This window comes from Passer domesticus, chromosome 4 (genome assembly GCF_036417665.1).
Source record: "Passer domesticus isolate bPasDom1 chromosome 4, bPasDom1.hap1, whole genome shotgun sequence".
Taxonomy (NCBI): domain Eukaryota; kingdom Metazoa; phylum Chordata; class Aves; order Passeriformes; family Passeridae; genus Passer; species Passer domesticus.
In genome coordinates this window covers 70,244,119-70,388,297 of record NC_087477.1, presented here as the reverse complement: position 1 = coordinate 70,388,297, position 144,179 = coordinate 70,244,119, and the positions used below count along the sequence as shown (strand labels likewise).

Below are 144,179 nucleotides of genomic sequence, written 5' to 3'. Positions count from 1 at the left end.
AGCAACTTGCTTTCTTGTGCAAATTTGGAAACTTGAATATTTAATGTTTGTGAAAGAATTGAAAGGTACTTTTTTTGGAATTTAGTGGCAGAAGAAGAAAGGATCAGGTGTATTGAAGATTCTCAGAGATTCTATCTCTCCTATTAATGTCATCTAACTGATATATACTCTAGATAGCATGATGTGGGCTGTTTTGTTTTGCTTTACAATTCCCCAAAGCAAGTGCATGCACTGGATCCTGCAGGAACCCAGTTAACATTGATTCCCCATTGTCCATTGGCCCTGACCTAAGCAGCAGGATTGTGAAGCAAAGCAGGGCTTGGCAACATTTGGTTGAAATTTATAGCTCAGATGTTTAAGCTTTGAACCTGCTGCAGCTTTTCAGCTTCATATCTTTACTGTGCATTCTTCTCTCAGTAAATGTAAATATTCCATTCCAGTGTAGGTGAAGTATCTTCATACTTGTATTTTTGTAGTAGATAAAAGAAGGGGAGAATGCCCAGATATATGGTGGCAAAGAACTGGGGGTGTAGCTAAGCACTTGCTAAAAAAAATGTGAAACAAACACCCTGAAGTACAAATACAGCCTGTATCTGGGCAGGAAAGGGAAACACATAGTCATGAAAGAAACAAAATTAAAGTTCTTTCAGTCTTGATCTTTACCTAGCTATATCTAATCATGCTTTGGTTTGTTTTACAGAGCAAAAAATTAATTCCATGTTATTTCAAGCACTGGCTTTTTGCCATTTATTATATTTATTTCATAAGAATCTGTGACTAGAAATGTAGTTATCCAGTTGGGGCTTATTTTTAACTACCTTTAGAGTGATAATGAATATGCTAACATATTCTAAGATTCCCTAGGTTTGAATTTCAGCCTTAGCATAAGTATAACCAGAAAAAAAAACCCACCAAAACCAATATATGGAGCTGCTTACACTTCATTGTAACTGATGAATGACATCTGGCATAATAAAAATTAAAACCTTGTTCAAGATGGTTGATGATTAACAGATCAGCAATAACTGATCTAAATGAGGGCTGCCATAGCCCAGCCTCATTTGAGGTGAGCTGGTTCTGGCAGCAGTGCTCCTGCAGGCACCCATTCAGGCAACTGAGGTAATAGATTTGGCTAAACACAGCCCTGCTGCAGCAGCACTGGCTTAGCACCTGTGGGATTGCCATGCCAAGTGCATCTTCAAAAGAATATCCTCTGAAAAGTTCAAAGAATGACCCAAGAAAAACTTGTGACAGAAGTTTTGAATTGCACAGGGAGAAACAGACCTTCTTAGCAAGGCCTCAGAGGAAATTTCTGTGTAGGTTTTCTGTATGTTTGCAGAAAGAATTTTAAACATGAGCTCAGAAAGGGTCCAGGGACCTTGACCATCAGGTGAACTTCACACATTCTCACCTCACAACACCCAGCCATCAGGATGTGGATATGAGCCAGAGGATGAGACTGGGGGAGTTTTCCAGAGGAAAAACATCCTGTGAGGATGGCACCGGAGCCTGAAGCACCAGTCCCTCTTCCAGGTCTGCTTCTGGGGACAGAAGAAAGGGACACTGGAAAATTATGACAATGGCCTGTTCCTCTGTGAAGGTCTTGTGAGCTTTCCTACAAAATCAGCCCAGCAAAAGCCGTCAGCCCTGGAGGACCGTGCCAGTCTGGTTATGCTCCGTCTTTTATAGAAAAGAACTGTGTTCATGCATGGCAAATAACTCTGAAACTATACAAATATCAACAAGCAATTTGTTTGTCTTTGGGGATTTTTAACAAATAAGTGGTTTTTATATTGTTATAATTTTTTATAACTTATCAAATATTTAAATTGGTTGATGAAATTTTTTTGTATGTTTGTTTTTTTTGGACAGCTAATAGACATCTAGAGAAGGAAGAAGGTAAAAAGAAATCTCTCTTTTCTTCCATGAATTTTCTGAAGATTATATCCCAGTTTATGAAAGACAAATGGTATCCAGTTCTCTCAGAAGAAGGCCAAATTATTTCTCAGCTAAACAGATGGATGGGGATACAATTCAGCATTAAAGTCACCCTAGGACTTGCAGGTTAAACTGTATAAATATATAATATGTATATTAATTACAGTAGTATAAAAATAATACATTATTGCATGTTACATATTACAGTTGTTATATAATAGACAAAAATAAAAATAACACCTGTTATCTGTTATATTATAAAATCCATCATCTAAATTTGAGCATAAATTTTATTATTAATAAAAAAATTATAGTATTAGTATGAAATAATATGCACATATTCTCTGCACAAAGCAGGCAAATAGAAATCTATTTACTGGTTAGGAAATCAGACTTTTTTCATAAAAAATATCTTTGAGTTAAGAAAAATTCAAACAAGGAGATTGGCCCACAGGGAACAGAGATGAAACACAGTCAAAACATGACTCCAGTGATAAACAGCAGTAGCTGATCGGAATTGCAATATTTTCATTTTCTAAGTAAACATTTTATCTGGAATTTTTTTTTTTACCAGCTCCTTACCATCACACACTTTTCTGAGATAAATGGAAACTGTTGCATGAAGCCACTTACAACATTTCAGACTTCCCTCTGAAAATCAGGTCAAATGACAAATTGCAAAGTGTTCCTAATGGATCGGAAGACATGGGGTGGTGCAGGCTTGCTGGAAGGGAATGAGTCTGTGGTTTTGGTCTTCCATTTTGTAATTAGTTGGTAAAAACACAGAGAAATAAGGAGGAAAACTTATGTTGGACTGGGTATCTGTAAAGCATCTTGACAAATATTGGCTGTATTATGAAAAGGCTCTTACTTGAACTGTTTCTGCATGTGGGGCTTTTGGATGAGTAGTTGTTGTCAAAAGCACCACGTCCACTCAAAGTAAGTGAGAAGGATTATTAGTGTTAAATATCTCTTCTTTAAACTACCAGTGATGAAACATCATCAACAACAAGAAAATAAGAGGCCTCTATCCCAACTAAACACAAGTGTAAATTCTATGTTCTTTAAATAAAAATAATGTGGAGATATATTGGGTTATTCCTCATCTGTTTGGATAATTAAATACACGCCTTTGTATGTCAGAATATCACAGAGTAAATAAAAATTCACTTCTATCATACAGGCCCTGTAAATGCATTGTCAGCTTTGAAAAATTAAGACAAAACAAACACAAATCATTTCTAAGTTGAAATTGCCATGTAGCATACTCAGTTTCATTTATAAGCAAACAAAACATTAAATTTGCAACAGTGACAAGTATATGCTTTAATTTAGAAAGTGTTTTTGTAAAATCTTTTAATAAATTTCCAGTCAATTAAATATTGAAATTATATAGAGATTTGTGATGTATTTATATACCTTTTTTTGGTGCAGCAGAATGAAAAACAAAAATGCTGAACACTAAACAACTCACAAAGTATTTATTTAAACATCTGTCTGCAGAATGGCAGGGTCTTTCATGTTTATATTAAAAGTTTGTTTATTTTTAAAATTTTCATGTGTGTACAAGGCTGGTTGTGGCTGAATGAACTGTAAGAAAGCTGTGACTAAAATGATAATGCAGTGCTTTCACTCAATCTCAATGGAAATTAAATGTTTTTTTTGACATACCTCTGAATGAAGAAGAAATTGTCTTGGAACTTTACTGCCCACCTAATAAATCCACTACTGAAAAATGTATACATTTATATTGGTGAGACAGGCTAAGGACAGTCCCTAGCAAGCAGTAACAGCTCTACATCAATAACCCTCAGGACAAGAGGTTATATGTCCATGGCACCAGCAATGACTATAAGGAAGCATTTGTGATCCCACGTGCATTGGTGATCCCACATTCACTGGTGATCCCAAGTCCATTAGTGACCCCATGTGCATTGGTGTACTTGTTTTGGTTTAGGGTAAATTTCAGAGAGACTTCTTAAAAGGGTTCTTCTAGAAAAGCAGATTCAATTCGTCCCTCCCCACAACTGGTTCAGGAGAAAATACTTCTTTGGAGAAAAGTGGAAAAAAATCTGTTTATTAAACAATAAAACCTAAACAACGTTAAACAATAAAACTTGCTGTTCCAAAAGAGATGACAAACTTAGAAAAAGTCTCTTTTTTGGGTTGTAGCTCAGCTCACTCAGTCTTTTATCAGTCCCTCCAGTGCTGGAAATGCCACGGCCCAGGCCTGGTCCAGTGGGCCACAGGTGTGAGATGTCAGTGCTTTTCTGGGTTTTTAGTTCAGAGCAGGTTTAAACAGGTTTAAGAAAAAGAAAAACTACAGTCTAGAGAATTTTTTAGCTAGCTAAAACTAACTAAAAGCAAAAGAGCTCTGTCTCACTGTCTGTCCATCCACAGACAACACAGTCCAGGAGGAGGAATGCGGAGGAGTGAGCGCAGGGTCTGAAAACGAACTGCACACTTCTTCCTTCCCCACTTTACTCTCTGGAACAAGTCTTAAAGGTGCAAAACTTATTATTCAGCATAAACAGAACAGACAACTGGGGATAAAAGCATCATATAGTCGACCCAGGACATCTGGTGATCCCACATGTTTCTGCCTATGATCGAGGTAGTGCCCTTTCCAGCTGGCTTTCCCTTTCCATGGTTGCTGTCTGCACACAAGCCTTTTTGAGTCCTTCAATGGACCTCTGGCTTTCCCAAGAAGATGATGTTCCTAGGAAGAGATGGGTTCTTTGTGCATGTGAAGAATGTGCTACTCATCCATTGTTAACTCCAAGCTGATTGTTGGTTGTTGACGCCGCAATGCTTGTTTAGACAAATGCCCCAAGTTCTTGGTGACACACCGGGGAGAATGAGGAGTTACTGGGTATAGCAGGGTACTGATGAAAGTTTAGATTCTACTGCAGAACATGCAAAAAAAACCCAGCAAAATGATGCTGGATGACTATTTGAACAGTGGGACCTAACAGAAAAAAGAGACGTATGTGGTAGCCTTAGACCTGAAAAGCTTTTTATACAGTTTCAGTGTCTCCTTGCAGCTCGGTTCTTAGAAAATGTTTTCCCATATTTTTTAATACCTTTTTCATATGGAATGTATTACTGGGCCCCATGTGTGATCTTTAAATCTGCCAGTTCATAATCTTGATAATTCAGAATAACAGCTTATCACAAGTTATGAAAGAATTAAACCTAAAAATTTTGCTGCTATTACACCAACTTGTCACTGTAAATGGAATGATGGATTTCAGTGCACTTCCTTGATAGAAACTTAAATACATAAAATTGGTATCAATTATCTCTGTTTGACACCATCGTATTAATCTTCCTACTGACTACTGAAATAGGCCATCCTAGACAAGTTATACCTTTGCACTCCTTTCAAGTACGTGTATTGTGCAAGAGCTTTCATTAACTTTATCATGCCCCTTGAGCCCACTTCTCAATAACTCAATACCACCCAATTACTGACATAAAAGTCTGTCACTTTATTTACAACTCAAGAGAGTCTGGAAAGGCAGTATTAGATGTGCATAACGAAAACAATTTCAGGTCCAAATTGGTAGGAATGTTGAACTGACCTTGTGGACATACAATTCTCTCAGACTATTCATATACTTGTATTTCACCATTAGAGAGTCTAATTACTGCTTCTTTTTTTTAGCTTTTTGAGACATAAAAATTTCCTGCTCACCGGGTATGAAAAGTAACACTTATCGTTCACAGGCCTAACAATATTCTTTGTAAAGGTTTCTCTGCCCTTCCATTAATTTGAGGAGATCTGCCCCATTTCCTTTGAAATGTCAAAGGAAAATTAAATGAAAAGCCTTACAAGCTCCCATTTACAAGACATCCACTTACTCCATAATTTGGCTACGACATGCACTTGCTATGACATGCACTTGCTTGGTATGTAAAGTAAATCTCTCAGAGAGCATAAGCAGCTGGATGAATTGCATTTTTATCTGTTTCAGATCAATAAGTAATATTTGGATTGAATAAACCAACTGTAAGTTATAACTATGGAGTTGCCTGGAAAGAAAAAAAAATTAAGGAAAGTTTTTTCTCTGGATGGAGCAAGAGGGAATAAGAGATAACAGAGATAAGTGGGAGAATATATTAAAAAAAAAGAACTTCTGAATGAATACAGAAATTTGATAAAGTACTCTTTTGAAGGTAAAATTATTTCAGCAATACTCACCATACTGACAGACTTGAATATGAGCTGCTAGAAACTCTGTAAAGAAAGACCATATTTCATGTTTTGACCTAAAAGTTCTTTATTTATCCTAGAGGACTGTTATCTCCATAATAACTTTTTCCATTTCTTTCTTATCTCCAGTGAAAACTATTAAAATTTCTTTGTCTTTTCCCATATCCTGTCACTTCTAATACTTACTGTAATTTGCAGAGCAAAAGTAACTGGTACTTTTCATGATATAATGAGTCAACAGGCTGTAGGTTTTAGGTTGTCACTGTGCCAGCTGTCTTTTTCCCACTCCAGCATCATGCCTCTTGTTATATTCAAAGATACAAAAATTATACAAACTCCACAATCCCAGTTAAGTTCTGGGCACAGTTCCTCTTTATTTTCCAGCAGATCTAACAGTGTCTTATTTCTATTTTGAGTCCAAATGTTTAATAATCCACTTTATCATCAGATTGCTTGAACATGTGGATGAACATGCTCTGGTATGCTCACACTCTGGCATCCAGTAACACTCATTACCCATTCCAAATAGGATTTCCTAGTTTTCCTCCTTTCTGTGATAATGTATGTGGACAACTTGACATATTGTCATTGGAAGTGGTCATTTTTACTCAAGTCACAACTAAGAAACATTTTTTTTCTCTCTGCTGTTTTGTTCACCCTAGGGAACTGTATTCTCTAGTCTGGCTATTCAACCAGATTCCTCCTGCTCATCACTTTCACATTCCTAGCTCACTAAATCTTTGGATTTGATCCAAACCTCAAAAAAGGTCAAAGTTTAAGTGAACTTAGGTTTATACAAATATCTCCAATTCTTCTTTCTTTTGAAGAAGTGAAAGAAAGAAAATTAGTCTTAACTAATGATAAATTAATTAATTTGCAACTCAGAATATAGAGGGGCTGTGACTTATATATTGTGTTTCCTTTTCAACTGTCTCTTTTTATTCCTTTTTTTTTTTGTCTCAACTGGTTTTGTGTACTTTATGCTTCTTCAGCTTTAGAGATAAATTGCTAATATGCACTTTCCCTTTAAAGAGTGTACTGGACCATTCAGGCATTTGCCAATAAAAAACCTCAATAAATCAAAAGGAATCTCTCAGGGGAAAAAAAGGCAGCTAGAATAAAATCACAGTGCAAGCAGGTTGTCTGATGGCTGAAATGAAGACTGCAGACTGCAAGCATCTCCAACAGTCTTTATAAGGAAAGGCAATTGTCTTGCCCAGTGATTACCTGTAAGGTACACATCTGTGTTCAGAAAGAGCTCTGGTATTTGCAGAATCACAGAACATGCGGATGGAAGGGACCCACAAGGATAACTAAGTCCAACTCCTGGGCTGGCAGGGCACTGCTGACTCACATTCAACTTTCTGCTGACCAGGACCCCCCAGGTCCCTTACCATGGCATTATTTTCCAACTTCTCATTCCCCAGTCTGGTCATATATCCAGGGTTGCCTCATCCCAGGTGCAGAATCCAGCACTTTTCCCTTGGTATGAACTTGGTATGGTTGATGGACCCCAGCACCTGCAAAAACATTTTTCCCAATGGTCCTTCTTTACTAATTCCCTGAGCAGCCTGAATTAAGCTCTCCTCATGTCCAGAGCTGAGGTTTTGCTGGCACCTTTCCTCCTGTCAACAGATTTTAAACTCGACCACTTTGTGGTCACTGTGACCAAGACAACCACCAATGTCCACTCATGAGAGAGTGAATTGACAAGGAGTACGAGTCCTACTATCTCCTGTGCTGGAACCCTTTTGCCCCTCTGAGCTAGGGACATCCTGTCAGCTGTCAATAAACCAGGTATTGTGTAGATCCTCCCATGGCTGACAAATCAAATTTTTCAGCTGGTACCAACCTCAGAGCCTCAACATATTCACTGTTATCAGAATAATCCAGGAAATCACTGCTTTTGCTCCTGGTCCCTCTACAAATTGTCCCAGGCCCTGTAATAATTTTGGATTACCCACGGACTTCTCTTTGTATTTTTATTGCACCATCCCCTTCACTCCTTTCTCAATGCACCAGGCAATAATACAGGCCTGTCAGACCCTGGAGCCCTCCCAAAGCTTCTCTTCACCACAGATCAACAGAATTTCACATATCCCTCTCCCCCAGGTCAGGGACTGAAAGTTTCATTCCTGTCACAGAACAGAGAAAGACAGAGGAAAAATCTGAGGACACGTGATGAGGCCAGGCCAATAATTTTTCTTTCTCATGGATAAGGTCCATGACTGAGGCTCTAAGGGGCTCTCTCCACCCTTTAGGACTAACCACTACATATCCCAAGCTCCTGTAAAGCTAGCTGGGCTCTTGTGCAGAGGGAGGGCTAGATAGCCTTCACATCCTGCCTCCTCAGTACAGGGGAGAGTCAAACCTCTGCCTTGCAGTGGCCCACAAACCACGTGGGAATGAAGATTACTTGATCACTTTCTGCATCTCTAACCTTATTCCACTGAACATGTAAGGGTATGCATTTCCTGGCATTTATATCAAGCCATGGTCTAGCCCAGAAGAACTGATGGGCTCAGTCTTATAATGTTGGTCGGATAAATGATCTAAAGGTCCTTCCAGCCTCAGCTTTTATGAGTCTATTATATCACACTCGTCACAATCATAGACCTAAAATATGTGAGTGCCCTAGCACTGATAGATGTACTGAATGTTTTTATAACCTTGCACAAAGCATTTTGACTGCAGACAATTTGTGATTTTATTCCCCGTTAGTTCTGTTTCCATCAAATCAACTCTAGTTTGACAAAATAGTTCTATTTATGTTGAAGGTCACCCCTTCATAAGCAGTGATTAGTTGAATCTTTTCTAGAGTTAATCCATCAAAGATTTTTATTTACTTTTTTTTTTACTTTGCATCTTCAAAACTATTTATTAGTTTGTTCATTTAAAAGCACAGAACCAAATCCTGCTGTCCTTAATGCAGAAAAGCTTTCTTAAAAGATTGAGCTCTTTTAGAACCCCAGATTTTGGTACTTAGATTGCTTCTTTCTCAGTAACCATTAAATCTGTAAATGTTTTCTTATCAAATGGTAAGCTGCCTAGAAAAGAAAGACCACCCTGCTCTAGCTATTTTTAGTGCACACCTAAAAAGATTAATTGTCAAAAATGTTATCAACTTGACTGTTGACTGCTCTTGCATAGCAAATATAGTTGAATTGGATTTTATCTTTCCAGTTCATTACAGCATGATCACCATATCTGTCAATGCACTAGGTTTTAATACTAGATAAATAAAGTAAAGAGAGGTTAATCTCAGTATTTATGTAATACCTAATAATACATTCAACAAAGAATCCTCAGAACGAGAAAGCTCTTTCTCATTTACTTAATCAAAGGATGCATGAAAATATGTCCTTATAGTTTTACTCAGGTATTGACATTGCAGATAATGCATGATAACAAGGATATGGTCTGTGTTTACATGTGATTTGAAAAGTAATTCCAATTTATTTTTAATGATTTTAAGGATTAAAATAACTCCTCTACCCATGCTGAATCTTGTGACAAACCGCAAAGAATTTGCTTCCCTGGTTAGGCCATCTACATAAAGAGTTATGTCCCTGGAGCCAAGGCAGCCAACCACTTACATGGGACAGATGGTGGGAAAGGATTCCTGTGGGCACAGATACCAGGCAGGAACAACTCAGGAACTGTTCATCAGGGTTAAAGCTGTCCCCATTCCCTGTGCCCCTGCAACAAGCACTGTCAGAAATGGAAGTACAACTCAATGAACCCCAGTTTAGTCCTGGCCTTGTCTGGGGCAGAATCCCTAAATGAGTCTCTTTATGCCAGGCCTGAGATAATGCCAAAACCCAGTCTATAGATGTGTGATATAACCAATTGCTTTTATTTAAAAATGTATACAACTCCACTTATTCACTTTCAGATCATTGAGATACTCAAATGATGAAGGTTTTAGTGCCAGAATTTCAACTAAAGGAGCACAAACTCTATGTTGTAATAAACTTTAATATTTAAAATAGCTTAATAAAATGAACTTTATCTCAGAAGTGTTTCTTGCACTTTAATGTGTAAATTTTAATTATTTCATTCTGAATTAGCATAACTTGTTAAAATTGTTAGATTGTTTTTTAGAACAGAGTAGGGTGTTTGGACACTCTCAAGCATATTCAGCTTAGTACTATAGTCCTGTTCACAATGAACTGAAGATGCTTTACAAATATTAGTCCCTTACAGGTGTTTGAATACAGAAGTGAATACTTTGCTATTCAGTACAGACAATTTTCCCCAGCCAACATAAGTGAAAAATCACAGCAGCAGATGAGAAAACCTCCAGCCCCAATGTATGTGCCTTATATAAAACAGTTCTACTCATGCAGTTCTGGCAAAAGAAAAATGTGGATTCCAGTCACTCCTCCTCCAGCAGAACTTCAGTTTTCCTCTCTGCAAATGTAAACATCCTGAACGTTGTGTAAGACAATTACTTTCAATGACTGTATGAAAAACAGGAATTGTTTGGGGGTTTTATTTGTTCTGTTGGTTGTATGTTTTTTCAGCAGGTACAAGGCCAGTGCTTAGATTTCTGGTGTTATTACTGTCCAGAACAGGTAAGGAGGTCTAGGGTGGTGAGTGATATGCAGGACAAACCTCCCTGCAGTACCACTGAAACACAGTCCAAGACTTCAGCCACTGGTTTGAACCCAACCCCAAGCAGGGACAGACAGACTTTGGTTGCTCAGAACCTTGTCCATTCAAGTCCTCGGTATCTTCAAGCATCTCCTCCTAAAAAGAGCTGACCTAAGACCAGTGACAGCACAGCAAGTCTGTTTCTTAGACTCTGTTTCTTAGACTCTACAGACATCCACTGTATTTCCCTAGCAAAAGTGACAGCTGGAGCCTGGGCATTGCTGGAGCAGGGCAAAAAGGGCAGGAGAGGTGGATGGTGTAAAAGCTAGTGAAGAGAGCCTGCCTCTGGTATGAGGCTGCATCAGCAGTGTCATCTGGCAAGGACAGAGGTGCTCAGGAACAGCCTCCACATCCTCTTCTCTGAGTTCACCACCTTATGTCTTTGAACTGTGCTGGTTTGTCCATTAGCACAGAGCTCATTTCCCTTCACACTGTTGCCCCAATGCCCTGGTATCCTACCCAGAAATGAGGGACCTTTATGCACCTATGTACATACTGTGTGCAGTACTGGGTGCCACAAAGAACACAAAATTCTGAGAGAGGACACAAAGAAGGACTACAAACATGGTGGAGCCATATAAGGAGCAGATGAGGTTTCCTGACTTATTCAGCCTGAAGAAGTGAAGACTGAGGGAAGAATTCATCACGATCTACAGCTTCCACATGATGTGGAGGAGCTGATGCCAATCTCTTCTCTCTGGTGACCAGTGGCAGGACTCAAGGGAATGGCATCAAAGTTTTTCAGGGGAGTTTTAGGCTGGGTATTAGACAAAGGTTCTTCACCCAGAGCGTGGCTGAGCACTGGGACAGGATTCCTAAGGCTCTGATCAAAGCACTGAGCCTGGGAGAGTTCAAGAAGTGTTTGGACAATGCTCTCAGGCACATGGTGGAACTCTTGGGGATGGTGCTGTGCAGGGCCAGGAGTTGGACTTTGATGATTCTTATGGTTTCCTTCCAACTCAGGATATAATCCAACTAAGATTCAGAGATTATCTGTTAAAATATATTTGCACAAATATGTATCCACATATATATCACTGCCTCCCTCTGGCTTTTGTCACAGCCATTCTCTGCAATTGAGGTGCAAGGCTGTGCACAATAGATTTCATTTGTGCATGTCATGTCTGCCTCTTTCTCTCATCAGATTCTTTCCACTCCATGCCTCCCAAATGTCTATTTCTGAGTCTGTCATTTTTTAAAATAACTTTGAAAGTACATAGAGTAATTTTGTAAGATACTACCTTTAAACTATGAAATTTATGCAAAAATTTATGAAAAATTTATAAACTATTGAAATTTATGCAAATGTATCAAAAAAGATCACTTTTTTGATTTTGAGTAGTAAAGATCAACATATGTTTGGTATTTCTGGGGGGTTTTGGCTTGTGTTTTTTTGTTGTTGTTGTGTTTTCTTTGTGTTTTTTTTTAATTTTTTTTGTTTGGTTAGTTTTTTGTTTTGTTTTTCTCTGAAGGGGGAATTGTTTGGGTGTTAGATTATTGCAATTTTGTCCAGATTATTAGCTGAATTTTCCATATTGCTTTCATTGACCAACTGTACCTGACAGCTTCAGGAGAGACAAAAGTAATCTGGATCCATTTTCCCCAAGTTTTTCCATGCCTTCCTACCTATAGCTTTCAATTTACCACCTTTTTAATGGTCTGGTCCTTGGAGACCCCAGAGAGAAATTCACATTGTTCACTGAAGACATGCAATAATCTGTTGTCAAATTTCTTATTGAAAATCCATGCAGGGCTCAGCAGAATATTTTGCTTCAGAGGATAGTTATGTCATGCTCCAGTGGTGGTGGGAGAGATGCAAGGAAGCAGGCAGTGATGCTATCAAAATGGCAATCCTTCTCTGTCTTCCAGCCTTCTTAGGAAAGACTGAGTGCAAGTGGGTTTATTCTAAATACAAATGGAGCCAGTCTGTGGTAATCTGTGCAGGCAGTAATAGAACACAACTGGGACCATAGGTGGGAGTTAATCCCCATGGGCTGCACCAGCAGAGGAGGTGATGCTGAGGGCTCTGAGCTTCTGGGTGCTGCACAGCAGCTGAACACACCATTTATTGGCAATCTGAAAAGAGCTCAGATGAATACAAAGCCTTTGTGTCTCTTTATCAGTTCTGTGCCTCAGACTTTGTGCTAATATAAAAATGTAAATCCCCAGCAATTAACAGCTGTTTCTACATTAGCAGAGCTCCCAAGGTTCTGCTATCTCCATTTGTCTTTAAACATTTTATTAGAAATTTGACACCAGTGATGTTCTAATTAAAGTCCATTTCCTAGAATTAAGTACTTCTATATACACCACTGTGGATTTATTCTTTCAAGACTGTCTCCAATTTCAAGCTTGCTTACAGCAAGTGTTACAAATAGTGTTATTTTCATAGAGACAATCATCACTGACATGGTGCTGAGGCTGCATTTCTGAAGATTGTTGATTGTTGATTTCTCTTAAGATCTGGTAATTCTCACTGGACCTCATTTAGATACCAATGCTGTGTGTCCAGATTTTTGACTTTGCACAGAGAAGTTATGGTCATATATGTGGAGAGACACTGAAACCCATGCTGGGGATGAAAAGATAATTTGCCATAAAATGAAACTAGAAAACAGCTTGTATCTTGGATATCAACAGGAAAAAAACCCTCTTTATTTAAGTGAGTTATGCATTGTTCTATGGAAGGAGCAACACAATGATTTGAATGAAGTAAAAAGGAACATCTTGCTTTTGAATATGTCTTGGGAGATAAAGAAAATAATTTTTTTTCTAACTTTCTGTAATCTGAATGAAATTACAAAAGAATGAAAGGCATTCTTGACTGGATTTATAATTAAAACAATTTAGGAGCGGAGTTGTTATTTATATAACTGTGGAATGCAAACTTTTTATCAGAAAGGCATTGTCTATACATTTCAGTGAATTTGAAGGTTTGTTCTGTGTGGGAAAGGACATTTTCCTGAGCTTGTTAAATGTAAATAATTTCAGATGGTAAAAAAATATTCAATTTTATAAACCATTTAAATAATAGCGACAGCCCTTGAGATCTATAGCTCATGGCTCCTAATCCAGAAGCAAAGATATTCAGTTATTCAGTAAACAAATTGGAAAGATATTATAATAAAGGTTTATATCTCTTATTAGATTCAGCTATAATTCATCTCAAAGCTCCTCTATAATGAGGCTTCTGTGTGTTTTTTGAGGTAAGATGTTTTACAGCAAAGAGTCTCAATAGTCCACCAGGCACTTATACATGCTGCAGTGAGCTCTAAACAGATGCCAGATACTGCAAAATACCACTGTGGTGTAATGCCTCATATTGGTTTTGGCTCAAAAACCATTTTGGTTTTTTGGTTGTATTTTCATCACTATAAATGTCTGAGATACTGACAAAAACATTATGTTTATTGTGTTGAGGATTTTGCACTGCTCCATATTTTGGTAACAATTATGTTTCCCCAGAACTTTAACAGCCAAACCGTGAAGCCAGGCTAAGAATTCAGCATACAGAAAAATAAACACTCTGCTGTATGTTTTACTTCCCCTCTGTTATGGCCAAATTAAGCCTCTTGTTTCAAGTCTGATAGATATAGAGCTGCATAGATTCAAGTTCATTCTAGGTGTTCCTGTGCAGTGAGTTGAGGTCTCTGCATGTGTGACATCTCTGATGTGTGGTGTAGTCTTCCCCATGCAAAAACACTACCAAGTGCCAGGTCCTTACAGTAGGAGTTCATTTACGAATAGTGCAAAACAATACAAGAGGGTCTTGGATAATTCTTCTGGCTCTGTGCTTTGGTATTGTAATCACTTAAATTATGGGAGTTTCCTTGAACCCAGCTTCACCCACAGTAGTGGGTTACCTACTTCTGGACTTTTTCCTGAGTGAAGAGTTGTTTTTCTTTTCAGTTTGCTGGGATTTTGATAACTGTGTTAATACTACAAGGCATTCAGTCTTCCTTTGCACACAAGCATAAGTTCAGAGCACTGCCTTGAGCAATGGAGTTCTTCTAAGTTTGTTGGTGTAAATATCCTAACTTGCGTTAATTACAATATTCTACCATATTCTGTTTCACTTTAGATACGAATATGAAGGAAGCATTTGTCACAGTTAAAAGTGTGAAGGGTTTGCCTCATTTTTTTTATTCCCTGTTAAAATCTGAATGCTGAATAACAAGATACTGTTGGACAAGGTCTTATTTAAATTAGCCTACTCCAGCAGATGGACTATGTGACTGCTTGAACCACTTTTTTTTTTTTTTTTTGGTGTACTATCTAATTTGAGGGATTCTTTTTGTTTATAACCTCATGGGATCCTTATAGTCTTCTTTTAACAGAAAAATGAAGTTTTGAGCTTCTAAAATGAAGATCCTCTGGGATGTAAAACACATCTTGTGTGAATTTTGCATAACTTATATGACTTGGAAAAAAGTGCTAAAATTTTCTGTAGATAAATCTTAAGCAGATAAAAAATTGCTGTATTATTTCTTGTTGAGCATTTATTCTTTACTCACATCCATTTTCTTCATGCGTAACTGAGCTTCTGCAAATATATTTTCTTTCAGGTTAGCCATTATTACTTAGCACATTGATTTTTTCGAAGATGAATGTTGGTTTCACTATACAGATTTCTGTGCTTGGCGTTTTGTCTAATATCTTCTGTAACACTGAATGATGAATGGCATTTCATTTTATAAGCATTCTATTTTCCATTTTTTTATTTGTTTATCCAAAGGAGTTCAAATATTGGATATCTGAAATGCTGCTATGAGTGAAGAACCTCTAAATATGCTGATTGTGTACTCTACCACCATGATATGAATGAGGTATTCTCCCTCAGAAATATCAAAAGTGTAATTTGATTTTTTTTTTTTCCAGAACTTTAAAACAAGGAATAAGATATTGGCTCAACTGCATTCATCATGAGCTTTGGTGTTATCTAAAATGAGTCAGTGATTTTAATCCAAAGGAGGAAAAGGGGGGGTGAGAGGATGGGATAGAACACAGATATTTGCTGTAAGTCCCTGCTGTCACCCAGGGCCATGGCCCCTCATGGCAGAACAGCAGACTGAGAGACAATATAATCCACAGTGCCTCGTGTTCCAGTGGCTGATTAAATATTTGATGTGCTAGGAGGGAAAATAAGCTCCCTTCTTTTCGCAGGGAGTGAGCATGCTGCAGAGCATCAGTTTGTTTATCATTACATTACAGTGCCTTGGAGCTGATGAGCTGCTTTGAGATGCAGCAGTGGAAGACACCAGACTTTCACTTGGATTACAATTATTTTCCCAATTTTTATCAAATTCTACATGAGTTTTGTCACCTTCAATCCTATTATGAAATGTGAAATCATGAAAATAATGAAGTAGTAATTTAAAATTCTCCACTTTAATTTTTTTTAGGAAGGCAGGGTTTGATTTCGTACAAAATTTAAGTGTTTGTGGTCAGAGTCCTGGATAATATGTTAAGAAGGCAAAGAACAATTATTTGGTGGGTGATAAATGGTTTCTGTTTGTAACTGTTGTCTATATTTTATGCTTTGCAAAGTCCAAAGATAGTCCTGAATATCTCCTGTTATTAGAAAATTTTGGCTGTCTTGTTAATCAGGAAGCCTAAATATGCTCAGAATTCATTCTTACACAAGTGATTTTATTTTAAATTGTTATCTGAATGCAGCAAATATAAGGCTGTCCCCACTGGCCTAGACTATTTTAATTTAGAAAGTTAATTCTCATTGTAATGACTGTGGATACAATCAGACAATGCAGAAAACTCCATTTCTTATCTGCATGTTAATTCCTAGACTGTTCTCCTCACAGTTATTTCTTAATTGTATTCAAAACTAAAACTAAAACTAAAACTGCATGAATGACTGTGTCAACTCACTTCCTTGTCAACCCACAACAGACTGGTGGTTTTCTGGGGGGGTTAGTTTTCTGGGGGTTTTTTTGTTTGGTTTGGGTTGGGTTTGTTTTGTTTTGTTTTAGTGGAAGGGGGTTTTTAAATTTATTTTACATTCATATAGTTCTCTAAGAAATGTAATTCACCAGCCTTGATGACTTTGAACTTTTGAGCCTTATTCATTTAGAAGTTTTGTCTGAATATAGTTTGCAGATGTTGTTGAAAAAGTTTAGGTGAACCACACTGCAACTAATACCTGGTAGTATCCAGTGTGCAACATATACAAAAGACTCAAGGTCTGTTATAAGGAACCAAAAAATAGCAGTTTTTCTTCAAAACTGCTGTTGTTACTGCTGAAAATCCACAAGTTGCAAAAAAAAACCAAAAAAACAAAACCAAAAAAAACCCCAAACAAACAAAAAAAACCCCACCAAAAAAGTATATATATAGATATATATATATATACAGACATAGGAGAACAATTCATCCAAAATTTCTGTGCTAAAGACTCACAGATTAAGAACAAGGAGGTCAGACCAGAAACAATGTTATCTTTAGATATTTTGACCAAAAATAAAATTTCTTGGATTTAACACAATGCCCTAGCACTAACCTTTCCACTCAAGCTGCTTGAAGGTTCCTTGTTACAGGATAAAACCCCTGGCATGATGGTGACCAGTTCTCCTGTGCCATGTGAAAGCCTTCCCACAGGAAGAGAAGTCTGTCACCAAGATATTGCCAGCTGGTCATGTTTGGCCCAGGTGAGAGAGGTAATCATGTGGCTCTTTGGTGGAGAAGGACAGAAAATGACTACATGAAATCCCATCTCAGCGTGTCAGACATCAAGATCTGATATTTCTAAATTTGTAGTGGGCAGAATAAAAGTCCTGAGTCCTAGACCTGGGATAGTCATTTGACTGGAAGATTTACATTAAAATTTACACTGAAATCAACATTATACCTTGAAAAAATTTAACTTTTTCATACTACTACATAGTGATTTTTTTATTTTCATTGTAAAATTTTGGACTATTTTAATAAACATTTTTCACTCCCATCCACACAACTTACTAGAAAATATATTTGGCTGGCCATTAAGCAGTGTTAGTAAAAATATGTTGGTAAAAAAATACTCATAATAGCCCATAAACACACCTATTAAAAATAACATGGACAGGTCATAAAGAGCTGTTTAGAAATAATATGTAATTAAAGGTTGGACATCTTCATATTTTCCCATCCTTTTCTCTTTCTATGCAAGTTTTTTTAGTAAATGATAAATGTAGAGGCACTAACAGCCCACACAGCCAGTAATGTGGTTGTGTGCCTGCCCAGCCCCTCTTGCAAACACGTTCTACTCATGTCAGCAGCCTGCACACCAGGCTGATGGCAGCGACTTACCTCCCTTCACCTACCACAGATAAGGGTATTTGGCTCTTGTTTACATGCAAGTTTATGGAGGTAATTTCTGCAAATTATTATATTTTTTATGCTTTCGACTCTTCAGCCTAAATGGATTCTGATTTCTATCTAGAAGAAAGTAAATTAGAAGAAATCAGAAAGAACATTCTCTTTTCCAGACATACTGAAAATATTACTGGAAAACGACATTATACATGCATTACAACTCAGATTCAATTTCATATTTATTAGAACTACTCCAAACTAACCCCAGGAGTCACAGAAAAGAGTTCTGCTGGAAAGAGAAGATTTTTTTACAAAGACATTGTGTAAATGGCAGTAACAATGGCAGCAGCAGCACTGCTTAAACATGGCAAATGAGGAGTAATCACTGCTGCACTAAGAGTGATTGTGCAGGTATGGTTGCACCAGGCCAGCCTTTACAGCCACAATCTCAGTATGGCTGTGATTGTACAGTCAAGTTCATAATTGGAACTGAAGTAGTAGTGGGAGAAAATGTATTTTTTTGGTCAGTTGTGATCCTCTCAACTACTCTTTCCAGGAATACTGAAGTGTTCAACATAGAGCAGTGTTCAACACACTTAGAACAGTAAAATTTTACAGCCCAATATGTAAAACATTTTTGAATAGTTAATTAGAAAGAACTGTTTCTAATTTACAGTTCTAATTCAACCTTTTTTACACAGGTTGCCCATTAAGGAAAGAGAAACACAAAGTTCTACTTACTGTAACTGGTGCGGTGTAACAATAAATTCCACAGTGCAAATCTTTAGCTGTCTTTCTTTGGTCTTCAGACTGAGGGTTATTCAAAAGTGGCTTGGAGTCTGCATCTCAGTCTGGGATGAACTACCCAAAAGCCAGAAAATCTCCTAATTGTGACTAGTTAATTTGTTCCATGCTACTGCTGCCATCAGTTCCCCATTTCTCTTCTGCTTCAGTTTTCTACGATGAACAGAAGTGGATAAAGTCAAAACCTACTTATCTGTATGTGGTGACTACAGTGGGAATTTCATTGACTTCATGCCTTGTATTTAATCTCTCCACTCATGAGTTATAGCTTGATGCTCACATACTCCTGGATGACACCCTTACACTCCTTTTTGTTCACATTATTACCACAGCGGAATAAAGGCCTGCAGTATTTAATATCTTGTTACTGTTGTTTATTTTTATTACAATGAGCAGAGAAGCCCTGATTGCATAAAGGCACTTGTAAGACCATATGTGAAAGATAGTCTCTGTATCAAAGGACTTGTGCCATAAAACCAGAAGAGAAACAGTAAGTAAAATGGAAGTAAAAGTGACATACCCAAGGTCAAAAATGTTCCTGTAGACCTCACTGTTTCACTTCTTGGGTCTTATCTAAGGCAACTATATAATACCTGTAATATTGTTTGCACCAGATTAAGTTGCTACAAGACAATTACTTTGAAAACAGGAGATGTTTCTACCACACAGTAATCTTCAGAGAGACTAATGAGATGTGTATGAAACGTCTTCTGCTTGCCTTCCATTAGATGAAACACTTCTGAAAATGGGAAATCCCTCTTAGTCAAAGGGATTATAATAAAAGGATCATCTGTGAACTAGAAGCCAAAAGCTAGTGTAGACAAGTCCAATGCCATTTTAAGCATCAGCCACTGAAAAGACACTGAAAAACCTGTTATATCAAACAAAAATCCCAGTGCTAAAGGAACCTGTCTGTAATGAAAGATGGACTTGATAAAAGTTGAGTTGCATTGCAAATGAATAAAGTTATACTCTTCTTATTGGAAACAACTTTACTGCACCTTCATGCAGAATTTCCCAAAAGCTCACTGAAAACAAACTGTGGACTATAGTGTCAGAGGAGTGTTCAATATTACCTGCTGAAGGACTCAGGAAAAAGAAAGCTTGACTGCTGATAAGAGTGCAGCCAAACATCTGTCCCTGTCCCCAGAGCCAGGAGCTAACATGGTTTGGGTGGTGCCGTGGCCAGTGATGTGCAAAGAAGGGATGAGACCAGAACTGTGGGCAGCCCTGATGAGCAGGCACCCTCTGCAGAGGCACTGAATACACTCTGCCTTTGGCATGGGCTTGGCTCAGCTGTCCAGAATCTGTCACAGCATCTGATAGCATCATTTCTTCCTAATAAAATACATTACTGTTCCATTGATGTTCTTCTAAATACTTCCTCCTTATTTTCTCCTGGGAGAAACGTAGGAATGTTGTTGCTGAAATAGCCTGTGAAACTAAACTATATTAATGAGACTCTTATTAGCTAACTAATTTTCACAGTATTCTGACATGCTTTGGAAAAAGTCTGGAACTCTAATTTAGCAATATTTGTTGGGGCTTTTTGTTTTGTTTTGTGGGTTTTTTTTCTTTTTTTTGTGGTAAATATCCAAACAACCCTATTTTATTTTATGAAATGCACTAATTTTGAATATTTCTTATAAACTTTCTCTAAAAATAATGTTATCACTAAAATTATGTCTTTCAGCAGCTATCTGAGTCATTCTCTAGTTGTTCAACAATTATTACTAAAATGGCTGTGATCTTAGGAACCCTTATTCGTGTCTGACATTCTTTCCCTGTGACTAATTATTTTTCAGACTGTTTTAATTGCAGGGTGTAGGAGGTATTTTTTTATAACTGCGAAGTATTAGAAAGGGACATGCTCTGCAGATCATTAAATGTGCTACCAGGAATAAGCATTTTTCTGCTACCAATGATATTTGTCAAAATTAGTCAATGTGTTTGTTGAGGGCAAGAGGCCATCTCCAGGAAATGTCTCCCAATAATTGCAGCCATGGTAAGAGCTGTTAATTATTTAAGGTGATACAAGATACCATAGATCTTCTCAGGAGAAATGGATTTCTTGTTTGTTTTATTTACAAACAGGATGCATTAAAAAACCCTGAGTTAATTGCATTTGTTTTTTAAACAAACCCAGACTGAAATTGTTTTGGTAGCCTGCAAGCATTGCTAAAGAGAAGGCAAGTAAGAGACGTCAAAATATTATGCATATTTCATGGCATTCTATCAGAACATAAAGTGATATAAAATAAAACTCTTAATAGATTTGAACATCTACACTCAAACTAGGCCAACATCACTGTGTACTTTCAAAGTCATTCACTAATGAGACTTCCTATAAAACCTAGGTCAGAGGTACTGCTTTGCAATGCTGTCAGGTAAAGCTTTTGCTTTCATTCTATCAGATTTTGGCAAAGCAAAGGCTCATGCTCCCATAAATGCCCTAAGCCCCAGGTGACAAGAGCACGTCAGGAGTGATCAGGGGTCTGAAAACCTATGAGCAAAGATTGAAGGAATTGGGACATGTAGCCTAAAGAAAAGAAGACGGAAGAAGTGACACAGTAGCAAGTTTGCTAGGTATAAAGATATCCCTGGAGAAAGCTACCTCTCTATGTCCAGGGTAGCTAGACAAGAAATAATGGAGCATGTTACATAAAACAAGGTTCTGTTCAGAAATAAGGAGAAGAGTTCTAAAAAAAAAACCCAAACCAAACAAAAAAACCCAACCAAACAGTCAAACAAAAAACAAACAAACAAAACCCTATTCAAAGCAATGTGTTAGAATGAAGGCTGTCCAGTGTAATTTGAACTATCACTTCTCAGAGGTAACTTAGACAAGGATTCTTGCCTTGAGGAATGTGGCTTCATCAAGCTCTATTCTAGACCTTTTTCTGCAAGACATTTATGGAGGAATCCACCTGGGAACCAAAATAGGCTCTCCCAATGAAATTTTAATCAAACCAAGGCTGTTTCTAGTAGAATGTTTCAATTTTGTCACTTTGAGGGTGTTTTCTTAGGTTTTTTTGTGGGGGAGTGTGGGGTGGAGGGGGTTGTGGTTGGTTTGTTTTTTGTTAATTTGGTGGGGTTTGTTTTGTTTGTTTTTTGTTTGCTTGTTTTTGGATTTGTTATTGGGTTGGGTTTTTTTTTGTTTGTTGGGGGTTTTTTCTTTTGTTTTTTTTTGGGGGGGGGGTTGTTTGTTTTTGTTAAGAATAATCCGTTTGCACCAACTGAAGAGTTTTGTCTTTGCAAGGGTCCAAACACTTGCTTTGATCACCCACTAAGGGGTTTGGCATCACAGGACCACTGCAGAAGGTCAGCAGTGCCTGGCACGCTGTGGTGCAGTTCACAAGCATCGAGTGCTTAGGAAATCCTGCCTTGGTTTACCCCAGAACTCCTGGCATTATAACATCCCTGGGGCATAGAGTTCGGCAACATTGTGGTTGGAATGGGCAATGGGTGAGCTAAGAGCAAAACTCTGGGTTTAGGGCAGCAGTCCAGTTCAGAGGAGCAGTCCGGGTTTAAAGCAGCAGTCTGGGTTTGGGGCAGCAGTCTGGGATTAGGGCAGCAGTCTGGGTTTAGAGCAGCAGCCTGGGCTGGGGGCAGCATTCTGGTTTGGGGCAGCAGACCAGTTTAGAGCAGCTGCCCGGGTTTGGGGCAGCAGTATGAGTTTAGGGCAGCAGTCCGAGTTTAGGGCAGCAGTCCGTGTTTAGAGCAGCACTCCGGGTATACAGGCAGCACTCCGGCTTTAGAGCAGCACTCCGGGTTTAGAGCAGCACTCCGGGTTTAGGGCAGCACTCCGGCTTTAGAGCAGCACTCCGGGTTTAGGGTAGCACTCCGGGTTTAGGCAGCACTCCGGTTTACAGCAGCAGCCCAGTTTAGAGCAGCAGCCCAGTGTCGAGCAGCGCTCCGGGCCTGCTCCCCGGGCCGGCCGCGCTGCAGCGCCGGGCGCGGGGGCTGGGCGGCGCTGGAGGCCGCACTGAGGGGATCCCGCGGGGATCCCGCGGCCGCAGGAGCGGAGAAGGGGAAAAAGGGAAAATGGGACACGGGCCTCGCCTCTCCTGTGCTCTGCACTGCCTCCGATGGAAGGAGCACCTCAGCTTCCTTGGGGGCTGAAAGAATGTTTTATTCAGATTTGCCCCACGTTACTAAGCTCGCATATTTTATGTGTTTTTACAGTGTTTTCTAGTTACAGCAAGGCTGACTAAATAGATTTTGATGAGAAGATAATTTACCCAAAAGCTGGCATTTTGGGAAGACTAACAGTATTCAGGGAAAAAAAATAGAGAGCTGTTAATATTCTTTATTTCAACATTTTCAGAGGATGGTCCCTTTCCTTTCCTTTCCTTTCCTTTCCTTTCCTTTCCTTTCCTTTCCTTTCCTTTCCTTTCCTTTCCTTCCTTTCCTTTCCTTTCCTTTCCTTTCCTTTCCTTTCCTTTCCTTTCCTTTCCTTTCCTTTCCTTTCCTTTCCTTTCCTTTCCTTTCCTTTCCTTTCCTTTCTTTCCTTTCCTTTCCTTTCCTTTCCTTTCCTTTCCTTTCCCTTTCCTTCCTTTCTTCCCTTCCTTCCTTTCCTTTCCTTTCCTTTCCTTTACCTTTCCTTTCCTTTCCTTTCCTTTCCTTTCCTTTCCTTTCCTTTCCTTTCCTTTCCTTTCCTTTCCTTTCTTTCCTTTCCTTTCCTTTCCTTTCCTTTCCTTTCCTTTCCTTTCCTTTCCTTTCCTTTCCTTTCCTTTCCTTTCCTTTCCTTTCCTTTCCTTTCCCTTTCCTTTCCTTTCCTTTCCTTTCCTTTCCTTTCCTTTCCTTTCCTTTCCTTTCCTTTCCTTTTCCCATTTACTTCTCTGAGGTTTACCTGATTGGAGAAGGCAGAAATAAATTGAATATTATCTAAACATGCAAAGTGTGTGCTGCACCAAAAATTGATTGGAATGTTTCAGATAAAATAAAAAAGGATTGTTTTATACCTTTCCTGGTTTCACAAAGCAAATAATATAATTAAGCTAACACATGTGGAATATATAATAAATTGAAACTCACTTTCCTTTGGTTTTATGCAAGGTACATGCTCCTTATTTTCACAGTTATGGTAACTACAATTTCCAATACATTTCTGTGTGGTTTAAGTTCATCCTTTGGTGTCTACTGAAGGTTTTTTAAGAGACGAATGCAAGCTTTAAGACATATTGAAGATAAAAATGTTTTGTCAAAGGAATACATTAAAAAGTTCCACAAAGCCTATGAAAAATAAAAGTTAAAATGTATTGCATTCCTATGGGAAAATGTGGTGTCAGATAATAGGCAGAAACACTCAAAGGATAAAATTTATTCTTAGATGAATAATTCAAATATTTACAATAAGAATATGAGAGTTATTCTCAAAGTGATTACCTATTTTTTGTATATTGTGTAATTTGAAAACTACTTAAAATTATAAAAAGCTGAAATCTAATTTATTTGATGGCAATAAATTCTGGAATAACAACATTTGTCTGGGTACTTTGAGGGAATTTAACATTAATTAGGGTTTTAGCTAGGAAAACAACAAGATCAACTATAATTCTGTGCAACAAACACCCTTGTAGATCAGATTCAATTAATTTACAGCCAAAAGAGCATGAAACCACAGTGTGATTTAACAAGCCAAAAGTATGACTGAGTTTCATTCATGAAAGAAATTGACCACACTGCTTCCATCATCAGCATTATTAGATAGCATAAGTTGTTTTCTGAACCATTTATCAATTAATTGCTTCATTTTTTCAGACATAGAACTAGATGGTCACTTTGCTCGTATCTGTATGTCTCATGCTCCACTGAAATTATCCTTCCTGTCCCTCTGTGACGTGGAGTATGTGTCAAAGATGGGACAATCTAAATAGCCACAAGAAGAAAATGGCTCAGAGAAATTAATATGATGAATGAATACTTGCTGATATGAGAATTTATCTTGGCCTAATGTTTTCTGTGACCATGAAATCCAAGAGAGGGAACAGTTAAACTCTGGTCAAACACCAGTTGTTGATGGTTGCCATGGTTCCAGGTCCAATCAGGGCTAACAAAGTAATTTTGGGTTTAGATTGGAATTTAATTTGCATGACAGCAGCAAGTCCTTGCCTGACATGCAGCAGATGTGTCTTTTAACAAAAAGGTTTTAATCCCTTTGTGACTAATGAATTCTGTATTCAGCTGTGGTCATATTTTTCTTATTGTGTCATGAAATGTGACAGTTCACACAAAAGTCATTGTATTACAGTAAGGTTAATGCAAGTTTTTCCGTATCTATTTTATCATGACTTTCATCAAGGGACAGTGCTCAGGTCAGTAGGAAAGACTTGAAAATTAATCTTGATTTCTTAAAAAAAAATTATAACTAAATAATTCTTTGCTTTTACCTGGGGAAAATCTATGGGCTTTTTTTTTTGCTCTGTTTCTTCTAAAAAGGCATGTTAGTTCTATATTATATGTTTGAGAAACCACAGCATGTTCACCTGAGCACTTCAATACCCCTCAGTCCCTGGTTTGGCATACTTTGCCCCTTTTGATGTGAGTTTTCACCCAAGTCACTTTGCCATCTCCACCTGATTGGACAACCTCTCCTGAAACAATCACTTAAGCCACTCTTGGCAAAGCCTTCTGTAGAAAAGAATCCAAGCATGGACTTCTGTCCCACTGCCTATTTACAGATTTTATGTAAGGAATGTATGTACTGTGACCAGCAAAGGCCCCATAGAACAAGGACTAGGACATGGTTCTAATTCATGTCTGGCCATCTTACTGCTGCTGGCCACATGTAGTTCTCATTTAAATACTGAATTTCTGTGTCAAACAGACACAGTGAAAGGAGTCAAGAGCTGTGCTCCCCCTCTTTCCTTTCCACCCAAGTTTTTGTAGGGTTTATGTGTATGTGTATGTGCCATTTCCACTGCTGTATGTGCACTGCAGATGTGTGAATAATAATCAAGACCTCTACAAGTTTAGCTTTCATTACACATGTTGCTGGGAGCACAGACATTGACACATCCCTCCTGAAAAATTTCACATAGAATTTAAATCTTCTTGTCTCAGTCCTGTTCCAAAATGTAATTTTGGAACTCTAAACTTGAAACCTTTAAAAGAATAGATTTGCTTGGTACAGTTTTAGGTGCTTTCTGTAGCAGGGAGTTATAGTGCTTCTGAGATGCAGTGAGCTGTCTGCAGAACACATACACAGTCCACTCGAAAAGCATAATATTAGAGCAGTAGCATGCCTCATTTCAGAGCTAAATCTAACAAGGTCTGCAGGAATAACGTTAGAAAGTCCTTCACTGGTAGGAAAAGCAATTGCCTCTGAAAGTGTGAACCCCCAGAAATGCTGAGCTAAGGAATTTCAAACCTTGATTGCAATCTCATTATGAACAAGACACGTGATCCTCCCAACCTGTAAAGTAAACCAAACGCCTTGCATTTGGTTGCAAGACTGCCACTTGTGTGCTGTCAGGGAGAGAGCTATCAGCAGAGGCACAGGAGAGTTCAGCTCTGAGCTGTACCACAGAAAGCTGTAAAGACTCACAGCTTATTTACATTAAAATATTTTTGGAGTAAGATATGCAAACAATGGTAAAATATGAAGAAAGTGAATGGTGAACAGAAGGTGAGCAGTATGTTTGGGAGCTGTGAAAGAACTGAAGGAATGCTAGGCTTGGATTATAAAAGAATTTCTTTGCTATCTTTCCTAGCTTAAGAATAGAAGAAAAGTACAAACCACACACATCTGTGAAAAAATAAACCTTGAATAAAATAAAAGCAATTAGTCTGAGCAGGAAACGCTAATATCTGGGAAACAGTAAGATGAACTATTCCATAGAGGAAGGAAAGCCTCCTGCAGATGACCTTAAAATTGCTTGTGGAGGCCAGAATGGGAGGGGTGATAGGGAGAGAGAGGATCAGAAAGGGGAAAGACCTGTTACTTTTCTCCTACAGTTTATTCAGTGTAAAATAAGAATGTTAAACACATGCAAAATGGGCCAGTTTAAAGAGCCAGTCTTTGGCAAAGTTAAATCTTGGAAGATGCTAAGCTTCTTGCAGCTTTTGTTGGCTGCACAGTAGTTGGCCATGATGCAGCCTTTTTTATCTTGCAGCTGGTCTCTGGGGATCAATGAAAAAAACAGAAAAATCACACCAAACAATAACATAACAAAGTGGGACAAATGTAAAACAGGGAAAAAATGAGTGGATACTGTATAACTCTTTCACTACTAGATCCTCTGTCTGCTCCCATCCTGTCCTGAACAAATCAAGCTCATCAATTAAACAGAAGGATGCTCAAAACTGGGAGTACTTGAGTTTGACTCACTGCCATAAAAACACAAGTCAAATTTTGTACCAGATTTTGTACTCTGTGTACCAGGGTTTGTGTTAGAACTCCAGTAGGAGAAAAGGAAGAAAACCCTTCACCACATTAATCATCTTAGGAACCTCCTGGTCTTTAAGCACTTTCTTGTAAAACATGTGGTTGAACTGAGACATTCATAATTCAGTGAGCAGTTTTAGAGAAATCAGAATGACTATTTTTAGAAATGCTTAGCAACTGGAACAAGGGAAAATCTTCCCAAAACCAAATGGATTGTCTTTTTCAGAAAAACACGGGTGACTTTTCTATACTTAAGAACCTCAAGGGTCCTTAAGCAAAGACACAGAGGGATGCAAAGACATTCTTACAAATATATGCTCTATTAATAAATGATTTTTTGTTGAGGTATTGAGGCCTGCATGAATGAATAGTTTAATTGTGTCACCATTCATGATGCCCACAGGATAGCAGGGAAGAGAGCCTGTTTCCTCAGAAATGTTAGACCTGGTGGAGATCCAAGTGGCCCTCTGCATGACAGACAGGCCTGTAAGGACATTTCTGCCACATTCAGCTCATGCCAGTAGAGCTGGTTTATGAGAGAGCTGGCTGGAGAGAGCTCTGCCACCAGCACTCTGGATAAGTGAATGTATAAGAAGTCAACTGCGCTGTTCATTTTTGATTTTCCCAAACACTTCCAAGTAGTCATGACATCCACAATGAAAAATTGCACAACAGATCTGGGCAGCAACATCAGGTATTTAAGATCTGTGTTCTTACTTTGTGTTGGACCAAAGAGTGATACTCTAAAAATGTTTTCACAAAAGCAGGAGTTGAGATGTATGGTGGGAGGGTTCCTTATTTCAGTATGTGCCAATGTACAAGGTGCAGAGCTGTGTGAGGGAGAACTAATTCATTCCCTGTACAGAGTGTTTTTGTTCAAGTTAACTGATCACAAATATAAAACCTAGGGTCCATAGACAACTTATATGGATTGACCCTGGCCAAGGACACACCAGCAAGAATGCATGCAGGCTTTGTCTGGCATTTGAAAAAAGTTTAGACTAAAAAAAAAATAAATAGAATCTCATGAAAGTTTTCAAAGCAAAATTCTTCAAAACAAGAATGTTGCAGTTGTGTTTCACTGGAAGCATTCCTACTCTGGTATAGTCACTGGTGGTCATCTATATGAAGGACTTAAACCTTTTGTTGTCCAGCAGCAGAGCTAATACAGAGGATGCTGTCCCTGGCTTATTCTTTTCTGCCTTAGTGCTTGGCTGACTGGAAGCTTTCCAGTTTCAGGCTTAGCAAAAACGTGTTAGTCAAATGAATTTCATCCAAAATAACCTAGTCAGCTTTAATAGCCATGAAATTTCTTTAATGCCTCCACAGTGCATTATTGTTTGTAAGAAATGTAACTAAACTTCAGCATATTTTAACTACACTTTTCAATATGTAATTATTTTGGTTTGAAGTATGTGAAATCAATGGCAGTGCTGAAAACAATTCTCATTGACTCAAAGGTAATATGTAGTACCTGATCATTAAAATGTGAGCAGCAACTAAAAGGGTGCCTACAAGATGAAATGGGGAATAAAACATAGATTTCATTTTTGAGTTAGCTCATAGTTTTCATTATGATTTTTGTAAAAGTCTTTTCAAATAAGAAATGCATTGCTTGAGTATGATCACTACATATTAGATTTACTTAAAAAAGAAGGAAAAACAGTTTACTTTTTAATGTATGTCACAAAATACATTATCAGGAAAGAGTCCTGGGTTTATTTGCCCTTCATATCCTGCTTTGCTAACTTCTACTTTTCCCTAGCAATGCCTTATAACCAATTGGTTGTTTTGTTGTTTTGTTTTTTTTTTTTTTTTACTCCTTTATAAACAGATAAGAAAACATACTTGCATTTTGAACTTTCTGGCAATAAGTTTTGTAAGAAAACTAAGTTTGATTGGCCCATTTCAGGAACACATTATAAATTCAATAATCTGTCTTGGTTTCATGTACAGGCTAGGGGTTATCTCTAAAATGAGTTATTTGTTGCATAAGACAATTTTAGGAAGCTGACTGAAAACACTATGGAGCTCAATTTATTCATGTTTTCCTTGCATATTTGACTTTGGAAATGAAGGACCCTAGCTAGGAAAGTCACTGAAATTCAGAGGGCTGAAAACAAAAATCTTTGAGTTCTCTGAAACAGTTGTCTGTTTTCTCAACCACAACAGTGTGATGCTATTAAGTTGTGTCTTTGATCTGCAATAAGCATATCTAATTTGAATTCACTTGAAATTACTGCTAGTATCAGCTAAGCCTTTGTGCATCTTCCAGATTGTAGGAATATTATAATATAAAGAATAGGTTCAGCCCAGTCTGGAATATGTGAATCATATAGTTTTTCTCTTAGGCAAATGTCATGTGCTACAAATGACAGCACTTCAGGACTATCACTAAACCAAAAATGAAATCTGTCATTCACTTACCTGTTCTAGGCAAAAAACACCCAAACCAGTTTTAAGGGCCCTATCTCCTGTGGCAGGAAATTTGCATAAAGCAAAATATTGTATCATAAAAGCTTCCTCTGGAGGAAATGACTCAAATGTATTTTTCCTTGAACATCTGCATATAAGTATTACTGCATAATGAATATTACCTTGCCCAATACATGCAGCCTATCAGGATTTCTTCAGGATAGTCATGCATCTTAGTAAATGACGTGGAAGAAAAAGAAGCAACTGATAGAAATTTCCATACCTTTCTACTATTTTATTGTACAGTTTTTAAAATTCTTCCAGAACTGTACCACATTTTTCTGTCAAAATAAATAACTCTTAAATATTAACAGGCAATGTTTATTTTTTTTCCTGTCTCTTTTCTCATTCCACTAAGGAGACTCTTACTGGTAACTTTGCTCCTTGATCTATTTGTGACCTGCTATAATCATCTCAGTCCTCTGTTTTCAGAGAAACTCACTGCCATCAGTCACTGCATTAATGGCCTGTTTCAAGCTTGCCCTTGAAAACAGCATTAAGTGGTGCTCATTGTTAGAGACACACACTGTAATGTGGGGTCTGATCCAAAGTCTGTGGCTGGCTAACCAAGGTCTTCTCAAGCTTTTAGAAAGATTTTGATTGGGTTCCAGACCTTTGACCTGTGTAAAAGCCAGTGCAGCACCAGTGCATAGCTCCTGTTGATGTCACCAGTAGAGCTGCTGCCACACAGTGCAAGAGAGGTGCCTGTGCTGCAGCAGCTCGTGGAGATCAAGAAGGAGAGGACTGTGTGTGGGTGCGCCCACCAAGTCAAATAACACTGCAGAGTGCTCCTAAAAGTGCTTCCAGTTATTTATAATGCAGCAGCTTTATGTCACAGAGGATCTCCCTGCTTTTTGCCTTCTTTGATGAGCAGAAGATCCCTGTAGTCAATCACACCATCTGAGAGGGAAGCAGGGGAAGTATCCCCAAGATCCACCAGTATTCCTGTTCTGAAATGTACGTTGGAAACAGGAAATCTTTTCTCACGTGGCAGAAGAATATTTCAGAGAGATATTACATGTTCAGTGTCTAGTGTGAATACTCTCCTGAAACATTCCTAGAATATAGTAAAAAATTATAACAAGACTTTTTTTTAGACACTACTATTGTTCTGGATGGAAGTAGGGGATTCTGATTGTGAAAAGCTTCTTCTACTCTGATGGAAACAAAAATCTTAATCTTCTCATTTTCTTAAATACAATTTCATAGGAAAGATAAAAGAGGAAAAAATGTTTATCCACATACAACAATTTTTCAGTTCATTAGCTGGCTAACAGCATCAAGGAGCAGCCTCCCATATCCTGTATTATTCAGAATGGGATATACCAGAATTGAGAACTCCCTTTAAAAACACAGACAAAAAAATGGAATCTGGCAAGAAACAATGTCAAAGGAATTGTCTACTGTGGCTTCAGGCTGGGCTGGAGGCTACATAGATGCATTGAAAAATCACTGCTAGCTGACTAACAGCCTGTGGGTTTTCAGAAGGACCCAGGAGGACTCCAGATTTTGGTACCCTAAAGAGAAGCTTAGTGATAGTAAATTTTTAGAGTATCCATGACAGAAAAAGAGAATAGGCTCTTCTCTTTAGAAAATTTGTAGTAATTTTGCTCTCTCTTCTGACCTTTTATCATTTTTAAGGCACCTTTAACACAAAGATGTCCAAGTTATTTCTGCAAGATATCTGGGCAGTAGATGGGAGGGGTAGACTAAGTTATGGTACCTAAGTTGTGGTTTGAGCTGATTTAAGATTTCATACTTATGAATAATAGAGTTTTCAATTTATTTAATGAGGGAATCCATGCTCAGACATTTTTTACCCTTATTTCCCCCAAAAGTTCCTTTTTAAATTTTTTTAAATTATTTTTCTTTCACTGTGATAATTCATGCAATCCTCTAGAAACAGTGATAACATTTTCCCTTTTCTAGACCTGATCAAAGCCCTTCCAACATCAGTTGCTGTGTTTGAACACAGAGAAGGTTTATAGCTACACTTCCAGAGTTATTCCTCTTCCAAGACTCCATGGACACAATTTTTTTCTATCCAGTAGGAGTATAGTGAAAGGAGAAAAAAATACTGGGTTGATTTATAATGCCCTTTCCTGTTGCTGTCAAGAGTCCCTAGGAAAAAAAAATTCCAAGCAGCATATTCCACAAATTTTATGGTATAGGCCACCAGTGACTGGAGCTAGGCAAATTTTCAGTGGATTTGTCCTACTGTGGTGGTGGCAGGATTTTGGGGACAGCTCATTGCTCCTCTTCAGAATGGTGAAAATGTGCCCTCAAAGCAAGATATCTCCTTCACCATACAGTCCCCAATAGACATTTCCTCAGACAAAATCCTCTAATTTACTCAGAGATTTGTTTCACCATAGAAATATGTGGTTATCAACAAGATGGAGACAGTAGAATATCATTCTCAGTAATGAAACATGTAAGGTAGTGGGAAGAAATTGAATGATGTGCTTTTTTCTAGATATCAGTCTTGGCAAAATGTATTTTTAATTTTTTTTTTTACACAATAGGAATAGTGAGAAATACAAAATAAAATCTGCTGTCTGATTGGTGTTTTAGAAAGGCAGCAACAGATGAATAAATTCAGTACCAGGGATGTGCAAATTGAGTTCAGACTGGAGACAAGCATTCACCAGTCACCTATTAACTATGGTGCTCCTCTCCCAGTGAGAGCACAGAATGGCACAAATCATAGAAGAATGAAAAAGTCTGTGAGTAAGTGTGCAGTAAAGTCAAGGCCTTTTCCTGATTAAGTGCAGAATCAGAGTGTAATTTGGTACAAACCCAATTTATGACACCTTAATTAGAGATCTGAATCTATTTCTCTCTACTTAGAAGCTGCTCAAAGCTTTTTACCAGACAGACAGGAGCTGCAGCACAGGAAAGCAGACTGAGGCACATCAGGGTATGGAGCTGGATGAAGAGTTGTCAGTGCACAGTGCCAGGTCTGTGGTACTGTAGTTATCATGGAATCCAACACCAGCCCTCTGCCATCTCCTTGCCCTCATATTGCATTCTAGAAGTCTTGGGGGGATCCTTGACTCTCTTTAGTCCCTCTTTCCTGTCACCTGCTTGCAGGCTCCAACTGCATCACAGCAGTGCTCTTGCTGTGGCACCCAATAGCTATAACTGCTCATCATCCTCATTATCAGTAAGAATATTTGGGAAGGAAAATACCTTTTTTTTTTTTTTTTTAGTTTGATTGAAACAAACAGAATAAATGCTTTTCCAGAACTACTCAAAAAAAAAAAAAAAAAAAAAGAAACAAAAAAGTAATCAAAGAGATCAAGGACTTAATAAAACCTGGGTAGAGTGAAGGTGAAGGTACATATATTTTTTGTCTTCATTGCTCCTACAAATAGTTAAATCTGCAACAGCCACCCTTCTGCAGCATTATGAATTTAAAAAGAGGAGGAGAATCCCCAGCTGATGTTGTCAGCAAGACAAATCTACCTGTGCAACTGGGGACCTCTGTCATTTTTGCTAAAAAAGAGCTGCAGTATGTGCTTGATATAGATGTGCTTTGTGATACATGGAGCTGTGCTAAAAAGTCCTCCATTGCACATAGGCTTCCAATATTTGTTTGAAATTGGCAGTGTTCCAATTTCAGATGAAATCTCAGGCACTGAGGGTAGACTAAAGCAGATGAAGATTTCCATCAAGCTTCAATAATACATAAGGAAACTACTCTCAAGCTACATAGCAGAGAACCAGCATAGATGCACTGTACTTTACAAGAGCATCTTTGCTTTGTAATACCCACTATAGAAAGATTTAAAACACAATCAATTCCTTCTTCTTGGACTGCAGAACCTCTGTGAGAAGTGCAGGGATCTCTTTTTCATATAGGTGGAGTTGAATTTAAGGAAACAAATAAATAGTGACATTTTCACCAAAGGGAGAGAAAAGCTGTGAAGTGCAGAGGCTTCCTATGTTCAGAACAGAAGGCAATACCTCCTGTTCCTTCAACTTTTAATTCCTAACATGGAAATATGTGGTATAGTTGTTTATACATAACATTACACATATACATTGTACGTAAATAATGACTCTATGACATCCCTGAGGAAGCAGGCACTGAAGGAAGAGATCTCTGAGGCAAGTAAGAAGCAATTCAATGAAGCTCCCATTTAATTATCCTCTCTGCTGGAGTTCCTCACAAAACTCAGCCAAAGAAGTTCCTCCACCTTGAATGACTTTCATCTACCAGAAATATCAAAAATTCCAATAGGCATTATTAATTATATGTGTGAGAGAGAAGCAAAATTTAGTGGAGAAAGCCCCTGAACACTGTCATGAGTCACATTGTTGACAAAAAAGATGTATAGAAATTTCCAAATAAGAAATAAATAGGTAATATCTAGAAGGATCTTGATTCTTCAAGAAAAAAAAATGTGACTTTTGGTTTCTAAATATTTTTATTCACTCTTTTTCCTATCCCATCTAGTTTTTATCTGAGCCTTGTTGAATGCAAGACAACTGCAGCTCATGAAAAATGTGAGTTGTTACAAGTTCTATTTATTGGAATCATTTTTGCTTTTAAGTCAGAGACAAAATTAATTTTTTCTCTCAAATGAGACTTATTTAATTAAATAATTACTTACATATAATCCAGCAATTTTGTTGGAAGAGAGAGGTTATTTGTAAGTAGGCTGCTTTGGTTAGAATGGAGATCTTTCACCTGTAGGTAAAAGCTTTTCTCTAGTATCTGCCTGAAAAATACATGTAGAGATGTCTTGCTCCTAAGACTTTTCCAGATACATTTTCAATTGCTAGCAGCAAGCACAAAGGCACTTTTGGGAAGGGCACTGTTATGAACACTGATGTTAAGTAACCTAGATATACATAGAGGGTACGCGAATGCCACAGAGGGTGTTTTGCATTGTGGCATTAACCTTTCTGTGTCCCATGGGGGTGTGAGGCTCAGCTGTAAACCCCCCCAAGGATCCCCAGTTCAGCCCCTGTGATGGGATGTGTGCCAGCGAATTGCCAGAAACAAGCTGCAGCGAGGCTGTTCTCTGCAGGGACAGCAGGAGCTCAGCCCCTGCCGTGTGATCAGGAGATGTGCTGAGCTCAGGAGCAGGAGCCCTGCAGCCATCATCCAGCTGCTGCTCCTCTCCTGGCACCAGCATTGAAGTCTGTGCTTCTTTATGCACAACCATGGGCACTAGCTCAACCTGGAGAGATAATTCCAGTCAAGGAATATATTGGTGCTTATTAATCCCAGCAGTGAAGAGAGAAATTAGAAAGGGATTTGAAACTGGGTATTACACATTCAGGTGAGTGCTTTGAGAAGGATAAAAATCATGAGCACAAATGTGACCTTTCCTTATGTGTGGCACAAATGAGTGTGGAGAATACTTACCAATGAATCCCTGGGGGACTTATCAAGAGTATCTGTCCAAATTCATAAGTATATGCAAGATATAACTTGTTGCCAATTCTTCCACTGCTTTACATGCACCCTGCAGCAAAAATGCAGATACAAAAAGCCATTGGGCATCTTCAAGTTTAAGCAGGAAATAAACAAGGTTTTTAAAGATGTCAAATGCACCTAAAATCAGATTTCAATATCCTTAGTAACTAGGCAAGAAAACCACTGTGCAGACACACATCTACATAGTTAAAGCAGAGGAACTGCTCCTTTTAATAAAGCATATGCTTGATGAAGTTGCCAAAATGAGACCTTTCAAAATTCCTTTAAAATGTTGCCAACAGGAGGGACCAAGAGTTTTCAGAGCACAACTAGCAATAGTGCAAGCCCTACCAGGCTGTCATTTGCTTTATTCTGGAGGGCCTGGTGGGAAAGTAAGGGCCTTGACAGCTGTGCCCAGGCTCTTCTGCTGAGGCAATGCCAAGTAGCTGACTCCTCACAAACAGGCACCCAACCTCACATTTAGCATATGGGGGAGTTGTGTGCTTTCCTTGGTGTTCTGGTTTGAAAGGAAAACCAGTGAGAGACTCCAAGTCAGAGATACAATGTATTAGGAAAACGGAAAAGAAACCCAAAACACATGCAATAAGGCAAAGGGAAAACCACTGACAAAGTCAGAATACAGCCTGACACCCTGTTGGTCCCGGTGCTGGTAGCACTCCAGTTGGATTGGTGGCTGCAGTCCTCCTGGAGTGCCAGATGTGGTTCTGCTGGAGCAGGGATCCTGTAGAAAGGGTGTAGTCTTCCTCTGAAGATCCAGTGGAAAAGACAGCTGTTCCTCTGGGAATCCAGTGGAAAGACTGACTGTTCTGTCCCAAATCCCAGATGATATCCAGGTGGGGATGCTTGGCTCCTCCCCCCTGGGCAGAGCATCTCACAGTGGGCTGTTATCATTCTGTGAGTCATGGGGTGGGTCCAATAAACAGAAATGGCTCCCAGAGTGAGTTATCTCTGAGTCACGCAGAAAGGCGTTGATGGGCCCATTAACAGGAGATAAGGATAAAACAATGCCCCTCCTGGTTTCAGCAGCTCTTGAGGATGGGAATAGAATACATCTTAACATTGTAACCTAGGACACTTGGGCTTTCCCCAGCTTAGGGCCAGCAGCATTACCTGGATCTCCATGAAGCACTGTCCCTGTGCAGTGCTGATGTAAGCCTAGGTGGAGAAAAGGTACAGAGCACAGAGTTTCATTATTTCCAACCATGTCTGTCATGTCTGTCATGTTTTCTGACCTCCGATGAGATCCAGCAGTTTGGACTAGACTTATTCCTTCTGCCTAACACTAGCACAATCATTTCCACGGTGCCACTGTGTATTTGAGCTGTGCAAGTGACCGAAAGCCAAGGCCCAGGGCGGGAGCCCTGGTGTGATTTCTTCCATGCCTCAGTAACACCCAGCAGTGTCCCCGGAGAGGGGACACAGGGCTGCCACACGTGTTCTGCTCTGCTCCATGGGCAATCCATCCACGTTGCTGTCAAACCACAGCTGCAGCCTGGCAGCACAGAAAGGCATGACATGGTAGCCACAGACCTGTGCTTTGTGTTTATGAATGTGAAGCAATGTAAGGAAACGTGAGTTTGTAAGATTAATGAAGTATTCAGGTTCCCATGAGCTCTGCATGTAAGATAAATCTTGCTGTTGAATCACAGTAAAGTTTTAATTTACTAAATGGAATAATAACTTTTATAGAAATGGCCAATAACTTTGGAGCAAAACACCACATGGAGCAGGCTGGGGAGAAAGATAAGACTTTGCTGCCTATTCATTATTTATCTTTTTGATTATTTCTCAACTAAATATAGTACTATAACAGAGCTTGATTATCATTGTACTTTCCATATTCTGTTTACATGAAAAATTTAGAAAGAGATAATATAAGAGAATTTCACATAGAGGGCACTGGAAGAAAAAATAAAAACCCTTTGGTGGAGAAATTATGTTCTTCCTGAAAAAGAAGTGACTTTGTATGCTATGAACAGCAGTCTTTCAGTAAGCCACCTAACAGACTTTGATAGAATTATAATTTATGATGTATTAATTGGACAAAGTAATATTATTATTTTATCCCCAGAAAAAGTTGTCCCAAGCTTAACAAAATAATATAATTCTAACTTTATTTGCATCCATTCCCATGAAAAGTCTTGTTTATACTGTCAGTTGGAAAATGGCTCCTAAGAAGTAAGTTTTTATAGTAGACTTAATTTCTTGGGATAATTTAAACTCCTCTACTTTAAAACATATTTGTTAACTGTGCCTTCTAAGAGAAAATATTAACTATTACATCATTATCTGAAACAGCCTTTCAAATTGTATAATGGAAAGATTCAGTTAATAACCACAAGGATTCTGCTTGTAACGTTCTAGCAGTTTTATGAGAGATCCATTTTGAAAGTGTATTTATAACTTTTAGTAAATTTCCACTTACAATAGTGGAGAAAAATAACCATAGCATTACTAAAATTTATTTAGCAATTCATATATCACATTAAATGTTACTTTTTATATTCCAAAATGTTTATCATGCATTATATGTGCCTCAGAGTGTTTTTTATCAAATATTGAAAAATACCTTTGTTTTCTCTCATTAAAAAAACTCAAAACCTCAGCCTATATTTCTTTTTTTGGTCTTTAAATCATTAAAGTCTATTACTTTCAGAATGCCAGTAATTAATAAAAACAAACCAAAAATAGCCCAAAACATGAACAAAATGGACTAGATTTGTTTATACATGCAAAGCTCTGATAAAACAGGTGAGGAAAACTTCAAAATGGGTTGTCATTTTTCTCAAGTCCTGATAATGAAATAAGTAGTGTTGAAGCCAATCTCTATACAATTTGCAAGAACCTGTTTATTTTCTAGAAACAGCCTGTGAAAAGCTTGTTTGCAATTAAGCCCACTGGCGGTGTTCATAGGACACAAACCTTTTTCAAAGGGAATATGTATCTGTCATAGACATATTTTCTTTTTCCTATGGCTGTGAATGGAACTTAAATATTTAGCCTTACCTACTGTGCATACTCAAAAATTTAGAGCCAGACCCTGTGAGTATCATAAAGAAGGACTAAAAATATATTTCAAAGACCCGTACACATTTTCAGATTTTACATTTGCCTTTTGGATTTTGACCTTTTAGAAGTCAGATTTTCATTGTACCTCTGAGGACAAAGAACTTACTACAGCCACAAAGAGGGAAGAGAGTTATAATCACATGACTTTAGAGGCTTTGGATTTTAGAAATACGACAAATATCTTTGCAATGTAATTGGATTGATAGCAATGCCATCAGGACAGCAGAGAACATAAATAGGGATATAAATACCAGGAGTGACCTGACTTCCTATGTTGCTCTTTTCTATTTTAAAGCTGAAATGTATCAGATCAGAGAGCTGCTAGGCTCAGGTGGATCTTCATCCCCTGCCATAGATATATTTATTTTCACCAACCCTCACTTCAGTTGTGTCCTTAAAATTTAAGGTTACATTGTACTGGCACAATAACAAAATCTTAGTTATACTGTTTGCAATTTGATTTGTTTCTCCTTCCACTAATACCTGCAACAAAGCAACTAATCCATCAAAACCAAAACCAAAAAATCACAGATGAGTAATAAAGCCAGCTGTCTTCAATTTGCCCATTGCAGTGTGAAATTGAACAAATGCAGCTTTTTGAGAGGGAGGTGTGTTCTGTGAAAAAAACCCATTGTGTTAAAATATTAAGAGCTCCAGAGTCACAGAGAAAAGAGTCTGTCTTTTTCTCCCGTGATGTTCAAGGTGTCCATCATGTTTACAAACACCAGTGCTGCAGAGCCACTTTCTGTAACTGAGGAATTGAAGAAAATACCTGTCAGCATTTAAGGTCCAGGGCATGATTTTCTTTAAAGTGTGCCATCAAGGTACTCAGTTTCTTTTGTGCTTTGTCACCCATAAAGTCTTAAAAGGAAATAAGTTGCTGTTCCTTTAATGTAGCTCCATACTGTGTAAGGGTTTTACCTCTGGAAATTTACCTGTTTTCTCATTGCAGATTTTTCTCTCACATCTGTAGGAATTAATTAGCCCCCACAGATTTTACATCAGTGTTTGTAGGGTGGATGAGAAGGAGCAGTCAAGTGCTAGATTTTATGTCCCTTGTGTATCATTTGTCTTCTAATCTAGTTCAGACAATTAACTGAGATCATTTAACTAGGATTTACTGATGCTGCATCAAGTAAAATCTCCCCCATTTCTGCTTTTTCTTCTCTCAATTCATCATACTTTACTATTTTTTTGGGTGTTTGTTATAAAATGGGTAGAAATGAAACTATTTCAGTTCTTCTGTTGTTAACATGTCCTTCCCTGCTCTGACTTGAGCTCAGGGTCAGGAAAGTTTCTCAAGGATATGAAAAAAATAAAAAGCCTACATGAGCTAAAGTAAGATCAGGAAATGCAAAATAGAGAGTGAAGACTCTGCCCAGCTAAACCCTTGGCCTCCGTTCCAGGAAGATCTGATGTCAACACTTTGTTTACAGCTCAGGGTAGGAGAAACCATGCATTTATGTCTTTGTATTCTTCAGTCAATGGGATGGAAGACAAGGGCAGAAGACTTCATTTAAGCATTTCCTTTAGCCTTTGGATTTGAACAGCTGAAAATTTAGGGAAATCACCAGTCCATGGATCAGACATCAGGGGAATGAAAAGCCATATTTACCTAATAAACTTCACTGAGGAGAAATGAGATGGGACTTCTCCAAATCCTCAATTTATATATTTCATGTAGAGGAAATATTATGGCCCTCAGGATGTATTTATCTAGAAATAGCTAAATATCTTTTTTACACCATTGCTTACCTCTATTTTGTACAATAATTGTATACAGTTCTTTGTAGTTTCAACTAATTTCCTCCACCACAGAATTTTATTATTTGCTGATTGTCTCTAGGTAGCTTAATTACTGGTAAGAGGATAATGAAGTAAACCTGGAGCCAGCATTTAAGTAGAGTGGAACTACTTCAGTGTAATGAGCATTTTAAATTTGCCTTTTAGTACTTTGTAAAGACCTGTAACAAAATGTCTCCTTCCCTCCTGCCTTGCCTATAAAAGGCTGTCAGGAGTTGGTACACTGCAATTAGCACCAAGGGGCAATGTGTCTGCCAGGAGGTGAGGGGTGGGCAGAGGGGAAGGGAGGCTTGCTGCTGGCTGGGCTCTTCTGGGGGTCCATTTGCAGCATGCTCTCATAGCATCTTCACTGAAATAGAAAAGCAGGAACATTGGGGTCTTAAAAGGTCTCCTGGTGTTTCTTTTTTACCTCAAGGAGACCATTATGAGCTACTGTTGATGTCCTCAAATATTCTGGCAAAGTTCATTATTTTCCATCTACTTAAAAAATTTCCATAATTTCAATTATATCAGCCAGACTTCACTTTTAAAAGTTTTGTTTTTCTTGCTTGTTTTGCAAGTGGGCTTCAAACCAGAGCTGAATTCATTTCTAGTGACAAGAAAACTCCCTGTACCCTCTCACACATGGTCTGAAGGATGTCAACACCAGCAAGCAGAATGGCTCAGGCACTGCTATGCTCCTGCTCATGGCTGGATCAAGGGGGCAGCACAAGTCAGCAGGGACTAGGTCTCCCAGTCTAAGCAGATACAGGTTAGAGAGCAGAGGATTTATATAGCTCTGTGTTTTCCTCTTACCAGCCAATTCAGAAAATGAGTCCACCTTCCTTGGCTGTGTAACTCAAAGGGCTAAGTTGAAACTTGAGTGATAGCTTCTCTTCTGCAATTTCTGTTCTTTTGTGGTTTGCATGGAGTAATTTAATCAGCTCGAGCCCTGTAGATGAGGGCAAATGGTTTTTCATTTCCATGTACAGTAGAACTGTCAGCTAAAGGTGATGAAGTATACTCATTCACAGAATGGACCAAGAAATATTTGGGGACCTTTATGAGTTTAAACCCTTCTGAGAGAAAAGGGCAATCCCTGTTACTGTTGCCATACAGGGATGGATGTGTGCATTGTTTAAAGCAGAGAAGAGTGCAGCCCTGCAGCCACTGCCATCATTGTGAGGTTGGGGCAACCACAGATTTTAAGGGCAAGTTTCTGACTGCTGATGGCTCATTGTGTCTCCCCAGCTCAGCCCACACTTTGGAGCTGAACTGCCTCAGTAGGATCAGAGTGTTTTCTTAGCCTTTACTACCAGCTGATTAGGTAGTTTGATACTTGATGCAGTTTTAGTTCTTCCCTTTCCTTAGAAGGAGTCACAAGACTGCTGCTAGAAGGAAAGGTGACTGAAATGAAATGCTGCAGTTCTAATCTCAGTGGATTTAACTTGCTGCTGCTGGACTTTTAGGAGACAGGTACATCTGGTGCTGAGCCTCATACCCACAGTAGAGAGACTATTAGCCCTGACTGTGCTGCTCAGCTGATTCCTGTGAAAACAAGGCCAAGCAAGATAATGTTGTCAGCACCAGATGAATCTTTGGTCTGTGAGCTGAATCCTCTTGAATTATGGTGTAATATACATCTAGAACATAATCAGTATGCACCATAAATACCACAGCCATAAAAGCATACTTGGCTGAATCCTGTCATGGCATACCAGGCACAGAAAGTGTGCAGAATTCAACAGATCTTTGTCCTATGCGTCCCAAGAGTTAATTTGGCCTGTTATCTTTCTTGTCCTGTTAACATTTATTTGCACCTAATAAGGCATGAAGTCATTACTTGTGGTGTATGTCCTAACATTTAATCCCATGGTGTCATATTTTAATTGTACAGAAAAAGTATCTAAATGGTTCTAATTCCCTAAGGATGTGGTTATCCAGTAATGATCACAACCCTTGAAGCTCCCTTATTACTTTTATTGAAATAAAATCCTTCATGACTGAAATACTACATAATTTTTAAACTGCATCAAAATGAATCTGATGGTTTAAAAGAACAAATTGCAAATTTAGTTCATACAAGACTGCCCATAAGTAATACCTTATAGATCACTTTCACATACCAAGTCCCCTAGCTATAAAAGGATAATGCTTCAAACACTCAAGAAATGTGGCTGAGGGCATCACATCTTTATAGACCCCCTGAGGGGGTGAGACTCAGACCAATAAGTATGGTTTGAGGCTTCAGCCTTTTTTATGCATATTACATAGCACATGACCAGATGGAAATGAAGCCTCATTTGCTGTCATCTACTGGGTCCAAGCTCATTAAGTTGCTCCATGCAAACCACAAAGAACAGAAATTGCAGAGAGAAGCTATCACTCAAGTTTCAGCTCAGTCCTTTGAGTGGTTTCTCACTGGTAGCACAGACTAGAATTCAGTCTCTACTTCCACAGAAAAATAAAAAATCAAAATATTACGATTTTGGGTTCGAAGGTATAAATAAATAAAGATCATCTGGTTCCAAGAATCCTGCTTTGGGCAGGAACACCCTCCACTAGATCAGATTGTTCAAAGCTCCATCCAACGTGGGCTTAAACACTTCCAGGGATGGGATATCCGTAGTTTTCTGGACAACCTGTGCCAGTGCCTCATCATCCTCACAGTTAAGAAATTCTTCCCAATATCTATAGTTAATGTTGCCCTTTCAGTCTGAAGCCATTCTTCCTTGTTCTAGCATTAAATACTCGTAAAAGTCTCTCTCCATCTTTCTTGTAGCCCACTTTAAGTATTAGAAAGCCACAATTAGGTCTACCTGAAGCCTTCTCTTTCCCAGGCTGAACAATCCCAATTCTCTTAGCCGTTCCTCACAGGACAGGTACTCTACCTCTAAAGAGGCTGTAGCCCCATGCTCTCTGCTCCTCTTTGTACAGGTTAATAAATCTTGCATCTTTCACAGATATCTCAGATACCCTACAACTCAGCAGAATTATATGTATGCTTAAAGACAACCATGCAATTTATCTGATTACTTCGTTTATAGACCAATTTATATAACTGTCCTTAGTCTGAAGTTCTCCACACCTTTGTATAAGAAACTGTTATCGAGATCCTCATACTCCTTTCCTCTAAAGTATATATTTTATTTATACATATACTGATTTCTAAAGCTTGGAATTTATATATCACATTTGCTCAAATTTTATAGTAGTACACTCTAGGTTATATGTGCATGACAAATCAGCTGAAGGCAAATTGTTAAGCAGTTTTGCTTTCCTTCAAACCTACCCAAACCTTTTGGCCTCTCCCAAAGAAGATGAAAATAGTGAACAATTCACATTACTTCTGAAAATTGGTGCAGCTAGAAAAAGGTAAGCAAAGGCTACTAATCAAATCTCTAAAAAGTAGCCCATGGTATACCTACTAGACAGCAGTGCCTGGTTATGCAAAAAACTCCTGAATTTAAAATATAAATCTCTGTAAATGAGAAAAGGTTGCTCTTAAAAAAAAAAATAACCTTCTTGGTTCTGCTATTGAATGAAATAATGTGCCTTATGATTTATATATCACTCTGGTCACATTTATAACTCTTAATTTTTATTAAGTAGTTACAGATTTCACTATACACCAACTCAAAGAACATAGTTATGCTGATCATGTTGGACAAAATCTTTCTGCAGATTTTCCTCAAGTGACTGTTGTGACATTTCATAGTTCACATGGATCACAATTGTGGGTTTAAAGCAAGTTTTGAAAGACTTGAAGTACTTTTCTCTGCTTCACAAATCAATGCTGTCAAGAGAAAATCTTGACCTTTATGCAATTTTAATTAATTTAATAAAAACTTTTGGCACAGTTAGTAATTAAGAGATGTATGGAAAAAACTTGGCTAAGTAGTTTCTGTCAGTTTTGACAAGGACCCATGATGGGAAGTGAATAAAGGTCCATAAGAGTCCATCAAACTTGTCTAAAGCACTCAGAAGCATCTAAAGTCTTGTTTATTCTGTTTTATACACCAAAGCCAAGCAAGATGAGCTGCAACCTAAAGAATAACACCACAATTTACTTTCATACTGCCTGAAGATGATTTAACATTTAGCTGACTGCATATGCAGTCTGATCAGGTTAATGAACGGATTTGCTGGAACTCTGCTGTGGCAATAACTTTGTATTATGAGTGTACTGGAGCAAGAATTTTTGGTGCTTGGGGGACTCATCTTCTCTTTCTGCACAGCCTGTCTTACTGACTCGAAATCTAAGAAGCAAAAAAAACGTGTAAAGCAACTCCCTTCTAGAAGTAGCTATCCATAGAAATGAACTTGCAGAATAAATATACCTAACCTCAAAGTATTCTGAATAATATGCTAACTTTTCCAGTTTGCTTCCATGCCCACAGGGTAGCATGGTCTTCAACTGATTCAGGAAGTGCACCAGTGAGACACCCTGGTCAGATCATCTCAGTAAGTGTTGTGTTTCACTTTCTCATCACTCACTGGCCAAAGTAGTACAGCCAGCTCTTGTGGTAAAACCTTACAGCATGCAGACTGTGTGCCCTGTGGTATTAATAGTGATAGGATCAGGGAAAGTGTGTTTAAGATGAGAAATGAAAGATTTAGGTTAGATATTGGGAAGAAATTCTTTATTGTGGATGTGGTGAGACATAGGAATAGGTTGCCCAGGTAAGCTATGGATTCCCTCCCAGGAAGTGTTCAAGGCTGAGTGGAGCTCTGATCAACCTGATCTAGTGCAGGTGGTTCCTGCCCATGGCTGGAGGTTTGGAACTCCATGATCTTTAGGGTCCCTTCTTAGCCAAACCACTCTGAGATTCTATGATCAGTGACACAGGTATGATAGGCCTGCTCTGTGTTTTGGACACAAAAGACACAAATATTGACTTCATGTATTACAACTAAAATTTCTGTTCTCTGAAGCTATATTTTATTTGCTTAAACAGAGTCTTTAATGTGGGTGAGACTAAGGAGAATTCAAAACAGAAATGTGTTCTGTGTTGCTGGTATGTATCATCTACACAATGCTCATGACGCAGAGGGCTGGAAGTACTGTCTGCAAAGAACACAGAGCTGAACCAAAGAGAGAACATCAGTACCTACATATAGAATAGTACACACTTAGGTTTGAGCTGGGAAACTTAACAGGGGTTTGATGTTCTTACCTGCTCACATTTAACACAGGGTTTTATAAGGAGTGAGATAGTAGCCAATATTTGACAATTATCCAAACTCCAGGCCAATGATCACAAACCTTGCAAGCACTTTGCCTAAGGAAGTAAAAGCCTGAAGAGAAAAAAGTTCATTCTTGTGACAAAAGCATGTCTGAGCACAGGATTATACAGTAATATTTATTCCATATTAAATTTCTGTTTCACCATGCTTAAATATCAAGTATTGACGTACTCTTATTTAAAGAATAACAAGTAAAGGCTGTTGTTATTTATAATGGGGTCATTCAGTGAACAAAAACAAGAAAGTCCAGAACAGCTGATTCTGAGTTTTACTCAGAAGCTTACGAGTTGCTGTTTTGCTAAGAAAAGTGATGTTAATCACAATACTGGTTTGGGAGACTTCTTTTTGTTATCACACTGTGAAATCACCAAATTCTCTTTGGCTGCATATAGCAATGTAGCTGTCTAGCAAAAGCAAGGTTAGATTTTAGGGTGAGATAGCCTATCTCCAGATCAAGAATTCCACAATACTTGCAGAAGTCTGATTTCATGGTTTCTGGTTCTAGGCTCATAGATACACACCCCAACAGCTGCAGTGGCCTTGGTCTTGGGAACAGGCTGTGGCTTCTGTCACTCACCTGGGAGCTCTGTGCTCCTCATATACAGAAACAGAAGCTATTCTTCAATTTTGCATGTATTTATCTTGCATCTTCAGGCACTGAAAGAGGACATCTGAGTTGGATTTTTTAAAGGTTCTTTAGAGAGAGAAAGGAGTTTCTATGTAGAAATCCAGTCAAAATAATTTTTAAAGCTATTTAGAAACTGTAGTTTATATTAAACCCTCAAATTTTAAAATAGCAAAGGCTCATGGTGATTAAGAACTTTGAAGCAAAAAAAATTGCTTTCCCATGTTCCCTGGCACATCTCTCACCTGCATGGGTGGATGTGTATGTACCTGTGCTCAATTCAGAAGCAAAATTCAGTGTGAAAACTTGCAGCCTCAGGAAAAGCTAGAACATCTCCTGAAAGAGGTTCTGGAACCTGATGCAGCTGTCCTGAAAGGAGGAAAGCCAGCATATCATTTTTGAAAAGGGATTTACTTTACAGTTTGAGCCTTTAACTAAATTTCAGAATAAAAATAGGAGAAAGGCACTGATTCTGTCCTAAATATATAACCCTACAAGGCAGTAATGATCCTCTTGCAGCCTGTGGAGTGACATCTGTAAGACTAATAAGACACATGAAAGAGTAATCCCTATCAGAATGTACTTTTAACTGAGGCTTCCTGACACTACCAAAATGCTAATATGAAGCAAGGACATAATTGACTCTTTAGAATGCATGTGAAAGACAGTGTCAGATGTATTGGATAATATCCTAGCTCTGCTCAAGTCAATGAGAACTTCTCAAACTTCAGTGGCTCCAGGATTTCATCAATTAGATTCAACCACAACAATATGCAGTGATTTCTTTCTGACTTATATTCTTTTGTACTAAAATTCATCAACTGTAGTAAGAATTTACAGCTAACTTAGAAATACTGTAACATGATTTTTCAATAATGAACTATTCTATTAAATATTATGAGTACTGCTACTTTAAAGTATGAAGGCATTTTAATTTGATGGTACAAACTGAGTACACAGCACAGCTTCCAAGAAAGGTGAGAAGAATGAATGCAGAATGATAATCTTTTATGTAATCATACACATGATAGTTTATATCTGAGTTTCTGGGTAGACAAAGGCTGTCATAGACAGGAGCTGAACACATTCTTCTTCCATCACTGCAATTTTCTTGATTTTTAGAAAAATACAGTACAAATCAAGAGAGTAAAAAATCCTCATGAATATAATATTTGAAGAAAAAAAAAAACAAACCTCAAACCCTAGGCCTGCCAGAATATTTTTTTAAACACTGATTCAAAATTCTTATTGCTGACAATCTAGCTGAAACATTGAAATTAAAGAGCATGCTGATCTAAGCACACCATATTTCTCTAAATGTCAAACTTTAAAATGTCATATGTTTCCTTAAAATAAGGAAGAAATTCAGAAAACTTCTCAAAATTTTCCTCTTTGAAAAATTACTCAATAAGAAAAATGGATTAAAAACTTCATGGATATGTCTAAGGGGCTCCTCAGCAAGACAAGTGAAAATGGAAATAAAAAGGAAGACTTTGGACATTTTCTCACATCATGACTTCATTGAAAAGCTGATGAAGTATGCACCAGGTAAATGAGGTACAAAATAGTTAAATGGATGGTGAGGTGGATTTAAAACTGACTGAAGAGCCAGCCCAGTGGTTTGTGATCAGCAATGTGACTTCCAGCTGGGGGCAAGTCCCCAGTGCTGGGCTCCAGGGGACAGAACTGCTGCTGATCCTGTTTAGCATCTTCATAAGTGGCATGGACTCTGGAGACAGTGCTGCACCAGCAGGTTTTGCTCCTGTTACAAAACAGGAGCAGGGGCTGATACACCACTGGGGTGCCATCCAGAGGCAACTTGATCAGCTGGAGGAATGGCAGAGAGGAACCTGGGGAGGAACAACCACAGGCCCCAGCCTTCACAGGGGCAGGAATGCTGGCAGAGAAGGACTTGGTGAGCAAAGAGCTGACTGTGAGCCAGCAGTGTGCCTTTGCAGCAAAGGTGGCCAGCTGCATCTTGAGCTGTGTCAGGAGCAGAGCTGCCAGCAGGTCAAAGGAGGTGACATCTGTTCTCTTTCCACACTGGTGAGGCCACAGCTGGCGTGTGGAGCTTTGAAAAAGGGACTTGCTGGAGTGATCCAGTAGAATGCCACAAAGATGGTTAAAGGAGTCAAACACCATTCACACAAGGAGAGCCTCAGAGAGCTGATACTGCTCAGCACAGAGACAAGAAGGCTCAGAGGGACCTTGTCCATGCATAAAAATAACTGACAGGCAGAATAAAGAAAAGGGAGAGAGGTGGTTCTGAGTGCTGTCCAGTGACAAGCAAAGAACACAAATTGAAACACAAGAAATTCTGTTTAAAAGCAAAGCACATTTTTTATTGTAAGAGTGGTTGAACAGGTTGTGCTGAGATGTCGTGTAGATATTCAAAACTTGACTGGAAACATCACTGAGCAACCAGCTCTTGCTGATCTTGCAGCCAAGGACTTGACCACAAGATTCCCACAACCGCCCTCCTTCCTCAACTGCTCTGTGGTAGTGCTCCATGGCTGGTTCTTAAGAGCTTAAGCCCTATTCTTAAAAAAACGTAACTGTCTCATTACTGAGTCCAAATTCATCAGCTCTCCTGGGTAAGTAAAGAGAAATCATTTGAGTTCACAGTGCCAGGACCATGTTGATGACAGGCAGCTGTGTAGAAAGAAGACTCATTTTCTGTGCATCTGAAATTAAGGTGGTTTTTCTTTCAACAACTTAATAGCAGAGTGTTGAGACAAGCAAATAAAACTGCAAGGAACACCTGCAAGCATCACTGCTAATCAATGTGCTCAGGGTGGTGTGCAACAGAAAAAACTACAAACCAGAGGCAGCATCAAGTTTACAAGCTTAAAAACAAAAGGTTTATTAAATGTTTTCTAAAGCAGTCAGATAATGAAGTACAGCCAAAGGATATTAGTGAAAACTAGAATGGCCACTTATTTCTGTAGCAGAAACACTTTTTTCCTCCCATGCTCTTGTGGGAGGCTTATGAATTTCAATGATAATGTTATGATTGGTCTTGTCACCGACACTTTTACCAGAAATCGAGATTTAAACTTGGTTCATTTGTCACAAGCATATTTGATATCTCTAAGTTTTCCCCTGGTATTGTGTGATGTTTTAAGGAGGTCTTATACAGACAGCCATGTCAAGGACCAAACTGTATAATTCCACATCTGTATTTTTGTCTCTTATATGACTTACTGATCTGTATCTATGTTAAATACATTACATGTTTAAAGCATGTTATCTGAGGCATGGAGCTGTGACTTTTTTCCAAATTTCTACTTGCAAAATTGGACTAGTTTCTGAAAAAACTTCCCAGCAAAATTGGTTTGCTCTCTCTAAGTGTTTTTCAAGTTTGATTTTTAGAAAGAATAATACAAATCTCTGTAGATCCATGCAGTTGTGTTTCCAAGAAACATAAAAGTAGCTTCTAGGGATTTGTCTGTACATATGCACTAGTTAAAATTCACTAAGTAGAATATTACATGAGTTACAGTTAAGCTCAAAAATCTCCTTGAAAACTTTATGACTACCAAAAGAAAAAAGTTCTGTACATATATGCAAATCTGAACATTTTGTTACATTTCTGCAGGCATTTTGTAAACAAAGAAGGAAAAACAAATGTGTATTCTTGAGCATCTGCAGAGAAAACTCAAAACATCTGATATCTCTGTTCCTTTAATGTTATTCACTAAGAAAAGCAAATACCTAGAAAGCTGAACAAACAGTAATTTTCTTTATAAAGAATGCTATTATGAATGCCACAATTCTATATAGTATTAAGATTCTTGATAGTGTTAAGACTGACCTAAAGGGTTTTTATTTGATGAGAAAAAATGAAAGATAACTTCAGTTGATGCCATCCTGCCTGCACAAAGATATTTTGACTGTCAAAAATTTCTAAGCTGCTTTTACCACTACTGAGCATAAAGACCTACCAGAACGATTATTTTATGTTTATATGCAATTTAGACTTGTGTAGTTCAGAATCTTGAACTATGAATGTTGGATTTACAGTAGAGAAATGGAAGTTGCAATCAAAAGAGCATGTTTTAATTTGAAGAAAAAAAAACAAAAACATAAAAAATAGTTGATACAGGCTTAGGGAAATAAAAACCAAAAGGAACTAGGCCTGTCCCAAAGTCAGAAGTAGTCAAAGAGGATGGAGAGTACTAGTAGACTGAACACTTGTAGGGATCTTGTTTCTGGCTTCCTGCAGCATTCCCTGTGCTGCTTAGACATCAGTGGCAATGTTAAGCTTGGGCTCCCTTGCATCTTAAAGAGAGCTGCAAATGTGTTCAGCCAGACACATTTAGAGTGATTTAGCTATGAACGTAGCTTCATTTAGTTAAGAAGTTAATCTAAGAATAACAGGATATCTTCTAGAGAATAACTCAGTATGATTAGACTCATGCCATCAAGAGGTAAAACAGATTTTAAGAAACTGGGACCATTACTACTGTAAATTTCAAAATAACTTACTACAATATGAGTTGTAAACTGTGACTTCATCCTCAACACCATTTAGCAGGGCACTGTTTCACTGACCAATGTACTAAACTAAGCTATGAATAGCCTTTAAAGTTTAACCTTGCTGCTGACCTAAGTAGGTCCAATCAACCTAATGGTAGCCTTTAAAAGTTAAGCTTTAGTTTATTTATTGTATTGCTCATGTATATTTTATCTAAATATTTTTTTTATTCCAAGGATTTCACAACCTATTGGAATCTGATTTTGTTTAAACAAAATTAGTTTTTAAAAAAGTCATTACTGGAATTTCTATGTAGAAACAAACAAAAAAACCCCTCCCATGAGTAAGGAAGATTCTTATATTTGTATTTGTGTCTTGTACAAAATTCTGTTTTCAGTTCTGTGGGAAAACAATCTCTGAGGAGTCACAAACTATTTATCCTATAGAACACAAAGATGCTCTGATGGCAAACTTCAAGCAAACAAAGGCAGGTTGCTTGTTGGTAACAAGTGAGGGCAGTTTCCTGCAGCTGTGCATCCTCTTCAGTTTCACCAGGCATTTACTTGAGGGGCACCTGTCCCCAGGGCTGCGTGGGGAAGAGGAAGGGGACCAGCATCATTCTGTGAGAGCAGAGTCATGGAGACCTGCCCCAGAGTGGGAAGCACAGTAGGGCAGAGAGCTCCTGCTGCTGAGCAGCCCTGCCCTCCTGGTGGCACCATGACCTGCATTTGAACCCCTCAGAAACAGCAGCATTTGTCTTCCTCTAAATCCTCCAAGGGATGAAACACAAGAAACATTTCACTTGTCAGGACTGTTTACTACTTGTTGAAGTAAATGTAAAACTGATGTTTCTCTAACAGGAGCTGACAGCTCTATTTTACAATGACATATCCATGGACTTCTTGACATTTCTTATTAATATTTTGACACTAGAAGCTCTTTCCTGTGATTTAGTGTCAAAGTAGTACGGCCATCTTGAGTTGTTTAAACACTTGCTAATAAGCAGCCTTAAAAATAAAAAGCAATAACATTATAAGAAAGAAATGTTCAGATCTATCTCACTACAGGTACACATTACTATTTCTCTCTAGCTACAGTATTTTTACAATAATATTTATTAAAGACATATATTACTAGTGATTCAGTGTGGGCCCTTTAGTGAAACTGGTGCATTTTATTAAGGAATAACTGCTGCCATTAATTAATTTACAATTTGAATAGGTCAAATCTGTAAAATCAAAGAACAGAAAGCAACAGAGAAAGCAGAGTAGCAATTATTGATTGTTCCTTGACCAGTCTTTATGATGTTTTAATTTCAACCAAGTGACTCCTCCTCTGACTTGAGTGGTTGTCCTTCTGGCTCTGACAACTCATTATGGAAAGTTGCTGACTAGCAAGAAAAGATCAGAAGGCTTCTACAGCCCATAGCAGTTCTTCCCCTGGAAGGACTGTCCTAGTTACCCTGCACCACAGTCCTGCATCTGCTTATTGAAGATTTACTTAATAATGTTTAATAATTCTATTTGTTATTTTGACTGACAGGGGGCAGATTCAGTTTAACTATACGGTCAATTAGCTATTAACATTTTAATTATAATAGCACTATGAGTTATCCTTAAGAAGTTATGGCCCTATGAAGAAAATTATGCTTTAGGAGATATTTCACCACCACATTTGTGAAGGAAAGAAAGAGGAAAACAAAATCTGTAGTGGGCACTGCTTTGCCTTAAAAAAAAAAAAAATTAATAAAGATACCATAGAATCAGGTTAACTTCCTAATTCTGCTAAACTCTCCCTTGCATGTGCTTTCTAAAGGTTGAAACTAACGAGGGCACGTGGACCTTTGGAACAACCAAGAGTAACTTCAGAGTAGCTCTGATCTGTGTTTGGCTGTGGAAAAGTTTGTTTTAGTTCAGTTACAGTGTTTAAGTGAATATATGTCAAAGCTGTGACACTGCTGTTAGAAGCACAAAAGTTGTCATAGACATTTGTGTCCTGATTGATTTGAGATGTGGGGCTAATTTATATGATTCAGAGGGCTGCAAGGACATCACTCTTGGAGCTTCTTTGTTGCTGAGAGTTTATATAATTTTATTCTTAGTGGACTTTTTACAGTCTGTGCAGTATCTTGTTTACATCTGGCTTGACTCAAATGACTGTCACATTAACTGGAAAAGCAATGTGAAAAATCAATAACTGCTGCAACTCTTTATCACCACCACAAACTTTTAATGTTTGCTCTCAAAACTTTCTTTCTCTGTGCAGTTTTATGCATCAGTTGATATGGATTTTACTTTAAATCTTGTAAGGTGTACCACAAGGCCTTCAGCTGAAGTGGACGTTTAAGGAATAATTACTGCATACAAATGAATTTTATGACATTGGGATGTTCCAGTCCTATATTTATGTGTGTGCATTCTTTCCTGTTGACATTCAACCTCTACATTCATCAGCTAAGCTGTTTATTTCTACAATGGCAGATTCTGTCACCTGCAGCTTCTAGTCCTATTCTGCATCCCAGCTGGCAAGTGCTTTAACTGCCTGTATGTCTTGGTGCACTTTTTTGTGTTAATATGTTCTGATAGAGCAAAGGGTTGTGGGTTTACAGACAAAAATTTCTGTTGCCTACTTCAGCTGTCGCATCAAGTCGAGATGGACTCTCCTTCCAGGTGAGCCATGCTGGAGGAATAGCTCTACACTGGTTGCATGACCAGCAACCCTACCCTGATAGTGCAGTTGTAGAAACATGCATTGTTCATTCTCTGTAAATATTTCAGATAATACTGTAAGGTATGTGTTCCACATTCTTTATCCTTTCTTAAAAAAAAAAACAAAAACAAAAACAAAAAAAAAAGCAATGGCCTCTGTACTATTTAGAGATTCAGTGACATGTGAGCATGTTGTTTAGATTTAGCAGATTAGAAATTCTCATATTTGCCAAATGAAGTGGAAAATGCTCAAGATTTCCAAGCTAATGAATGCTGCAATGCCCCAAATAATTGCATACACAGCAGAAGTCTGTGTACCAGTATGACTAAGATATTCTTTTTTCCTGTTTGGAAATGTCTTGTCCTTTTCCACTGTTGAAGGGATTTTTTTTCCAAAGTGCTTTCACTAACTGTAAGAGATTGCTATAATTTCTGGTGATTAAAGGTCTTAGGTGCAAAAGTTAATAAGTAAAAAACCAGCTTGCTACCAACTGCTAGTAGTAACTTGGTATATCATGAATGTCCTTCCTAAAATTTCAAGATCTCTGCTCAGACTGTGGTGTGTCCTGGAAGTGTCTCTGAAGGCATCTTCCATATGAACAGTAAACACAATATCAGGTCTTAACACATTTTAAACTGTTCACTGATGTACAGGATAATCTTGTGTGATGCAAAGTCTCTGAAAGTCATATTGATGTCTGGCCATAAAGTATTGATATCTATCAGGAACTTCAATAAGAACATCAGAAAGATCACAACATGAGGCAAGGTTCACTTTATTTCCAAGGTATTTTATCAGTTTGGTTATCTTGACTGATGATAGCTTGTTATTTTTAGAGAGAGATTGAAGATAACATTGGCTTTCATGGTGACAGAAGTCTTGTAAGTCACCTTTTTTCTTCTGATAGGCAATGAATGATTACAGGAATAAAATAAAACTATTTTTGGAAGGGTTACTTGCTGGGTGTTTCGTGATGAAGTCCTGAAGAAATTTCATGTGAAGAAATATTTCTGTATATGAACTCAGATAATGTTTAGCTTCACAATTGTTTTTCAATCATTATATGGTGTGATGTCAGCATATCTGATGATCTTTAGGTTTTCTGAAAACATGCAAAGATCACTGGTTAGGAAATCACTTACAGAACCCACAGAATGTTTTCTAAACATATGCTTGTATTTTCCTGTCATATAATTAGCAGACAGCAGTCCAGAGAAGAGCTTCTGGACCATTGCAGAGTGTGACCTGAAGCAGGTGCTAAGTAGATACAATTTTCTGGTTGCAATCCCATTACTCTCTGTACTGAAACTCTGTCTCCATTGAATCACTTTGATTATCTGAATCTCTCACACAGAAGGCTCATTACCTACACTAGATCACATCATGTTTGTTTTTCCTTCTCTGCACACTTCCACAACTTTCCTGCTCTCTGATTATCCTCTGCCTCCTGAGAATCATCATAATCCTGTGATCAAGCAGCTGTGGGCCATGTGTATAAAGCGACAAAAATATTTGCAGATATGTTGGTAGAAACCTATTATATGCTTATTCCTTTAATTATAGAAGGAATGGGGAACACATTCATTACAACAAAAGTCTTCAGCCCAATTAAGAAGTTCCTTATTACATGTTCTCTTTAATTTTTTTTCTCACTTCATCTTTTACTATTAATCCATTGCAATATTATGGATGTCAGATTCATGCAGAAAAATTTGAGGACATATTTCATTCTACATAAGTTTTTCCTCTATAAGTTTTCCTAAATATACTTCTACAGATGACAGTCAGTACCATTCCTGTCAAAACTTACTCTTTATATTACAAATTTCAGCACCCTTTTGTTACAGGATAGTGGTATTTTTTGCTAAGCTTGTCTCTTTCTCATAGTGACATTTTGTTTCAATAAGAAAATCTGTATAAAGTGGCTTTGTGCCTATGGGTGAATTTATTTGAAGTGTAAAATGTCAAACTGGCAACAGCAATAATCCTGTAAATTAGGTATGTCAAATAATGTACATGTAGACTTGTGATTCATCTAAGATTGGAAGAATTTCTATTTCAAGAAACTTGAGTCATGAGTTCCCATTTCTTAATTGGTACTCTTGACAAAAGTGAGGAATATACCAATATAAAAAATTTATAACTCAGAAAATATTGAGTCTAGAGTAAAACTAACACCATCTCCCAGTTCAGCAACTCTCAGAAAGAAAAAAAAGTCTCTATACATGTAACAGAGTTCATCATCAAACAGTAATTTTCTAATTAGCAAACTGCTACTAAGCAATGTCCAGGAGGTTGCATAGAGTGGTACATAAATGCATTTACATGCTGACTGTGCTGTTACATGGATTGTGCTGCATGAGCCAGTCTAGAACAGTGACAGCCTCTGAGACGATTTCATCACACACCATCGCCTCCAAGACCAGGTGCATTCTCATTAGTAAGACTGGGGAGACCATAGACCCAGAAGGAAAACTGGGTGGAACATGTGGAACATTGGGGAAAACACTCATCACCACATGGCTGCAGCTCCTGTATCTGAAAAATCACCTTGTCACCAGAGCTGGTCCCTTATCTGTAACCTTTCCTGTCCACATTGCTGGGTAGGGCAAAGGGTGATGCTGCCCCTTGGGTTCTCCAAGTTCACTGCTGAGATAGGCACTTTCTGCTATTTTTTTGTCAATGTGAGACAGATTATCAAATATCAATCTGAACTATTTAAGTCTGGTTTGAAGGAACTGAGTTACAAAGTGCTTACCTAAGCAGTTTCCCAGAGAATCTGAAGGGCAATAAGGAGTATTAGTAAATACTGAGGAGCATATTTTTTTCTAATTCTATTATTTCAGCTAGAACATTCCAAAATTAGAATTTTCTCTATGAAAGGAGAATTTTGTCTAAGTAAATAATTTAATTGCAGCTATTTGCTCTGAGTACAGTGCCAACAATTTTCCTTCCTCTGAGAAGACTTTGAATTTTCCTGCAATGATAAAATGGACTAGGGCACAGTTCAGCTCCTATTTGAGCTTTGCCATTTCTTACTCAATTTGTGTCTTCTCCTTGGTGTAAGTGTCAACATGCCTTAAACACCTGCCATGCACTTTACAATTTGCATATGAAGTATCTAGAAAACTATGGTATTGTGTTACTCTGTTAATGCAATATGGATGCACTGTAACTTTGTGCTATGCAACATGTTTTGCAGTGCTTTACCTGCCACTTTCTACACTGCAGTGCAGAAATTTCAGCAGTAACTATTCTCTCTTAACAGAGAAATAAATAGCTTTGTTGGATTTGTAGGTCACAATTAAATTAAAGATGCTACTGTCCAAAAAGAAAGAAGGAAAAGAATAAATAATTCAAATTATTACTTGTTATATGCATACCATGTTAATCATATGGTATACACAGAAAATAGGAGTTTTCTCCCTCTCTCAAATTTTTGTGCTTCCTGAGGAATAGCACTGTTCTCAGGAATCAGTAAGCAACTATTGCATAGTGCTTCTCTGTGAATTTTCTGATGGAGTCATATCATATCACTATTGTCATTCTCTGCATATGAGGAGGTAAACTAATTTTAGTAGATACATGCACCTAAATTATTTGGAATTAGCTGCACCCAACTACTCTGGTGCCACCTGGTAACATCACATGGTAATGTCACTTCACAAAGATTAAAATAAGCTATGGATGAATATTCTATCCTGAACTGAACACTGGCCATAAAATAGGTCTCTAGCTTTAAAACACTTTAGTGATCCTTTAGAGGATGGGACAGAGAGGATCGAACCCCAGAACATCAGCACCAGAAAATCCATAACTGGACCTAATTAGTTAAATAACTGTCAGAAGTAGAACAAGTTTGTAGTCCAAACACACTAGAAGAACATTTCTGTAAAGGAGACCAGAAAGAGTTTTGTTGCATTCCCAGTCACCAGCACCAACACAGGGACATGCAGACACCAAAAGCATCCATCAAAGGACTCTACATATAGCTACTACACCTCGCTGCTTCTTGGGCACAATGCAAATGTTTTGCCAAAACCTTGATGTCTGCAAACCTCCCAAGGAAGACTTACAGGTAGAGGAAGCTGTCCAAACTGTAAAGAATTAATTGCTTTGCACAGGCTTGTTTCTGGTTATTTCAAAGTCAATGTAAGTTTTCCAAGCCCTCTATTTCTAAAAATGCAATATTGTTAGCAACAGAACTAGAGACTAAGTATATCTTTAAGTGACCCTGGTTGCCTACCATCTTTCTCATGTGTTAAGAAGTTGAAACATTATTCAGAGTTGGCTATTAGCCAGCCTGCATTCATATACCACTCCGAATTTATTTTTCAGACATTCCTCAGTGTTAAGTGGTATAAAGTACATCACATTGTTTGCGAAGAAATCTCACCTTTATGATCCCTTTCATTTCTGCCTAATTGTCTAAGATAAGAATAGCTTGCTGTGCCTGAGGGGGAAATTTTCCATTATTGCTGAAAAGATAAATGGTAGAAAGCAAAATGAACTTGGCTCATTACAGCCTCTTGAAAAAAAGGCAAATTGGTGTTCAGAAATGATATAATAGCGCTGACACTTTTAATAGTCTGGAGTTCAGATGTGGCTTTTTATATATTTTTTCCATAAAGTATTATACAAACAATTACAGATGCTGGCAATAATGAATGGTACTTAGTTTCTTTTACTAGCTTTATTCTGTGAGTTCCAGGGGGAGGAAAATGGTTTTACCAATAACAATTTTAATGAGGAGAGAAAGGTTACTTTTAAAGAAACATAACACACATTTTAGATTATTTCTAGTCTTAATCTCTATAATAATTGCACGAATGCATTTTGATCTACTATGAAAGTGCATAAAATGCTTAGCATGGTGAAAGGCAGACAACTTATTTGATATTTTAAATATCTGGTGAGGTTTGCAAGACAGATCTGAAAAAAAATATTTGTTTCTTACTACAGAACATAATTCAGACTAATGGTCAGGCTTTGTGCTTGGGATTAATTTAGATCAGTTACTTACAAACATATTTTCAATGTCCCGTCTATCATGTTCTTAACAGGTAGACATTGATTGGCTGGAGTACTGACTAATATTACACAATTTCATGTGACAGTGGAAGGGTTTGAGTATCCTTGCAGCAGAATTATCGATGGGTTAATAGAGGTAACAGATGGGATTAATCTCAAAAATCCATCCAGAAAAAGGAAACAAATCTTATCTTTTACATGTATTGCATAAGTTTACTTTGGTATACTGTTTCATATTAATGGAAAGGATTTTGTAAATCTATTGAATACAGACAAGTTGAATAAAAATAAATAAATACATACATACATACATACATAATTATTTATTTATTTATTTATTTATTTATTAAGAGGCATGCATATTGCAGTCAACATATACAGCAGTTCAGGAGCACCCCTAACTAGATAAAAAAATCTTGACTTCAGTAGGATTTAAAGTCTGGGTTAGGCAGGTTTTTAAAGCAATGCTGAACAGAGGACTTGACTTGAGGGCATAAGATTAAGATGATTTTTCTGACAGTTTAATTCCATTTGCTCAGACGTCTGCATCTGACAGCCATTTTTTATCAACTTCATTTTCCAAAAACAAAGAAAAACATCTGGAAAGTGTAGTTTGTACATGATTGTCATACATACAGAAAACTTTTTGGTTTTTCTTAATGGTGTTAGGTTCATAGATCAATGTTTGCCATGAACATTTTGATTGTACTGATTAGCACATGTTGTGGGAAATGCCTGCATTTCTATGTAGCCTGAGGAGAGCTTAATACATTGCAGGTACTACCTAGGTAGAATGCAGTAGAACAAAAACAATAATAATAATTCACAGATATTCAATTATTGCCTAACACAACATTACACACATTTTATGGATACTTATAACTAGAACAACACAAGCTCATTAGCAATGGGAGAGGTATTTTAAATTATTTTATCAAAATGATTAATGTTACTTTTCCAATTGTATTGAGGTCAAATGTGTGCATTCATTTATGTGAATAAAAAAATAGATGTTTGGTACAAATAAACTTGTTATGCCACCTTGCTTATTCAATTATCCCTCTTCCCTAAGAGCAACCTTTCTAGTGTAGGAGGAACAAGGTCATACTCCCTAAATCTTAAAAACACAATTTGCAACCCTTCTATGTACATAGCTCTAATGGGAAGGGGAAGGAGGTCCTGAGAATTGTGGAGTCTATTTCTGCTTTCATGTCATAACAGGTCACCAAACAAAACATCAAACATCCTTGGAGGTATCCTATGGCTCCAAAGATGCCAGGTGCTCTTTTTTTTTCCTCTCTGTTCCACACTTCTGGCCTTTGATCTCAGTCTTCTCTTTTTCTTTTTTTCTTTTATTTTCTCTTTCTTTTCCTTCCTTCCTTCCTTCCTTCCTTCCTTCCTTCCTTCCTTCCTTCCTTCCTTCCTTCCTTCCTTCCTTCCTTCCTTCCTTCCTTCCTTCCTTCCTTCCTTCCTTCCTTCCTTCCTTCCTTCCTTCCTTCCTTCCTTCCTTCCTTCCTTCCTTCCTTCCTTCCTTCCTTCCTTCCTTCCTTCCTTCCTTCCTTCCTTCCTTCCTTCCTTCCTTCCTTCCTTCCTTCCTTCCTTCCTTCCTTCCTTCCTTCCTTCCTTCTCTCCCTCTATTTTCCTTTTCAATTTTTTCTGCCTCAGAATTTCACTTAATTTTTCTAGTTTCTGTGTCCTTGCTACTTTCAGGCAGATTTTCAATTTTTCAAGGTGAGATTTAACATTGTCCTGCAGGTTAAAACTTAGATACACTGGAGCCAGAATAAGAAAAACAAACACAAGAAACAGTGACTACTATCTACATGAAAGGGGGGATGTACATGTTTCACTCTGAAGGCTATGTCAGCACAGAACAAATGTCATTTCTTTCAAACATTTCTTGAATTTGTACTGTCTTCAGCAGCAGAGGTTCAGTTATTTAGCACACTTCTTCCACAGTAAGTCAGCAATCCTTGTAACAGCCCCTAGCTGATGCTGCAACACAACGGCCCAGTAATTAACCCTAAATATCAGCACATTTGTACAGGCTTGTTAGCATCTGGAGGGGTTATTTCAATAACCACATTTCTTGCATTTTCCTGGCATATCTAGCTGACATAGATTTCTCCCCTGTTGTTACCAATTTCTGGAGCTCCAAACAGTATGTATCTTCTAAGTCAGCAGTCAGACACTCAGCATTTATGGGTAAAATATGTGTCCATGCTGCAGTGAGATATGTGACTGCAACAACCCTGCATGTCCCCAGCTCATCTTGTAGAGATGCTCTTTGGATGCAAATGGCCAGGCTGCAGCATTGTTCTCCATCTCTTGCTCTCCTGACCAGCTGGGCACTGGTCACCTTTGACATTTTAGCAATGGCATTGTTAGCACTGTACTGTACCTAAACCCTAAAGTCTCCTGAGAAGCACTGTAATTAGTGCAGGATCAGTCCGCTGCTAATGTCCCGTGCATGACTAATACAGCCAGTTTTCAGTTCAAAGCTTGCTTCTTACAGCCAGAGATCAGTGAGTCTCAGCATTTCCATCACTACGTGCCCTAAATGCCCACTCAGTGTCACTGGCAGGTTTTGCATGCTCCATATTGAACTCTGCACCCCAGCAGCTGCACAGCTGCCTGAACTAGCTGACAGCTATGCAGGGCACAGCTGCAGGGTGACAGTCACACCTCTGGGTTTCAGTGTCAGCATGCCCTGCACTGACAGCAGTGAGGAGGTGATGTGAGGCAGAGGCCAAGAGTAATAGTCCCTCCAAACCAGCTTTTACAGTGTGTGAAACTGGCCTAACACAGTTTATTTTCAAGGTGAGAGATATACAAAATTAATTTTTTTGCTGATTCTACAATTCTTCCAGTCTTCCTTAAGGCACAGATTTCTGTTCAAATGGTTTAGTGATACTATCCATCAGAGGGTTCAGCCTTTGCAATATGTTTCACAGTAGTCCCTAGGTTTGACTCAGGAACAATATATCATTTTGGTATTGCTTTCTAGCCTGTTGTCAGCTGCATACTTATCATATTTATCTATTTATTGGGAAAGGATGTGTGAAATTTCAAATAATCAATATTATATTGAATGTAGCAAATAGGAAAAAAATAAAGATGCATTTCAGTGAAAGGAATTTCATAGACGTAGTCATCGAGAAGTGCTAAAATTAGCTGTCAATCTTAACTCCAGTTAACTTCAAGTTGTGACAAAGTTAGAAATTGCTCACACACCTAGACACATTCCTAAGATTGGAAGTGTTAACAAAACTCAGGGCGGGGAAACTGTCCACTCTTTCTGTAGCCTTCAGGATCAAGGATCTGCATGACAGACTTCTTTCTCTTTTTGGTTTAAATCCTTAGCAATATATGTGCAGATACATCTGACTCAGATTTAAAATATCCTGTTAAAGGACCTGTAGTACATCAGCCATGGTAGAGAGTAGAAACAGCTCTGTGTGTGCTATAATCTGTAGGAGAACCAAAGTAAATTAGCAAGAAACCTGTTCTACTGCTGTTACACCACATCATTTTTATCCGTACACTGTTACCACACTGTTTATCCACAACACGACAGTGGTGATATTGGCACTTTGATAGAATAAATGCAGTTTAGGTGTGCTGGTGTAGAAACACCAGAGTCAAAAATTGTGAATCTTCAACAATTACTGAATAGGGTCCTGATCTGTAAAAAAACAAAAACAAAAACCAACCAACCAAACAAACAAACAAACAAAAAACCACTCACAAAATGAATTAAGCAAGTGAGAACACTGCCAAAAGAAAACATGGGATAAGATAGAAGTACTGTGTGGAATCAGATCTGCCTTGCTGTAAAGCTATATACACATCAAGTACACCAGAACTTCTAGCTAAATTATGATGGGCTCCAGACCAAAGCGCTTTTCTATTGTGATAAAATAGGAAAGGTTAAGGTGTAGAAAAACACTGAATTGCCTGGCAGAAATCTCCTTTTGCAGTAAAATAGTGGTAAGTTTGGTAGCCCCATAAAGCAAACTCCATAGGCTTCCTAGGAACTTGCTCCATTACACAATCAAATTAAATAAAAAAAAAAATAGAATTGAAAATCAAGAGGTAAGAAAGGTGTTTCTGTCATTTGAATCACTAGAAGAAAATTTTCCTAGAAATTTAATGCAGCTTTCCCCTGTACTCATAGCTGTGAACAGGGGTATCATTGATCTCCCAGAGACACCAGCAACTCCACAATCTCTTCTCCTTCATCTTATCCTCCTTTGAGTCAGTATCTTGTAGAGGAGAATGGACAATTGTATGTTCACAGGGTGGAAACAGCATGGAGCAAATCCACACTCATAAGAGTCATTTCTTCTGGGGAAACAGCTCCTCACAGCTCAAAACTCAGCTTTCTATGTAAACTAACCAATATTTGTGCTTAAAAAGAAAAGTTGAATCAGTACACCTTATTACTAAACAGATGAAAAATATCACAGTTTTTTTGTATTGTTATTGCATAAGGTAAATAACTATTAAGCTAACCCTAGAAACATAATAAATAAATCTGTAAATTGTTTCCATTACCCCAAATACATGAAAAAACATTGGAAAAAAATAAATAAGAACTGTGATCCTTATTGAATAAATGCTTCATTCTGAACACACTCTTCCAGAAAGGCCTTTTTATTTTAACATTCTAAGGTTCTTGTCTCTGCATTTCCCTGTCCTTAGCAGCAAGGTGCATTCACCTAATACTGTTTTGTAATGAAGGATTCTTCTCTGACAACATGAATAAGAAAATCTAATTTCACTTTCTTCCCAATAGAGCAACCTATTCTGAAAGTTGAGGTTTTAGGTTATCTCAAATGGAATGCTCTTCTACCGCTCAGAGTTCTTCTCTTGCAAAATCTCTTGATATGTTTCTGATGATGAAAGATGAAGGTAACTAATAAATCTCATATTCTTTTTCTTGAAAAACAATAAGTTCCCTGAATTTTAGTGTTGTTTCAAATGGCCTGAAATCTTCACAATATAGTTTTTTATATGGCTAGTTGGGGGAGAAACTCTGAATTGATGCAAGAGGCTATTCTCTGTTCTCAGATGGGGATATCACTGTTGGGAGTACTCACAGATACTCAGGTGTAGAGCTTCCTGAGGAGATGAAGAATGTGTGCCCACTTCTGTATCCTGAATGCCCAGCATTTAAACATTTATCTTCCATCCACATACCTAAAACTCACGCTTTAGAGCCTTTGGGATCCTTTAAAACCTTTGGACATCTTTACCCCGGTTTGCATAAAACATAGATCATTGTCAGAAAAGAGGGGAGGTTGAATAGATTTGTGGTTGGAATTGTCACCAAAGGCGGATGAGAACTTCCTGCCAGGCTGCCTTTCCCAAACAGCCTGACCTGCAGTGTCTGGTAACAAAAAATGACAACGTCTTGCTGAATTAAACAGTTGCACCAGCAGTATCTGCCTGAATTCCAGGATATTTAGCTTGAAAAAAATGTACAGCTGTCTTTTCTCTTGGCAGGGAGTACTCTTCAGGGATGGGAAGTAACAAAATAACAAATTATGGTTTTCTTAAGTGAGTCATCTCATGGTTCAGCACTAAGATAGCAGGGAAATATCTCTTGGGTTTTATACTTGTCCCATCATTTTATTTGACTCTAAATTCTGAAGATGGAACGGTTCTACCATGCCATGTTGAAATCCCTGACTTTGCTTGCTGTGGTGCAAAGCAAGTAAACATTTTAAAAGCATTTTCATCTAGACCATTTTAGGCTGTTGAACTACAGAATTTATTACATTTATTTATTTATAATCCCTATTAAAAAGATAGACAGATCTAAACAACTAAATTACCTTCTCTTTGTTACTTATCAAAATTTTAAAATATTTTGTTCCAGCATCTGTACTTTTCCTTTATGTATGTGCTCTCTTGGTGTCTTCTTCCAATTTCCATTCATCTACTTCTCCAATCACAGCTCTTCATATACTATTTTTGTACTTAATACGACAGTAGTGTGCCAACACATTTCTACATTCTATTTCACTTAAGCTCAATCTTGTCCCATCACTAGTTTTGCTCTCTTTCTTGATTTTACAGAAAGTGCTTGTTCTGACTTTATTCCCAAGTGTCAGAGTGGTGCAGTGGATAAATGTGAGTTAAACTGTGAAAAATCTGATCTGTGCAAGGGCAAGTCCTGCAAAGCTAAAGCTGCAACTAACATGATATATTTCAGGACAGTGGATTAGGACATTTAATCTCAAGAATCTGATTAGCATACAAATGGAGGATAGTGATACTGTGCAAGGTGAAAAGCTGGTTCCATGAAGAAAACACCAAAATTATTTACTGAACATCCATATGGAACCTTCACAGGGAGGTGAGTAGTTTCTCATTGAATTTTTTGTTTAACATAGGTATGAATCAGGTTTACTGTTACTCTTCAAATACTGCTACATCCTGCATATCCTTTGACATTACAAGACAGTTTTCAAAGCTAAAACAAAAACCCAGTGTGGACAGATAAGCAGGAGACAGCTAGATGTCACCCATGTTTCTTCTTCATTTCTCCACTGCTTTAGTGCTTGTCAATATGTTTACCATATATGTACCATATTGACAGCCTGAAAATGAAAGCCTATTAATCTTCAAAAAGAGGACTGGATCTTATGCTACACACTGATGAAATTTTAACTGGTTAACAGCCAGCAAATACTTGGTCTGAAGGAACATTTCCAAGAGAAACAACAGTGTGAGATTCCCATGTAGAAGTCCTTTAGTCTCACTTTTGTGCCTCAGAGAGGTGGAATCGCCTATCCATGCACTAGTTAGCACATTATTACATTATTTTTCAAAATTTTGTTCTTTTTTCTCTTTTTCCTTTGCTCACTTCCCACCCCTATAAACTGAATTGAAACCATAGCTCAGCCTAGAAAATTTGGGTCTTGTCATCTCAATGATGCACTTGAATGCACTCCAAACACGGCTCTTCATGCCTTGGTTTCCTTCTAAGTTAAGATATGGTTTCATAATGGTAAATTACTGGTTTTAGGCACTCCATGTACTATCTCATACTATGCAGAATCAACTTCAGCTGGCCATTCCAGCACCTTCACGTTTCCACAGAAGTGTAGAGATACAATACTGTTAATAATTAGAGTCCATCTGTAACTTGGGAAAGAATCATCAGAAAGGAATTTATGTTGCACAGCACAGAAAGGAAGGGTCACATTTTAAAGACCAGGATCAGCAAAGCAAAGTTACAGATCCTATCTCAAGTGATTCTGTATGCAGGTAAGTTGTTAGATCTGTATATTTATCCTAGTTAAAATATTTTTGTAACCCCTTTGTCAATTCAGTACCCTGTAGGAGGAATTGAAAGCAAGAAGGAAGAGCAACTATCCTTATTCCTCAGAGAGCTCTCTAACTCAGTTCTCCTGCAGTGACGTATAAACAGTATGCACTTCTGCATGTTTTCTTAGCAAACCTAGAGACTATCACAAAATTACAAAAGAGGCAATGTTCTAACAGCAACGTGACCTCCAGAAAGGGCTTTCTATTACCTGGGACCTTTTTTCTTATGAATACAATGGGATATTTACACTGGGACACTATACCTCTCTGGTTTTCAACTTCCCCTCATTAATATCCACAGGAAAGTCTCAGTTTCTTTCAGTGGGTGTTGACATTTCTATTTCCAGAGGCAATAACTCTGTGATCTGCTCAGTCACACATTTACCTGAATTCTACATTCAGTGAGACTAGGGTGAAAGCTGTAGCTGTGTGCTGAGTAAATAAGTGAGCAATATGTAGATATTTTCTATGTATTTCAGCCTTGAATGACCTCCTGATTACCCCTCTGAAGACAGAATACACCAGATTGTGCCAAAGCCCAACCCAAGAGTCCCAGTGTAATCTGGAAATGTACAGGTGTCCCTGCCTTGGCTTGTTAAATAACAGAACTGATTTAACCAAAATAGGGCTCCTTCATAGTAACTTTTCTTGTGAGCACTAGGTTTCATCTGATTTGGTTTCATTGTTAGTCAGAGAACACCTGCTCATTGTTCATTTTTGGCCGTCTTAACCTCCAACACAGAGAAAGAACCAAGTCTTCCATTTTCTTTTTACTCCTCCCAAAATTAATAGGCTTGGAGTTGTTACTGTTAAAATTTTACATTTTCTCTCTTGGGATTTTTTTTCTGTTGTAATAGAATAGCACATGAATTTATATAACATATATGCATGTGTCTTCTGGAATAAAATAATGCTCAAAAGACTTTTTTAGTTAGCTAGATGGTATTAAAACAACAACAAACTGAAAAAATCCCAAGGAAGACCTGTCTTTGTTCTTATGAAGCAAGATAATGTTACTGAAATCTCAAGCTGTTATATTGCCTGCCTTATCTGCTTCCAATATGGAAAATGGATTGACTCTGATTAAGAGTGTTACTGATGATAAGGATGTAACTTACAGTTAACAAGCTCTGATGGATGATGCAATACATATTTTTCTTACTAAAACACAGCTAGAAATAAAGTCTGCAGCTTTAGTATACTGTAATAGCAGTTCATGAGTAACCTGTTTTCTCACATTAATTTTAAACTGGCAGGCTTCCATTATATAATGTTGACTTTGGAATGAACTCCTTCAAAGCTCTCTTGAAGGCATTAACTTTCAATTTCAAAACTGCTGTAGAGGAACAGAGCTATTGGATCTCCTTGGAATACTTATGCTGTGAGGGCAATGCTGTTATTGCTCCTGGGTTAGAAACTATGCTGAGAAGGCTCACAGCCTGCTGGGAACATCTTGCATTTGGACTGAGCTGTCAGCACTCTCTACTCCAAAACTACTGTAGAAAATGAAAGTACACCATCTTCATCACTAATAATCTCTCCACAGTACTAAAAGTATGGGAGGGTAAAAAACTGTGAAAAGGTTCACTACAAATAAATCAGTAATTAGAAGCAGAAGTGTGAACTTTTTACTTTATAAATTTACACAGTAAAGTGATGAAATTGCTATCTTAATTTTTAATCATTTTAGGAAACCTTGATACAACTGCTAAAGGAAGATCCCATCTTGAGGCTCATAAACTGTTTTTTTGAAAATTTTACATGGCATATTTGGGGTTTTGCAAACTGAAGACTGCAGGCAGCATAAGTGACAGCACTCAGAACATGTGGGTTTAGTGGTGGCCTTGATGCACCTCCTAGACTGCAATACCTCCTCAAAACTCCCCCTGGTGCACCAGCATTGGGAGGGAAGATTGTGCAGAGTTCCTGGGGGTGACATTTACTGAACTGGATGTAGATCAAGAGGCAGTAAGACCTCACCACTTCCACTTAGCAAACTGCTAATTAGACCTCCTGAGGAAGAGTTTCTTGGCTTAGGGTCAGCCCTGGGCTGCACACCTCTGTTTCTGGGACAGGCCTGAGCTATCAATACTCATGTATGGCATGGCACTCTGCACCTTATCAGTCTGGGCCTTGCTTGAAGGTTTCCTCCTCATGTTTCAGGACATAAAGTGAATATGTTCTGAGGCCTCTCTGATTTAAAGGGACATTGACAATTCTCAACCCATTACAATCCTTTAGATGTCTTTGTGTCAAATAAATATTAACATCCATAACCTTTTGAATGACTCTTAAAATATCATTGTTAGTATTCTACAAATTCAACTTTCCAAACTTATGTAACAAGCTTTTTTCTTCCCCATTAAAAGAAATATTGTAAGAGGTTGCCCATGCAATCCCAAGTGACTGGCTAGTGGTAGAAGCAACGCAATATAACATCCAATAGGACATTGTAAATCTCAGGGCTTAAAGTCAGTAATGCTGGGTACTAAAGTCTTCCCTTATGTTTTTTTCACGTTTTATCTATGCTCAAGTTTGCAGCACAGTCAACCTTCAAAAAGATGTAAGATCAGGGAAGCCCTCCTAAAAATTATTCTCTTCTGTGCTATTGAACCACCTCAGAAATAAATACTTTATAATATGCTGCTTCAATGTGTCACTAATGCTGTAGGAGTCTACAGATATTCTTTGCCAAGTAGCTTTGTCAGAGATTGAGGCTTTCCATCACAAATGCAAAAACTGAGAACAGGCCTGCAGCTTGCCATAAGACAAGTACCTACTGTCTGCAGGAAACTGTGTGGCTTAAAGACTGGGCAGAAGGGATGAAGGACAGGGAGAATAGGGATAGTTTCTTGCAGAGAAAAAAAGTGTTATATAAATAAATAATGTAACAAATGGGAACAGAGAAAGAAGAATAAAGAACAATCCAGTAGCGCATAGATAAACCCCCCGCCAGTGCATTTTTTAGACACAACCTGTCAGGAGAGAGAATACAAATGTGCCAAAATTAATATCCTGCAGCAGAATGCCAGTTTTCTTCTGTCCATTTATCACTATATATAACTTCATATCCTGTTGATAAAAAATTATACTTTTGTGGGTTCAGTGATATTCCTGGAAGAAAGTTGCACTGGGGACAGAGAAATCTGAATAATTAAAACATGGGAGATGGGAAACCTTTGAAAAGCACACTTCTCATGTTTTGGGAGGAACACAACAAACTACAGGGGCAACCACTGTCAAAAATATTTGCAAATGACAGTCACCAAAGGCTTTCTGGACAAGGTGGCCCTTTGTGCAGGAAAAGATGGAACTGCAAACCCCACCTTGCCCTGCTCAATCTGAACTTACACTGCTCAATCCTGCTGTATATTTGATTGTGCAAACATTGCATTCTGGCTCTCCCTCTTTCCCCTTTAAATCTCACTGCTCCCTGACATCTTTTTGACATCCCTGACAAGCTGCTGTTGTGATTGATGGCTAACTCACTTCAATTAAAATGAGTTTTAAATGGCTTGAAATAACACATGTAGCATGATTCCTGTCTTTATGTGTTTCTCCCTAACATAGACTAGAAGCAATCAGGCACATGCACCAGATGGCAAACCTGGAAAGAAAATTGCACTGGAAGGGGTTAAACCAGAAAGAGACAAAGAGGACCAGGAGCCATACTCTCCTCAGCTCTCAGGGGAAGAGCAGTGTCTTAGACCACATAAACCCAGGGATTTCTGAGCCAGCCAGCCCTTCTGGTCCAGCTAGCTCATTCTTGAGTGTCCATCACAGACAACTGTCCTTCAGCTGCACTGCAGAGCACCTGATTTGTATCATGTATTAATGCAAGGGGGGCAAACTCAAGATTAAACACAAGACATTCACATTTATTTCCAGTCTGTTATTCCATCTTTATCACCTAAGAGGCTATTGTGTAATAAGCAGTTAATTTTGTTGTTAAGAGGCAATTGCAGAAAATAATTTATAGATGAGCGGCAATCTGAGAAGTAAACCTAGTGATACACCAGGATTTGATTTCAAGATGGAGGATCTCTAGACTTTAAATAACCTATAAAAAATTAACCTCTGGAAGGCAAGATTGAAGTGTTGTCAGTAAAACAGTTTTCTATCAGAATTACTCATAACTGTCACACAGTTACAAGCTTGGTTTGAACAAATGTTCTGAAGCAGGCTGTCTCTGCAACAAGAAAATTGGATTTTTTTTTCTTGTGGAAAAATTTGTGCATGGGTGCAATGCATGGAGGGTGTATGTGTCTCAGTCAAAATAAAACCAAATTTCAGAGTATTGAAAGAATTTTTTGTCAGAATTCCTTTTGTGTGCAAACTCAGATGCCAAGATCTCCAGTCACTGAGATGCCAAGATCCACAGTCCTGTGTGATTAGACTAGAACCTTGTCAGGAGAATGGTAACCTTTTATGAAACACATGTGGTAGTAAGTGTCAGAAATTGGTAATGGCTACTCTGAGCACATCTAATATTCCCATCTCCTTAAAACTCATTGCTGGAGTGGAGATGCAGCACACCCCTCTGCTGTCCATGAATATAAACACAGGTGTAATATCCTAACAAAGATTTTGCCTTAATTTTGCATTGCAAAATTTTGACTTGCTTTTAGGGCATACTCTGGCATTAATGATACTTTCCTGTATATAAATTATCTCACACTCCTAGGAAGAAAAGAATATTATAAAGACCCCAGACCACAGTTCTGTCCTGAAAATGTAACATTTTAAATAACATAGTGATATGATTTTGATATTTTGTAAAAAAATGAATATATGACGGCAAAAAAAGAAATGCATTCACAATGCATTTACAATGGAGTTGTGAAAATTAAAGATACAAATTAGTAAGCCATATGTGAACTCAAGGCTCATAATAATTACAAGTCTGTCCATCATGACTTGTAGGTGAACCATTGTGGTCCCAGAGCTGATCACTTGGCCCATATTTAAAAAAAAAAAACTTTCCACAAGTTTTTCTAGTTGTGAGCTCCATTCTACTCTGGTACTGTTCCTTCTGGTGACTCTTCTGGAGTTCTTACTATGTCACTTAGCATATGTGCATTTTAATGCCACTGAAAGCTAAGGATTCTATATGAATCTGATTTGCATCCAGTTACTTTTTAATGACCTCATTAGCATTCCTTTTTTATCCTTTAACAGTGACTATTTAAATCAGAATCTTTTTTGTTTTAATGGAGTGTTGTCAAAGAGAGTGGAGGTCTTTGGGTTATCTCTCCAGAAGTGCCTTGGAAAACAAGGTCAGTGCTACAGTAGCTAGGTGGCAGAATTCATGGAATCATAGAAGTGTTTGGGTTGCAAGGGGACCTTGAAGATCAACTAATTCCAACCTCTCTGCCATGGGCAGGGACACCTTTTGGCTAGAACAGGTTTCTCAGAGCCTCATGCAACCTGGCCATGAACATTTCCAGGGATGGATCATTTAAAATTTCCCTGGGCAACGTGTTCCAGTGTCTCACCACCCTCAAGATAACGAATTTTTTCCTAATATCTAATCTAAACCTACTCTCTTTCAGTTTGAATCCATTAATGATTTGCTTTCTGCACCAATTAGATACCTGTCTGCTTCTTAACCACCCTAGGTGTTGGGTCACCATTATCTGCTACTGCTGAAGTAACTTTTTCTGCTACTTCTCCCCTCAAGGGAATAACCTCTGAAGTACAACAGTGGGGCAGTGAAGTCTCCAATTCACAAGTTAGAATCACCTCAACCTGTCTGTTGGAACAAGAATTAAGTCCAGAACTAAGCAGCTGACCATACTTGTTCAGTTCCAGAGTGTCTGTAAGTCAGACTGTCTGTCTTACAAACTCTCTAAGTCACTATTGTCTCCCTAAGACACCAATCTCTAATCCAAAATCTGGATCCTCAAAACTTTTGCTCAGCTTCTGCCTGGCTCTACAGATGCATGCTTTAGAGAACAGTTTCCCCTCAGTTTCCCCTCAGTGAAACCATAGATGTGTGCCTGAATGGAAGCTCCTGGGCATGCTAATGCTAAGCATGTAATTGCCAGAATACAGCAGGATGCATAAAGCAGATGTTCTTCTCCCAGCGATCCACAGCTACCAAAATTCCTTACACTGATCTTGGCAGCACTCTGTACTCTCTTCTCTTTGTCAGTAGTTGGTGGCTAGATATTTATCCAGAAAATGAAAAACCAGAATAAATTCTGTCTGATAGCAGGAATACCTACGTGTTTCCTTCCAAAGTAAAAATCACCACCAAGCTCACAACCAGTATCTGATTCACCTAATATTTAGGGTCCTGTCACAAGAAAATTCAGTATGGGCTGAGGGAAACAGCAGAGCAACTGGAATTCAAAAATGTACCTTGAATGCTAGCCTAGAAACTCAGTTCTATTCTTTTAAGGTTTTTTCAAACCCCTGTATATATCAGGAGAAAGACCTGTCAAAAGTAATTCCCACATTTACTCAAATGCTTGGCCAAATGCTCAACCACTTGTGATTTTGGATATTTTCCCTAGTGCAGAAGGCAGCATCAAGGTGAGAGCAGAAATAGGAGAAAGGAGACCTTTTTGCAACCATACAAGGCTGTCTTAGGTGGCTGGATAATTATTAATTGCTCTGGTTCACCCAGGCCATTGTGATTTCTGCTTGCCTCAGGAGAAACTGTAGTCTCCTTCAAGCTGTAAACCAAACCAAGGCTCTTTGTTGTGTCCTTGCTTGCAGTTACTTTGTAGGACAAAAACTGTGGCACTCCCCACTCTGAGCGCACTGCAGTTAGTTAGCTCGAGGGCTGCAATGTGTCCTGGGTGAAATGTATTAGCTGAAGTTACAGTTCCAAGGAAGACTGCCCTGTTTGCATAAATTTACAGTTATTTTTTCTAAATGTGCTGTACAGACAGGCTTTGATATTATGACCTGTTTTCAATATTCATCTTTTCTTTTCAAAATGTCAGAGCAGAGGGAGGCTTTCATGGTTAAGATTATAGCTACATTTGGACTGATTTTGGACTGAATTTAAATGAATAATGGAGAGTGTGTACCATATTGTCTGGGAATAATGTTAGAGCTACTGAAAACTGGGGCTTCTGACTCACAAGATTTTTAGTGCTATTATTTAATGACTGAGTTCCAGGAAGACAAAGAACATCTTCCAGCTGAATCTGTGTAACTGCAAAGTCAGGCGTGAAAGAGACTGAAGCAAAGACAGCTCAGCACAGCACAGTGCTTTAATCTATCTTTTACAACATTCACTAAAGAACTCTCTGTCTATATCACTACATCATTCCTGGATTTTTTATTTTGAGAACTACCTAAAACATGCTGGCAGTCTAAAGTACAAGGATCATTGATTTTTGCTAACCTAGCTGAGAGCTTTAGGCAACAGAATTAGACTACTAAATCACAGAGCACTAAGCTTTATACCTGCAAGACACTGCACCCCTTTTATATAAGAATTTTCTAAGTAAGTATTCTGAGTCAGAACCTCTTATGCAAGTTGTTTTTTTTTTGCCTGAAAAAGGGCCATGGCAGGGTCCTTTCATGACAGACATAGTACAGATCCTTAGTAAGAGAGGCTGATCTAGCAAGTTTATAATAAAAATGTGATATGAAAAATACTGTTTCTTGATTGTAAAAATATTTGAAATTTTGGAATAAATATCAAAATAAAAAAAGAATCATATTTTGAAAATGGATCTGTTTGGTTCATCATACATCATAATACTTTTGAGAATTTTCGTTTACTTTTAGATGTAAGTTATTAATATTTCATTTACTAGTATAATGAAGCCCATTGTTTTCCAGTAAAGAATATCATCATTACAGCAGAAAATTGATTTCTCAAACTTTTAGTAATTTTAGTTTCTGAGACAGGACATTTACTAACAATAAAATGGTTTCCAATCACTGTGGAAGGTTGAATACTGCCTCTACTTTAATGCACTGAATACTTATACCTAGTTAAGAAACACTGAGGGCTTATCAGACCACTCCTCTCTTACCAAAACCACACATTCTGGAAAGAAGTATCTGTAAACATTTCCACAAGCCAAGCCCACCTACAAAGAAGAATGAAAAGCAAGAAGTGTATTTTAGAAAAATTTGGTAATATTCTAGATCTGACAGCAGAGCAGAGGCTGAGACAGCACAACAGAATTTGGAGTCATTGCCATCAGCAGTGAAGCACCACTTTGAGAAAGGCATGGTTTTGGTGACCATTTTCATTTAAAAAGCCCAGCACTTGAAAATTAGTTTTATTGACAACAGCTACCCTCTGAATTTATAAAACTGTCTTCCTTGGGTGATCAGCATTTTAATCTTTCTTCAATAAACATTGCTAAATATCACTGAGTGCTTCAACAGACTGTAGAATAGCCCTGAATTTTCAGGAAATTAAATGAAACTGATAAGCTTTTTGTAGATAACTGTGAGAAAAACTGATGTCACAGCACTTTTGATGAGTGAGATACGACCTTCACAGCTTGACGAACACTGTTATACAAAAAGCAGAAGAGAATTACATATTTAGGGTAGTTGATAAAAGAGACTTCATGGCCATTTATAATCTGTTCCAGTTGCATCTCACAGATTCACAGAATATTCTGAGATGAAAGGGACCCAAAAGTGTCACTGAGTCCAACTCAAAAGTAAATGGCCTATATTGAAGCCATGAACTCAGTGTTATTAGCACCATTATTAGTACCATACTCTAACCAGCTGAGCTGATGTCAGCTCATTAGTGATGGAAAATCAACAGCTCCAAAATGCCCATGAATTTTATGGTGATCTTGGTTCAGCTGCCAGTGTCAGTGGGGTGGTCAGAGAGGTGTGGCACTGCCTTGGTGAGGCACAGCTCCTCATAGGGGAGCTGGTCCCTCCCAAAGGCTGCTTGGCTGAGAAGATAATACACGTGTTATTAAATTCCACAGTCTTTGTCAGTTTCTCATTTAATGGTACTTTAGCAGTCCTTTAAGGGATGCCATTCCAGTTCTCTTGACCAATCCAAGTAATACGTACTTTAAGGAAAGATTCCTCTCTTTTCAAAACGTACAGTTTTGTTTATTGAACAGTCTAACCCCTTGCTCTTTGGGTTTTACTAAATAAATTCTATTAAAAATGTACATTTCCAAATATAAGTGACACCAGAATTTAGACAACCATCCCATACTATTCCTTCTTCACTGTATTTGTAACATTCAGAGGTAATTTCTGTTATAAATTCTTACTTTAAATGGTTTTTATTTAGTGTCAAAATAAATATTTCTGAAGGGTGTTCAAATTTGAGAGTTTCAAGATTATTGTATTTTATTTATGAATCAAAAATTTACGTATTTCCTGAACAACAAATAGAGATCTAACTCCAATTCTCTGTGAACAGCTGTAGTGCACTCCATTGCACCTTAGTTCAGGAACTGACAAGGAGAACATCTCTTTACAAAAGAATAGTAATGGATATGTACACGATCATATATGTTGTATATTTTAGATATGATTTGACTTGCACATGGATGTACTAGCATCTTCAGTGCAGGAAATTCAAGACAGTGTACATTTGATCAGTTTTGAAGTGTTTCCATTGTCTAATCTCCTCTAACACTGTCAAAATATGTAAAGTGTTTTTGCAGTAGCCTAGATTCCTAGTAAGGTGGCAAATGTTGAATTAAGGGTATTGAGCTGATTTGACTGCAGTCTTTCTACATGAATTAAAAAAAAAATTAATTAAGCTTTCCCCTTTATTTAGTTTCAACAGCTTCCTATGTATGCATAATATAGGGCCACACATACACACATTCTTTTCAAAGTATTCTCTTTCAATTCAACTAAAATATTTCTAATCAGTTTGAGTTCATTTGAAATAAAATGGCCAAACTAACCTGAAAAATCTTTCCAATCAACTTTAAAGCTGTATTTAAACTACACCTCAAACTGAGCAGATGCCCCTCTTCCTTGTAGAGTATTTCCAACTCAAAGGATAAGAAACACCATTTTCCATGTATACAGGGCCCTGGGCACAAATCCTTGAAAATGTTGTCCTTAAAATTTATTCTGAAGTTCATTGTAGCTGCAGCATAACACATTTACCGACATGCTTTAGTACAGTAAATGCCTTTTGGGCCATCTCATTCCATTCCATAATTGTTTTCCGGGGAAACCCTTACCCTCTACTTGATTTATGCAATACAGATGGTAGGTAAAACTTGAATTTTTATTGATGCATAGTAATATCTTTCTCAGCACCCTTAAAGAAAGTGACATAATTCTTTAAGACATAATATTACACTTAGGAATTGCTCTAGAGGGTCATCAATCTTTTGTGAAACTCTTCCAGCACTCTGCTAGTGTTAAATAAACCATGACTAGAATGAAATTCAAAATAGTTTGAGTGATTTCTGCAAAATGTTCTCCATTTGCCAATTATGTAGCACTATATTTCATCCTATCAGTTATTCATTATTCTTTGCTAAAAATACAGCAATGGCAAGGGATTTTTGTGAGTTTCAGAAGAATTACAGATGACCCACTTCATGAAAACCAGGCATTATTTCATAAAACATGACAAAGCTAATAACTAAGTGATGATGAAGTGGTATTTGTTTATAATTTTTGTTTTCTTGAAAAGAAACAATATTCAAGCCCAGTGGGAAGAGTGTTTGTTCAAAGCCATTTTCGAAAATGTTGACTGGATCTTCTGAGCTTCTGCCTAATTCACACCCCATTCTGATGGTCCTTAGCTGGTACCAGAGTTCCAAAAGGCAAAACACAAAAGAAATAAGCATAATCTAAACATGTTGATCTAATATCAAAAAAGACCATACCAATGTCCATGTTCCTTCTTCATAAACATGCTTGAAATAATTTATTTTCTTCCATGATCATAACCTTGCTCTGTCACCTCCTCGTGCCAACTTTTTCTTTAGGTTTGTCATTTTATCCTAAAATTGGGACTTTTAAATACAGTCTGAGTTCAGCCACCTAAAGTTCACTTTAAAGCATTCTAGGCATTTTTATATGTGTATAGTTGGGGTGTTTTGACTTAGATTCAAACCTCAAAGGAACTTCTTTTCAAATCCCACATTCCCAGGAGCTCTGACCCAGGGATAATGATGTTCCACGAGAGCCTGGCTCTTCATTCTGCAGATTCAAGGCATCAGCCTGGACCTTGAAGAGTTCTTTGCCCATACAGAAAGCAGAGTAAAGAACCAGTTTAAGGCTCCAGTGTGATGTCTAACATAGAAAATAAAAGCAAGACCCTAAAATAAGTTAATAAGGTGGGTGCATGGGAAAGCAAAGGCTTGGTATATCTTTGTCATTCTCTTTTCTGGCCCCATAGGCAACCTTGTCCCAGTTTAATAGGGAAAAAAAATCTTGATGCTGCTCACAGTATGTTATATACCATCCTTATTACCACTGAAAATCAGAACACACTGACATGGAAGGAGGTTATGATTTGAAATATCTCCATTTTTTTCAGACTTCCCTTAGTCGTTGATCTCTGACTACAGTCTCTTTGATATGAAGAGAGGACAGCTATGAGAGGGGACATTTTCTTCTTCTCTAGTAAAAGATGGTGTGATCATTCAGAGATATAATTAGCTGTTGTGCTTTGATTTGTATGCTTGCTGAAGGTCTTTAAGCTGTCTCCCTTAATATTAACATTCAAAAATAATGAAGAAAATCTAGTTTCCTAAAATATATTCTGTGAGACAAAAAATTAAGGAAACATGCAAAATAACTCAGGGCAGTTTCTTTAAATTCTGGAAGGAAAGTAACAAAGTTTATCACAAATAAAACAAACTATTTATATTTACTTTTTATATTAGTTTATGTCAAATCAATTCAAAGTTTATCTTGTGTGTTTTAAATAGTGATTTTCCATTAACAAGGCACACACACATCAAAAGAATCCTAAAAGCACTGGCCCTTTAGTCTTTATTATCCAAGCTTTGATTCCCAGAATATATCCCAAATATATCCATATCATGCAGTGGAAATCAGCTTAACATTTTAGAATAAGCCCCAGAGTAAGTGCTGGTATGGTGCAGTGTTGGTCAGGCTGTTCCCCACTGATTAAAGTGCTCTCAGGACACAACTGACGCTTCTGCCTGTGATTTCATGGAGTGCCATCTCCTTTACATCCCAGTTGAGGCAGCTTTGCACCAATGTCCTTTGGAAAAACACACCCATGCACTGGTGGCAGACAGGCAGGAGCACAAGAGAATGGCTGTGGCTGGGAAACCTTGCCATGAACTCAGGTCTGAGGAGAATCATAGGGAATGAGACATGATAGCAGACCATAGAGCTGTGGGAAAGAAAAATAAGAGCTTCATGATATAGCTTCATAGAAAGAGAAACTTTGAGTGTAGCTAGACATAAATGTGATGTTGGCCTGAATCCAGCAACTTGGTTTTAATTTTCCAAAAGAAGACTCCATAAAAATCAAACCATTCAGGTTGGACAAAACTCAAATTTTAGTGAACTGTATTTCAGTTGAAGATATTTAACCAATTCTAACAGTTTATAAAATTTATAGAGACATAAGAAGTCGATCAAAGTTCACCATCTGCTACTGTAAATAAAACCTTTTTATTCTAATGTTTAAAGAAAATGGGGCAGCTGTCATGACATCCCTCACACATGATGAAATCAAAAGCCTATAGCACCTGTAGAACTGACACTACTGCAATCCCAACACATGAGACTTGAGTCTGCAAGTGATAATCTTTATTCTTACTGTAACAGGGTAAGGCATGCCAACACTGCAGAAGGTAAATTATTAAAAATATTTATATGCTAAAATTTCTTCAACAGAGAGAGAGAGAAAGGATTGCCCTCATTAAATGTACAAAAATTACTAATAATAAATTAACCTATTACTCACAAGAGAAGAACCACAAGTTCACAGGCATAATTTCTTCTCTCTTAAAAAATAAAATAATCATTTGTGATATACTTTTTGAAGCTGAGTTGATTTTAAAAAAATCAGAATTTTCTTGTCATGAATGGACAGTGATTTTTTAAAGGAAGTTATTGAGAAATTTTTTGAAAATTGTCTCTTGTGCCTCCAAGTAATTCATCTACTTCACAAAAGAATACCTCTCTTCTCTGAAAGTCATTGCCTAATTAAAACTCATAGTACTGTGTCCTTTCTGGTTATGGCTGACTTTTCCCAAATTGTAAGAAAAAAAGCTACATCACTATACCTGTAGAGCAGCATTTTTTCCCTTGGAGATTTACTTTCAAGGAGAAGGCTGAGTAGCTCATCTCACTAGATGAGCATTCAAAGCCTGTTTGAAATACAACTTGAACTCAGTGGGTTTGGTTTAGTGCAGGTGCTCTTCCTACTTTATTGTGTCCTTTATTATTTTCAGCATCATGACAATTTTCATATTAGTCTTTCTACAAGAAGGTGAAATACTGGTTAGACTGGTTCAAAACTGAAAACAGCTTTGACAGAGATGGGCCTGAGTTTTCACAGACAAAAGTAAGCTGTTTAAGAATTACACTCGGATTTTCAGGTAGAGACTAATGAACTCATCACAGCTGAAACAGATGGCCTTTGCTAGCCTATTAACTTTTATGGAGCACTGAAGAATCATCATGAAATAGAAGTAATCTAGAAAACATGGAAGGCTCCTGAACTAGATTTAGGATGTATTTTTTCATTTTAAATTGATTTATAGGGTTTCTTAATTTTGTTACACAAAGGAAAAGATCCATCAAGATTTATATATATATAAAGAGGGCAAGTCAAATAATGTTGTCATGTAGAAAATATTTATAAGCAGAATATAAACAATCCTGAGCTGTGTGCATTTGAAATAATTTATGGAAGCTAAATCCTGTGATTAAATGATACTTCGAGGTAAGTAAATTTCATCATGAAATCACTTTCAAGTTATTTAAGCTACTTTGTACAAATATGTAAACTACCTCTATAATTCTTTCAGAAAGGTTATTCCATTTTTCATTGGAAACAAAGATAAAGATGGCTGAACTTTCGTTTTAAGTTAAGTAAAGAAAACTACTGTTTTCTTTTTGTATAAAAATGTATGACTAAAAAAAAAACTAGCTCATGAGAACCTCCCCATTGGGAATTTCATGTTAAGTGTAATTCAAAGTCTCCTTATAAATGTTTGACCCAGGGCTGCTGCTTCCGCTCAGCTGATATTCATTCACTCAATGAGCCACCTGAAAGAAAGTAATTGAAAAGCTGCTGGGGGATGCCTCACTATAGGATATATTGCTAAATGATTTCTGTTTGGAGACCCATCATTTGTTGCTTCCAATGAGAAGAAAAGTTTGTATGTGAGAATATGTATAATTTCTGAGTCACACACTTCTATTTGCAAGGCAAAATGCATCTCATAAAGCCAATTAAGCAGTCAAACAGAGGAATCATAGTGTAAATTATCAGTATTTTATAAGTGTTAACCATCCAAAATACTTTCATAATTTTTTCAGTATTCACTTACTAACATAATTTTTTATTAGATCCAGTTAAACACAATGACTGATCACATTCAATTCTTTTTGAGGGCTGTTAAGTGAAATTGAAACCATTATTAGAGTAAATTAGAATTATTCAGAATTTGAAAGTTAGGACTTGGTTGCAAATATATTTCCTACAAATGAAAATGCTTCTTAATTAGCTTATAACCACTTCAAAGGACCAAACTAATATGATCCACATGAAACAAGGGTTAAGAATTATAAATCAAATATGATTTTGTCTTTATCTACTGTTGTGATTTAGGAAGGGTAGTCCCTAACGTAGTTCTCCCACCATGGGTTCCAACCACATTGCCACTCACTCCCTCACCCCTGACACTCCCCTTTCTGCTCTGGCAGGATGGAGTTGAGAATTGGAGGCACAAGAGAGGAAAACCATGGGTTGAGAGAAGAACAATTTACTGGAAACAGCAATGAGATAAGAAAACAATAGCAGCAACAACATTTGTCCTGGGTTGGTTATATGATGCTTGTATTCCTAATGGTTTGTTCTGTTTATGTTGGAGAATAAGTTTTGCACCCTTAAGACTTGTTCTGTGGGCGAAGAGGGGAGAGAAGGAGTGTGGAGTTTGTTATCAGAAATGGCACTTGCTCTCCCCATCCTGCTCTTGGACTGTGCTGTCTGTGGATGGACAGACAGTGGGACAGAGCTCTCCTTTGCTTTTAGTTAGTTTTTAGCTAGCTGAGGCAGAGAAGTTCCCTGGACTGTGGTTTTTTCCTTTTCTTTGGACCTGTTTAAACCCACTCTGGACTGAACACCAGAGCAGCAGCAGCTCCACCTGTGGCCACCGGGCCGGGCCTGGGCCGCGGCGTTTTCAGCCCTGGAGGAAGATTGAGTGAGCTACAGCCCATGGAGGGACTTTCTGAGTTTGTCATCTCTTCAGGTTTTATTGTGTAATATCGTTCATTTTTTGTACCAGTGAATATTTTACCTGTTAAATAAGCAGGTTTTTTCCACTTTTCTCCAAGAAAATATTTTTCCCACATCAGCTGAGAAAGGGGCCACTTGAATTTGTTTTTCTAGAGGAGACCCCTTTAGAGGTTTTATTCTCCCAAAATTACCCTAAACCAGAACAATATTAATGCCAAGAATATTAATATAGTACTACAAATAAATTATTCACACAGAAAGCCCACGACAATCACTGCTTTCCCCTAGAAGCAAAACCCTTCTCCTCAGAAGCAGACCACTACTCCTACCCCCAGCAATGACATGAGGGGATACAGAATGACATCTGGGCCTTAGCCATGCCCCCCTCCCACCTCCTGTAAAAATTAACCCTATCTCAGCCAAAACTTGGACACCGACACACATCTAAAGCCTGCAATATATGAACCTACTCCAAAAAACTTCTCACATGTGAACAGGTAATCCTGAAGTATTTTTCCCAATTAGGAGAGAACTTTTTCCCCTTTTTTTTTTTTTTTTTTTTAATAGCCTAGTGGTAATACAATCAGAATTGCAGCACCAAACACCTGATGTTAGTCCTGACTTGAAAATATGCTTCAAAATAAATAATGTAATAATGAATAATAATAATAATAATTTAAAAAACCCAACTGGCTTCCTCCTCCTGGATCATTTTGTATTTTCATCATGCCATAATACCTCCTAAAATTTTTTCCCAGCTGGTTACAATCTTACAATTCACCATATTTATTTGATAGCATTTATTTTTAATTACTGTATGAAACTTTAACTTCAGGGAATAAATATAGGTACTTTTTATGTCCAAAAGAGGCAAGACACGAAAATTGAACTTATGAGTTGAATCTAACCTGTATAAAATCAATAAAAATCTGGAAAATCATAACACTACTCATGGAAACAGAACTCAATAGATAATTGTTAATTTCTAGGCTGGATGTTTCCTGTCATTTTAAGCCATTTTAAGCAGGTATCAATAGTTCCTATCCTATACTTCTTTACTTGTTTAGAGCAATTTATTGTTACCCACTGTGCTGGTTTTGGCTGAGATGGATTTCATTTTCTTCATAATAGCTGGTATGGGGCTGTGTTTTGGACTTGTGATGGAAAAAGTGTTGGGAACTCAGGGATGTTTCAGCTACTGCTGAGCAGAGTCAAGGCCTTTTCTGCTCCAAAGCCCACACCACTAGTTGGAGGCTGGGGGTGCAAAAGGATTTGGGAGGGGTCATAGCCAGAACAGATCATCCCAAGAGACCACAGACATATTCTGTACCATATGGTGCCATGCTCAGCAATAAAACTCTGGGGAAAGTTGACAGAGGAATTACTGCTCAGAGACTGGCTGGACATCACTTGGTCGGTGGTGAGCAACTGTTTTCATTTGCATCACTTGTCCTTCTTAGGTTTTATTTCTCTCTCTTTGTTATTTCTGTTTCATTACAATTGATATGTATTATTTTTGTGTTTTATTTCCATTACTAAATTGTTCTTTTCTCCACCCACATTTTTCATTTTTGTGTCTCCAATTGTCTCCCCCATCCCACTGGTGTGGAGTGAGTGAGTGAGTGAGTGAGTGAGTGAGTGAGTGAGTGAGTGAGTGAGTGAGTGACTGACTGACTGTGTGGTGCTTACTTTCCACCTGGAATTAAGCCATTCTTAATGTATTATGAAGTTTATGAAAACTATTATGAAATTCTGCAAAACACTCTCAGACAGCATGCAGAAGCAGGAATGAAATTTCAGAAAGCCACCTATTAAAAATAAATCAAAAAAACCCACACAAAACAGGTCATACTTAAGGCTGGTAATTTCAGCATGAGAATGAGAGAATCAATTCTATTAGCGCATACTTTAGGGCATACTGCACTGCAATAAAGGAAATAGAAAAGCAGGAGAGTAAAGCACTTTTCCCACTCAGCATAAGGGAAATGAAGGAATCTGAATACCAACCTCAGAAAAAGTAATATTTTCCTTTTTTAAGACAGAAAGTCTGAAGGAAATTTGTCAGCAGCTTTGAGTTTTTAAACAGACCAGGAAAATGACAGCAAAACAACATGCACGTTTCCAAAGAGACCTACCAAGGCAATCGATCAAGTGCAAAAAGCAATATTGAGGCAGATACAGGTCCTGGCAAATCACAAACAAGTTTATGAGATATGGTATTACTGACATCACTGGAAAAAAACCCAGAGTGAATACAAGGCATCCTCTGCAATTGTAAACAATATTAAGGACTGAACCTTCAAGAGACAGTTACTTGTCAAAGTAGAAACATTGCTTACAGTGACCCTCAAGCAGTGGATTGACCTGGTTCACAAACAAGTGGTAAAGTTATATAACAAATATATGCTGCTCTGATGGAAATATTTAAATAGGGAAATGGGGAAATCAAGGTTAAAAGTTGTGTAGGGAAAAGAGAAGTTGAACTAGCTCATCCTATAGCTGCAAAGAAAAATCAATTTGAATAATGGTGGTATATCAGATAAAGTGTTATCTGTTTAAAGAAATGCTACAGATGTTTTCTAAAAAGCATACAAAAATTGCTGTAAAGTGGTCTGCAATGTTACAAAAGCTGAATTGTTGGAAATGCCTCTAAAAGGTCAAAGTCAGTATATGAAGATAAATCAAGCTTACCTATTCTTGAAGTCGTGTTGCTAAAGCTCAACTTTCACACAACAGGGAGAGAACCAGTGAGGTACTGCAGAAGCAAGGACTAAAGGGCAGTTGACCTCATGAAAACCTTTTCAGAAGGTTTTAGAATGTTTAGAAGGTTTGAAAGTTTAAAAACAAGGGTTTTAAGATTATTTTTTTCAGCCTCTGTCTTTTCACAATCACAAATGATATTTTTGTTGAAGTATTTTCAACAGTACATTTGCTTTCTGGTAGTATTGTAATGTGGTACTTTCTTTGAGACCTTCTATGATTTGAAAATCTTAAACCCAATGTTTTCTTCAGATTCTCCTGTTACTTAGATTATAGCCACAATATTTCAAGATGTTTACTGTATGAATATCAGAGAAGTAGTCAGCATGACAATCTGTAAATAGCATAAGAAAAAGAGCATTTGAATTTTGAAGCCATTATAATTTATTTAATAATATATATTATGAACTGCTTGTACCTAAAGATAGTTTAATTTTTTTTTCAAAATTGCTTTTTTCTTTTCTTTACAGTCTAAAAATATATCTGGATTTTAATGTTGTAGTACAAAATTATTTATTGATTTTCACTGACACTGTCATTGAGAGAGAAAATAATTTCATGATAAACATTACTTGTGATTGCTATTGATCCTAATAAGTATCAATTGGTCCTTTTCCAGCACAGAACACTCCTTTTCTGTCCTTCAAAACAGAATTGCTGACAACTCTTATTTATTTCCCCATCCTTTCATGTGCAATCAAGATCAGATGTCAACCTCAACAAATAAATAAGTTACTGACAGAGTTAACATCACATATCAACATTTTAAAAGAATGAAAGTATTATACCAGATATGGTTTTTTTAATTTATAGAATATTAGTCTTACTTCCTACATCCATAACTGTTGAAGAGGAGCAATTTGAAACATTCCCAGTGTTTTCTTTTTTATTATCTTTTTGACTGAGTAGCTAGACTAGAAATGAACTAAAAAAAACTGGGTGATTTAAATGCCAAATTTTAAAAATATTTAGCTATTTTGCTGGCTAAATATGATAGAATATAAAATACAAAATGTATAAATTATTTTTTGAAAATTAAACTCAAAAATTCCTCAAACATTCACTCTATAATGAATTAATTTTTATTCATAATCTCTAATCTGAAAATTTTGAATATCATTTTTACATATATTTACTGCTTAGAAATACAATCTAACTCTATATTCGTCTACCCTTCATATTGCTTCAGAACAAATAAATATTATTCTTTTCACTTTTAAATTAAAAATATTTTTTCCTTGATTATACTTGAAATATGACATGAATATGAAATAATTTAGGTAATTGGCATATAACCATTTCTAAGAGGAAGTGTGGGCTACACATGGTGTATACTTCACACATCCTAGTCAGTATATCTTAAATTTAAATTTATTCTGGCAGTCTATCACAACCTATTCAGAAAATTGAAGATTGTTCTGGCTGTTTGAAGTGTGACAAAATGGTGGGTTTCCTCTGAGTTATGTGAAAAAAAAGATAAATCATGTAGTCTTAACAGCAAGGAAAATCAGTACTCAAAATTGCTGCCACAGTAAGGCCTTTAGTGAAGGAACTTGTTGCATCTGATGAGCATCTATCACTTCCAGAATTCTGAATGTACATGAAATAAATAGCCTTAAGACAAAAATAAGGAGGTTAGAGATTGTGTCCTTCTCCTAAAAACCAAAGATTTGCCTTGTAACTTCTCTATCTGTCTCTGCTCTAGAACATATTTTGGTTCTTTGCACTGTCCTGTCTGTCTGTGTTTATCAGGTCCAATCAATCTAAATATTTCTCAGTGACATTATTAGTTCTGTTGTCATTTGCAGTTTGCAAGTGCGCCCCAGTACTTTTCCTTCATTCTTAGATAACATGTATCATAAAAGCAATTCCACTGTTCTAGTTCAATACACTCGACTTTATTGCCTGCTGTTAGAGCTATGTGGGAAAATTTTATTGAAACAAGCTTTTAGTACAGAAAATCAAGAAGATATTTCCATAGTGAAAATGATCTTTCAAACCTCAGCCGGTTCTTTTTTTTTAACCTGCTTTGCAGAGCATGCTGGATGTCAAAAAAAGCTGTAGCAAGCATTCTACTCTCAGACATGAAACATCCAGCTCATTTAGGTTCCTCTCCATAGCCTCACGTGACTTTTCTCTCTTTCCTCGTGATTCCAGCCATTTCTTGTGTCTTACCAAATCATGTATTAAACTGAAACTTTGCAGGACTTGGAATGTTGTGTCAAATTTGCACCTAGGGAACTTCCCAGTCTGTTACTGTGCTGCTGAGTGCAGCTGCTTAGAGTTCCAGACATCCACTGAAGATAGAATTAGGCTTTCCTGGCCTATCATAGGAGGTGAATAAAATCCCTGGTAGTCAGTGGAGGTAAGAATGAAATATCTGATTTTAAAAAAGAGCTCAAAAGAATGTGTCTTGGAGGCATACCACATTGGTTTTGCAAATTTCTCAAGGGGATGAGATTTAGCTGGTAGTTGTTGGAGAAGAATAATGACAAAAAGATAAAATTACCTTTCCCTGAACAAGCTAGAAATTTGCAGTGCTTGCTTGGTTAAGAAGAGAGAAGTGAGCCACTCTTCCAAGCAAGCTATATATGAGACTAGAATAGTAAAAGCATATATTGAAATTAAGAGGAAAGTGTTTATGAGAAATGTATATGAGCCACAGTGTTGGAAAAATGAGAAAATTACTCAAATCTCAGGACACCCAAATAAGACAAGTGTGCCTCAACTAAATTAAACATCAGTGCTTCAGAAAGATTTTCTGCCCACTGCTTTCTCATTTGTTTTCAGAGATGAAGCTTATATTTTTTTCCCATGCTATGGTAAATCTGGATCTAGTGCAGCTAGATTGATTCATACTTGCATAGCAAAAAGTCCATTTCACCATTTTCTTGGTGAAAATCCAGACCCTGCCAGAGTATTTTGTGTGGTACATATCTCATTCCTTCTCATAATTTTTTTCTTTTCAGGTGGCCTCCCTACACACAATCATTTTTGTACTTTTTGTACTTAACATTAGAGCAAAATACAGCCATGCCCTAATATGTAGTAAGAGATTATTATATGATTATATCCCTAATATGTAGTAAGAGATGCCACTGTCTCCATCTTTTCTTAAAAAACTTCCACATTTTTTAGAAAAACCTGGTGTGAAGGAAAAGAGGGGAGACAACCCTGTGTGCTAGGGCTGCCCCTGGGAGCTCAGACATAGCCTCCCTCCATCACAGGGGGAGAATCCTTAGATCAAAAGACCTATTCTAGATCCTTCTGTGCTGAAAGCCTTTTTTTTTTTTTTTTGCCTACAGCAGGTACAAAATTGGAAAACACTGGAAACGGTATGCAATTTTTTACTGGTCTGACCATGTTTCCAGTGATGGAAGAGCAGGAGGAGACTGATGTGAGGGAAGGGTTGTATGTGCCTGCTGGGGGGCTCCTTACAGCAGTGCATGCTGTAATGTGGATTGCTGTCACACTGAGGATACTGGACAAGATTTAACATGCTTCCAGTGTTCTAGGCACCATATTAGATCTTCCTTGAACAAAACACAAACCCCAACATATTGAAGTTCATTAATTGGAACACTTCCACTGTGTTAATTACCCCACATGAAGCACTCAACACCAGGTTTGCAAATTCCAAGCAAAACCCAGGTATATTCTGCATCCCCTGGAGTTCACAGCAGTTTAACATATACTGAAAATTTTCAAAAATGTTCAAAGACATTTCAGAAAAGTCTGCCTGAATGCACAAGGAAGATGCAGGGTTTTTGCCCTTTCATATTTTTGTTTGCTTCCAAAGTTTCACAACCATTAGGAATACTTTGCCCCCTTGAGGCTCTTGCTGGCTCTTGGCAGACTGGTATTTTCCCTACACAGCAGGCACTGACAATGACAAGTGAGAGCATTGACTCTCTGCTTCTGGCTACCTGCTGCCTTTCTTCTCCAGTTTCCTCAGGAACAGAGGCTGATCTATGAAAATAAAGCAAGAGGAAATGATTCTGCAATTAATATTTTAAGCCCTGTGCCTTTATTTCCATTGAATTTTTAATATTTCCTCTTTGCTTTTTTATTTAAGAAAAGTATTTTTTACAATTAAGATGCTATATTACTATTTTGTCTGCACACCTGGGATAGGTGATTTTTCAAGGGAGTGTTGAAAATTAATTATGACTGTACATTTGCTGAGTGTCAAAACTCAAACTTCATCTGCAAAACAAATGCCTCTGTTCAGAATAACAGATTGTTAACTCACAATAGTGTGCAGTGCCTTTTCCTCTACCCAGTGAACAGGTTAGACAAAAGAAAAAAAATATCCACAAAACCAAAACCGCCAAAATTCTCTCCTGGGCTGTCCTCTCTGAACTGTGACTGCACAGCACTTTGAATTGCTTTGTCTTGCATGTCCCAGTGTCAGCCATCAGTCCTTTTAAAGCTTGCTGTCTTCCCTCAAGTAACTTTGCCCTTTAATGAGGGAAGTTTGCATTAGTACAAGAATTTGTAACCCAACTTTTGTTTGAGGTTTTGGTGGGTGTTTACTATTTAGGTTTAATGAGCAGTGCAAACAGCAGCCACCCAGGAGAGTGCTGTAAAAACATCCAGATTATTTATTCCACTGATCTGTAAACAAAGAAAGGGAGAGTTACAAGTTCAAACACAGATCAAGACACCTGTCCTAATCTTAGTTTTAAAAGTAGAACCCATTTTCAGCATGTTTCGTAGAAAAGGTAAAATAACAATGGTAAGGATTTATTAAGGAGTATGTGAGAGAGATTATTAAAGAATATGGGAGAGAGGAGTTTTGGCTTGTTGTTGGGTTTATCTCTCTTTTTCTTTCTTTTTCTTTTTCTTTTTCTTTTTCTTTTTCTTTTTCTTTTTCTTTTTCTTTTTCTTTTTCTTTTTCTTTTTCTTTTTCTTTTTCTTTTTCTTTTTCTTTTTCTTTTCCTTTTTCTTTTTCTTGTCTTCTTTGGTTTTGTTGTTCCTTGTAATCCTGCTGTAAAGACTTTGACTATTAATACTTCAATGAGCAGTAACACTTTGGGAAGGTTTTCCTTTTACTGGCCTATGTGCAAAGAGATGCCTGACCATCAAGGCCACCACTGTGGTATTTCTGAGTCACACAGTAACAACATTTTTGAAATCTGGTCAAAATACTTGGGTTGTTTCATTTATTCAAAATATTAATCACAAGAACAGCAATGATCAAATTCACCTCAGGTGATGCAGGCAAGGCAGGAAATGGTAGTCAGTAAAATGATAATCACAATGCAAGGAAAAGTGCATCTAAAAAGTCAAGATTAGATCAAACAACAATTTTTCCCTTTTTTCCAATTCTCAGTGACATTTCAGATTGGTTTTGCATGAAATAAACTGAAAATGAAATTAAATGAGCTGGGTTACAGGCTGCAGTCAATATTGAAAAACAAGAAAAATCAAGAGAAATGGAAAAGTGGAAGATATTTGAAAAGACAAAAAGTAAAAATATATAAATAAGAAATGAAACATATATTACAAGATAACGTAGAGAGGACATGCTAGGAAAGACATCACTCTTTCCCTTTAGCATTAAAAAAATCATGCAACAGTTTCCCTAGCTGCACAAGAAAAAAACTTCAGTTTGAAACAGGTAACATTCCCTAATGTAACATTCCCTAATGTAGACAGTGTCCCATCCTACTTCATCTAGCCCTGTTGCTATTTTCTACTTCTCTGTCACAAACTTGTTTTGTGAAATCTGTCCCATATAAATTCAATATAATTACTTTCAAGTGTTGCTGTGATCTTCAGTTTATTCTGCTCTCTTAGAGATAGCATTTTTGCTCTGTCCACGACTTGTAATCTTTTTATCTTTTTAATATCTGACTACAGCCTACCCCATAATCTGCTGTCTCCCATAATTTCAAAGTTTTTGAGTGCTTTTTTTTTTTTTGGTTTGGTTTGGTTTGGTTTGTATGTTTGGGGGTTTTTTGGGGGTTTTTTTGGGGTTTTTTTGTTTGTTTTTTGTTGCTGTTTTTTTTTTTTTGTTTTTTGGGGTTTTTGTTGTTGTTGTTGTTGTTGTTGTTGTTTTGGGGTTTTTTGGTTGTTGTTGTTGGTTTGGGGTTTTTTTGGCTTTTTGCCCTTGATTCCCTGTATCTTTCATCTCCTTCTCCAGGTCAAGGGGTGATATTTGTCCTTGGGTCCCTCCCTCTTGCAAACTGCTTCTCTCCCAGCTCATCCCAGGCTTGTGGTGTCTGACCTCAGTAGAAGAAATGACAGTTCTCTCTTTGGTTTGGGAAAGAACAGCATTTCTTTATTTGACTTTTCTTCCTATGGGAACAGGGCTTATGTTATTATGTTGTCTGCCTCTGTCAGAGCCATCCCTTCTCCCACCTTTTGAATCAGTAAACCTATTTCAATCAAATTGCTTGTTTCAATCAAATCTTACATAGGTTGTATTTATTTTTAAAAAACTTAAATTTTCTTAAGTTTCCTGACAGAGAATTTGGGGAGCTGAAGAAACAGATGCTTAAACTGAAGGAAACCCTTCAGTGTAACGCTGCCTGTTGTTACTGAAGTTTCTACACTGGAGAAGGTTCAATAAACAGGATCTGTAGAGATACTTGTATTAGAGCTGGTGCTTTCTTTAGCTTCCAATCAATGAGTCCTGACACATGAAACCATGCACCATCATGTTTCATTATGGTTAGCAGTGCTCAAAGAACTTCTTGTCCTTCTTTAATGAAAACAGTAACTTTCTAACATCAGGTCTTCCCTTTGCCCTAAGTATCACGTGAGGAACTTGGGTAGAGGGTGAGTCAGCCCAGCTCTCTCTATGATAATAAACTTTGAGAAAGTGGCCTGCAGTTTCTGAGGCTCAGCTCTAGATCTCAGATATCTATTTGGATAAAAATAACAGTTTCTTGTCAGAAAAATAATTGTGCACATTGGGATTTTTTTTTTGTTTTAATTACGAAGTACTAGTAGCTCAGCATATCTGTAAGCAAAGCAAATTATAAAGGTTCCCCCTGCAGCATATGTTTCACTTTTCCTTCCAAAAAAGCATAATATGTTTACGAAATTAGGGTACTCCCCCAAAGGGCCTTGAATAATGATAAGATATATGAAATAACTACTGTAGGCTTTGAAATCAACATTGCAGAAGATAAGGATTTCGTTAGGATGTAGCTCAGTCAAACTTGATTAATTTGTGCCTGCTTGTGCCTAAGCCACCAAAACATTTCACTGGCAGGCAGTGCAAATGACAAGCCACTGCTTTGGTAATCTGGAGGGGATTCTTGTTAATATTTATGAAAACAGTCTGCAAACTGATTCTGTCTAACTAGGTCTGTCTGTACTACCATTATCTTATCACATCCCAGAGGGATACAAAACCTCAATACTGAATTAATCGTACTATGACATTTGGAAGAAAGAAAAAGGAGAAACTACTCTGCTGGCTCAAACCACTAGAGATTACAAATTGTATTTATGATTGTTGTTTGGGAAGATGACAAATACATTTTAATAAACATCTATCAATAACCATCAAACTATTTTTCCCAAATATTTCTCTGTACTTTTTCTCAAACATTTAAAGATGCTTGTCTCCACTGTAAACAGAGTTTAGCAAGAAGTTGCATTTAACTGGAGCTGAGAGGTAACTGGCTTTGCAGCAGTTTAAGAACATAAACAGCAAAAATGAAAGTGGAGATTTGATCAAAGCAGTACCAGAAATTTGCAACATTACAGTACCAAATTACCTGTTATTTTACATAAAAAGAATTTCCATTGAAGTTATCATCGAAAATAAGCATATTAACTATGTAACATATATCTGCAAACTGACTCACAGTGGAAACCATGGCCCCTTTCTGTGCACATGTATAAATGTATGTGTATTTTCCAACAAATTGCACACTAACAGCCTTTAACCAAATCTGACAGAGGTGAAGATTTTAGATATTAATTCCTACCAGCATATTTAAACCAGGAAGTTAAGCAGAGAACTTAGAGTGTCTATGAACTTCCCTCGAGGATTGAGCTCATCCCTAACTTGGCACTAGAGAACCCAGGGATGCAAGAGCTTATCTAAGACCTCGGAGTAAGAGGGAAAGACCTTGAGCAACTTGGATCTGGAAATCTACTGACAAGCCAGAAATTCATGATCTAGTCTGTTCCTTGCAGAACAATCATACACTGCTTTTGTGGAGAATTGTTTTTGAACCACAGGGTTTTGAGTGCTGTGATTCACAGCAGGTTATGCTGTGAATAGAAATTTAGTTTTCCATGCCTAGTACAGGTGAAAACTTGACTCAGTGCTGGAGCCCCAGCATAAGTGAGGCTCCAGGAAGTTTGGGCAGAGATGTCCATGTGCATGTAGGTACAAACCAAAGTTTGCCTCCTCAAAACATACCCACACTGGAGGAGAATTTCTGGATTTTGAAAATGAGTACCTAAAGCCTACACATAGCTAATTTTATTTTATTTTATTTTCATAGTTTTATTTGAAGGCAAGATTACCTGAAAATTAATTTGATTCAATAGTTGGCATTCTGGTAACACAATGAAAGATAGATGCACTAACTTCTGAAAAAAGGTTCAATATAATGCAAGCCAAGTGAGAATAAAAGTAAGAATGTTCTAATGAAGCTGAAACATATGGCAAAGAAATTACTCTACAACCCTTTAGAGCGCAATAGATGATAATGCCCTTGTTATGGAGGTTTTAAGTAATTCTGTGCAACTTAATTGCACTCCTGCAATAAAACGTAGAGGTTGGTTTAAAGTGGCAATAGGGTGGTTACCATTTTCTACTCAATTCTATTTATTACTTAATGTCTCCTACCCAAGAATAATAAAAAAGATGTCTTCCAAAAATTTACTCAAAATTATTTTATAATATAATACCAGCTTTATGATTAAACACTTTTTTTGTGGCAAGATTGGCTTATTTTCATAGAATCTCCTTTTTTGTTTTTTCCTTCCATTAAAATGTTTTGGTTGAAAACTTAATTTATTGATGACAAGTGGAAACTCTCAGATGAAACTTTAATGAAAACAGAAATGCATATAATCATTATATTAGTAACTCTAGTCCTATAGAACATCTAATATGTCCTACACTCCTACATGTTTAGATGAAATCTCAGTCCAGTGACACAACTGAATTGTAGAAGAAAGTTTAGAGTTAAATTAAAAGTGATGTTTTGCTGTTTTCATTTCCTGCAGTATGTGGTAAAATTTCTATTCTTTTTCTGGCTATTCCTGTGTCAGCATAAATATTATTTTTTAGCCTGAATTTCTTATATTCAAATTAAATTTTTTAAAATTTAGATGTTTGTAAGGAGTGACTGACTGTTTTTCCTACAAATTTAATAACGATAATATCCATTCCCTCAAGCAGCAGCTTAGGATGTGACTCACTATATATAAAGTGCTGACTTTCTCAATCCAGCCTCTGCATCACCACAACTTTTTATGTGCATAGGCTGATATTACCAAATGAACTTCCATGCCAGGAAAGGAGTTGGAAATCTGGATTAGCTAGAAGCCATTTTGCAAAGCTTTAGTTGTTGAAAGCAGGAACTATATTTTTGATTGAAAAAAATCGGTGTAAATTCACATGCTACACAGGTGTGGAAGGGACATGGACAGAAACAAACATCTTCCCATGGATGAAATATTTAAATCATTTGGCACAGACTTCCTAATTTTTGCTATCATATAGGGAAGATCAAAATCAGGTGTGTTTTGATCAAAGTAGAAGATGATGAAGGACTTACGATAAAGCACTTTGATGTCAAAGTGATGAGCATTAAAACTATCTAGGGAGAAGGAGATGGAAAAGCTTCAAATACTGACTTGTTGTTGGACCAACCTGTATCCATTCCTTATAGGAAATCTGCCTTGAGCTTACACTTTCCACAAAATATTAAAACTTTCTTTACCAAGAGCTGACTTCAAGGAGCACAGGGGAAATGCATTTGAAAATCTTCAGATGAGAACAGAAAGAGATTTTGAAGGGTATATCTATGACTTCTCTTGATATTATGCATCCACTGATAAAAATTCAGGTGGCTTTGAAAGGTCTGACCTTGGTTACTGAGAGTCAGCTACTTAACTTGCAGTTGAGTCTATTGCTGAGGTCTTCAAAGAAATTGAACCAGAAAACTTTGTTTTTCAAATAGTTCGAACAAAAATGCAGTCAGCTTGAGAAGGAGAAAAGTAATGTTCAATGAACATCAAGAGATCCAGAACAGAGAATTAGCTGCAATGCTGCAAAAAGGCCTGCTGCTCAAAGTAAGGTAATTCTCATCCAAAATAAAGTTGTAGGAAAATGGGGTTTATTAAGCAATAAATTGCATTTAATTTTCAATTGATGCCCAGTCAGAGGTGGGAATATCTTGAATTTTCAAAGTAAGGTCAAACTGTCTTTAAAACTGTTTCTTTTTAGTATCAAAACAATTTGAATTCCAGAAAGGTCAGGCAAACTACTTCACATGTTGTCTTCCCTGACCTAAAGCTACATATATTTTTCTTTGTCCTTTGGGCTGAAATATGAGTGTTTTTCTGTGTGAGAGTGAAGATATTTTACCATAGCATAGATTAGGAAGGGATGAAGTGCTGACCTGGGGAATCAAAGCCTTGCAACATTACAGCGTCTTCTTCTACTGTTTCTACTATAGTTTTTTCTATCCACAGAGTTCCTCAAGTTACCTCCAGTAAGAATTTCATGAACCTACAGGAACTGAAAGAGGCAGGAAGGATTTTAACTAATCATCTGAAATTTGGATCCAAAGTGCATTTGGCATTCAAGAGAGGATTTGGAAAAACAGAGGTAGTGTCTTAGTCAAAGGGAACCTTTTACAATAGCAGAAGGATTGTGAAGAAAAGACAGGAAAGGCAGATAGAGCAATGGATCAGGGGATCAGGGAAATTGTGTGGGCCGGAAACAGCATAAAGAGTAATTCTAAGTATCCACATACAGGAGCTCTTAGCAGAAATATGTCTGTAGTGTAGTACGCCGTTTTGAATACTTAATCACCACCTCTGTTGAAAGCCCTAACAATAAAAATATGCAAAATCTAGATAAAGGGTAGATTAAGTTCATTCATTATTGCAGTCTAAGATAGTTCATTCATTTCTCTGCTGCAAGACCTTCCAATTTTTTTCCATAAAAAAAATAAAACAGAGGTGACTGTCCCTATAGCATTGTACAAGTCTTACCTAGGTTGTTTGTTTTTTTTTTTTTGTAGACCTGAGGTCAAAAATTTCCTTCTCATGGTGTTACCACTAACAACTTCTTAGAATACACTTTTTTTCATCTGGAAAGAACTTACCAAAGGACCAACAATTTACACTTAAGTAGTGGATATTTTTGGCCATATTAAAATATTTATCTATGAACAAACTAATAAGTGTACAGATTTCCAGTGTCTGTTTTTACATGATGTGGAGCAATTTCCCCCATGCTCATGAAAGCCTCTCCCAGAAGAGTAGCAGTGGGCTGTGCTTTCACTTTGCAGGGTATGCTGAGATTCCACATGCTCTGCAAGATTTGAGATCTCTAATTCTGCATGTGGTTTCTTCACAGATCTCTGATCATGGAGTAGATTTCTCTACTGGGATTTGCCTACTCCCTGCCTGCAGCTCCACCTCCAGGTTTTTGTTTGATGTCCTGGGTCTGGTTCAGGTTCACTGTCACAGCTTGCTGCATTGCCTTCCATCCCCAGGCAAACACCAGAAAAAGCGTGTCTTGAGCTTACATCAAAGCACAGCTGAACCTGAGTTTCTCTCCAGATTATTCACAGATTCATACTACTTAGCCACAGCATGAAATCAGAATTTCTGACAAAATTCAAAGCTAAAAAGAGAAAAAAAAATCATATGCTGTCATTTTCTACTGAAAACATTCATTTTACCTTTGATAAACATATTATAAATCAATATACTCAGGACTTGGGCAAACTGCACTGAAAACACTACAGCTGAACAAATCATTCCAACATTAATTTTTAATACAAGTACATAAACAGAACTGAATACTCTGGGTCTTGCAAGCTCACCCTTTCCACAGGGATGGTGAAGAATCACAGTTTGTAAAAGTGTCCTGCTGCTGCCATCTGGCCGCCGGCCGCCCACTGAGCGAAACGGGCACTTGCAGAGGCAGCAGTCAGTCAGTCAGGGGAGGATCACCTTCCACAAGTGCTGATTTACTGCCTTGGGAGATTGATTGCAGAGACATAAGGTAAAAAACTCTGCAAAGTACAGTAAAACACGAGAAGTGACAAGAGGCGCAAAAAAGTAGAAGGACAGTAAAGAGACCTGCAGGTGGTACATAGGGCAGAGAGAAAACAGAAGAGGGTAAGTGGAACAGGCTACATTGAAAACAGCATTTTGGGAGGACTTTAAAATGGTATCAAAATTATTCTAGGATGGGAACAGGGAAAAGCAAAATCTGAATTTCAATTTTCTTCAGTGTCTCTGACTATAAAATAGTAACATCCATATGCTTCCATGAGGTTTTCCATGCCATGAAATTTTGTGCCCTATTCAAATAAGTGATTTTGCTTTTAAATAAGTATGCTATTTTACATAAATGGTTTTGACATCTCTGATTTGCAGTTCTATTATGTGTGCTATTCAGGGATAACAGCAACAAAGTAGTAAGGGTAGACAAAGTCCAACATTTGAAGTGTGGCATCCATATAAATGTCAGTTTGGTGGATTAATTCAGTGTTGGCAGTTCTGTGTTCAGGTGAGTTGAATGACTTGCCCCAGGTGATGCAGGTGAAGCTGTACATGCACAGAGAGGGCCTCTGACATTGTAGCTATTAGGTTCTCATTGAGTTTAATTCAGGTCACTGCTGAAAGTCATTTACCATTGTCAACTGTTGAGAGTTGTGAAAAAGCCACCCCACAACGTGACACCATTAGTTATTTCTTCTAAGAGGAAAAGTCTTATTAAAACAGCAGGAATGCTGCAGTGTAATCAGACGTGAAGTGCTCCATGCCTGCATAGTGTCAGCAGACTTACTTTGTGCTGCGCTAGGCATGGCTCTGCCTTCCTTCCCCATCCCAGTGACATTTCTCTGCATGAAGTCTTGTGTCTAGCTGAGAGATTGTTGACATTAGAACAGTCAGAAAAGTTCAGTTAATACACAGCAGACCACTGCATGAAGGCTCTCTCTTAAAAGGAAAGAGGCTCCAGTTCCCTGCAGTTGAGCTTGAATATGAGCTTGAAACTGTTGTGCTCCATCCTGAAAGGTCCAAAAATGTTACTCCTTGGCTTAATTAGCCTTAACTCTCTGGGGAATGCCATATCATAGGACATTAAGCAGCAACATTAACATGAGGATTTCCTACTTGCATTTCCTACTTGTTTTTTTTTCTGGCCAAGATCACAAAATTTTGCCCTCATAGTTGTGATGTACAAATAGCCAGGACCAGAATTGACATCTCCTTGCCTCAAGCCCCATGTTAGGAATTGCCAGGAACTACATTTCCCTTGACTGTAGATTTGCTTGCACCAGGGGTAAATCAAACACTAAATAAAAGCATTATCAGTATTTTAGTCAGCTTTTTAGAGAGAAAAATCCTTCTTATGGAAAAGAACAGTTTCACATTTCAGAAAAAATATTTTCAAGTTGCAAAGGCATGACAACTTAAGAGCTCCATGCTCTTGTGATCAGACTGCTGGTGGTAGAAGAGTGTTTACAGCTAGCTCAGGTATCTCTACATAACACTGCAAATTGCAGCATACTTGTATCAACAGCGGCTACTGAAAAAGTAGAGTCTCAAGAACACTTTTAAATAGCTGTTTACTTGGGTTTCTCCCATTTTATTGTTTTCTACTTTCTAGTTTTCTACTGTGGAGTAATTCTTTTGGTCTTTGAAAAGTTGATTTAGCAGTTCTCTGGTGAGCACTTCTAGGTGGGGATACAGATGTCATGTAAGGTGGGAACAGCACCCAAATTTCCCTGATCCCTGAAAAAAAATATTTTAACCACTAAACTCTCCTCTAAATATCATGGAAACTCTGGTCACAAGCAAACCTGCACATTGATTTGAGGTTTCCTAAAACAGCTGGCTACCTTGAAAATTGGTGTAGTTTTAGGTATGTACTCCCTTGGAGCATTTTGAATCATCTGACATGACGAAATTTCCCATTTATTTGAAGTCCAGAAGACATTCATGTGCCTGGCTTGCCCTGTGTGCAAAAAGGGACTGGAAAGAACTGGAAGGGCTTTTATTCTGCTCTGAAGTCAAATCACATTCCTGAATTAAGGATTATCTCACCCCAAATAAGAGTAGACTTAGCTTTTTTGTTACTGTTTTTATTTCCAAATTCATACTTTCTTACAATTATGTAACAAGTGATGAAGAGCAATGTCTCAGAATAAAAACAGTAAGCTAGTTATGAAAAACAATCTAAGTATACCTCTTGTATGCAATCTGCAAACTAAAAAGAATGTATTAATGTGCAACTGCCCTGAGGAGAAGAAAGTTTAAGACACATCCTCCTCTGGAATCTGACAAAATATCTAGCAGTAGGCAACTTCCTTTACAATGCATATCTTGCCATGCTAATGCACCCCACTCAAGAGAACATTGTGTTATATTGTATTAAAAACCCAGAATATTAATAAATGTTATTTTTGTATACAATTTGTGAACTATGTTAAAATTCATACAGTTACATTTCTTATCACTAGAAAATGTTTTCCTAAATTTTGTTTAATATTTACCATTTGTTACTTTCCTCTGTCTCCATATGCCTATGTTTTCACTCACTTATACAATTGCTCTTAATATCAAAGAAATTTCTCATATGAATTTTAGGAGTTATTAGCAAAGATTGATTTCAGTAGATATTTTGTCACAAGTGGGTTAAAAGCTGTCACAGACAAACACATTTGGCTGCAAAAGACTAATATGAGAGCAGGTTATGAGTTTCACATTTTTAATCCCTTAGCTTATTGGGTTTAAACAATTTAACGACTTAGTTTTCACTGTAATAAAAAATGCTGGGTGCTTTTGTCACAGTGTTGTGCCTTCTAAACAATAATTACTATTCCTGATTGTTCTTTCAAACATATGCTCTCGGTGCCCAGCTTATTGGCAAAACCTATTTAAGTGTGGTGTGCTCATCATCATTGTCACGTTGCAGTAACTGAAATAGCTTTCATAAAGAAATATCCATCTGGTCCCCGGCTTTATTTTATTCTTTGCTTATTTAGATCATAATTACAGTTGTGGGGTATCAGGGTAACTACAATTCAATATTGATCCTATGGGTAACATCTGTTGCGAGTGCCTGATCTGAATATAAGTAGGTAGTTTGTTGTATTTCATTCTGAGTTAGAGCATATTCTTGTGCAACAATTTCATGTTTCTCAGGTGGCTGGTGTTTTAACTCTGAAAATGGAACTCTGTCTTGGAAGCAGTAGCTGACATTATAGCATAATTTTTAGAGTTCTCAGACTTTTACTGACTTTGCAGACTATTATGAAATTACAGTTGATTTTGTTTCCTGTCTTTCTAGGATATTTATATCCAGATGTTGAACAGTTTCATTATGTGTGTTTGAATGCTTTAGCTGTGTCCTGCCCCCAAGAAGCAGGGGTAGTACTTTACCATCTTGAAATGATACCAAATTCTGGCCCAGGAGGTCTTAGGGGTAACACTGTGTTCATCTAGTCTGATTTCTGCTTTGCAGTCTGCCTTTACTTACTGCACTAATTAACTCAGTAAAGGGAATTCTGCTCTTCCACATAAGTGGGTAATGCAGTAGTAACTGCACTGTAGCACAGCTGAGTTATCAGCACAGAGAGAGATGAGGGGGAGATTGTTTTACACAGTTAAGTGTTGTTTCTCACAAAATGGTCCTGTCACACAGCTGGTAGGGACTTAGAGAGCTTAAAACAGCATTTTAATGTCCAGAATCCACAGGCTGGAAAGAGTCTTCATGGAAATCTTTTATTTTAAAGCTTCATTCTTCAGAGCATTTTCTTCATTGTTCACAGCAAAATACATTATATTTGGGTATATACACTTCCACAGTGGATCGTGAAAAATTTAAGAGTTACATATGACATTGAAAATTACCCTATTGAGGGTAAAAAATGTACAGGAATATTTGTCAGGCCAATATTTCTTCTGTTCATCCTTTACTAAGTTCCCACACATTAATTTTTTGTGCCTTTTTCTTCCTAAAAAAATGACTTCTGAAAAAATTTTAGTTCACAAACTGTATACACATACCACACATTTCTCTTATCTGGTATCAGCTCTAGAGATCAGATTAAAATATCTGAAGGTCACATAGATCAGAACAAAGAGGTCAACAACACATACACATCTGGTCAAGAATAAGCACATTTTATTACAGACTATGGCTCTTTCCAAACAAGATCTATTTTCATGACACCCACACTATTCGCCTAATTAAAAACACTCAGACAAACAAAGAAAATGTTCCAAAATATTTCTGTGTTCATCTTTGAGCTGGACTTGTGCTGTTTCTGTCATGTCTAACCATTGTGGCTGCACCATTAATAGTTTAGAGAACAATGTGTGATAATAAAATGACTGCAGAGCTTGCAGGCACAGCTTCTGAATAATGGACTACTTTTTCATAGTCAAACTTTGCAGAGAAACTTCCCTGATTTATTAGACATTTATACAACACATTTGGTATCTCGCATGTTTATTTGGATTTTGCAAGACATTTGCCTTGCAACTGAGAAATGTAATTAGCACTCAGGAGAAGTGAATGCAGTTCCCAGCTTTCTTGCAGGGAAGGCATTCCAGTGGACGGCAGGAAGAGACAAAGTGCCACATCCATCTAGCTGTGGCTTAGCTCTTAGTGTTGTTCTATGCACAGATTAATGAGAAATTCAAGACACCTACTCTCCAGGGTTCCCAGACATGCTGCACTGTCAAACAGAGGTAGTTATGATACCTAGGTCAGCTGCTGGCAGTAGCTGGTGGCTCACAATAGATTCCCTCTCTTAGTGGACTTTTTTCTCAGGGTGTGCTGTCTCTCTAGTCCTGAGCCAAGAGATAATGTGCATATACATTGCACATGCATTTTGTACCACAGGTCTTGGTCATTTTTGTGTAGTAATTGGTAGCAGTTTCTGAGAATTGTTAAGTATTTATTACATAAATAATGAATCTGAGTTTAATTCATATGAGCAAATATGGAAAACATTTTGGCAACAGCCTTTTGATTGCTGTTTTTCGTTTTGCAAAAATGTGGCAGTGTTACTTTTGATAGATGTTATGTTTTGCAGGAATGTGCCCTTTCTTCAAATGACTTTATATTTCCCTATTCACACGTCTTGTTTCTTTCTCTTTTGCTGTCTACAAGAGTAAATACATTCAGTACAAGAAGATAAATTGAACATTGGGAAATGTTATAAGTTCTGGGCAATACTTTGCCATTTATCAGTGAGACAAGAAATTGTCTTTTAAAAAACGTATAAAGAGAAATGATTGATTTGAAAAATGAAACTTCAGTCATCATTTACTGTTTTAGTTATGCAGTGATCCAAAGTCCTATATTGCATTAAAAATGGCTAAAATGTTGTTCTCTCCATTTGTCACATCTTTTGGTATTTGTTGGGTTTTATTTATATTTTAAGTGAAATTGAAGCCTGAGAATTGACTGTTCACCCTGTTTTTATGCAGTTCAATTTACTGCAAAAGGATTAGAGTAAGGCAGAGACAGATCAGTAGAGAACCTGGAAAATCAGCCATGCACTTTTGTGCCCTTCACTCACCATTAACTTGTCTGTACTTCATCAATGAGGGTAAAACTGATATATTTTAATGAAAAATGAATTCAGGAGTAACCCAGTGTAGCTCTAATCAAATCAATGAAATAAAGTGGAAGCAAACCATAAAAAAAACCAAAACACATATGTCAGACTGCAGTTTTCAATTCATTTTACTAAATTTTAACACTAATTTCTGAGGAAAGAGCCAGCTGGTTCTCTCTTCCTGATTCATTTTCTGTATTGACTTTAGTGCAGTGGAGGCAGCATCCATTACTGCTGTGGATGGTTTGGACTGACTCATATATCATATGCATCTTATGTTAGATTTTAAATATAGTCAGTTTGATCTATTTAGGGAAGGCATTTTGGAGGATGTTTCATGTAGTGAATAGTGCATATATTCTTTTTTGATGTATCTTAACCCATAGCTGGTAGCAGGTCAGTTCCCCAAGTCATGGAAATTCAGGTGTTGTTCCTATGACATCTGTTGTCGTTAAGTACCAAAAACTGAAGGAGTGTCTCCTTTGAATTTGGTGAGGGAAATAAAATAAAAGATCAGAAGGATGAGTAATTTAGTCCTGAATTTCTTCACCCAGATATCTGTAGAATATGTCAAGGTGACCCAGTTTTCAACTACTCACCCGTACTCAGGGGACCAAGTATCTCACGGGAAAGGATTAGATGGTAAGACTGGAACTGAATGAGCTGTGACAAAGGAATATGGGTTTGAGAGGACAGTAGCTAAGTATACACCATTCAATATTTAATCTAAAACTGGGCTTCCCCATGAATTTGCCTGAATGGCAAATGGTGTGAAAATGTAGAGAGTTGTAAAGAAGGGCTATAAAAATGTTCTGACATATGAGATTTTCTATTTTCATGGAAGTAGGGACAAATTTCCCAATGAATAAAATACATGTAAAATACAACTCTGTTACTGAAACTGAACTAAAGTGTGTGCAGAAGAGAAAATTACATTTTTCCACTCTATCAAATTGTCTAATAATAATAGCAGACATCTTTTAAATGCTACAAATCAAGCTGTCACTTCATATCATACAATTTGACTGCTACATTTCCTTTTTCTTTAGAAGATCCTCATGGGAATAGGGTGGAACAAGAACTGTCAATTTATGACAAGAAACATTTCATATTCAAAGTCACAAAACTTGTTGTAGGTGATGAGATCTGGAAGAAAACCCTCCATAGTGTTTCCCATGAGATTAACAAACTGTGGAAATTGTTGATATCGCATATATTAAAATTTATATGACAAGGAGAGTCCCCAGTATTAAAGCAAAACTGGAATTTTCCAATAGTTTTATTAAACTGAAACCAACTTCCCTTTCTTTAGTTATACAGGAGCTAGAGGGATTTGAGTATGCATGCTTTTTTTTTTTAAATGTGCAGCTACTCTCTTTTAAAGAATACCTGGAGAAATAAGATTAACTTTTAAACACTGTACTCCTGTTTTTTCTTTAATATGGCCTTTTCTGCAGAGTCCTAAAGACTGCCAGCTGAAAGGCAAAATTCAGAACCTTAAAATAATTTAGTCTGGATCGAAGCTTTGGAGATCATCCAGTCCAACCTCTGACTTGAAGCAGAGCCAGCTTTGAAGTCATATCGATCTTCAGGGAATCCCTGAAGTATTTTCAACAGTGTGTTCAAATGTTACTCACCTTTCCCATTTAAATTAATCTCTATAAAAAGGCTGCTCTGTTTTGCAGCCTTACAATAAAAAATCATGTAGAAGCTAAAATACACATATTATATCAAATTCCTTCAAATAGACAATAAAATTCTTATATCTATATGTTATTTTCTACACAAATCATTTTGAAATTTACTCACGTGATTGACTATTGAATACATTTTGTTGCTAGGGAAAAAAACCATCATGTAGCTAGAGAAAACCAGGTAGGAAAGGATTGGAGTACTTTCAAGTTATTACCACTAAGAGGCCTTGGCCACCATCCTTTGCTGCTCTTTACTGCTGACTATTACTTCTTCCATAATAAATATACATTATTATTATAACAGCTCTGTTTGTTAGGACATTGAGGGAGGAATGTTTGTTTTCCTGCAATTTTTTTTTCTTTAAAGCAGTTACCTTTGTACCACAAGAACAATGAATTTGTAGTTGATTTAAACATATTGTTTGCTGTTTTTCAAAAGCATTATTGACTGAAAATGTCAATGACCATGGGTCCCACTCTGTATGTATCAAATTTATTTTAGTTGTGTCTTGCTTTGGAAATATTGATTGCATTCAAAATTAAACCCTACTGTGCTGTTCAAGCATTCAGTGAATCACCTGTAATAAATTTGATTGCAGAACTTGTTTAACTACAGTATCTGAAAAAATAGAAATCAATGGCATGTGCCAGCTGACCTTTATGTTAGCAAATATAATAAGGAAATATTGTTTAGTAATGTCAGTTTTTGTGCAGTAACTATTCTTGAACACCAAAATGCAAAAAAAAAAAAAAAATCCACATTTCAGCTGCTGTAGAACAAGAAATTCCTATTCAATTCAGTGATTCAGAGCCTGCAGTGTCTGACTTTTTACCCAGACTAAACATTTTTGATTTTTTTTAGATTTTCTGTATACTCTGTTCAAGGAATAAGACTATTCTGTTATATGTATGTACTGTTAAACTTTTAAGACTTTACAGATTTTCCAGCTAATTGAAATTTTGTGATTTTTGATTAGACTGCTGCATCTGGCTCTTTTCTCAGAGTTGAGGTACACATAGATCTGACTCTTTTCTCAGAGTTGAGGTACAAATAGAAACACCTAAGAAATGGATATGTGAGGGAATGTTACAAGATGCCTACTTCAGACAGCTGTGTTAAAAATTAAGTGGCAAAGCTGACTGAAAAGCTCCACTTCTTCTCAATTGTCTTCTTCAGTCTTGTGTACAAGTAGCCATGAAAACACTTTAAAGCAGTAAAAATTTTGTATTTATTAAATACAGCATCTTGGCAAGCTTATTTTCACCCCATATTCACTTCACTTTCATCATCAGTTGCACAAGTTTCTTCCCATACAGTGTGCAAGTCTAGATGTTTACAAAAAGGCATAAAAGAAATAATTTTGAGAGAAGAAAACACAGAAAAAAATGTATGAGAGTTCCTAACTCTAACTGTTCCAAGAAGTAAGCTGATTGATGTGCATGATAAATTAAATTACTTATTTGTGAAATGAGCAGGTAAACAGTCAGAATCCTTGTCTGCACCTGCCTGCAAATGTCCCAAGAGAGAGTGGATGCCATAAACAGAGAAGGACAAAATTGGATGAGATTTGGTAACCAAACCACATTCAGCTAGAAGAACATTTTGTATTGCTAAGAACAAAAAATATTACTAACTGTCTGGGTTTTCTTTTAAGATAAGCAAGTTTTTATTTAAAATGGGCAACTTTTCTACAGCAATAAACTTATGTAAGCCTGAGATTCTATGCTGGCTTTCTACAGCCTATGATTTTCTATTAATTTTTAACACAGAAATGAAGTGTAAAACATTAAATTTCACCCAATGTAGTGCAATGACATCAGTGTCATGGCTACCAAATTCAGAAGTGGCAGGCTGCATATTGCTCCTGCAATCCAGGATCACTCCCTGCTGTGCTGCTCTGATCCTGACTAGCTCGAGCTAATTCCACTGAAACCCATGGATCTGCTGCTGTGACAAAGCTGGGTGATGCATGACCAGCCCATGTCACTCATTCCTCTGTGTCAAAGCAGAGAAAATCCTAGAGATCTCAGACTCAGACCACAAAGGGAACTCACGTGGTTGATAAAAAGCCTGACAGAAGCTCAGGCAGATTTAGCTGCTGCCCATTCTACTCCTCTGTAAGTCTCTGTCTCATTTATTTTAAACCTTTGTGCAACTCTTCCTCCTTTGAGGTCCATGCTGGTGGACTACACAGCAAATAGGGCAGCTCATTTTGCCACCATGGTCTCGACAGGACAAGAAGCTGTCAGAGGACCTGTCCTGAACCATCCACCATTGCTGAACACTATTTGGCACATATTTCTTCTAGTGAGCAATACAATCTCTTTTATTCATGCAACAGAGACCTGTTAACTAAAATGGATTAGCCAGTGCTGTGTTATGATATGTTGTTATGTTACCAAGCCTCTACATGCCTGTTGAAGCATAGATCTCAATCTGCCCCGACCAAAGCCAGGACAGAGTTAATTTCATGCAGTAGCTGCGAGGGGAAGGAGTTTGGAGTCTTGGGTGTGGTGAGTAGGTTACTCTGTACCACCTTATGTCAGCATGTGGAGGACGTTTTGCCCTAATCACTGTGCCTAAAAATCATGTGGCTTAATTAACAGAAAAAAGGATTTAAGCTAAATATTAAGGAGAAAAGTTAATTGTTAGGGTGAAAAAACACCAGGAGACGATCAAAAAATCATTAGACCTGGACAGCAGTTGCATAAGACACCTGCACTGCTATTCATGTCCAGATTTTATGAACTGAGAAATATCAAATCCATCCTGATGACCTCTCAACTTTGCTTATTAAGTACTGTAAAAGCAGTGGCTGTACAGTCATTTGTTTGAAATCAGTTGGCAAAGCAGGTGATATCGTGGATTGCAGTGCTGTCCTCTGTGACAGTTTATTGGAAATTTAAGTTCTGGGCATGGATGTGGTACTTATTTCATCCATTTTAGGGTTTTGGAAAGCATTCATAGGCATCCTTTTATATATATGTATTGATAAAATATTATTTTGTTTTTTAACTTAACCTTCATAAACGTACTTAGAAACTGGGGAGACAGCGAAGAACATTGTCTGTATATTTTTCAAGTCCACTTTAAACTAATCTCAGAAATCCTTAGGCTCTCTCCAGTGCCACAAAACAGCTATAAACTAGCTTAACCAGTCTTTTGAGAGTGTTCTTACACAAGGGAATTGTCAAATAGGCAGCAGAGAGCTGACACAGCAACTCTTACAAAATATGCCTTCCTAAGATTTCAATGCTTAAGATGTTCCCAGGTCATCTTCCCAGGAGCAGATTTTCAGCTTCTAGGTGTGCTGACATGTAAAATAAACTTAAGCAACATTTGATTTGCTCCAAATGACTGGAGATAAAGAAAATCCCTACAAGTAGTGAAGCAAAACAGTGATTTTGAGGCACTCCAAAGTCCATACAGGAATAAACTAACAAATATAAGAAACAAAAAACATGAAGTGTTTTAAAATAATATTATTTCTGAATTTATTTTCACATGTGAAGAGCCAAGTCATATATCTTACAGCGATTTGAGTGGGAAATGACATTAAAGATCATCTAGTTACCACCTCCTTGCCATGGACAGGGACACCTTCTGACCAAATTTCTCAGAACCTCATCCACCCTGGCCTTGAACACTTCCAAGGATGGGGCATCAACAACTTCCCTGAGCAGCCTGTGCCAGGGCCTCACCACCCTCACAGTAAAGACTTCCCAGTATCTAATCTAAACCTACCCTCTTTCATCCTAAAGCATTTCACCTTTACAAAAAGTCCCTCTCCAGCCCTCTTTAGGTACTGAAAAGTTGTTCTAAAACTTTCCCAGAGCCTTCTCTTCTCAAGGCTGAGCAGCCTTAACTTTCTCAGCCTGTCTTCATCAGTCAGGTGCTGCAGCCCTCTGATCATCTTTGTAGCCTGTGTGCACTTATTCCAACATGTCTATGTCTTTCCTGTACTGGGGGTCCCAGAGCTGGATGCAGCAGCACTCCAGGTGGGGTCTCAGGAGAGCAGAGGGGCAGAATCACTTCCCTTGTCCTGATGGCCACACTGGCTGCTTTAGATGCAGCCCAGGACACATTTGGCTTTCTGGGCTGTGCACATTGCTAAGCCATATTGATCCTTCTGTCTACAAACACCCTCAAGTCTTTCTCCCCAGGGCTGATTTCAATCCATTCTCTACCCAGCCTATATTTTTGTGCTTGGGATTGCCCTGACTCAGGTGCAGGACCTCACACTTGGCCTTATTGAACTTCATGAGGTTCACATGGGCCCAACTCTCAAGCCTGTCAAGGTCCCTGTGGATGGCATCCGTACAGTTCAGTGTGTCAATTCCCTCACACAGATTGGTGTCATTGGCAAACCTGCTAAGGGTGCACTCAATCCCACTGCCCATGTTGCTAACAAAGAGGATAAAAAGTGCTGGTCCCAATCCTGTCCTCTGAGGAATGCCACTCATCACTGTTCTCCACTTGCACATTGAGCCATTGGTCATAGCTCTTTGCCAGTTCTTTGCCAGAGCTCTTTCTCTCATTCAGCCAGTTCCTTATCCACCAAGTGGTCTGTGATCCATCATCATCTCTCCAATTTAGAGACAAGGATATTGTGTGGGACAGTGTAAAATATTATTTACCAGTCTAGGTTGATGATACTTGTTGATCTTCTCTCATCCACCGCTGCTATTATTTCACCAGAGAAGGCCTCCAAATTTGCCAGGCACAATTTGCCTTTAGTGAAGGGAAACATGGTAAAAATTGCCTATGTTGGTTGTTGCCAATCACCTCTTTATTTACCATGTGCCTCACAGAGTTTCCAGGAGAATCTGTTCCATAATCTTGACAGATGCTGAGGTGAGACTGACCTGTGTGTGGTTTTGTGTGTCTTCCTTATTTCTTTTTTAAAAAAATTTGGGTTAATTTTTCTCTTTTTCCAGTCAGTGGGTAGTTAAATGGAATGTCAGATATGATGGATAGTGGCTTAGCCACTTCCACGGCCAGCTCCCTCATGACCTGTGTATGGGTCTTGTCAGGTCCCATGGACTTGTGTACCTTCAGAATCCTTAAATGGTCTCAGACCTGCTTTTCTCAATAGAGAATGGACAGTAGCACATGGCACTTGTAGAGAGCTGGAGGTAGACACTCTGATTTTGAAGGTGTCATTTCAGCTGTATGACCGAAACACCAGCTATTTGTGTCCACCTTAAAAACTTTTGTTGTTCTTGTCACTGCTATGAGAACGACCCTTAACATGTCCCATGTCTAATTTGTCAGAGAAAGTGGCTCTTTCCTTGTATTGTTCTAAAAGAAAAGATAATCAACTTACAAGAACATTAACAAATATAAGAACAAAATATAATTATGGTTTTTTTTTTTCTCCTGTGGATAGTAGTAGACGAAAATATAACAATCTGTCCAGGAAAGATCTTGTTGATAAATGGAATTACTGCCACTCAGTGATTCCTGTTTTAAGCACATAGTGATTTACTGTGTTTTATTTTTGGAAGCTGCATTTTCTCGTAAATCTGTACAAATCTGCCCAATATCCTGTTTTCTTCAGGCCATAGAATATCAACCATTTTGGTACAAGAAAAAAAAAAGCATATGTGTCATAGGAATTTAACAGTGTGTTTGAGCATGTAAAGATCAGAATGTTCTGGCAAAGCTCCAACTATTTCTGCAGAATGCAGTGGAAGTAATTAATGAAAACAATCTCAGCATGAAGAACAAGACTCCACCTCATTCTTTAAAGCTTCTGATTATTTAGTCCCTTTTCCTTTTCCATTATTCTAATTTGGTTTTCTAGGACTTGGGTGGTAAATTCTTACTACTACTGATTGTTGAAACTATTATGATATGCTTACCTCAGGTACCAAAACATCTGGGTGAACTACAAGATTGCTCCTCCTTACTAATGCTTAATTAATTTATTAATGTTTAATTAATGCTTAATTAGAATATTTTGCTGGTTATTCAGAAAATTGCTTAATTAGGAGACAGATTGAATAATTTTTTAGCACATATTGCTGGTCAAGCAAGTATGTGACTCTGGCTTTTTAGCTGCTTTCCTGCCTTTTCAGGAGATACAAGGAAAGCAATGCCTAGAAAGTGATTCTTCACCTCAGTATACAGGATTTGAACTTAAGCTTCAAAGTCTGTGCTTCCTCTATGAAGTAATAATAGCCTTCATTTTTTATAATGCTACTTACCAGCTGCTCTGAAGCGTGGTACAACAAAAGACAGCATTATTAAGTCCCAGCAGAAAGATAAAGCATTTGAAGCATTAAAAAAAAAAAAAAAAAAAAAAAAAAAAAAAAAAAAAAAAAAGAAATGACAGACCAAATAGCACCTACTAAGCCTCCCAAGAAGCTTTTTCAGGTTGTTATCCTTAGCTCCTCTGCTCAACCATGTTAATTGTTTTGTAAACTCACTGCTTGTTGTTGAGATGCAATCCCTATTCTGTTGAAAAACATGAATGAGGACTAAGTACGTAGGTATAAGAAAAGCCAGTCTCTGGGTTTGGGTTATTGCTGCAGAAATGACTGTGTACCAGGGTGGATAAATAGATGCAAAATATTAGGAGAGACAATACCATTTTTTCATTTTATTTTTTGATTGTAGCAGGACACCTTTAAATCTATTTTCTAAAGAACATTTTGAATAATTGCATAGACTACCTATATACTGCCTATTAAGGGTGCTTTCTTCATTGAGAATTTTTATTTATGGTAACTAGAACTGAATTATTAATAGGTATATTAATATTTTTGTTTGTTTTCCATCAAATCAAAACTCTAAATCTTAAAAAGAATCTGAAATACAGCCAGTTGATGAAAATCTAAATTCACTTCTTGGAAATTTCACAAACGGTCAACTATTTCAAAAAGATAAAACTATTGTTTGCTTTGTGTGGCAGTAACTGCTGGCTCCCATCAATTGTGGCCCAGCTTTCTAGAACCACAGAAAATCTATTTTAAAAGCAAGAATGCAGAGAAGTGATTTTCACCCAACACTTTGAACTTAAACCCTGTGATGTGTTATCGCACTTCAAATGGTAATTTTACAATCATTCAGGTTTCAGACTCATAAACTCTGACTGCAGGAGAACATGTGAGAACCTGAAAATAAAGAGACAAATCAATTTCAAATGGGAGTGCTAAAGGGTGCAATGTGTTAGGGCACAGGACATGACCTGCAAAAGACACAGGGTGAAGGAATGCAAGCTCTGCAATGATTTCTAAAGTCATTACAATAAAAGGGGGGAAATACCGTCCTCTTCTTTTTGTATTTTTTCATTCAATTTATTTACTGTTTTCCTGCAATATGTTATGAAAGCAATGAAACTGGAAAAATGTGTTTACCACAGGTTTTGTACCTTTCATTTCATGCTTCTTACAACTAAGAGCCATAGCGCTATACTTATGAAATGTGTACCTCCAGCCCTAATCAGATAGATCTATACTTAAATTAAATTAGTAATGGAAAACCACAAACTGATATGCATGAGAATAAAAAAATGAAATATCCTTTCATCCTTGCTGAGCTTAAACCAAATGCACTAAACTAGGAAGAGACCTAAGGGTCACTGCAGACAGCAGAGACTTAATAGAGGACAAGGCACTGAAAAAAGGACAGACTGTAGAACTGTGGATTTTTATTTTCATTAGTGGCACAATACCATGTGCACTCTAAAGCATTAAATCACAGTTTTTCTAGTACTTGTGTCTGTAATCATTCTCTGACAAAAGTGGAAGCTAAACATCCATATCCAGGGCACTTGAGGAAAAAAGGGAATTTACACTCAATATGTATTTCTATATTTGAAAGATCATTTAATACAACACCCTGATTTAATCTGGATAAAGACAGCTGAACAATTTCTTTGTTCACAGTCATATTTTAGACCAGGTCAAATGAATTTCAAAAACACTTTAAACTAAATAGGAGCAAATCACTTCCCTCCCTGTGTAAGACTGGTCACACAATGAGGATGGGAATAGCTTATTCAGTAATAACTAATCCAAGAATCGCTTGAGATATATATATATATATATTTAGAATGAACCTTGATCTGGTAGCTTTTTTTTCCTACAATCTGTTCCTGAAAGAGACACTAATCTTGGCAACTTTCAGTCTCTGGGAAGAACTATTGTCATTCCCGTAAGTACTTTTAGATTATTCCCAGTTAACCATAAACTAAACTATAAATACATAATTAAGGATTAACAACACCCTTTATCAGACATGACAAACAAGCTTTCCATGCTGTTGTGAGAAGTACTCAACAATAATGTCTATTTGGAACAAAAAAACTTCTACATATTTTAAGCAGAAATATTTGTGATACAAAACAAATTATTGTTATTAAGAATTATTAATTCTTAAGCACTGTGTGACACCAGTGCTAGAACTGGGAAGGTTTTGAATTATTTTAGATACAATAAAATTAAAAGTACTAGTATTCTTGCTTGGGACAAAAAAGAACACTTTCTCTGAAACACAGCCAGAATCCAAGTGAGCAGTGTCTTGTCATCTGAAGATAACTGCTGTCAGAATTTTACTGTTTTATTACTTGATCCAATTAAAATAAATATTTTTTTAAAAAAAGCTAAGTTCTGCTGATATTGTTTTCCTAATGTTAAAAAATAAAAATTAACAGTTTTATTTAGGTCCTACTGCTTTGGAAATTACTAGATAAGCAACCAGATCTTGTTAGAGAAAAATTGCTGGGGCAATAAGGTACTAAATGTATTGCTGTTACATCCTATCTCTAGTAGACCTGCATGACCTTCTGCATAATCTCTCTGGTTGGAATGCACATGAACTTCAGGGAACAGGATGAAGCTTCAAAAATGAGATGCCCACATCTAAACACTTAGAAAATCTGTGTCAGACTGCTGATGAACTTAAAATTAGGCTACCATTTTAAGACTTTGACAATCCATGCAGAATTCCTAGGATGCTGAAATAAAATCTATAGATAGATGCTGTCCATGGCCAGTGTTCTTCCCTTCCTAATGTGTTCCTGGAGTGCCATGACAGTAGAGCCCTGACTGCAGAAAACATTATGTTGGAAAAGAAAATTTCAGGATGCTGGTCTTAAAAGGACTGGGGATGATAAAAACACTGCTGCTATTTCTTGAATGAATCCCTTGGTAACAAACAGCTCTGCCTACAGAATAAGGATCTGCAGTTTTCCCTCTCTCTACCTTGTGGTTAACTTGGTCAGATACAAGCATGCATTTCCATATTGCTGCAGTCATGAAGGAAGAGCTTGTTCAGAGGTCATTCTCTGAAATGAATTTGCACAGTGCATTTCCTCAAGGAGAAAATTAAAAGCACTCTTACACATTGTCAGTATTGCTTGAAAAACACAGAATGGATTTTAAATAGTAATTACCACTGCGCCAGGGTTTATGTTTGGCTGAGAAAACTTTTAGAAATGACTGCTGTCTGAAACATAATTTTTGCAGAAGTTTGTAAAATTACTTATAGCAATAATAACCATAAATTTAGAAGGAGAGGAGGAGGTTATACTTCATGTTAGTTCTGGTCTTTTCCAGAGAGGATAATCTATAGGAAATAGACATCAGAAGTCCTGTAAAATCTGTAATGGAGTCACACACTGGTCTGCTCAGTGTACCTGGTCAAGGATGCTATTATGCCTAAAGAATGTGAAGCAGCTATCCATGAATGCCTCCCAATGCAGAAAGTGCAATACTGGCCACATTAAATGTAATAGAGTTTTTAGCTCTGCCTTCAGCAGAGCAGAGACAAATTCTCTCTTTAGTTCTCTTTAGTTTTTAATGATAACTGCAGTACCTGCATCTGAATATTTTTTTTCTCTCTTCTCACTGTTTCCTATGTGAACTTCCTACAATTCAACCTTTTTGTAAGGCATGTGCTGTATGAACCACAGGAATTTATTAAGAAAACCAATTCATTTAAAAAATAAAGAAGCATTTTTTTTTTTCATGATGAATCACTGAGCTTTCTGGGTTTTCACTAACCACTATTCTATTTTCTTTCCAGATAGTATTGTTTCCTCTTAATGTTTATGACCAAAATACATGTATCAGGTTAAAGATGTAATAAAAAACTATATTAAGTAAAAATAATAATGAAAAGTCGTATTCTAAACATGATGGCTACCTGCCATATTACCTGCATCATTCTGCTATGGACTTGCTGTTTCAATCCTTCATAAAACACATTTCTTATCTACTGCTTATTAACAAGGCAGAAAACTAAAGTGAAGAACCAGTGCACATAAACTATCCAGTGACGGATTTCCTCCTAAAGAGAATCCCGCTTTGTTATAAGCAAAATTAAACAATGGCCTGTGGAAAGATTCCCTTCCCATTCAATACTGGGTACTAAACTGAAGTTCTTCTTTAGGACTGCAGTTTCACTGATACAGTCCTAAGAGCTCTTTAAAACTTGGCATTTATATCAAGTTTGGCTTGTTCAAAAATTTTGTTTAAAATACCAATCAGAAATATTTTGTCTTAGAATTTCCACATTTCATTTTTCAATATAAGAGCTTCACTCAAATATTAAGTAATGATCTGTCATACTGGCAAAATTTTACACAAATAATTTTAAAACAGTTAGGAAGCATTGATCTATCCACTTTCGGTCTTATTCAAAACAGATACTGGGATATTTCTGATCCTGGATTACATTAATATGTCTGAACACCAGCAAAATTCCAGCTTGGCTTCTACCAATATCTGTTTTATTGACACAGGTAATATAACATACTCTTTTTTTGAAGTGATTATAAAAAGAGTAGTATTTATAAGCTTTTTTTAGTTATTTGAACAATAAAATATTTTCCTGTGTATACTACGGTTTAAAGAACATGCTGTTATTGCATAAGTAGCATGAAGTTCAGAAGAGAAAAGATTGTATGAATGACAAAAATAAAACCTTCCCTAGGATTCCTTTCAAAAACTACATCAGTTCATAGTTTAGATTTCAGAGTGTGATTACTCTCCATCTTCTGTTTATACAGCTAGAATACCTGTAGGCAAAGCAAGACATTGGATTGATTTATACAAGGTATTTTTTAACAAATGAAACAATGACACATCTGTCTCAAGAATTTCACAATCTTAAGCCTTCACAGCAGGCAATACAATTTTGGTTTTAGTGGTCAAAAAACTGTACATAACCAGTAGCCTACCACATTATTTGAAAGCTGCCTCCACAACAACTGCAGAAAATGACAATGCATCATCTTTTAGACTTCCCCAAGTGCATCTCACATTTGTCCGATCTAGAAATTAATTAGAAGAAATTAAAGAAATTAAAATTTTGAGAGAGGAAGCTTAATAAAATATAATCAAAGTTATATTTTCAGACATCTAGAGACTTTAGTAGATTTTCATGCAGGCCACAGCAAATACTCTGTCATTAGGACCACAACACACATATATGTGCCTAATTCAACACCAAGGCAGAACAAAGCAAAAGGAAAATACCATAAGAAACCAATGTATCCAGAAAGTATGCAACCGTCCAGCAGTTTGGACTCTCTCAGTTTTGATCTAGAAGGCTTTCAAATTTTGGTGCTTTTCATCTTTTGTTCTGTGATCATGTACAAAACTCTCAGACATGAAAAAAACACGGCTGCCAGCTTGAAGTCACTTTGTCACCACAGCAGAACCTAATCAAGATTCCTATGAACCAAATCTAACCTGTGTTTTATGATAAAATTCCAAGCAATTCAAAACTCCTTTTTACACGAAGACGGCAAATTATAAGGATATTGCTTTATAAACATTTATATCTCTTTTAGACAGTTTAGAATAATCTTTATAGTATAAAAGACAGCAGAGAAAATTAAAATTCTGTCTTTACTTTCCAGTTTTCAGGTATTGAATATTTTAGGAATACCCCAATATTTTAAGTTGTCAGCAAATTCCCTTCAGGTGCATATAAATCTTAATTTCTAAGCTAAAGAAAGGAAGCAGCAGGAATTGCTGGCAAATGATCTAAATAAAGTTTTTGTCTTCTAAACAGATGAAGATTATATACTGTGAAGCAAGGTATCTTTGAGAAAGCAAAACAGTGGAAGATTCCCAGGGCTAAAACTGTTCTCTGGAAAAACAAGAAAAATACCATTTGTCCTTCCAGGATATAACTAATAAGGACAAAGAACAAAAAACATCCTTAATCACTCCTACTGCATTAAAATGCTTTTGGGGAGCTGCTTTGACTTCACACAATGACAAAAATATAATCAATGGGTAATTCTTGAGTGTAAGCATTTAAAGGACCACATAACTCACAGCGCACCGTATCCAAGCTTTTCTTCCGACTCTCCTCTCAGGGGAGTGTTAGTTGAAAGACTCACAACAATATATTGTACTAATTGTACTATTACAAATTGCCATATCTTCAACATTGACACTCTATCAGTTCCCTGCAATGTATAAAAATGAAGCTTAATATCCAGGTACTCAAACCAAGAATCCCCAGCCTTGTCATTATTGTGGGCACAATAGCAAGCCTTCTTGGAATTGGTCATCCAAGCCATGGGGAGGCTTGGAGTTAATTACATCACCTTGGACAATAATTTGCTCCTTGTGGTGGTAGTTATCTCTTTCCACAGTTGTTTTTCTTTTTTGTTGCTCTGTGATGTCCCATTAATCACAGCTACTTTTAATCTGTGTCATGTGATTCATCATCCTTTATCCCCACAGCTGTTTCCATCCTGGACTCTGATAAACTGCTCATTTAAGTGGGTGATGTCCAACCTTGAATACCACAACAGCTTGTAGCACACCACAGAGAATCAGCTACTACATTCACACAGCCCAAGGTTTTTAGTAAGGCTAATTATTCTACAGACCCTGCTCATTTGTTGGGGTGGAGAGCATCTGAAATGAGAGGATAGAATTTCTAATGTGGGTTTGACATGACAGGGCATAAAAATAGTCAGAGTTTTTATAATTTGATAGTATGCTGCTTCTTTTCTTCTCTCTTTTCCTTTCCTGTCTTCAAGTCTTTCAAGTTTCATCCTAACATGACATGAAGCTGACTATATTCAATGGTCTGTGGAGAGGTGAGAGGAAGAGAGAAAGGTTTTGCTTTTTCAAAATATTTTCCCACTCTCTTCACTCACCTTCTCCTATGATAAGTGGAATACAGCAGGGGAGAGAAACATTTACATAAAAATAAAATGAGACCTAAAGCAGATATAGTATCTAATACCATAACTTGGAAAATAAAAGTATTTCAAATAATAATATCCCTTGATTTCTGTTTTAAATGGGAGGAGTTTTCTATGATTTTTCAATTTATACTTGTGTTAAAAGACAAGTAACAATAGAATGTTCATTCAGTGGGAACAGATATCTCATTAGTGTGTTGTGTATGAGATGAGTATATCAAAATGCCAGAAAAAAGTACCATTAGGTTGCTTTTAACCTCAAGGATGAGTCTGAGGGCAGGTGTAAGACACTGACTCATTCTTACCACATCAAAATTGTAGCTCATAATGGCTTTGCAGTAGGACTGGCTGCACCAGCCTGAACAATGCAATAGATTTCTATGCAGAAAAAAAAATGCTTTTCTTCACAATTACATCAGTCTTTTGCCTGAAGCAGACAGAGGAGCGGGCGAGAGACAGCAGCAGAAAATGTGACACCATTGCTCTTCTGACAATATGGCATTCCTGGTAAGGTGTGATAGCCAAACTTTCTGTTGATGCAGGGTTACAAATGGCTCCCAGGTAAATCCTCTTCTGAGTTATGCAAAGAGCATGGCAGAGGGGTGAAGAGGAGCTGGCAGAAATATAGAAATATCTGTTTGTATGAAATACCAGAGCCTGGTGGAGCACGTGGCGCATCTCATGGTGGAACCCTGTCTGGCTACACCCAATTTCAGACTGGAAGAGATTCAGCTAGGAGTAAGCTGCCTGACTGGTAGCCTCATAGTCTGTGAAGCTCAAAAAAATGACACTGCAGAACACATTTACACTCTGCAAGTCTAGAACAGTTCATGCCACTGTCAACCCCTTTTGCTCTACACCTTCCACCCTACCTTACTATTTTTGCTTCTGTGAGAGAAAGATCTCAGTTTCCACAAAATATGGGCATTTAAGAATTGAAAACTTGTTTGCTAGTAGAAATACTAATAACTTTTGAAGAGCAAACAGATGAAGGATACATATTCTATGCAAAAATCTTATTAAAACTTTGGTCTTGTCTAAATGAAGATATAGCTCTTGGAGGAAAAAATAAACTAAAGAATGGGATATCACTTAAAAAGACAACCAGTTCCTTGCCATTTATTGACTGTAGTGAAAAATACTGATTCAAAAATATGATATTTATGCAGAGCCCATAGTCTCTGCACACAATCTGCTGTGGTTTTGCCAAAAGCTGTGTCATAACTTCATGAAATATTTTTTTAGTCTGGTTCTCTGTGAAGAAGGCGTGTTGTTCCACCTACTTGAACAAACCCTGAAGGCAGAGGAGCAACACACTTTTCTGGCCTTGAAATTTCCCCTTTCAGTTCTCTGATCCAACCTCAGACTGACAGATCCACAAGAGCTGTGAGTGAGACACTTTCTGTTTCCTGCTAACCTCTTGGCTGAATCACTTCTCCTCATAAGAAGTCTTCTTAGAGCAAGGGCATTTTCTCTGCTATCTCACCATATGATATAACAAAGAATATTTATATGCGATGTTTTGCAGAGCTGATCTCATGCAATGGCTCTTCAGAGCACCATCATCCACATCGACATTTTCCTCTGAGACTTGAGAGCATCTCCAGAGACACCTGGGAGATGCAGCAAAGACTGTGACAAAGGCACTTCAGCCTTCAACATAATCTCTTCCAGATGGAACAACCACACTATCTTTGCTCTACCACTCCATTGACTTTCAGAGGCTGTAGTCCTTCTTTATTTTAAGGTCCTGTAGCTTCCTGCTTTTGTTAGAAATGCTTATTGGAACAAAATTCAAGTTCTTTGTCATTTGCATTAGCACTTTGACATTGTGTGCAAATGCATCCTGTGTTTAAGATGTCTCTCCTGGGGTGCCTCAAATCCTGCTTGAACTCTTATGTGAACAATTTGGAAGGGCTCCTTCATTTTATGACAGTGTGCCACAGTTGACAGTATTACTAAACAGATCTCTGAGACAGATATTATCAAAGTTTCCTCCTGTAATCAAGTCACTCATATACATTCACTTTTAAAAGGCTTGTGCTGGCTCAGAAATTTTTATTCTAATTTCTCTTGTTCTCAGCCTCCCTGTATTTAAAGAGGATATATTCAGAAGCAAAACATTAAGTAAGAACTTGTTCTTACCTTTCTTTTTACTAGAGCTAGTAAAAAGTACCACCATTATATGAGAACTTTTTCAATTTAGTACTTGTTTGCACAAAAGGCTGAAACCATAAGTAGGATACAAAGATTACACCAATTATTTATCTGCAAATTCCATTATACTATTCTCTTATTCTGGTTTCACTTATAAAGCAAGGAAACAAAACATATAGAAGGAAGAATTTTGCTTGATATGGTATAGTAGGTAAGGTCTTCTTTTATGTCACATCTTCCACTAGTTAAATAAGACACTAATTGCAAGTGCAGAGGATTAACCACAGATGCTGAGGATCCTCCTAGGACAGACACCCCCTCCTGCACCTGCAAGTCCTTGTACAATTGATCAAAAGAAACAGGTGCATTTCAAGGCACCCTCCTGCACTGTGGAAACTTGGCAATGCTCCACTTTTAACATGAAATTTTTAAATGACTTCTCACTTTTAAAAACTGTATCATTGGCACATTATAAATGCATGTTGAAAGTCAAGGACAAATGTAATATAAATTGACAACATTCTTCACTGTGATTGATGCTTGTTACTTAGCATAATTTGTTTATTGTTTGGTGTGTGTTTGTTTTTTGACTGTCTATTCAAGCCAAACCCTTGAGATATCAACAGTAGCAGTCTAAACTCTCCAAGGACATATTTTATGCTATTAAAATCTCACAGAGAATAGCACTATGGAACCAACTAAATTAGATGAGCACTGGAGTTCCCAGGAGTGATGAAGGCTATCCACAAACCTGGATAATCAGGAACTGCCCAATTAACATATATTTCCTTTAAAAATAGTATATATGTTAAAAAATAATATCTACTGCCAACAAAATCACACTGAAATTTTAGTTAATATATTAATATTTCTGAAAAGATGTCAAAGAAAAATGCCAGCTTGTAAAACAAATCAATTTATGCATTTAGGTTTTGATTCCTAGCACTGTTATCTATAATGCAGACTAACAGGAGACCAAATTTTTTATTGAAAGGAATGTCACAGTCCTGCTCTGTTACTATTCAAGTGAGGGGGACAACTCCTTATGTTCAATCACAAGCCTTCAATGTTCTGCATAGTCAGACCCAGAGTGCTTAGCACTTTGCAGGAGTGAGTCCTTCATTATTGTTTGTCTTTTCTCTTCAAATACTGACACAAAGGAAAGCCCATACCTTATTGACCTTATATGATTATAAGGTCAATATAATTTTTTTTAAAGCCTATAGTTTAGATTACTACACGTAGCAGTCATACTATTTTGAAGCAGCAACAATTTGGTTGCGTAAGATCCACTTTCACTTTTAGTATTGGACACTTTGATCTGTCATAGGCTAAGATATTTTCCATTTCACAGCTGTCTCAGAATCAATCAGAAAGCAGTTTGTGTTCCCATCCTCTGAGAATCTTAATTTTTTATATTAACAGACACATCAATATATACTTTATAATTTTCATATGTTGTTCATCTATTAATCCCACAATGCAGACATGTGGGGATAGTTGGATACTGACTTTTGAATAAAATTATTGCCAATTTTGTTTCATTTTCCACTTAGAACAGAGAAAATATATTCTGCCAAATTAGCTGAAAGTTGGCTGTATCATAAGAACTCACTATGTGCAGCTACTGCAAATGTGGAATATATGAACTTAGATGGAGATCACATTATACTGTGGTTTCTTTGTCTTGAGATAATCATACACATAACCCAGCTTGTTGCTTATTTTTCTTTACATCCAATGATAATAGATATGGCTGAATTATGCATATTTTACATACTGTCTGCATTATTGCTTACAATACAAAAACTGGTGAATTCAATGTTCTAGGTAATGTCTAATTGCTATTATTTTATAAATTCCATCAATCAAAGAAGAGCCTTGTGACATTAGCAGATATTTTTTATAAGGAATGATAGGCATTTATGAAAAAGAAATAGACAAATTAAGCTGCTTCTGCTGCTCTCCTTCTTTTGGACATAAATATTTATTAGCTGGCTCCACAATGGATGCACATGTTGTTATGCAAATATAGAAACTGATCCTCAGAGGTGGTGAATACCTTAAGAGTTACGACATGGGAAATTAATTATTCACAGCTTGAAAGGAACAAAAGATGTTTTCTCAAGTACAGTAAAAAGTGTTAAACAATGAAGATGTCTGCAAAATTCTAAACAGAGGCAGAGCTCATGATGGATATTGTAAGCCTCAAGTCCTGCCCAAAATGTTTGTAGGACTGAGTTCAACCCAAGTGCCTTCACTTTACACCAGTGCTGCTGGTGTTTGTCAGTAACTAGTGTGAAGTGTGAGGTGGGTCCTGTAACTGCAAATAGAGCACTTAAGGAAAACAATGCTGTGGATATTTGTTATCTCAGGATGACGACAGATATTGTACAGTTGTATTTAAACTAAAGGGGAGCTGAGGTCCATGAAGTCTCCTAGTGGTCCTGATCCTGTAAGAGTCCAGATAAGAAACACAGGTGGAATTGTCCATATATCACTTCTGGCCTGTATAAATTTCTTCTCAGGCAGCTAAGAAGAATATTTATATGTATGCAGGTTTATCATGCAGATAGGCTGGGATTCCACTATTAGGGACTAGTGACACAAAGCTATTAATAATGCTGCAGGTGCTGAGCTAATTTTAAGCATGCTTCAGAAATGTCAGCATAAGAGGGAAAACATGGTTCAGGTGACTCTTTGCCCTATGTGGGTCAGAGAGGGGGGAAAGAAAAAAAAGAAAAAAGAAAGAAAGAAAGAAAGAAAGAAAGAAAGAAAGAAAGAAAGAAAGAAAGAAAGAAAGAAAGAAAGAAAGAAAGAAAGAAAGAAAGAAAGAAAGAAAGAAAGAAAGAAAGAAAGAAAGAAAGAAAGAAAGAAAGAAAGAAAGAAAGAAAGAAAGAAAGAAAGAAAGAAAGAAAGAAAGAAAGAAAGAAAGAAAGAAAGAAAGAAAGAAAGAAAGAAAGAAAGAAAGAAAGAAAGAAAGAAAGAAAGAAAGAAAGAAAGATTCCGATAGCTCTCCTGGAATGAACAGAATGAAAGTATTGGATCAAAGACTCTTAGTCCTTTCCTGACAACAGCTGAAACACCATTGTTTTATAAAAGGTGCCTGTGCAGGTGCTGTTCCCCCTTGCAGCAAATTCCCTCAAGATGTGCATCCCAGTGTGCCAGGCACCAAGAGAGCTATTTTTGGATCCATATATAAAAGTTCCCCTCTAAAAGCTAAAGTCCTATCTGGTCATTCTGCCTTTAGAGAGCACCTATTTTTCACTGCTATTTTCTCATCCTGGCATGATTGGACTTTTGTGAAAAGAAACAGATTTAGTAGGCAAGGCCATATTAAAGAGAAGAAAGAAGCCCTTTCTATTGCCCAGGCAACTGTCATCTGCTTTGCAAGGGTTTTTAATTTCGTGCTTTTACACTCACTCTTACAGTACTATCTTCAGAGGTGTTTCATAACAATTCTTTTCAGTCATTATATCCAGTGGAAGTTACAAAGGGCATAATTACTCATAAGTTTGTCCTTTTGTTTTCAGAGGTCCCTTACATAGTTCAGTGCTCAAGAAAGAATAATATAGGAGTAATACAGTATGAAAATCAAACCTTACAACTGGTCAGAAAAAGCCTACCCCCACAATTTTTTTTCTAGCAGTGAATTGCTTTTCTTCTCCTGCGTAATCACAGATTGACATGGTGATGTTAAAATAGAGACCCACATGTTACAATATTATTACTACAGCTGTATTAAAAAATAATAATAATATTCACGTATAAATCCAGAGATCACTATCTCAGCAGCTGAAGCAAGATATTGAAGGGTGATTCAAGACTGCATGAAGCAGCCTATAGTCTCAGCCCAAGCATTTTGGTGCTCAGTAGGAGCTGTCACTAAAGACTAGAAAGCACCTATAAGGATCATCCTGGAACTACCCCTGCAGCAGGCTGTGCCAACTGCAATAGCCTTTCTCAAATATTTAATTTCCGTCTGGTCAAATTATACTGTTACCCTTTAAGTCCCTGCACTCATTTTAGCCCTTCTGTAGAGAGAAATTGTGATGCCAGAAACACCCAAAACTTCCAAAAGGTCTTTGTTAGATAAACTATGTGGAAATACATATTCTGAAAAGTCTAATAATATCTTTGAATGAACATTACAGTACAGCCTGTTGTGTTGATAGTCCATGTACTAACCAGTCCCTAATTGTTGACACCACAGAATTCCAGAAGCTCTGAAGGGAAATTACCAAAACATAGTTGCTTCTGCTGGAATCAGACTTAGCATTTATAATATTTTCATTGTCACTTTCCAGCTCATTAGTCTTTCTGCATATTAAGAAATACCGATATCCAGCCAGAATGAACTCATGAATCATTTAATTCATTTCAAGTCTGTTCAAATAAAATCAGGAGAAAAACTGGATGGAGAATCTCAAATATTTATTTCTAAATTACTGTCTTGGACATAAATATAATAATATTTTTTCTTTCATTTAGTGGTAATTATAGTCTACATAAGTGGTCTTACAAATTGAGGTAGAAACTAAGAGACAATACTTCCAATTTGTTGATCAACTTCTCCAGAAATGTAGGAAAGAGGGAAAAGTGGCAAATGTCATACCTGAATGAAAACAAAGGCATTTTACATTAGCAGGCAGTCATTACTCACTCTGGAATCTTCACTCTCTACTATGGGTGAAACATATTCCTTCAGACATTTGGATTCCCGTGCATGAGTAGGATGTTGGTGTCAGTTTAACAATGCAGAAAACCCCAATAGTGAGAGCACTGTCAATGTTGGGCTTGTGACAGAGGAAGCAGTGATGCCAATGGAATTGTTGATACTGCTTTTTGTACTGCATATTTGTTGCTCTGAAACATCATCAGCCAATTTTACACAGCCTCTGTGTAATTTATCTCACTATAATGCTCCAAGGATTTGTCCTGGGCAATAGGAGGCAAAATTCAACTGAACAATACTCTCTGTTCAGGTGATTACAGCCAGGAGCAGGTGTGTAATCTTCAAAGACATGCTCCTGGCTATGACAAAAATTATTCACTCTGACTTGTGGCTGAAAAACTCTCGATAAAGAACCAAACTAGCAAGTAAAGATGATGTAAAAGTCAGAGGGCTGAAAAAATTGTTCAGTCTTTAACTGGGGAATCACTGTTAAAATCTGGAGTGAAATGGTGTGGAAACTTGCTTTTACAGGTGATGAGACACAATTCAAGAAACTTTAGGATTTGAGGTATCTAAATCATATCACTTCTACTAAATACAGAAGTAAAATAGCTGTGGAAATGGAAGTGTTTCCTCCTGGGTAGTACGTGCATGTTCAGCAGCTGAGCTTTAAAGGAAGAAAATATTGTCCAAATCTTGCAGTGATAAGTGGTTAAACCCTTTTGGTGGCTGCTAACCCTGATTGCTTGTAGCAGATGATGTCTATTCAGTAAATTAAGGCTCAGCAGTAGTGTCCTGCCTCACCTCTGCTGACCAGGATTCACAGCAAAGCATTTTCTAACTGGTGTTTTTTGAAAAGCTAGTAAGTTCCTCTACTGCCTTTCGGTTTGGTTTGGTTTTCTGGTTTTTGTTTGTTTCATTTTCTGCACAGCCTAGTGCCATTAATGTGCTCTGAGAAAATCTGCAGCCAAGATGTCAAGGTCTGGAAGTAGGACAGACAGATAAGGGTGGACCTAAGTGAATAGGTTGTGACAATGCTTTTAGGGAAACTAAACACTGATAAATGTGTTCCCATGCAGGGGCCAAGGTGAGTCTTTTAGCACCTGAGAGGTTGAGAGCCAAATGTTTTCAGGAGTAAGTATTAATATAAAAGAGAATTTCAGAACTGTAATTTTAGTCAAAAGCCTAGCATATAACTTGTTTTGATTGGAGCATTTATACTGTCTTCCAAAGAATCTGTGGTTACTCTAACCTCACACTTGTCTCCTTTAAATGATACAGAGTGGTGTCTGGAATGGACAAAGGTGACATCCAGGTGACACCAGTCCTGTCAGGTGAGATGGAAAAATCTCTCCCTCACTTTGCATACATTGCTGCAGAAACATTATCTATCTGCAGAGAAGAACTGTCTGAAATCCAACCAGGGCAAATGCAGGGTCCTGCACCAAGGGAAGAATAACCCCAGGCACCAGTCCAGGCTGGGGGCTGACCTGCTGGGCAGCAGCTCTGCAAAGAAGGACCTGGGGGTCCTGCTGGACAACAGGCTGTCCCTGAGCCAGGAGTGTGCCCTGGGGGCCAAGAGGGACAATGGTACCCTGGGGTGCATTATGGAGAACATTGCCAGCACACTGAGGGATGGGATCCTGCCCCTCTACTCGGCCCTACTGAGGCCACATCTGCAGTGCTGTGTCCAGTTGTGGGCTCCTCAGTGCAGGAGAGACATGGAGCACGTGGAGCAGGTCCAGAGGAAGGAAGTAAAGATGATGAAGGGACTGGAGCATCTCAGTTACGATAAAAAGCTGTGGCAGCTGGGCCTGTTCAGCCTTGAGAAGAGAAAACTGGGAGGGGAGCTAATCAGTGTCTGTCAGTATCTGAAGGGAGGGTGGCAGGAGCCAGGCTCTGCTCAGTGCTGCCAAGCAACAGGACAAGAGGCAGTGGGCAGAAACTGATGCCCAGGTAGTTACAGCTGAACATGAGGCAAAACTTCTTTACTGTGCAGGTGACTGCATAGAACAGGTGGGCCAGAGAGGATGTGGGGTCTCCCTTGCTGCAGTTACTCAAGAAGTGTCTGGATGCAATCCTGTGCCATGTGCTCTGGGATGGCCCTGCTTGAGCAGGGAGATTGGGCCAGGTGGCCCACTGTGGCTCCTTCTAACCAACCCATTCTGTGGTTCTGTAATTCTTTGATTCTGTGATAGTGTGTGCTTATTTGCAGGTTTTAATTTTGCAGCATTACCACCAATCTGTCAAGTCTCAAGGTAAAAAAAATAAGGAAAAGAAAAAATAGGAATCAGTAATCCCCTTTTCTGTAAATAGTGCCAGAATTAGATTAGTTTGAAATCTGAAGAAAACACTCCAATATTTACAAACCAAATATGTTTACATTGCATGTTAGGAAACATGACCAGATTCCACTTTGTAGTTCCTGTATTAAAAAAGATTTTGTTTGGAGTCCATAAAGAAATTCACTTAGTTTCAGAAAGTGTAAAATAGTCAGAATGTTATTCTGGGTTTTTTGGGGGTTTTTTTCAGGAGACTTTTATTCCACTTTTATAGCCAGAAAAGGCAGAGAAGTTAGACAGAAGTGACTGGAAAATGCAATGAATGAGATTTAATTTTATGGGGATTTCAGTGTCCAATTCCCATAGGTTTCTTTGAAAACTTTCTATTTAATAAATGCATTCAATAAGTTAAGACCTTTGCATTAATATATTTTCAGACTATGAATCATTAGATCATCTAGTCTGCCTACTTGTATTTTACCAGCTATAAAACTTCATCTAGTAACTCCTCCAGTAAGCCAAACAGTTTGTGCTTTGTGAATAAATCTTGTGGGAGGGAGAGGTGGAAGGAAATCCTTCCTGAAGCTGAAGACATCCACAGACAGAAGACATACAACCTCCCTTGATAGGTATTTCTACTTATTACTCATTCCCATTGCTTGATTTCTCAACTGAATTTCTGCCTAATCTCTTTTTAGGCCTTTTATTATAATTTTTTAACAACTTTGGAAATATTATGTGCTACGTACTTTTAAATTACTTGTAGTTGGGTGATTTCTTGAATGAAACTGTTGATATGCTAAAAATATATTTATTCAAGGAGATGTCAGCCTACAATTTTTTCACAATATTCAGAAAAATCTAATATTCCTTCTTTATATATTTTGCTCAAATGTGCTTATCCTCTCTGAATAAGCAACTTCTGAACATGCAAGAGACAGTGACAATGCCTGTGCAAACATTTCTGGGATGGCTCTTGCTATTCACAGATGTAGCCAAAGCACATTATGAACATTCTTGCAATAAAATTTTCTTAGATGAGTTTTAAAAAATTATGAAAAAAAGAACAGAGAAGCACTGTGGACACTCTCAAAGCGGTATGTGCTACCTGTGTACATTTTTTTCACAGACTGTTTAACCAGTCTACTCTTTGCTTAGTTTTTCCTGACATTGGCCCAGCTGTACATTTGCCATGGCCATAACAACGTGTGCAGACACACTGGCCAAAGAGCTAATTTGGACTTGGAATACTACTACCACTGCCATGCTCTGAAATCAGATGTAAATGGAACAGTTCTGTCACTTTCTACCAGGATCATCATCCCCTTCTACATCAAAAAAAGTTCCTCTGCCAAGCAGAGGCTGCAGGGTATTCCCCATGTTTGCCAACTTAAGGGCAAAATTATTTTGTTGTCTTGTTCTCCCTTGTAGCTGTATCTTGATACCTCCTTTTTTTTTTCTTGTACAGGATATGTTACTAGAGCTACCATGCTGAAAAACAAGAAGCAGGGTGAGAAAATTGCAAAACCACATTGTGAGTATCTCAGAATTTCAAAATAGCATGATTCCCAGTTTCATGAATAAAAACATTTGTTAGAAACAAAATTTAATCATGTGAGAGTGTAGTATGTACTTCTGCAGAAATTCCATGCCAAACTGCAAGGTAAGTGCAAGTTAGAGTATGTGCTGTGTGTATATTTTCCTCTATTAAGTTACATTTTTTTACATCCTTTCTTCCATCCACTAAAGAACTACCCAATTTTGAAGTGCTATGGGAAATATTATGCACTATGAAAAAATTTCAGCCACAGGCTTCTCTAATTACTTTCTCCAGTGCTCTTTTTAAGTTTCTTCTTGCTCTTTCCCATCCTTATCTGCTACATGTCACTCTTTTAAAGCTGGAAAGCAGACCAAACTTGCCAATAGCATTGTTTGAGTGACAGGCTGTGAAAATGGAAACACTTCACAAACACATCATTTTCTCTGGAAAAAAACAGAATTAGACATCTCTTTAATTCTTGGGGTTCTGATGTAAACTCTGCTCCACGGAGAACAAGGCCATGGGCAATAATTCCGTCCAGCAGATCTAAAAGGATTTTATTCAGAAAAAAATGTCGGAAGCAAAACTTCCTTCCTTCCTTCCTTCCTTCCTTCCTTCCTTGGCAATTGGCAGTTTTAGATTTCTAAGTTTTATGTGTTGATGAAATAGTTCCATGTGTGGTTTTCTATTCACATATTATTTACATACAGAACTCCTGAGAATTAAAAAATATTCATTATTTTATAACATAAAGATTGCCTTAAACTGCTAGATATGTGCATCTGTTTATTATAGTTTGTTAACTCAGGTAACACATTTGTTGAACTATTTCATACGAAAAAAAAATCAAGAAATTGTTATTTCTTAAAATAGCCTTTTTCCTTTGACCCAAATATATCAAGTACAGTAAAACTTTTGCAGATGTGATATTGATCAGATCCAGAATGAAGCTTCTTACAGAAAAAATCAGTATGTCTGTTGCCACATTTCTGTATCACATGGAAATAGGTTGAAAACTGTATCCAAAAGTCCTGCTTTGTTTAGTTCAGAGCAAGAGTTTGAGGCCAAATTTCCCACCTCAGTATTTTATGCTTAAAACTAGAATGTACCCACAGATTTTTTCAAAGATTTTTTTCCCCGAATTAGCCTAACATAATTTATGTACTAAATTAAAACAAATTTTTAAAATATGTGCTTTTTCATATAAAGAATAACTTTTCTCTGTGCAGCTCCAGTTAAAGAGAAAGTCATTATAGCAACCAATTAGATGGCCTTGTAAAAGTTACCCTATACTCCAACAAGAATTGATCACACCTCCTGTACATTGCACTAAACCAAAAGACTCTTGCTTTTCCCATGTTTTCCAATGGAATTGCTCTTTCACCTCAGTTACTAAATGCTTTGATGCCAGATAGTGACATCTCTCACTGAGAGAAGAATTCCTATCTCTCACAAGTGATGTTTAGGAGAATGTGTTGGGATTTATACAATACCTGTGCCTCAGAAGTCATTCTCACTATTAAAAATTTAACTGTAATTAACTGTACAGTTTTAAATTAAGAAAAAGAAAAGAAAAGAAAAGAAAAGAAAAGAAAAGAAAAGAAAAGAAAAGAAAAGAAAAGAGAAAACCACCAGACTTTCAACTTTCTAATCTCAGCAACACTTTAGTGTCTGTTTCTTTTAAAACTAAGGGTACTCTTAAATCATGTTTTACAGACATCTCTCTTGACATCGCCCTCATAGACTGTATCACCACTGAATTATAGAATTCAGTATAATCTGCCTGGATTCAATGGGACCCTATAGCCATAATGGAAAAATATAACCACATTTTTCCTTAGCTGTGATTAAAGGCTACAGTGACTGCAGTGGCTACATTGAGCAGATTGCTTCGCCCTTTTCCATTGACTTCAACCCCTTTGACAGATGTGTGCATCTGCTGATAGCTTTCATGGATCTAGTTTAACTGAACTCTCCATGTTAATATGAGAGAGAAAAATAGGTTAAAAAAATAACTTCTCCAAAAAAACCCCAGAAATACAGACACTGAGCTCAGGAACACAAATATAAGTTAGTCCAGAATAACTCAGAGCAGAGACCAACCTTCTCAATTCCCGAAGTGCTAAGTACTATTTCCATGAAACACTTAACTTCCAAACAGCTCAGGATTAGGTGCTACTTTAGAGACTTTATCCAAAGTAATAACAGTGTTATGGGAGTCCAATGTTTTCATTAAAGAACTGTTGAGAAGATAGGAGAGTCACTCCAAAACCACTAAAACCAAGAGCAGCTTTTCTCCTGCACACAAGACAGCACAGCCCAGCTCCCTTCAGGTATGTGCACCTTGAACACTAAGTACAAAATTATTTCTTCTGTGTGAAGAGCATCTATTCTTCCTTTTTCTGCAACATGTGGAAAGTTTGGGGCAGCTGGTGCTGGCTGGACAAGTTTAATAAGATCCTGCAGTGTTTATTAGCTGAGAGAAACAGTTATGTCTCCAGCATTCCTGGGAGTTTATTTTGCCAGGAATTCCTGCTCATACAACAGATTTCAACATTCCTCTTTTAAGACGGGAACAAACAACTGAACCTACTGAGAGTACCCTTTGTCAGGACATGGTAGTATTTTTGTAATAAAACACAGATGATTTATATGTTCACATGGGAGACATATTTGCTATATAAAGCAGTTTCAGCAAAAGATTCTTGGGTGCCAGAAAGAAGTTTCTTATGATTTCACAACAAAGATCTTCTGTTACTTCTCTGAACAGTCAGAGAACTTTTATGCACAGCATTAAAACAGTAAGATATTCTCACTGGTTAATAACCATAACATATTTTTCTGGGTGTACAGGAAGCCCACAGTAAGTAGAATTGTTCCACCATGAGACAAATCCCTGAGAATTGCCAGTGAGCCAACCAACCAATAGCTACATCCATGTTATGGCTGTAATAACTCATTTGTGTATCACTAGTTCTATACACTAGACTCCAGCACAGATTTAAGGAGCCAAAAATTCCTACTTCCCCAGTGGAGGCACTGCCAGGACAGGGAGTGTGCACAGAACTGCCATTCTCACAGAAGGTCACAGCTTTTAAGATCAATGAATTTTCTGGGACAAAGACTGCCTAGGCAAGGCATTAGGCATTCTTTGTCTGTCACAGTCTTACTGTTAGTTCTCCACTACCTGACTCAGCAGTGATGAGTATTTTTGAGCCTCTTTACTCTCACACATTGCAGCTGGGAGAGCCAACAGCCTACGTCCAGTCAGACATTCAGGGATTCAGGTAAGATGGAGGAGTAACTGTCACAAAAGGTGGGCAGGAGGAGGCAATCCTCAAACAAATATGCAGTATGAGGGACTTTGAAGAAGCCTCACTTTTTAGTTCTTTTCCTTTTTGACAGACTTTCAATATTAAAGCAATAATTCTCCTCACTTCTTTTGTGTGTGTTTGTATGTGTGTGTATGTGTGTATTTAACTCTTTCAATACACTGATAGCTGCATAAAGAAGGCAAATTTACTGACATAAATGGCTCACAAGTCAAGCTAAGCATCCAGACAAATGGTTGATTTTTACCTCTTTCCCCTAGTAAATTTTAGTAGAATGAAAAATGCAAAAAAACCCCATTTTGTCTGACCTCACTGAGGTCTTGATCATTTTTACTTTATGGCTTCCCTTTTCTTTACTTGAGCTTCATAACACACAGCATCACCAATGAGAGCAGACCTGTTAAAATGGAAGAATCATGCATCAGCCATCCCTGGTACCAAAACCTGTTTGAAATGATCTTGAAGGAAAACACTTATAATGCAGGCCACAATTGCATTTCTTAAGTAAAACACAGACTAACAGAATAATTGACTCTATAACAAGTAAGAATTCATGCTGGCAACATTACTTTTTCAATGCTCACCAAAGAGAATGGGGAAAAATACATTCCTGTGGGATAAAACACATTGATCATTTTAGCAAGTTTCATAAGCTGTGCATTTTGTATGCTTTTTGTGTTACTTTCTCCTCTATATTTATATACAAAACATGCAAAGAAAAAAAATAAAGCTTTTTCCAGATTTCTGAGGAACAATAGTCAGGCCATACATTTTTAATTTTTTAAAATTAAATTCACTTCTGATGTCTACAGTGCTGAATATACTTTGCATAGCATTTCAAAGCATGTCAAAAAAACATTAAAAGCAAGCCAGTTACTGAAAGATGTAATATAGATTGAATCAGACTAACAAGGAAATAATTCATTGCAGTACCTTTACGTTCTAATAAAACCAAAAGTTTGTTACTTATGAGGACCCAAATGGAAATCAGTTACTTTTGCTGCACACAACAAAGTTGCTGTGAAAGAAAATAATGGTCCATGTGATCTACAGAAGTCTCTCACCTAAAAAAGAAGCATTTAAACATGGTGGAATGACAACGGTCCATAGGTTGAAAAGAGCTCACATCATTCATTTATTTCTCTGAAATAAATTAGTCATCCTTCAGCAAGTCAGGTTTTAGTAAGATTCCCACATTCATCAAATTGAAGCAGGCAGAATACATGGGCTGCTATTTAGAAAGCAGACAGCAACTAAAAAGTGTTTCTATGCCAGGAATAAAAATAACTAATCACTGTGTTGTACCATTTTGTGTCAGGCACTACCAGTTTATCATCTGTTGTAGACACTCCTAATGTCTTAGCCAAATAACATCTAAAAGTAAGACACCCAAATATTTTAGTTAAGGTTTGAATTCCAAGGCTTTCCATTAAACACTAAGAGAAGCCAAACAAAGACTGACCAGAGAATAAGGGCTTTACATAACTGAACTTCAGAATGAGCACTTTACAACAAAGAATTTCCTGTGAGATTTCCTACCTATTGTACATCATCTCTCAAGGGGAAAGGTGGAAATAATAGCTACATGTTGTGCCTAGAGTAGAGCACAGCTCTACGCTGTTGAGTCTGTTCCCAAATGCCTTCAATTCTGAGGTATAGGAAAAGCAGAGGAACCATTTAATGAGAAATTTAGAAGTTGCTACTTCACGGATCAGTTTATTGTTTCGCAATACTTTAAACAGAATTTTTTCCATGCACCTTTTATAAATCTAAGAAACCTTCTCAAGCAGGTCTATCATTGCATTTATTTGGAAACCTGAGCTTTAAGACATTAATGGGAAGACAGAAAGGGTAATAAAGTTTTAATGTACCTATAGTGATAAATTTTGAGGTAGGAATTGTTTATAAGAAAATATGCAGTTCATTCCTTATTTTTAAGGAACCCCAGAGTTAAAGCAGCTTTCTCCCTCACCATTCCAACATCAAGTACTGCTAGCTGATGCAAGCATCTCTCACTGTCTGTTTGATTTAATAATTATCACAGGAACTAACCACCTTTGAATCTGAATGTGGGGGTTTGCATAATGTGAATAGGAATGCTCTTCTCTAAGTTATTTCAAACATTGACTTGACTGTGGAAGGTTTAACATGTCTGCCATGTGCTAGCAAAATTCTAGGACATTTCTGTATCTGTCATGCTGCAACTTACTAAATTTCATCTCAGTTTTCTGTGGAACTTCTCCAACTTTGGCTGAAAGTTATTCCGAAGAACACTCTTTTGGCATTAAAAATGTACTCAGTGGCACTTACATTTGCATCTGTTAACATTCTCAGTGTGCTGAGTGCCATTCCTAAAATACCACAAATGAATAAATTCATGGGAGAATCTTGGGGATTTTAGAGACCTAAATTTTAGATCATCTTTTACACTGTGAAATGCAGACTTTTCAAATTAGCCACTCTAGGATGGGGAGTGTTAAAAACTCAACAACTAGGTGCTGAAATTTCCTTGAAGAGGGATTTTAATAGTCAATGTGGTAAATTACTCTGAAAGAGAGGGTAATTTAAGCTGCATTTCTTGTTAGTATCCAAATGTTCTCAAAGATTCTCAAGACCAAACTTCTTCCAAATGCCTGGACACCATTATTTTTTTCAAACAAAAGAGGAGATTATAGGCAATACTTTAGCACTGGGATTACCCCTGAACTAGTGTGGGAGCCCAGTGCTGCAAGGTCAGCTGAGCAGCAACCTGGCTTGGGGAATTTCTTACCCAGTCCTTTCAGAGGTATTCCACTTCAACCAGAACACAGACTCAGGACTCACCAGAAAGGGAGACATGCAGCAATGGCTTCTGCAGAGTATCCTCGTCCTTTAAAATGCTGACACCTCACACGTCTACACCTTCACCTTCTACACTTTTCCATTGTCAGCCAATTAGCTCTCCTTCATTACTGTAAATGTAAAAATCCAGCTAGCCCGCCTTTACCATCACAAGTGGAAATAATATATTTTCTTCATCTGCCCCTTTTCCCTTCCTGCCTCCACCCTCCAGATATTCCCCACCAGTCTGGAAAGTAGTGATTAGAACATTTATTGGCACAGAGGCAAGAAGCCAGGCCTTGCACCTCTGAGTGATTATCTTGAACTGAAAGCAACAGACTCATGAGAATTTTCATTTTCTTGTTCTGGGTCAATGCACTGTTAATTATTTCATGTTTGAGTACATCTGTTGGTTGGGGACTTCCAGGTAAAGTGGGTGAAAACTTTTTAAACCGTGGCAGGCCTAAGGCCTTAATCACATGCCCCGTATCTCAATGCTGTGAAGACTTTGCTGGCTATAGCAGTGCATCAACATCTTTCCCAGGGGAATGCAGATGCAGAAGAAGTTTTAGACACCTGCAGAGTTAGGAGCAGATTTTACTCATGACAGTGGGTGTCTGTAAAATTAACTAGCTCCACTGTCAATCTGGCTCCCAACATCTCAATCAAGTACTCACAAATGAGACAGTAGGACACCGCTATTGCAATTTGTGTGCATGAAGGGTTCAGCTTCATTTAAATACAGAAGCATAACTGAATGTTATTGAGGAATGTTATTGTTCTACTTTTTCCCTGAAAATCCACATAATCTCATTCTTCATCTGCATAATCTGCCTGCCTGTCCCCAGTGACTGATGCAGGAGCCGTCTGCACCAGAGGAGCTCTCCTCAGAGCTGAGTAGAGCTGTTTGGCAGTGATTGAGACATCTGGAATAAGAAAACAGACTGTCAGCAATACAATACTCATGATGTGCTCTGTCTTCAGAACTTTCCCCCCCAAAGTCTTGCAGTGAATGATGCAATTAAAATTTTGGAATTTCAGGCATGGTGATTGAGTGCTCAGCTTCTCATTTTCTCTGGCAGCTATTCAACTCTTTTGTCCAATTATGGCAGGACCCAAATGAATTGCAAGTGAAATAAATCTCCCTCAGAGCATTTCTATATTGTCAGTATATGCTTCATGTTCTGAGGATACATTAACACCATTGTGTCTTTCACAGACATTATTTCAAATTTTTATTTTCTTCTGAAAACCAAGGACTATGTAATTACACCCAAAGAAACACAAAAGAAAGTAGACTTAAACACAGTGTTCCTATCTCTTGAATATAAAAATTCAAAGATTGACTGAATTGTGTTGACATGACTGCAAAAATTTTGGATATTAAATTTGCACTTCTATTTTTGTCCAGTCCTGTTTGTAACTTAGATATGTTTCTGAACACCCCAAGTTTAACTTCAATTACTTCTAGTATGAATTCCACTCTTGAAAATATTTCATCAGATTGGCAGCAAAAATGAACTTCAGAGAACTCTGGGAGCCTAATTTTTCTTCAGTGTCACAATTAGTTGTCCTTTGTCAGCTAATTTTTATTTCTGCTCGGTCCTTAATATTTTTCCTATTACTGTATGAAGTTCAAGATTCAGGATTTTTGTAAAGGAGAAATCATTTTTACTAAGGATAATCTATCAGCATACACTAGTAAATCCATAATGCATTTTGTACCTTTTTTTTAAAATTTCTATCCATATCCTAAAGATTCTTTAATGCAAACTGTAGCCTGGACATACTGATTTTAAACTAATGGGTCTGTAGTGTCTTGATGGCCTCCTTACCCTGCTTTTAAAACAAATGCTCTATTTGTTACACTTCAGTCATCTGGTGTCAATTTAAATAAATTACTAGAATTATTTAAAACATTTGCAGCCTAATGTGTGGTTTCATGCGCTAAAGCTTTTAGTCTTCTCAGATGGAGATATCTGATCATCACTTCCCTGTTTAAGCTCTGCACCTTAGATCCACTTTAAAGTTATTTACATCTCTTCCCACCAATTATTCTGCCTTTGTACCTCATCTATCATCATCTTTAATTTGCAAAGAAGGGCATGGGTATCCTGGTGGACAACAAGCTGTCCATGAGCCAGGAGTGTGCCCTTGTGACCAAGAGGCCAATGGTACCCTGGGGTGCATTATGGAGAACATTGCCAGCACACTGAGGGATGGGATCCTGCCCCTCTACTCAGCCCTACTGAGGCCACATCTGCAGTGCTGTGTCCAGTTCTGGGCTCCTCAGTGCAGGAGAGACATGGAGCTCCTGAAGCAGGTCCAGGGGAAGGCTACAAAGAAGACTAGAGTATCTCACTTATGATGAAAGGAATTTGAGCCTGTTTAGCTTCAGGAAAAGATGACTGAGAAGGGACTCTTCAGTGTCTATCACTATCTGAAGGAGGGTGTCAGGAGGATGGAACTGGACTTTTCTCAGCAATTCCAAGTAATAGGACAAAAAGAAAAATGTATAAGGTAATGCATAGGAAACATTATGATACTAAGCAGGCTTTAAATTGGATTAGTAGCAGAAATCAGTGTGCCAATGATGTCAATTACAGTGCTGTAATGCTTCACAACTGTGAAAGGTTAGCTGCTATTTATTGCATACATTGTAAAAAGGCCATATCTTAACGCTTACAAAAATGCTTAGTCTTACATAAACACGCTAACTTTAGTATAACTGTGTTGAAATATCTAAATTCTACTTTCCAGATTGTCTAATACAGAAACCATGCTGCTTTTTTTAACTAATGAATGCAGATATAGAAACAGAAGACATATGAAGACACAATCTAAATTTTTTTAAGAAAACATTTGTAACAACACTTCCTATTATTAGAGTCATACTTCCAGCACAAGGCTTGAATTTTACAACATACTCATTCTCTTATTTTAGATCATTTCACATTTTCAAAAGCTTGAATCTTTATATATATGAAAGACATTTGAAATATGTTTTAATCCACAGCTGACATTCTGAATCTCTTTTCCATTTAAAGTATTATAATCTTAAAAAAAAAAAAAAAAAAAAATTAGTGTTTTTTAAACAAATTACAAAGTGGTCATTTTATATTCTTTATATATACTTTATATTCTATATATATACTGCTGGATTATGGCACATAAAGTGCCAAGAAATGTTTCATATATGTCAAGAAGCTCTTTCTTGGATTCTCTGAAATAGCAAGAAGTTAGTGCCATCTATAGACAGAATTTAATATTGAAAAATAATAGGAGAAAAATATACAGGCTCAGCAAACCAATCATATCAAAGTGATTGATATGATTCAATCATATCAAATGATTGACTTCATTTGTCTTCAAAACTTCAACAAAGTGAAGGTTGTTCAATAGTATAAAAATTCATAGAAAAAATGCCTCCTCACATCTGCTATATTTTTCAGTTTTCCCAAGAAACATTTTAGCAAAAACGATGACATGAATCTGTAACAAAACAATTTAATATTCCTATAAGCAATCCTGTGAACTCACTTTAGTACACCCTTGTTTAAAGTAACCCAACAGCGGTTACACCATTCCTGAGTAGTTTGCTTTTTATTGTTCCACTTCTCAGTTGAGCTGCCTTTCATTGTTATTGTAACGACTCTTACCACTTGCAAGTCTAACCTTGCAAACTTTAAGCTCCTAAATCAGTTTAATTATACCAATAAGCCAATTACCTTCTGATGATATTCATGTTTTGTTTCACAGGAAGGTGCTCATAAATCATAAAATTAGCTGCTGTATACATCTTGCTTCCTTTAACTGCAAAGCTTCTCTCCTGCTTTTCCACCAGAAGTAAAATTACTTACAAAAGTAAAATTAAATGTATTTAATGTAAAAATAGAATTGTAAAATAAATAAAAAGGTATGCTGGTAACCAACATCCACTTAAATACCTGATGAGCATTAAAATATTGCCAGCAGAGTGTTTGTAAACTGTATTAAATACCCTAGTCTGTAATTTAGGTGGCAAAAATGTATGTGTAAATCTGTTTTCTCTTATTTTCAATCTCTATAACAAAAACTGTTTGCAAGTCAAATCCATTTTTCTAAGAAACAATTTTTAATTAAATTAGGTTTCAAATCTAAAGCACCATCATATTGCCAGAAACAAAACCATGACACAATTTGTTGAAGTTATACAGAGGAAAAGCATTGCTGTTATTGACCTCAACAGATCTATATTTTCACTGTTGTGAAAGGACCAGCCCTCCTCCAAGCCCTTTTGGGCAACCTCCTTTCATTAAATCTCTATTTCTGTTCTGTCAGTGAAGAGGAGTGTGGGGGCTGGCAGCACCTGGCAGAGGATTCTGCAGTCATGTCACAGATGTGCAGAGCAGCAGCAGGGCAAACAGGAGCACAGGCTGCAAAATATTCTGTGGTGTTTGCAAAGCAATAACTCCCCCAGCTGCATAAAATACATCATATGAAAAGAACACCCCACACGGAATATCTAAATGGCTTGTTTGGAGCTGAAAGGAGAGCATATCTGGTCAGGAAACTGCATGTGTTTAGGTAGAAAGTTCAAATATCTAAAAATAGTTAAAAATAGTTTAAAACTTACTTTAAAAAACTTTATTTTTAATAATTTTTCGTAGAATTGACATTACAATGCCAAAATTGTATGGTACATCTGAATTAACTTTGGCACCTTCAAATGTCATGCCTGTATATTGCTGCATTCACTTCCATAGATGGTGTCTTAACAGCATTTCAAGACTGCATTGAATACACTCATCCTTACACTTACATAAAATATAAAACTATATGCAAAATGTCAGGAATACAATTGCTTTTAAATGTCTACATTTTTGCTGCTCTAACAAAAATTAGTATGATAGTAAAATATGAAGAATTACAGCAGACATTTAAATTCTTCAGTAGGAGGAAAACAATTTCACAAAGAGTTTCATTTCTGCCCAGTTCAGCACAATTGCTACCTGTGGTGAAGGCTTTCTAAAATGAACTAAGTTGCCTAAATCTTTTTGAATGTCAAGTTATATATTATCTCTCTCCTTCCATTTCTTCCAAGTGCATAGACAAATTTCCTTCTTTACTCATCTATTCAAAAGGCAGATTTGTCTATAAAAGTGCCAAGCTTTGAATTTTCTTCATCTCATGCTAGTCAAAGAAAATGTCATAGTCTGTCCTCAGATGTTAGCATAGACATGTGTGGCAGAGCCATACATTGATTGTGACTAAGCTCAGCAAGCTGGAGATTAGCAAAGAGGGATGAGTGAACAAGTGACTAAAGGCAGAGATAAAGGCAGTCTCAGAAAGAAAGAGGCTCCCGAGAATCTGATTATTTTATTTATTATCATGTCTAATTTTAATATATTTTCAACAGATCTGGAAATCTGAAAGCAAAGTAACTTCCATCCTTTTTTTTTTTTCATGTATGGCATAGATTCCCAGTAAGAGTACTACTCACAAGTGTGTAGTTTAATTTCCTTTCAAATGAGAAATGATAAATAGATAATTTTTCAATAGACTTTTGTTTAAAAAATATTCATTCTTTAAGCATTTATTTAGAAAGAAACAAATTATCAAATTACATACACGGGATCTGGAAGAAATGAAAGAATCTGGGGCTTATCCATTTTTAAATGTCCCAGTCAAGTAAAATTACAGTTTAACTTCAGGCTGCTTTATGAAGTATAAAACCAAGGAACTGAAGAACATGATCTAACACTTGTTGAGGCTAATGGGACGCTGGGCATGGGATCAGGCCAGAAAATGTCATATCTTTTTATGTACAGTTCTGAAGTGAGACAGTAAGATAAAAAAATCTCATATTTAGGAGGCCTTTTCTACAATCAGAGTCACTTGGAATGCTATAAATAGCAGAAGAGCCAAGACGAAAACAAAAAGAGGATACATCTTAAATGAATCAGCTTTTTGATAAGGGTTGTGAAAAAATATTCAGAAAATAGAAAGCAGTAAAATATTTTCAATTTTTATACTTTTTATACGGAGGTTATAACAAAGAGATCAAAAACCACCTTACTGGCAATTGGGCCATCAAAGATAAACATCAAGCTAATCCAGAAATAATTCAGTAATATATACCTATAAAAAATATGATCATGGGACAAATATTTCCTCTCAGCACCACTTGAATTACATTAATTAGGTTTGAATATTTACCCATAAATTTCTCACATACCAGTAGAGCAAAAAGCTTATATCCTCTCTTATATTATATGCTTTATAGCATATCTACTGCCCTATAAAAGCAATTTCAGATCTATTTGGATATATGTATGATTATAAGTAATAGTGCTAAATGTGGAGATAAAATAATTTGATGAAGATATTAAAAATACAAGCTAGGAAAAACATTCAGTGAATAAATTGAATATAACCAAATGTCAGGAGTTTTCGGGCTTTTTTTTTTTTTTTAAGGAAAAAATGAACTAATTTTGAAAGGCTCAGATATTTCCTTGCTGTGGTCTGGAGCTCTTGCAATATAAGTTTATTGACTCTTGTGCTGTTTTGAATTTGTATGAGGCCATTTATACCATTTATGAAATCTCATATATTACTGTGAAGCACATAATATGGTTATGTAAAATGTGCTTTAGTTGCCAAGGAAAATAAAGAAAAAAAAACCAAAACAACAGGAAAGCTTGGTGTCTTTGAGAGATTTTAGTATGCACTGAGCTTTAGAGGATGAATACAAAGCCAAATCCAACCTGAAAGTTTTGAGTTTGCCCTGAGGCCTTGAAATAGCTTTTTTCTTTATGTACTCTGCCTCAACTAGGAGCTAGATTCTTATAGAATATTGAGAAGCTAAATAAAAAATAAAAAGTCATCAATGACAGCCTTGTCCAACTTCAAAAACACAGATTATTTCTACTCTATAAAGCTTTGGTTTCTTCTTACTTGAAATTAAAGGAACTGATAGAACTGATAGAACAGTGTGGAATAATGGGCTACTGCATCATCCTTTCCTATGAAAATGGATTCAGTCAGTCTTCTACAGCAAAAGCTGGAGACTTCTACTCAATATGAAAGTATCCTACCTTCAAGGTCTGCAAATTCATGTGAAGGAAAGTATCAGAATATTTGAAAAGGTAAAATTATGGAAGGAGATTAAGGGCTATTCTGTGTCCCTTGCATGAAAAAGCTTTGTTGGAATTGCAGGAAGGAAAGCAAATCTGTCTGGAAATATAATATTATCTAGAGGTAAATTGAATGTTAACTGGGTCAAGCTCCACACAGCTGTAATTTTGCTGTAAGAACATCCAGGACACTGTGTCAGCACAGCAGCAACTCTGAAACACTGACTCTCTCACCCATAACAGAGAGCAGCAGCTTCCTGTGGGGCATGAGAAATGCAATCCTGCAAGAAACTGCCTGATCAGCCCATTTTAAATAGAAACAATGGAATAACTAATCAATTTCAAGTCCAAATAATTAAAATATTGTTCAGTGTTCTAGAACTCTGTGAAGGAAATCACCTACATGAGTGTCAGTATTTAGTGATGTTGCTCATGAAAGTGCAGATAGAGTAGCAACTCTTTTCTCACTTTAAATATGAAGAAAATATGTAATAGCTAATAGTAGAAGAGGATATTTTTTCTTCTTATATCAACACATAAGATAAAGCATAAATACTTACCAGGCAAAATGTTATGCTCAGAGGCTTATTGGTATGAGTGGAAATAACTATTTTTCTGCTTTTGTTATATAGGAATATTGCATAATTTTTTGTTTTGATTGAATTGTTTTGATGTGCCATTGCCAGCATTAAGCCGCACAAAGATTGCATCCAGTTTTCTCTTAGAATCATAGAACATAACAAAATATTTCATGTTGGAAGAGACCCACAAGGATCATCAGGTCCCTCTCCCTGCTCCTCAGAGGGCAACTTAGAAGTAAACCATACGACCAAGTGCATTCTCTAGAGGCTCCCTCAACTCTGAAACATTTGGTTCTTCATAATGCACCACAAGATGGTTTGTGTTTTAAAGATCAGAAATGTACTGAACAGTGCATATCACTTCTCTTCAGCAGGGCACAGTCTGCAGAATTCAACTTTCCAGGGCCAGTGGAAAGTCCTCACCCAAGTTTATTAGTGGTAAATTCTCCACTATGGTTGGGCGCTGAATTCAGTTCCACTGCTGGAAGTTGAGAGTAATCCTACCACAGTAATCTCTTGTAAAGCAATGCTGTCAAACCAAAGAGGGTTCATAAGTACTTTGGAGAATTCAGTCCATGAGGAAAAAGGTCATGGGGGACTCAAGCAGCTGTAACATCTTTTGTTATCAAAAGACAGTTATTTTTCCTGCAAAAGAGAACAGTGTTTAAGAAAATGGAAATCAACAAACAATTTAGGGCCAACTCAAAAGACGAACAATCTGTTTGCAACACATGCAGTTACAGTTTTGAAGTTATCATCAAGTTCAAGGTTGTGAATTAAACAGAAAAAGAGTGTTCTTTGAATGATTAAACCTATTTTAGATGACCTAGTGTCTATACCAAACAATTTACCAATTTATAATGTAGTGAAGATAGACTGAAAACAAAACCCACAGCCTTATACACAAACACTGAAGTGTAACATTAGAGAAGAGATGAGCCAATCTGATTAATGTCAGCTAACAAAATACAAATCACACTGTACATTGCAACTTTCTATATACTACTTTGCAGGAGTAAACTTACTGTACTCTGAAGAAGTTTGATTCTATGTTATGAATAAAAATAAACACGTTAAAGCTTTCTAAGCATTGATAACCAAACCCATATTTTTTATTCATATGCTAACAATGTTGATTATTAAAAACACTGAGTTCTGTGGGTCATTTCAAAAATCAACTAAAGTGCTCCTTTCTATTTTTTTAAGTAATTTTATTTATGGTCTCTATGCAATCATTTAAGGATCTGCATTGACACTGAAATACAGACACTTAGACTGCATTCACTACTTAGTGCATCATTCTCATATAAAATGGAATTTTCCATGTATTCCAAGGCACCTAACCTAGCCTCTACCTGACTGAAGGCAGGGAACACCCTTTTGCATTTCAGATACAGGATGAATTCTTGAAGCAGCAGCACCAATGCAATTTACCCCTCCTCTCTCTCAGTAGCCTCTTAGCTATTTTGTCCTTCTCTGTTCTGGTCCAGGCACTCAGCTGTTTTGTTTATGGCTGCAACAATCCTGGCTGTCTTGCTTTGCCCTAGTAAAAGCTCCTTGTTTGGTTTATATGTATTTTCAGTGCTCCTAAGAAACTTGATGAAGGACAGACAGCAAAAGAGGCCAGACCACCAGTCAATGTAAACTGGATAGCTCTGTGGATTTGAGTGAATTAAGACCAAACTGTACTGATTCACAAAATATGTTTTTCATGCTGGGACACTGTTCTTTGAAATTCTGTTGTGGCTGTGCAGACTCCCCATTTTTTTGGATGCATATTTAAAAAGCAGTCATTTCTGTTTGCTGTGCATATTCATTTCAATATGTGTTTGAAGCCAAGGAGATCATCTGGATCCACAAATAAAATGCCTGGAGTCATTCATGTCCTCTCAAAAATACTATTGGTGTGACCAAAGGTGGAACCTATAATTTAGTTGTCAGGTTTTGTTAATGGGTCTATAAAATAAAAATTATAGGCTGACAGCATCTTCTATTGGGAAACTTGCCACTGAGATATTTGAGGTCTCTTAAATAAAAACCAAGTGAGAAAAGTCCTGTTAATATGGTGGTGCTTTGGGGTAGATAGATTTCTTCCCAAATACTGCTCTTGAAGGGCAAATGCATATGTTAATACCCCTTCTCCAGAGGAGATGTGTAAATTTTGGGGGAAGAAAACTGGTAGTTAAACACAGACACTACTTACATAGGGATCTTACTTGCTCTCTGTCATGAAGAATCTTGACAAGAAACTTGAAGTCTTCCTAGAAGATGTGCTACACTCTGGCTCTGGTTTGGGAAGGAAGCACTTGGCAAATCACAGAGGCAGTGCTATGAAAAAGTGACCAAATTCCTTCCTCTCTTTAAAAATATACCAAAATGTTCTTTACTCTTTAAAAATATACCAAAATGTGCTTTACACCAAAAAAAGTACTTACTAAGAAATGCTGTCAGGACCTGCTCCCCTGCCGCACATGTCATTCCTTGGGAGGACCAAAAAAAGTTGCTTTCTGTAGTGCAGGAGTTCATGGGCTTCTTTCTACTGTGATAAAAGACCAGAGGGAAAGACTACTCTTATAAAGATATTAGGTGTATTTACAAAAAGATTTACATTACAGCTATCTGTAACTCCACTTAAAAATTATCTTCAATGTGTCACTAGGAACATTTTATTGTATCTGAATTTATAAAATTATCAAAAATGTGGGATTTTCCCCAAACTTAAATGGAAAGGAGAGGGAAATTAACTGTGTGAGATTCAGTGCTGTGAAGTGGTAGAGACTTGCAGTTAATTATTGAAACACAAGTCTTTGGTAGACCCTTCTGTGTGGTCTCACAGGTGAGACACAGGGCCTGGAGGGAATGATAGAGTTCTGAACATGGAAAGAACATATGCTGGAGTGAATTCCTATTGTCTTTGAAGTCTTTAATAGCAATATCATCTTTTTTAAACTGAAGATGAGTGTAAGACTATTCCTCAATCCTTTTTTATCTCTACCACTTCTTTTCTCAACAACCTTGGGCTTTTTCTAAGTCTCAAAATCAAATAAGATTCCATATGGGATGAGTGGTATTATGACCTTTCTGCAAATGCACAGAAACTCCTCAAAGCTACAGCAGTGAGAGGGACAGAACAGTAGCAAATACCTTGTATTATTATAACATTTTCTCACACATCTTTAGATATTCTGCTTTTTCATTTTTCTCCTTTTTCTTTCATTCTTCACTTCCCAGTTCTTTTTTTTTCCTGCAGCCAACTGCTATTTCTCTGTGGGTCTCATGTACGTGAAGAACTGCATTACTGTTCTCAGTAAAACAGGATAAGCAAATAGTTACAAGCAAAGTACAC

The 144,179-nt window shown here is 37.3% G+C and overlaps 1 long non-coding RNA gene across 1 annotated transcript; it reads right to left on the bottom strand.

Annotated features, from left to right (window-relative positions):
- Positions 1 to 77,464: 77,464 nt before the first annotated feature.
- Positions 77,465 to 78,954, bottom strand: LOC135300083 (uncharacterized). Its single transcript, XR_010361961.1, has 3 exons — positions 78,716 to 78,954; positions 78,394 to 78,433; positions 77,465 to 77,814 (listed from the first exon to the last, which is right to left on the bottom strand). It is a non-coding gene; the product is annotated as an uncharacterized LOC135300083 (long non-coding RNA).
- Between the last annotated feature and the right edge of the window lie 65,225 nt (positions 78,955 to 144,179).